Source organism: Natator depressus, chromosome 8 (genome assembly GCF_965152275.1).
Source record: "Natator depressus isolate rNatDep1 chromosome 8, rNatDep2.hap1, whole genome shotgun sequence".
Lineage (NCBI taxonomy): Eukaryota > Metazoa > Chordata > Testudines > Cheloniidae > Natator > Natator depressus.
Genome location: NC_134241.1, coordinates 20984934 through 21129112, shown reverse-complemented (window position 1 = coordinate 21129112; position 144179 = coordinate 20984934). Strand labels below are relative to the sequence as shown.

The following is a 144179-nucleotide window of genomic DNA, read 5'->3' as shown; positions in this document are numbered from 1 at the left end:
ACCAGAGGAAGCACAGTACCGCACTCAATGCTTTGAGAGACGTAATAGATACAGAAGTGGACGGGCAAATGCTGGTCTGAATCAGGACTGTTCCTAACTGGGAATTTGTTTAATATATTTAGTTATAATAATGGTTCTCAACCTTTTCCATACCCATGCCCCTATGTTATAACAGGAAAAATGTTTTGGGACCCCTCTTCCATCTAGATGTACAGAGAAGGCAGGTGTTCATGACCTCCTGAAACTTATTTGTGATTTTCCCAGGAGCTACAGCATTGTTGTGTGGATTGAGCTGCCTGAACACATGTTAGCAGTAGACAAATAGCAAATGACAAACATATACCAGACCTGGGCAAAATCTTAAAGAAGCTGCATATCATCCTCTGGTATCCATGGGCCTAAACTTTCTGCTCTGGCTCACCCATCTCTTAGAGAATAGGGTGGATTTCATGCTGTTTGTTCAAGGCAGTAAAAATTCCCCAAAGACTATTCACTGCTCTGCATTAGTGAATGTGGGGAATAAATGATGTCAAGCCACAGCTTTTGTTTTTTGCTTTTGGACGCACATGAAGGGAAGAACTATGTGACCATTTAATCTTAATAATGCAAAGCCTTCTGCACTCACATGAGAGGCCTGTTTGTTTAACCAGCAATATTGCACAAAGGTACTTGGCAGGCTATTTTAAAACTATTTCAAGAGGCCTTTTCTTAAATAAGAAAGAGCCTTTGCCACCCCTTGAAATGTTCTTCATGGGCGTGTTGTCAGGACTCACACTGCACGGGTATTCACCCTCCAGTGTGACTGAGCCAAGACCTCACGGGCCTTTTAGGGTTGTAAATGACTTAGAACAGGCCCCTGCCAGGTTTATAATTGTATTTATTTAGGTTGCATTGTGTTTGTTGTCTCCACCTTTCCCCATGTAGCTAGAAAGGCAGATGAATAAATAGACGAACATCTGCACTCCTACACTAAGAGTCTTCACAGCTCACTACTGGTTTCCTCTCCAATTAATTTGTAATAATTTTCTTTCTACTTTCTCCATCCACCCCCACACTCCCAAGCCCCATATTGACTTGTGTTGATTTATTAAAACTTCTGAAATATCCTGGGTAGATTCCTGGTCAGGAATTTGGAACGCCTTCCCCAGATAATCCATCCCAGTTTTTAAACTGAGCCCAGTGCATGCTGGGTTACGACTTTGGAAGTTTTGTCAGTGTGGTGTGAATCTTCATGCACCGGGAATAAGATCAATAACATTTATTGTTTGTGTATCACCCTATCAAACCTCCATGCCTTGACTTTAGGCCCTCCACTCACTGAGGACATATTGTGCATTTCCCAAACTTGTTTTAACAGTTTAGCAAGGCTGTGGACAGCGTTAAACTGAACTTAAACTGTTTATTAAGGGACTGAGACTAGATAGTCAACTACTAACCTACATCTGTACTGAACCTTTTCTTTAAATTTCCCTCTGTTGCACTGCTGTTGGTGCAGCGCCACTGGTGGGACACCAGCATTTTTAACCAACAAATCGTCGTCAAATCCTCCTCAGAGCAGGTCTAGGTGACAAGGTGGTAGAACCACGAGCAGCTACTGGTGCCTTGGCCATGCAAGAGCTTCCACTGCTACTACCGCAGATGGAGAATTTTAAAGAAGAGCTCAGGTTAGATAAAGCCTGTATTAAAATCATGTACATGGTTTTAATTCTACTGAAGACAGGGCCAGAGAGCTAGAGGTCTGCACCCCTAAAGACATCTAGCACTATTGAGATTACTGGGAAAAGCAATGGATAATTACTTACAACCCACTGTGCTAATAGTGCACTAAGGGCCAGCTTTTCCAAAGAGCTCCTCTCCCGCTCTGTCTGCAAAACAAGGGAAGAGGGGAAAAAAGTTTACCCAAAAGGTGTTGGGTGGAAGTTTAAATTGATTTTTCTCTTATCCAAACCTGTTTGCTCATATTATCTTGATTTGTAGTTGCATTTCAATTAGGTTTTACGTCACAATTAGTTTTGGATATAATCTGGCGCACCCTAGAGGGTGCTTAGTGAGATCTGTGTAATTGCTTAGGGGGTGGTTTTGTTACAAAGCAAAAGTTAGTCTATTGCTTTTGAGCACTTCATATAAACAAATCCAAAAGCAAAGTGGGTTTTGCTGAAGATTCAGTGATCTGTTGCCAGGTGATAAGTGCTTTTTTATAAATCTCATGAAATCCCTTTTTCTGCTGCATTGCAATATCATTTGGTTTTATATGGTACATTTCATAGTTACTAAAATAATAATTTCAACAACATAAGGTCTCGCCTGTTGGATGGCAATATAATCAAGAACTGAGCTGTTAAGAAAGCCAAGAGCATGATCTGATCTGATCTGATCTAATCTTGCCCCCATCTCATAAATACGTTCCTAGAGGGCTGAGAGCTAATTAATGAATGAATGAATGAATGAATGAATGACATAAATGAGTTGGAAGCTCCCAGTCTGGATCCTTCACTACCTGCCAGTGATAATCAGTGCTTTCATATTTGACACTGTAACAAAATGTGACAGTAAATATTGCACAATTAAATACTTAGGCCCCGATCCTGTGAATGTTTACATACAGGTATCTTTCTAGGTGTTAGTAGTACCATTGGCTTCAGTGTTGTGCATGTGTAAATTTGCAGGTTGAGACTTAAGGCAAAAATACACCCACATAAATGATCGGTCCCTCTCATAAAACATGACACAGCAAAACAGCAGACCAAGGTCTTGACCCAAAGCCTGGTGACATCGAGAGTCTTTCCATTGACTTCAGTGGCTTCGGACCAAGCCCAAATCATCAGCAAAATAGTTCTACTATCTTCAGAGTTATTCAGAGGTTTGGTTTCTTATACTTCTGGTTTCACTTTAAAAGCACTTTCAGCTCAGACTTCCAGGCTGGAGTTTAGTTCCTAGAGAGGCCCATAAACGCCTCTGCACCCTTGTCTGGGGCTTGATTGCCCTCAGAGAGCTATGTTGTGTCACCAGCCATCTGGCCAAGGAGCGTTATCCTGTACAATTTAATAGAAAATGATATTAAGCTGATAAACTTTCTAGAGATAGTTATCGAATCACCCAGTAGAACTGGGCAGAGAATTCAATCCCTGCTATAGAATTCTATAGGCTGGTTTTAAAAAAACCCACACAAGTAATTAAGGCAATAATCCTGTGCTCAATAGCATAAGTTTTTAGTGTAATTGCTATAGAACCTCTTTGGTTTAATCCCTATTAACATTGATATGGTTTCCCCACACAGGTGATGAAGTCTCCTTCACAGTCCGTCACTGATTCTCCTTGATTGGTATGGAAGGGCCACAGATGAGTAGATTGAGCAGGCCTGGACAGAGCCATTGGGTGAATGGACACTGGCCTCAGGGGCCACTCTGCTTCAGGCTGGTTGCTTGTTATGAGACCCCTCTTTCTGCCACATCTGTCATGTTCTGAAGGAATTCACGTTGATTCTGACAGTTCCTCCTCTTGCTTTTGCTGCCCGTGACTCACCAGACAGAGAACTCAGCTGACAAGACTACCTCAACTGCAGTCCCCCAGCCCCTGTCCGGGGCCTTCATTAACAGGCACAAGGAGTGGCAGGCCTGAGGGCTCTCTCTCTCCACACCATGTCAGGCTGAGCAGACCAAGGGCTGGTCCCATTTCATGACACCCAGCAGTACTGCTGCCATTTGGAAGAACGGAATCACCTGCTCCCCAATAACTCAAAGCACCAGCTTTCATTTTGTTTGTCCAGGCTGCAGACTCAGTCCTGACTCTCTGGAGCCAAGTGAATGGCGGGTGAGTGGGGGGGAGAGAAGAGATGGATTTGTGTGGGGAGGAATCAAGAGCTGAAGTCCATGTATCCTATGAAATCACACACATAACTTCATTTGATGTTTGTGTAACCCACACTCCTCCTGGATTTGGTGTTCTATCCCATCTAGTGGCACTGAGACCACTTAGAGAGAGAGATAAATGAGTCTGCTCTACAGCCTTAGCTAATAGTTAATTGGCTTTTAGCTCATGCTGTAGAGGCTCATGCATTAAGCTCGAGAAGTCCCAGGTTCGATCCTGCCCGCCGACGACTGGGATCTGTCCATGTTATATTTGCTTGCATTATTGAAGGGAACAATCATGGGGGTCTTTGCCCACAAGGCGTTCCTCTGCCCCTTCCAGGAACTAAGTATATAATACTTCAGTCCCCAGTACAAGCTCCCCTCCTCTAGGGGAGCAGCAGACCTGACTGGCAGTGACACACAGGTCTCTGGCATGGCAGGCAGGATCTCAGAAAGGGTGATGTCAGCCATGACTTTACTCCTTCTCTTACTGTGTGCACAGCATTTCTCCACTAGGGATGGGCAAACTGCCTGGGGCCTGAGGTTTGGCAACCTCTTGAGATACTATTTGGTATGTGCAGGGTTGGTGAAAGCTCATGAACTTTTTTTTCTGTAATCAAAGCTTATTTTTTTCCCAAGCTGATTCCTAAGAAAATACGTTTTGATTAGGATGTAGCTGAAGGGAGCCCTGGGGTATGTGTTAAGACTAATAGAACCATACCACCAAATCTCAGCCGGCACGGTATGTGACTTACATAGTTCATTTTCCCACAGGAGAGTGGGTGGGGGGAGGTGTTTTTTCATGCTTTGTGTGTATATAAAAAGATCTTCTACACTTTCCACAGTATGCGTCCGATGAAGTGAGCTGTAGCTCACGAAAGCTTATGCTCAAATAAATTGGTTAGTCTCTAAGGTGCCACAAGTCCTCCTTTTCTATTTGCGGATACAGATGAACACGGCTGCTACTCTGACACCTGTCTTTAGGATCCATAATTCTGAATGTGTTCAAAATGAGAGATGGTGTGGTCTAGTGGCTAGCCCACTGGGTTACAACTCAGGTGACTTGGGTTCTAGTTCTGGCTCTGCCACTGACCTTGGGAAAGTCACTTCATCTCTTTGTGCTTCTGTTTCCACTTCCACCATTTCTCTGTCTTGACTGTGAGCTCTTCAAGGCAGGGACTCTCTCCTCTCCCCATGTTTTTTTGCAGAGCCTGACACAATGGGGCCCTGATCTCAGTTAGGGCCTCTAAGCATTACTGTAATACAAATAATAAAATTAGGCCAAATGTTTCATCTGAAATATCTACAGCATACAGATAAAATGGACCAAAAGCAGCTCGGGAATAAACATGTGCACCTCTCTCTGTAATCAATGAAAGGTACATTTGCTCACACCAGGGTGGAATTATGGTCCTAGTAGTGCAGTCATTTGAGTTCCAGTCAGCTGTGTGCAATGGCTTCCATCCATCAGCCATGAATTTCAACAAGGAGCAGATTTGTTAAAAAAGAGACTTGCTTGAACCATAATATTCACGCGTGCACTAAAAAAATCATTATTTTATATCCCTCCTGTCCCCTCCTAAAATCAAAACTGCGGAAATTAGTTACCAAGATATAACTCTGCCCTCCCCCTTCTCACACACATTACTAAAGAAAAAGACAAAAGAGCGGGAATTTGACCTGAAACCAATCTGTGCTGTTTCTGTACCAGGTGAGCTAAAGAGGCAGCTCTATAGCAAAGCTGGGGGATAATCTTGCATATACTTCTGGAGTTCACCCCACACAGCCAAACACTTCTCATTTAACACAAAATGCTAATCTCAGGAAAGCTGTATTTTCAGAAGTGTGCTGCCATCTACAGACGAGAGATATTAGTCCTATAATACTCACCTGAGGAGTATGTGATTTGCCATACCTCGTCAGACTAGTGCTCTATCTAGTTCAGTAGTGTCCCTAACAGTACCAGCTGCTTCAAAGGAAGGCGCAAGAGATCTCAGAACTGTCATTTATTAAATAACCATCCCTTACTAGGTGTTTCTTCCTCGTCCTAGCGAGTTAGTTGTTGTCTTAGATCCTGAAGCATAAGGGTTTATAGCTCTTATACATTGTTGGCTTATCTAATGAAACTTTGGATGTTCCTATTATTTATATCAATATACAATCCTTTCCCTGAATACTGCCGGGCTCTTTTCTTCAGTATTATCTTGTGTCAGTGATTTCCACAGTTTAACAACACTATTTTGTACACTTGAAATTAGGTGCTTGAATGTTATTATACTGTCACCATTACTGAATTTGCTTGTTCATAGGCTCCCCGATCACATTAGAACATATCAAAGTAATGAGGTGTTTACACATGGGTGTAATCATAAACACTGGCTGCTTAGGTGGGTGATGGTATATTTCTAACTGTTCTTTGGCTTTTAATGAACACTACACTTTGATCTACGTGGTTTCCTATGTGTTATGTAGGATATTTCATATGCTGCAGGTTCTCTCTATCCAGGTTTTATACTGTACCCGTCACCTATGCCAGTGGTTCTCAATCAGGGGTGCGTGTACCCCTGGTGGTACGCAGAGGTCTTCCTAGGGGTACATCAACTCATCTAGATATTTGCCTAGTTTTACAACCAGCTATATAAAAAGCACTAGCAAAGTCAGTACAAACTAAAATTTCATACAAAATGAGAAAGTAGCCATTTTTCAGTAACAATGTGCTATGGCACTTTTGTATTTTTATGTCTGATTTTGTAACCAAGTAGTTTTTAAGTGAGGTGAAACTTGGGGTAAGCAAGACAAATCAAACTCCTGAAAGGGGGACAGTCGTCTGGAAAGGTTGAGAACCACCAACCTAGGCATGGTAACCTCTCACCCAGACCTTCCTTAGATTGTTTATGTGCTGATGGGTGGCAGGGAGCAGTCCCACTGGCACAGCTGCATGCACTCATTGCTTAGTTTTGACTGTATTTCAGCATATTAAACAAGGCTCCCAACAAGTAGCCAGCTGCTGTTTGAGTACCAGTCTCTCGCCCACCTCCAGTACATGGAGGCGCCACACAGATCGTTGACTTTGCACTAAAGTAGATCCATATCTGTATAACTCACCTGAATCTTCGCTTACTGGGAACTTTATGTAGCTGTGCCCTTGTGTACCTGTACAGGTAGCGGTGGCATAGAGAGCTGTGTTTTTGTAACAATTTGTAACAGGTGTGTAACAATGGGGCACTATTAGTAGCACCCTGGTCACTGAGGTTCCTGCAGCACTGGGAAGAGTGCAGGCTTAATTGAAGCCAATTAATCAGTATCAGTTGGGGATTACAGACACTTGGGTGTCAATTGTTTGGCTAATGAGGCAAGTGGCTCAATAACAGGGAGGATGTGAGTGAGAGGATAGGAAGCAAGGGGAAGCTCACAGGGTGATCCTGGTTTGAGGAGAGACAGTTGTGCAGAAGTCTCTTCCTGCTGTAAACCTGCAACATAGTCTATCATCCTTTGTAAGAATAAATACATGTGTGGTGACAGGGTTAGACCATGGGGGGGGGGGGGTTAGGAGATCAAGAAGCAGGCAGTGTGGCAGGCTGTGTAGCGGCAGAGGCCTCCCCATGACAAGGTGTGATGATTCTGTTTTCTGTGCATTGTGTGTTTTCTTGAATGATCATCAGGGAATGGGGAGAGTTGTGAGGCAATTAGAAATAGAGAATCTTATGGAGTGACAGATATTGTGTCTCAAAGGGGCCTCACTTCATGGGCTAGCACTCACATTAGTCCCAACTTAGCTTCTGGATAAACTTGTCAGCCCTCATTTTAATTGTTGAAAATGACTTGCAGTAGAAATACAGAATCATGGGGCTGAGCTCACAGAAACAGGTATTCATCCTAAATGGCTTTAAATTCCCTGCATGTGTCCCTCACTTGGGGTCTTTGGCTCAATTGCACCCCACGATTGGACCATGGCAGGCTAAGAGAGATGTTTACACTCTGTTCTCTCTCCCAGAGACATTTGTTATTTCCCTTGATTTCAAATGAAAAGCATCTCGGTCAGGAGGATATGATCCTCTTTGTTGATGGGAAATATAACAATAGGATTCTATTCTAAATTGTTGGGCCACTATGCAGCATAAATGGCTGCCTAGATGCTTTTTGTGGGCTGACACATGTTGGTGATGGGTTTTTTGGTTATTATTTTCTTTAAGTCATGGTCAAAACTTCAAACCAGATACTGAGCCAAATTTGTCTTTGGTGCAAGTCTGTCAAGGTCAATAGAGTTACCGGAGGGATGAATCTGGCTTGTTCTCATTAAGTAAAGTTATAAGAGGGGTCAAGTTTTTGACTTAATAAAGACAATCTGTCAGGTGCTGTCAAACCTTTTTTTCTTCCGACACAGAACTTTATTTTAGATAAAAAGAACAAAAATACTTCACCTCCGGATGTTGCATGTAATGCTAACTTCTCTGAGACAAAATATGTCACCTGGAACTAACAGTCTGTGAGTATCCTGTATAGTTTAAAAAGTGACCTTTCCCAATCTTACTGTTAGTGTCCCGCCTAACAAAACAGAGGTTGTTCCCTGTGCTCTAAAATGCATTATCCATTTACACGTTTTTGAGTTCTCTGTTAGCTGTTTGATATAGGTTTATAGACCTGCATGTTAGACACACACTTGCAGGATGGGGACTCTCTGCTATGGATATAGTGCCTCCTATGCAGACATAGGCCAGGTCTACACTACACGGTTAGATCTCCATAAGCTGCCTTGCGTCGACCTAGCTGTGGCAGTGTCTTCACTGAAATTTGGCTTGCACCGACATGCCTCTCTATGCCAGTTTAGTAACACCACATCCCCAAGTGGCATAGAGTAACAGTCGATGTAATTAAGTCAATGCAGAGTCAGTGTAGACGCTGCATTGCTTACATTGACTGTTACTGGCTTTCAGGAGCCATCCCACAATGTCCCACACTGACAATACAAGTGCTCCTGGGGAGAACACACACTGCCAACACAAGGAGCCAAGTGTGCATGCACACAAGCGATTTAATAACTGCAGTGGGTATATGCCAACGTAAGTTAGGTCAACTTAATTTTGTAGACATGGCCAGAGGCTCAACTGCTTCCAAAGCGTTTTTCCTCTGGACCACATGAAGGGTGCTCCATGTGTGCCGTCTGTACAGGAGAGGGTAGTGACTTGGCAGGCCATGGTGAGGAGTGGGATGGCCGGCAGGTGTGAACACTGTCCTCCTCCCAACCCTACCGAGCTCGGGTGCAAAGAGTAATACAGCCTAGGGTTGGGTTCTATTTCTGTCTCTATCACTCATATACAGTGTGGCCTTGAGTATGTTACTTGCCCTCTCTGTGCCCCAGTTTCCTTCTTTACAAAATAGGGATCATGCTGTACACCCTCCCTTGTAACATGTTTTGAGATTTATGGATAAGAGCTCAGCATTAGCTATGACAGACATTTTCTATTTGTACTATTCAGCCACTGCATAGTGTTAAGGAGGAAGCTAGTACTATTCAAGTGAAAGCTTCCCAGATATGACTCTGCTTCTTAATAAGCAGCCCAAGAGACTGTTTGAGACAGAGATGTTAATTTTCCAAATATTTGTGATCAATCAGTTTTGTACATCTCTTAAAGTAGCATGTTTCGAGCATGGTTGATCCCACCATATGGGGACATTAGTCTGCATCATTAATACCTGGCACTGCTTTTCTTTTATCAAAATCAGTTTGTTGGGCGATAGAATCTTTCCTCCCCGAAAGCAGTCTGACTTCCCCTTGAATGCACCCACCCTTTAGAGCTCTACAGGAGGGCTACCTCCATGCTCCCCCTACCAAACAGTTCCTTAACTTGAGTGAGTGCTTTACATTTCTCCCAAGCAAGGCTGAAGGCAAGAGCAGAGGAATTCTATCTTTCCAGAGGGTGTCTTGCTGTTCATCAGAGCTAAGTAAAAGAGGGATGGGAGAGATGGGGGATGAGGGATTTTCTACAAACACTCATTCAAATTCAAAAGCGTATTGTCTCCTCCTGACCCCTGCATGCTCTGCTCTGCCAGTTAGACCAACCATACCTACCAGTTTGTCAGCCTGTCTCTCAACCAGATCCATGCTTCCTTCCATGCTGCTCCTTATGCATAGAACACCATCTCCCTCTGTGAATTAATTGAAACAGAAGAACTGGAGGACTGGATTAGACCCAGATAGTCTCAGCCAGTAGCCAATGCCAGCTACTTTAGAGGAAGGTGAAAGAAACCCTGCAATGAGAAGATCTGGCATAGTCTTCCACCCAGGGGGATCTCTTCCTAACCCCCAAAAGTTAGAAAGATTGTCTTATGCCCCAGAAGTGTGAGGTTTCTCATTCCTTCTAAAACTTTTTTGTATTTACTATTATAACTCTGGCTATTCTTGTTATCTATATAAAAACTCATTTCCTATTTGAATTTTGCAAGTTCTTGCCTTCAGTGATTCCCTGTGGCTATAAGTTCACAGTCCAGTTACACGTTAAGTAAAACATTCCCTTTAATCAATTTTGAATTTGTCACCTTTAACTTTCATTGAATCTCCCCTTGTTCTTGCATTGTGAATCAGGGAGAACAGACTCTCTTGATCCAATTTCTCTGTCCCATTCATGATTTTACATACTTGTCTCCTCTTATTTGTCATCGTTCTAAAGTAAACAATGCCAGCCTTTTCACCCTCTCCTCATAGGAGAGATTATCCATGCCCTTAATCATTCTCATTGCTCATCTGAGTCCCCTCCTATTCTTCAACATCCCTTTTTGAGACACTGCACACAGTATTCCTAATGAGGCCATACCATTGATTTATATAGTGCATTATCCTATTTTCTGCATTGTTCTCCATCCCATTCCTTATGGCTCTGAACATCTTGTTTGCTTTTTTGACCACAGCTGATCAGTGAATAGAACTCTTCATTGAACTGTCTACAATGACATCCAGGTCCTTTTCTTTAGCTGATATTGTAAATATAGAACACAGTAAGGCATAGAAGTTCACATATTTCTTTCCAATTTGCATTACTTGGCACTTACCAGCATTGAATTTCATCTGCCATCTTGTTGGTAGATTTCATAATCTGAGATATGTAGGGCCACAATCCTCTCCTTCATTTCTGTCCTCTCTTCTCAAGACACTCAAGTGCTGTGATGCTGTGATGAAATCAGCCAGTATACAGTGGTTTGGTTGCATGTCATTCAGGGAGAGCTGATTTTGGTGCCTCTGGGAACAATCAGCTTATGCATTAGCCACATATGTAACCATGTGATCTTATTTTCATAACTCTTACCCTGATCCTAATGGAGGTCTCTAAGCACTACTGTAATACAAGTAATTGTTGAGAGGCCATTGAAATCCTTCATTACACAGTCAGTCATTCTGTGCTGGCCCTGTAGTATCCCGCAACCTGTAAATCAATTCATATTGCATCACTGTGTTTTACAAAAAGAAAACACCTTAGAGACTAACAAATTTATTTGAGCATAAGCTTTTGTGAGCTACAGCTCACTTCATCAGATGCATTCAGTGGAAAATACAGTGGGGAGATTTATATACACAGAGAACATGAAACAATGGGTGTTACCATACACACTGTAACAAGAGTGATCAGGTAAGGTGAGCTATTACAAGCAGAAGAGCGGGAGGGGGGGGGGAGAAAAACCCTTTTGTAGTGATAATCAAGGTGGGCCATTTCCAGCAGTTGACAAGAACGTCTGAGGAACAGTGTGGGGTGGGGGGGGATAAATGTGGGGAAATAGTTTTACTTTGTGTAATGACACATCCACTCCCAGTCTTTATTCAAGCCTAAGTTAATTGTATCCAGTTTGCAAATTAATTCCAATTCAGCAGTCTGTCCTTGGAGTCTGTTTTTGAAGTTTTTTTGTTGAAGAATTGCCACTTTTAGGTCTGTAATCGAGTGACCAAAGAGACTGAAGTGTTCTCCGACTGGTTTTTGAATGTTATAATTCTTGATGTCTGATTTCTGTCCATTTATTCTTTTACATAGAGACTGTCCAGTTTGGCCAGTGTACATGGCAGAGGGGCATTGCTGGCACATGATGGCATATATCACATTGGTAGATGTGCAGGTGAACGAGCCTCTGATAGTGTGGCTGATGTGATTAGGCCCTATGATGGTGTCCCCTGAATAGATATGTGGACACAGTTGGCAACGGGCTTTGTTGCAAGGATAGGTTCCTGGGTTAGTGGTTCTGTTGTGTGGTGTGTGGTTGCTGGTGAGTATTTGCTTCAGGTTGGGGGGCGGTCTGTAAGCAAGGACTGGCCTGTCTCCCAAGATCTGTGAGAGTGGTGGGTCGCCATTCAGGATAGGTTGTAGATCCTTGATGATGCGTTGGAGAGGTTTTAGTTGAGGGCTGAAGGTGACGGCTAGTGGTGTACAAAAAGAAGGATTATGGGTGGACTCCTCCTGAAGGTCGAAACAACAGACTGGACTTCTACATAGAGTGCTTCCGCCGACGTGCACAGGCTGAAATTGTGGAAAAGCAGCATTACTTGCCCCATAACCTCAGCTGTGCAGAACACAATGCCATCCACAGCCTCAGAAACAACTCTGACATCATAATAAAAAAGGCTGACAAAGGAGGTGCTGTCGTCATCATGAATAGGTTGGAATATGAACAAGAGGCTGCTAGGCAGCTCTCTAACACCACTTTCTACAAGCCATTACCCTCTGATCCCACTGAGGGTTACCAAAAGAAACTACACCATCTGCTCAAGAAACTCCCTGAAAAAGCACAAGAACAAATCCGCACAGACACACCCCTGGAACCCCGACCAGGGGTATTCTATCTGCTACCCAAGACCTCTCATTACAGTGTGTGTGGTAACACCCATTGTTTCATGTTCTCTGTGTGTATAAATCTCCCCACTGTATTTTCCACTGAATGCATCCGATGAAGTGAGCTGTAGCTCACAAAAGCTTATGCTCAAATAAATTTGTTAGTCTCTAAGGTGCCACAAGTCCTCCTTTTCTTTTTGTGGATACAGACTAACACGGCTGCTACTCTGAAACCTGTGTTTTACAAGGAGATCTCAGGGCTACTTGGTTTGTCCCAGTGCCACTAAGCCACTTCATTATTTAAAGCACTGATACATAATATCCACCCCCAAAAGGACAAGTAAATTAAAATGCAGTTGGAAGTGCAGGAAGATCTATACTCGCATATCTCTTCAGTCCATAGAGAGACAAGACTTGTATTGCTGGTTGAAATTTTGCATTGTTAAACAGTGTGGTTGAACTTTGAATGGGGGACTCGATTTCTACAGATGCAATGTTATTATATACAGTGATATTCATGTTTACCTAGTATTTTACATTTAAAAGACCACCAATGACACTATAAAAAAGATCATCAGAGTAACATTTTGTGTGTGTGTAGTTTAGACTAACATCCAATGAAGTGAGCTGTAGCTCACGAAAGCTTATGCTCAAATAAATTTGTTAGTCTCTAAGGTGCCACAAGTACTCCTTTTCTTAGTCCAGTATTTGTGAATCTTTTTCTTGTGCATTACAGCAAGCTCACCACAAGGGGGAAGCTGAGTTTCATTTCTGGCTCTTTAAGAACTGAGGCTAAATCAGAAATAGTATACTTTGGCCAATAGAAAAGCTTCCACTGTGGTGACAAAGCAGCACTCATTAAATATTTCATTCCAAGAACTGAAGGTGACAGGCACTGGAGCGATTGTGGGTTAAAAAAACCGATTTCAGAACAGCTTGCAGAAGTCAGAACTTGTTAAAAAGGAGAAGTGCTTTTAAAAGCAAAAGATGCAGCAAAGCTGTCATCTTTCGTTTTGCTTCATTATAGTCCACAATGTCAGATGCCCTACCACTTGGTCTATCACAGTGGCATCCACCAGCTGACAGCTACTGCTTTATGGTACATTCATAGCACTTCTAGAACCAAATGATCCATCAAATGAGTTTGCAAGTTCTCAACTTCCAGTGTGGACAAGAAATTGAACCAATACTGAAATTGTGTGTATGTGCATATATAAATGTTTGGCCATACTGGATGTTCAAACTGATTGCAACTCTTTGCCCACATAAAAATAAATGTTTGACGAATATGATTTTTTACAACTTTTTTTTTGGAAGAATTAACAGTGAAATATCTGCTTAAACTGTAGGCTGATGATTTCCCCTACTTTCAAACTTCAGTGTAAAAGGCAAAAGATTTTTCAGAGCCCTTGTTCAAAATAAAGGCCTTGAGACAAGCAACTAGGAAGTCCAGGTGTCTTCTGAATTAGAAAGATCTGGAGTTTCCTTATGAGATTCAAGAAGATTGTCAGCAGAGTATCTATCTACCATTGCCTCCAGTATATTGAAGACTTCTGAAAAGTGGAGATGCCTCCACAGAGGAATTTGGGGGAATTCTGTGGCATCCTGCAATAGAATCTGCCTCACAGCAGCTAGATTCCTATTGAAATGATCTATCCCAACCATTGTCATTATACATTAAACAGCTATTTTCAGCAATCTCCAGAGCAAATAAACTCTTCTCTACAGTGTTATAACAATGACACATATTGCACAGTCCCCCAGCATGAAGCTTGTAAGAGTTAGAACATAAATTTTGTTGTTATGAAGGGAGAGGAGAAAACCTGCAGATATAGCCCAGCTTTCAAACTTTACTCTTTCTCCTGGTCTCCAAATAGGGTGAGCATATTTCCCTATGCTGAATATGGGACACCTGCTAAAATTACTCGTATTCAAGCAAGTTCAATGGCAATCAATCAGAACTATGCATTACAAACATTCAAATTAATATCAAGTTGACTGAGCCCCTGTTAACAAGAAATACTGCGTAGTTGGATTCTTTTTATTTATCTTCTTATCTTTAAGGCTTTAGGGGTCAACACAGGGAGGGGTGACACACACACCCCTAGCCCCCCCCCACACAAGTGGGGAAAGGTGACACACACGCACTCCTGTACACCTCTCTCAAGGGGGGGTGACCAACCTACCTGACCCTCCCTGCCCAGCGCTATTCGCCCTCTATGCTGGGCTGGGTCCCCGGGATGGACCTGCCTCTGCTGGTACTTGGCGCTGCATCTTTCCAAGGCAACATGTGGGGGGGGCATTCAGGGTCACGTGCCTCCCTCCCCAGATTTCTGCCAGGGTTCACACCAGAATGTGGCCAGCAGCAGCCTTTCAGCACTTTGCGAGAGGGGAGAGATGGGAGCTGCTTCCAGCTGCGGAGGGCGGGATGACCTGGCCTGTGTCTTTGCAGAGATCATCTCTTTTCCTGCTGCCCACCACCCCTCCTTTGGCTGGAAGCAGCTTCTCCCTTCCTGCCAACACAGTGTCAAAAGGCAGCTAACACCTCCAAGCTGCTGCTGGCCACCAACATAACCCAGTCACCTCTGGCTACAGCACAGGCAGGAAGGGATTAAGCCCTAAGGATGCATTGTGCACCAGGGTCCAGGGAACCTGACTGCAGGGGCTTCAGTGAACCTGGCCAGAGAGGTGGCTCAGCAGGGGAGATTGCCTAGGGGACGGAGCAGCCCCACGCTCCTTTGGGGGCAGGACCCAGGACTGTGGGGGGTCAGGTGAAGAGAGTGCTAAGCCCCTGCCCTGGGGCCTGATGTGGAGCCTGCAGGTTTGGGGCCTAAACAGGCTGGAAATTGCTTTCCACCCCACTCCACAGCTTAGCTGAGGGGTGGAGAGGCTTCCCCATGCCAGCACTGCGCAGGGATTTGGCACATGCAGGGATTGGCTCCTCCTGACCAGCGCCTCAAGCGGAGGGTCTTGGGCTTTCCCAGAGCACTGGCCCAGCCAGAGGCAGTGGGGGAAGGAAGGAGCCTGCCAGCCAGGCTGTTGGTGAGCTGAGCACTCTGACCTGGGGCTGGTTCTCCATAAATGCTGAGAGTGGGATGTGTCCCGCCAGGGGGATATGGAGGAGCAGCAGGGCTGTGGGGGCAAAGAGGCAAAGCAGGGACAGGACAGCGTGGGGGGAGCACATAAAGGGCCAATAGGTGGGCAGCAGAGGTCACATGTAATTGGCCGCCCCCTGGCGCCTGCCTGCACACACCAACCACTGCAGCTTGCAGCGTGCAGCCAGTGCTGGCTGGAAGCGGGGCAGGGGGTGGGGCCCCACTGGCCAAGAGGCAGCACACAGCAGGGGCTGCACTGACGGACCAGCACAGGGAGCAGCCAGTCCTGCACACTGCATCTTTGCCCCACCACCAACCTTGCACACACACCCCCATTGTCAGCCACTGGCCCCTCCGACTCACCACTGGTGTGCGGATGGCTGGCGAGCAGAGATCCGGCCAGCAGCAGGACCAGCCAATACAGTGGTGCTGGAACATTTTTAATAGTGGGGGTGCTGAAAGCCAGCCCCCTTACCTCCTGTCCACCTCCCACCCCCCAAAGCTGAGGCCAGGACTCCAGGGGCGCGAGGCCAGCAGCTGGGGCTCCGGACACACAGGGCTGGCAGTCGGGACCTGGGGGGCTGACAGCTGGGAGTCCGGGGGTGCTGCAGCACCCCCTGCACCCTTAGTTCCCACGCCTATGCACCAGTACTGATGAGAGGGGAGATAGAAAATACAGGACAGTTTGCCTATTTTTAAGAAAAAGTCGGGACACCTTCAAGAGGGCTTAAATATGGGACTGTCCCTTTAAAAACGGGACGTCTGGTCACCCTATCTCCAAACATGTGGGGCTCTGTGAGTGGGAAGAGAGGTCATAGATAGGGGAAAGCTGCTCGTTGTGGCATTATCCTCTTCCAACTGCATAGGGATTTCCTCACATAAAACAAGTTGACCTTACCAGTATCTTATCTACCAGGGATAGGTCCTTTCTGAATGCAATAATGAGCCCACTGGAATGCATGGGGGCATGTCTACTGAGGGAGACATGTTAGGAGAAATGGGAGGACCAGGGAGTAGTATAGAGGCATTGGGTCTCTATGGGACATGTCTCAGCCAGCTGTGGAAGTCCTAACATCTGCTGGGTTTCCTCAAGTATTGTGGGGTCTCTGCAGATTGGGAGAATTATTTCCTTTGCAAGTTCCATGAGGATGGAGCAAATTCAGCCCACCCTGACACAATGATTTTGAAAACTCTGAAGTCTCCAGGCTTCGGGAGGGTTGTAACTTTAGCCTTCCTCTGGGGTTTTTCCATAGGTGATTGTGGTTAGATGTTCTGCTGCATGTGTGCTTTTTATATGTTCTTCCTGTGTGCTGCCCCAGCTCTGCACAGACAGCCGGCACAGTGGAACTGCGACAAGTATAGTTGGCCCAGAGACAGGCTAACTCTAGCAGGTAGACATTTTTTACTGGGAGCTAGAATTCTAGAACTTGCATCTAAATGGATGTTCTGTTTGTTATGTTGGATCATATTAAAGAAGTTCTGTATTAAAATCACAAATGAATTTGATTCCCCATAGTTTAAATTCCAGGTTATTACTAATAGAGAGGTCTCTTTGTTTTTGGTCTCTTGTTTTTACTGTTTCTCTCCCTCTCTGTGTGAAACTTGCAAGCTGCTAATTGTGTTAGTACATCCTAAGATAGAGTCTGTTCTCAAAGCAATACTTTGTAACAACAACTATTCACACATTGTAACAACAACTATTCACACAGAGAGAGACTCAAAGCGATACTTTGTAACAACAGAAACAGCACACAGAGACTCCCTGCCCTTTTGTTGTATTTATCTCACTTTGTTAACAATTGTGATTAAAATAGAGATAGAGGATGTATGTGGATGGATGCTTGGTGTGGATAATAAATGAATGATCAGCGAGGTGCCAGCCTAAGAATCCAGTGTCAATCAGCCGAAGAAGGCGTCAAGTGGAAACAACCAGAGGACCCCCGGAGGGCAGACTGGAATCCACCCAACAGCCTCAAGGACGGGAGAACTGAAGAACAAGATAACATCTGGCAGCATGGAGCCGTCAGGAATGTGCCATCTGCTGATTGATTCAGCAACAGCATGATGAAGCAATTCCCATAGACTGGAATAGGAATAAATTCCTATAAAAATGGACTCTAGAAACTGAGAACTTTGGGGTCTGATTCTGAAAACCAACTTTCAGGACCATCAGATGAGCATCTGACAAGGCCCTGCTCCCTCCTCGTGTCCAGGCCACCTGGCCAGGGGCTTGGCACGAGCAACTCTAAGGCTGGTAACTATTATAACAACCTTGCAGAACCTCTGTGTGTGTGTATGAATTAATGTGTGAAAAAATATGAAATTGAATGGAATGTTATAGCTATAACTAACTGCTTACTATGATTCTTTCTGTATTCACAATAAATGTGGCATTTTGCCTTATTCCCTTTAATAAGATCCTGCTGGTTTTTTATTTTATTGATATAACATGTTTATCATGCAGAAGAGGGGAACCTTCCTCATGTCCCATTTCAAAATGGGGCTACTGCCTCAGTAGGATGAGGGAAGAGAACAGTATAGAGGTAAATCTGAAAATTGTACAATATCAGATTTCCTGAAACTCTCTGGGGAGAAGGATGGTCTCATAGTTACACTGAACTGGGCTGCAGGAGATCTGGCTTCTGATCTTGGTTCTGCCACAGACTCTATGTGACCTTGGACAAATCAACTAATCACTGTCTGTTTCCCATCTATAAAAGGGGGATAATTCTCTATCTTGCGGGGGTGCTGTATGGCTCAGATACTCTGGTCGTGAGTGCCACTGAAAAGCCTCTAAACAAATATAAAAATGCTGATGCCTCAGCCAGAAGTTTGAGTACTCATGCAATTCATCAGCATCTCATACTGGTTCCCACGCAAAGATGAATCATTGGAGAACAGGGATTTAGCATGCTGTATCATCAATGTGATGGCAAAAGCACTATCATTCGCTGCAAGCAATCTGCGAGGCCCAAGGTGGACAAGCAAGAATGGCAAGTTTGTCATACAAAATATCTTAATAAAAATTTAATCCTGTAACACACAAATCTGGGCCTTCTTGGGGCTTTATGGATGCCTCTATGCTGCACAAAAGGCTACTTGGATACTGAGGCTGGACCTTAGATCCTCCTGCCACAAAAACACAGCCCCATAGCCCTTGTGCCAAAGGAAAATCGCTCTGAGCTGTTGGCATGATAGAGTTTATGACTCATAACTGAACAATTCTGATGCCAGTTCGTACCACTGTTGTGTTATACAAGTACTATTTGAAGATCAAAAGTATTTTACCACCAACATGCAGTCAGCAGTTAACAAGTAATGAAGATGAGAGTTAATCCTAATCATACCCCTGAAATGTATGTATATACATACTATCTTACCTACAGACACAGAAAAATACAGAAGTTAAGGGATTTGCCCAAGGCCTCAGAGAGAGTCTATGGCAGAGCCATGATTAGAACACAGGAATTCTTTAGTGCCCATACCAGAGCTTAGGCCATACCCTTCATAAAACGTTTCAGAACAACATATAGTGTAGCCTTCAAAATAAAAATTGCATTTAGAAACAACCATTGGTCTGTCTTCTGTGGCCTATTCCCTGAATTACAAGTATATCCAGAAATATTGGGCCAGTATGATCCTGCTGTAAATTTGACTTTGGCCCACAATGGGTAGATTTACAACATTTTGGAGCAAGTGGGAACGAGCATCCCAACCCAGGTCAACAGACTCAGACTAGCAGAGCTTGCACTGATGCTCTAAAACTAGCTGTACAGGCAGCTCTTTGAAGTTGCGACTTGGATGCTGAAGCCCATCCCCCTCTCTCACTATTTAATTAGCCTACTATTAAATGCATTAATATGTTGTGTGTTTAAACTTCATTGGATAGGCTATACCACTTCATGATCACTGAGTGGAAAGCTCTTTATGTTATGTAACCTGAATGTCTGTCTCATTTCAGTCTCATGCTCTTAGCCTGTAGAGTTAAATTTCCAAACTCTAGGGGTGGACACACAATCGATCTCAGAAATTTGTAAATTGTCATTACTTCTCTCCACAGTAGTTCTGCAATTCTGAACAAAGTAGGTTGACTCGTCTAAGCCTTTCCTGAAAAGATTTGCCCTGATTATACCTATGTTCTAGGCAAACACCAAATTAAACAGAAATTTCCAAATAAGACCTAACAAGATACCTAGACAACTGGGATCAATCAATATCTCCTTTGTTTTGTAGTTAATTCTTCTATACACCCAAGAACTTTGCCATCCCCTGTAACTAATGTGCTCTTTACTTTCATATTCAGCTAGTGTCTTCAGAGAGAGGTCTTTCCTCATGTTTACTTATCAGTCCTGAGCATCATGCTTGCTCCTGACTGAGTGAGATGCAGAGCACCTTCACCTTTCAAATCAAATGGGAGTTGAAAGTGCTCAGCATCTTGTAGCAATGGGCCCTCTGCCTATATCACACCAGTTATTTGGGATCTTAATTATTTATACATGCATTTTCTTAAAGGTTACTCAAGTTCCTTTTAAAAGTTGCAAATCCATATAAAACTAGAAAAATGAATTTGTCAATAGATTTTTGTTCCTTTGATTCTAGGGAATTGCAGTCCCATAAACAGCTATGATTTTTTTTTAATTAAGAAAAGTATCTCTGCAATGTGTTTTTAAGCAGGTAAAATAGTTTTGTTTTCTGTTGCCTTTTTTATCAGAAAAACAGCCGACTTCTTCCCTGCACAAACTTGTAGGGATCCTAATTCTCAGTCTGTTAACCAGATTTTATTTTTTTGCACTTTCTGTTTCCCCTTGAAATGTTCTGAATTACTGCTGAGTTGTTCTGAAGAGCTACAGTGCATCTGATAGCACATGTGAACCATAACTTTCAAAGCCTACTGTGATGTTGAAACTGAAATGATGCTTTTAGACATGAAACACCAAAAAAACCCCACCTTTTTTCCCACAGCTCTGAAGTCAGATATTGACTAACTGCGGTGGCGGCAGTGACTTTGAGCTTTTAATTTGAACTGATAATTTATTAACTTGGATTGAGGATTTAATAGGTAGTGGTTATTAGTGAGCAATGTCATCTTGTGTGAATCTAAGTTATTATGAAACTACCCAAAAATTAAGGAAAACAAATCATACAACAGGAAAAAGTAAAAAATCCTTCAATAAAAAAGAAAAAAAGCTCTATTAGAATCTAGTCACTCATGCTACTGTCCTGATAAGACTACTGCAAAATAGACAAATCAAAATCCACCATAAAAGTGTGGCATAATAAACAGATAATATGGGGTAGAAGACAGGCTGGTGTTCTTTTCTTGTGATCTAAATATAAACAAATATATTATTCTAATCTGGAATATTGTTCACAACTTTCTGGTTCTGCATTCTTAATATTTATTCAGGTTAAAGATATCATTACATGTTTTCTTTAAAACAGCACTTTTGTTTGTAGACTCATCTGTATTCATTCCCAATAGCAAATACAAAATATCTTAGGCCAGGCTTAGCTGGTATAAATTGGTGTAAAACCATAAAAATCTATTTTTACCAGTTGAGCATATGGCCTCCTGTCCTTATACAAAAGGGTAAAGAATTTTTTCATGAGGCACTTTAGCAAAATGAATGTATTTTATTATCTAAAACACCAAACTATATAAGGAATCAGCTGTGATTAATGGTTAGAGCAAGGCAGTCAGGAGATTCAGTTCTCCCTTTTACTGCTGGCTGTTGACAATTGGTTAATTCAGTATATACTTTAAGAGTCCTCCTGGATTCCTCACTAAGGCTAAACTCACACATTGCATTGATCCACAAGTAATGCTTTCTACCATCTCTGGTTAGCTAGGAAATTCCTTCCCATCCTGGTGGACAATGACCTGCCCCTTTGTCACCACCTGTCCACACTTCAGCAGGGCAATACACCTATGCATGAACACATCAATCCTTAGGAAGTTCCAGCTAGTACAGAATACTGCAGCGCGTATCCTCAGCAACGGGGGCACATCAAATCTGTCCTCTGTTCTCCACACTGATTTCCCATAGAGTATCAATTCAAGTTGAAGATCTTGGTCCTTTTCTTCAAGGTGCACAATGGCCTGGGCCCAGGATATCTAAAAGATCACCTAAAGTTCCGGGTTGAAGACCACAATTGACAGTTCTGCTTCTCATGCAAAGTGGAACCTTCTACCATAAGAGTAAAGCTTGGCTGTGCAGAAGATGGAGTTTTCTCAAAGTCCAGTCTGAGATTGTGGAATGAACTCCCACAGGAACTAAGGACCACCACAAACCTCACCACCTTGCAAGGTGCATTTCTTCACTCTTTCTTCTGTATTGTAAACACAGACCAGCATGTATGTAAATATATCAAAACACTACTGCATGAACAGTTTTCTCCCTGGGGAGAGGGCTGAGAGAACAAACCATGTGTGACAGATGTTAGTCACTTTGCTTAATGAACTACTGAAAGGTGGTCAGATACTACAGTAATGAGGATGGTATAAGAATCTTTTCGACTAGACCACAGACTAGAATAGACTCAGTGTGTGAGCTTCAGCAAGACATTTAATTTTTCTGGGCTTCAGTTTTTCATTGGTGAAATGGAGATTATAACACTTATGTATCTTGAAAATTATTTAATATTTGCAGGGTTTATTGAGATCATCAGTACAACACAATGAAAATATTGGGGGCAGTTTATACACTCATAAGTATTACAGATGTGTATCAGTATTTTACTAACATGCATTTAGTGCAATATTTCATTTGCTAAAATAAATTACATGAAAACCTAGATAACAGAGAGGGCCTGATTTAAAAACAAAAGTCAGGAGTACAACTGTACAATCAAAAATGTGTAACTAATTTATATGTGTCTGGCTGGCATGATCCCTGTCTGGGGAGCAATATATTTTGTGCACTCAGACACCATAGTTGTACCTGTATATTAGATATGCAATTGTACAAAGAGTTTTGCACAACTTCTTGGAAATTGGGCCCTCAATCTGAGTCATAATAATAATCCTTTGCCATCTTCTAGTGCTTCTCATCTCAAATACTTTGCAAGCTCTAACGCATCCTCACAGCTGAGACTGGGTTATGGCTACCTTCTGGTATGTTATGTCTGATTTAGAACCTAAGCTTAAACACCCTCACGCACATGAATAACTTTATTCAGGTGAGTAGTCCCCTTGAAACTAATGGGACCACTCCGATGTGTAAAAATACTCCAATCCCTGAGCATTTGCAGGATCAGGCACTTACATTCTACAGGCCTCATCATTTTCCGTCTGTCAAGGGCCGAGTCCCTTATGTACGGGATAAATAACAAATAGTCACAATGATAAAATAACAAATCAAATTCATTATGAAGAGTAAGGCCTCCGCTTTGAGCTGAGATGCGGGGGTGGGGGGAGCGCAGGTGTGTGGACTCTGCCATGAGACAAGGAGGTTACTCTGGCTGCTGCCTGCATCTCTGAGCTTTGGGGTGGCGGAAAGAAGTGAAGTGAGAGGGAGGAGGATGACCCCAGGCTGCCCTCCATCACGGAGGGGGAGTTACCTTGGACTCCCCCAGGGCTCCTGACACAGGTGCAGGCAGGGGGCTCTCCCAGGCTGTCCCCGGGTCTGTACCACGGGTAGGGATGTGTTGTAGGTACTGGGGCGCTTCTGCCCGTGGTGGAAACAGAGATGGGGTGACGATAACCCCAGGCTGCCCAGCCTGCTCCCTGCCCGGACTGGGGGACGGGGGGCTGAGGGGTGTTGCCCGCAGGTCTATGGGCCGGGCAGGCGGCCGGGGAGACCCGCCCCGAGGCGGGGTACGTGGGGAGGCGGGCCCGGCGCAGCGCCGGGGCTGGAGGAGGCGGAGGCGGGCCCAAGCGCAGCGCGGCGGGGCGGGCAGGGAGCAGGCGGCGGCGGAGGCTTCGGAGCCATCGCGCCTGCCCGGCCGGTGGCGGAGCTCGGGCGGGGAGCGGCGGGTCTCCGGGCCGGGCGGGCCCCATGGGCGGGTGTGTGGGCTCCCATCACGACTCCTCGGGCAGCCTCAACGAGAACTCGGACGGCACCGGAGGTGAGAGGGGCCGGGCGGGACTCCGCGCGGTCCCCCGTCCCCCAGCCCAGGGACCCCCTGGGCACCGCGGCACTCGGGCCTGAGGGGCTCTCCCTGGGGGGCCTCGCCATGCATCGCCGGCGCCCCTCGCCCCCTGCCCGGGCCCTCCATCCCCTCCCCCCCAGGGGTACAGTTGTTCAGGAAGGGGTGCCTGGCCCGCCCCCCCCCGGGGTACAGTCCCCCCCCCGTACACGTCCCCCGGTCTGCCCCCCCTCCCCGGGGGCATCCTCTGAGCAAGCCTCGCCCCCTCTGCCTTCACTCCAACTTCCCCGAAGTCAGCTGCCATCAGCTGCCCGGCTCCGGGCCAGTAGGGCAGGCAGGGGCGTGGGGAGAAAGCAGCCCTAGTCCCCAGCCCAGGCCGCGCACTCCCTCTGCCCAGCCGCAGGGCTCAAGCTCCCCAGGAGCCGCGGGAGCTTTTAAAAATGCCCTACGGATGCACAGTTCTGCAGGGTTCAAAAGGGCTTTGGGAGTGGTCCAGCTGGACCTAAGCCGCCCGCCCCCCCTTCCCATGCCTTGCTCAGAGGCCATCCCTGAGAAGGAAACATTTTTGTCAATGTTCAAAAAAATTCAGCTTTCGTCTCTCCTCCATACAAAGCCATAATTAGCCTAAAACCCAATACCAGGCACTAGAAACTCTTCTTGATAACGTGTCCCTTCAGTGGAGATCATGCTGCACTCAAAGCAGTGTGCTGATCAGAGTGGTGCCTTGCATTTTATTTAACTTGCATAGATTTTTATCCTATAAAGTAGTGTTTGAACTCTGTTCTCTGTCTGGGACTTACCCCCATTGTTTCAGTATATAGAAAATAATTTAGCTGGTGGGGATTATCTTCTGATTACATTGCGTTTCTCTGCTTTCCAATAACAGATGGACATTTTCCCCCTGTTTAAGTTATTGGTATTAAATAGTCACTTTAGTACAATTAAGTGCTGAAGGCAGTGTGTTTTATCTATCATGTTAGTTACATACCTGTTTAAAAGGGGAGGGTGGGCAGGGAACAGTACTGCAATGTAAATAGTCTCTGTACTTAACTAGTTTCAGAGTAGCAGCCGTGTTAGTCTGTATTCGCAAAAAGAAAAGGAGTACTTGTGGCACCTTAGAGACTAACAAATTTATTTGAGCATAGGCTTTCGTGAGCTACAGCTCACTTCATCGCTTCTCGGCCTTATGGCTAAGATCAAGCATAGTGTCTGTTCTTATCAGTTTAATATCTGATATGTCCTTTATTTAAGGACTGTATATTAAATTGATTTTTGGAACAGGGGGATGGAATAGGAGCTTGCTCTGTCCACCCCATGCATTGACCTGGTATTGCAGGGCCTCCAGGAACAGAAGGAATGCATCCAATGAAGTGAGCTGTAGCTCACAAAAGCTTATGCTCAGATAAATGTGTTAGTCTCTAAGGTGCCACAAGTACTCCTTTTCTTTTTGTACTTAACATTTATTTTTTTTAGGAAAACATAAGATAGAAATATGACCTATTGGGTCACCTAAATCATCCCCATGCCACTGCAACGTTGTTCTTGACAGTATACTATGTATTGCTTTGTTTGATCTTCTTTCAAATGACCCTAGTGATGGAGTATTTTTAGAAACACTGTTGATTTTGTGTGTATTGCCTGAAATATAAAAAGTACAGATCTTAAAAGAACTTTTTGAAGCAGCTGCCTGTTCATTTCAATGGCTCTTTGAACTATGTGTGTATCTTAAATAAACTCCTCCTGTTTTGTTTTGTTTTTTTTTAAAGCTGCGTAAGATTTAGTGTCACAATTCCCATTAAAGTACAAGGGAATTTGGTAGCTCTTTCCAAATCAACTTTTTCAGACTTTAGGAGGGAAGTGAATAGACTAACAAATTTTTCAATACCAGACTAGGTGTGACCAGTTAACAAAGAATAGTAGAGTTTTTAGGGGGGTGGGGAGAACAGGTTCATGTTGAAAGCCAAACAAGAAAATTTACAACAAAAAGTTGTCTTATAGCTTTTAATACTATTTACAGGCGGCCTGGATTTTTCAGCACATCCATGCAATGTCAGCCATTGTTTAGTAACTAAGCATTATGAAGTGAGGCAAAGTTGCAGAAACAGCCTTGACTCTGAATTTTCTCACTTTTATCTCACCTTTGATATCTAGTGGATTACATACAGTATCCACAAAATACATTACAATTCTTCAGCGGAGGGTGTAATGCCATATCATTACACTCTCAATGGTGGTGTGTGAGGTGGGCAATTTCAGTGGAATTGGTGAAGTTTAGTGTCCCAGATTTAGCTGGGAAGGACTCGCTTCTGCTTGCAGTTACACAGCATACATCACGGTGTATTTTGGGGCAAATAGCCTATTGTGCATGGGTGCGTTAGCACAGCAACTAGATTTTCCAAGCCCACAATTGCAAACCACATATTGGAGTGCAGGCTCAAACTCTAAGGATTATGCACTCCGAGTCTGTTTCATGTAAATGATCTGATATTTCAGTTGAACTATATGGGACTGAATGAAAATATATTTATAAACTACCTACTGCTGTGTGTGTATAAGTAGCCTATTTTGAAATGTTCACTTTTTTTTTTAAAAGTAGCTATAGTTAAGCTGAAAGTGCATCACAATATGTTTTTAATATACCATAATTTACCAGTCAAGTTATCAAAGACCAACTTTTCTGACTCTTGGATCTAAAACTTTATAAAATGATTGTGATAAATATAAAATCTGACTCTTGGTGTCTCGAGAACTTATGACTTGAGACATCTGACACTGAGCTAGGCAAAGCAGTAGAGCACATAATATAAGGAACAATCCTACTTTAGAGGGGGGATGGGCTAAATCATCTAGTAGGTCATTTCTGTCTCTAATTTCAGATTCTGTGATCTAGTACGGTGTTATCCACCTTTCAACCTGTTGCAAGTGACTAGGGCCATATGATAAACTCCAGGAAAATAGTTTAGAACCAAAACTTCAATGCTAAATGCTGCATTGCCAGTGTCTGAAATGATGATGTGATAATTGTTTGTTGCAAAGCTTTATACTGTCTCCTAAAGACAGTAATATTAGTTCATGAAGCAACTTTTCCTAGCGATGAGACTGGTTAACCATGCTTGATCTTGGAGGACTCTCAGAGCCAGATGTTGATCTCCGTTGCACCAGTCTGAATCTATAAAAACTCCAAGGAAGTTGATGGAATTTTGTGGGATTAAATCAGTGTAACTCAGATCAGAATCTTCTCCTATAATCTCATGAGTTCTTCAAGCAATCACTAGCACTTTATATATCCATTGCTGCTCAGTTAAGTTGCTAAAATGGCTTGATCGAATACAGTTTCGTTCTCTTCTGATTTGCTGTAGAGCAATTAGCATACTTCAGGGTCAGCAAGATATTTAAATTAGCTGGTCCTTAGGGTAAATTCATTAAGGTGTGTGGGTGTGTGTACGTGTACACAATGAGCTGGCCAGAAATATTGGCACTTCTTTTGTTTGTCATAAGTTATTCTGGAGTGCAGGCCTGAGGCCCACTCCTGCTCCCATTGACTTCAATAGGAGGAGCAGGCTCTTACTTAACAAAAATATCTGGTCATCAGCAGGCACTGCTGTGCCCATCCTGGAAGAAGAACTGTCTCCCCAGGCTAGCTCCAGCTTTTCCACTATTCGTACTTTTTTTTATAGTACTATAGTGTTATACAATACTTTATAACATAGAAAAATAAGCTAAGCATAAAACAAAATTGCTGCTCCAAAATGCTTACTGTGTAAAACCTAGCAGAGGTAAACAGAGTGATATGTGGTCATTATCATAGTTGGTCTTCGTGGAATTGGGGATTTCCAGGAGAAATGTGAAAGAAGAAAAGAAGGATGATTGATGTATACTAATCAGGTCAGTACTCTTTGTTATGCCTTTTTAAAGATCATGGTGAGCTTTTACAATCCTGGGCAATATGGGTTGGTGAGAAATTTCTCATCCCTAGCCACTCCATACTACAGGTTATTTGATCTGTTCAGGTGTGCTGTCTTCCAGTATATGGATCTGGGGTTAAATAATGGAGGGCTTCACATTTTTGTGCCTGCTTTTAGGGTTTCTAAAGATCTGCACCAAATTATGTTCAGCTTGGTTCACCATTACATAATCATTTAGAAGAATTCTTTTTGCCAGAATGCTACATCTGGGTCCCATCCCCTCATGCAAGCTATTTATTTTACCTTCTATCCTTTGAAATTCCCTTTTCATTTTCTTCTGGTAAGTCTGTTAAAATCTTTTCTGTTAGGCATTGTGCAATGTTAAGTTTGTCTTGCCTTTCTTTTGCCTGCAAAGTTCAGCAAGACAGTTATTTGTATGGAGTGAAGAGGAGGCAAGAGATCCAACTTCTTCAAGTATGGGCACCGCAAGTCATTACAGATTAAGTCTTCGGGCTGCAGCTGTCTCTCTGCTGCTGTTCTCTTTCTGACATGATGTTAGCCTGCCCATTGGAGTTCTTGTCTTCTCCATTGGTAAAAAAAGCTCCAGTAGTTGTGTTTTTACCTTTGTCTTCTCTCCTTTTGCCTCTAACTTGTGGTGACAGCAGGAACAAATAGAAGCAGGTGATTGCATACTCAACTGGCACACTGGGATAGCTGATTGATCTGAGTGCAAATTCTTACTACAGTGCTTCATATGGTGCCATTGGCTCAAAAGCACTGGAAGGCCAATTACAGCCCTTGGTCTAAACTTTGGCCAACTGTAGAAAAAACAATTTTAAAATATCTTTATTGGATGGTAGCGTAGCATTGCACTGAGCACTTCTGTTTTGAGGTGACAATAACTGCTTTCATAGTTTGTTGAAGACTGACAACGGGAGTTTGTGTATTAAGTAGTCAGAGGTTTGTCTCTCGCAGTCTGACCAATGCAGTAGCTCCAACCACGGCTAGCTTAGATTTTTTTAAAAAGGTCTAGTGACTGAAAGGTCAGTAGCTTTTTGGCACACACCTTTTGTATCAGAACCCATGCAAAGAGTCCTCCACTTCTGTATAATGTAATCTGGCTTGTTTTAGCTATTTATTTTAAGCCCTAAACTTAAAGTTTATGGAGGAGATGGTATGATGGGATAACATGATTTTGGCAATTAATTGATCTTTAAATATTCATGGTAAATAGGCCCAATGGCCTGTGATGGGATATTAGATGGGGTGGGATCTGAGTTACTACAGACAATTCTTTCCTGGGTATCTGGCTGGTGAATCTTGCCCACATGCTCAGGGTTCAGCTGATCGCCATATTTGGGGTCGGGAAGGAATTTTCCTCCAGGGCAGATTGGCAGAGGCCCTGGAGGTTTTTTGCCTTTCTCTGTAGCATGGGGCACGGGTCACTTGCTGGAGGATTCTCTGCTCCTTGAAGTCTTTAAACCACGATTAGAGGACTTCAGTAGCTCAGACATAGGTGAGAGGTTTTTCACAGGAATGGGTGGGTGAGATTCTGTGGCCTGCTTTGTGCAGGAGGTCGGACTAGAAGATCATAATGGTCCCTTCTGACCTTAATGTCTATGAGTCTAGTGTATGCCAGTACATAGAACATTTGATTTGTCTTGCTATCTAAGAAAAAAGTGCTTACTTCAGCATTCTCTACACTGTGTACCAGGTATATTTTTGTAAGAGATGGTCTTGAATTCACAGATGACGTATACTGTTGGCTTTCATCATGCTTTTTGGTGCGTCATTTTCTTTGTGAATTTTGTGAAAATGTAGTATAAAAGTTTTTACTTTTAAAAGCTACATAGTAAGAAAAGTTTAAACATGAACTGACACTTTTTATAATTTGCTCTAGATCTGTCATAAGAATGTTGTGGAAACTGTAAAACGGTCAGTATGTCAGAGATTTGTACAAAAATCAGTCAAACGTTTCTTGTTCAGGTAGCCTAGAACTCCTGATTTCCGGGAGTGCTGGGCATCCACACAACACCGGTTAAAACCAATGGCATCTGCAGTTGCTGTGCACAGCACTTCTGAAATCAAAACATTTTTCTTTTGAGGTATGTGTCATTTTAACAAACTAAAGGGCCAGCTTAGGTTTATGCAGTTGCTTCAGTATCACTTCAGTCTTGTTTCACCAAATGAAATAAGGTGTCATCTCTTCTGTCAATAGAAGCAGACTAATTAATACAACTGTTCTTTTCATTTGCTTGTTAGCATCATTCCCCTCCCCCAGCAATTGTTTGAGTTCAGTTACTGGTTGGGGTATAGAAATAAACAAATGTTTGATTACTCTATTTGATTACTACCATTTCCAATGCTGCATGCTGCAAAATCATCCACCACTGAATATTAAGTAAATATAATAAATGAAACATTAGTGGTGCTTTAAAGATTTATGACTATAGTAGATATGGAGAGAAGGTATCACAATTAGTATTCTGTTCCTGTGAATTGAATTTTCAAGAGGATTGATCCCTTTTTATTACAGCAAAGAATATAATTTTTTTTTCCTTCATAGCAATGTTGAGTAATATTTTGAGTCACAAGTTGTATTTTCCACTGAATGCATCCGATGAAGTGAGCTGTAGCTCACGAAAGCTCATGCTCAAATAAATTTGTTAGTCTCTAAGGTGCCACAAGTACTCCTTTTCAAGTTGCAACACCGTTCATGTAGTTAACGAGAACTCCACCAGTATAGTGCTCCAAACATCATAGTAAAGTGTTAATAGCTCAAGTCTTGCTCAGGTAATTTAGCTAAGAAAAATTATATGGACTTTCTGGCAAAAGGAATTCTTGTAAATATTTTTTCTTTACCTAGTAGGTACTAAGGAAGGTGAAATGATGTATGTTGGAAGTTGGTGGTTTGAGTTCTTGGGAAACATTTTACAAGAAATAAAAATCTGATTTCAATAGTAAACTGGGTCACTCCCCACAAAAATTTTGTTGCAAGTGGAAAATAGGTTCTAGATAGCTAAAGCTGATCTGGCATTGTAGTTTAAAATCAAGCTTCCAAAAATTCCTTTCATCTAATGTCCTTGTTTAAAATGAAATAAATGAAAAAAACCCCTACTCTTAAGCAGTGTTTGGTTTTTATAAGCAAAGAAAGATTGAAGTACTTGAGAGATTGTGTGTATAAAAGAATTCCCAGTCTCTCTCATGAACTCATCATACATTATGTTTAAAAAGTCAGTTAAGTTCTTAAGCAATTGTTTTTCATTTACTGTCTCTACTTCCCTAAAACTCATACTGTTTTGTTGTAACCACTTAAGTCTGTAGATTCAGACTGAGACTCACTGCCGCAGTTCTAAAACAGAGTAGACATAGCCAGTAACTTCTTGAGCATGACCTGACGCAATACCCTTTCCTCCTGCAGTGAGTTGTTGCCTGATCTGTAGGTTGCGTATTAGTTACATTGATTCTTAGTAATCCCCAATCAACACTCTGTGGTTTGGCAGGGTCTCATCAGGAGATCAGGCCTAGAGTTATTAGAATTACATTTAGTATGGGAACCCTGGTGTGCACAGGAGCAACACTCGCACTGAAGAAAAACCTTTTGAATTTGCAGTAGTTTTTATTAACTCAATTAATAAAACCACAGATGCTCCAACCCAAAGAAGTAGGTAAATGTACCACAGAATTGTCCATACATCCAGCATCAGAGCAATCATACACTCACATCATCTTTGTGGAGACTAGAATTGGTGGTCCATGAAGATCTTATCCTATATATGGCATGCCAAAAGATCCCAACTGCTTAGGCGATGGTTTACCCTGTTGTAGGGTCGGTGGCCACGGTAAATATTCATAAGGATGTCCAGCCTCTTTGGTCCATTACTAAATTTCCTCACCCTGATAATGTTGGGGTATTCTCATATTATAGGTTAATATATTAGTTACCTCAAAATTATTAGCATATAGATCAGTGGTTACTAAGGCAATCTTGCAATTCAACTTCTGCTGATGTTCCTATCCTAAAATAACCAAACTTGCATTAATTGGTATTTTGCGGTTACCTGTCAGTAGTTTAGTCATACTTATCACAGGATTCTGTCTTATGCTGTCTTGTGATTCAAAGTTGCTCCTGGTTAAACTACTTATGCAAAAGCTTTATAAGTCTTATATCCATATGCTAAGCTATTGTCTTACAGGGTCAGGTGTGCAGGCTTCATGCATTATTGCCTTATACCTATATCTTATCAAACAAATCTCTGTTATAGGCTCTAGAGGCAGCCCCCAGTACTTTTCTGTTCTTCATAGCTTTTCCAAGCATTACTCAGAGTGAAACTGGACAAAGAGGTTGGTTTCATGGCTAATATTAAGACGCTGGCAGAGGACTCCTAAAAGGGGCTGGATAAGGTGGCAGAGACTCTCCTCCAAGACTGGGAAGATCTTTCCACTTTGGTGGAGAGGGAGGAAAGTTTGTGATGGAAGGGAGCTGTCTCCCAGCAGCCAAAGGTTTTCAGGAGGGCCTTCACATTTATCAGATATATACTAGAAGGATGTGATTATTTGAGAGAACTTTCTTGGCCCACCCTCATCTGGGGGGGGGAGAGGCAACTTATGTACTAGTATCATACGATTAAATACTTTCCAGTACTGCTGAACAGCAGCTATCAAAGTTAGACATTTTAAAATCAGCAGGTCCAGGTAACTTTTATCCCAGATTTTTAAAAGAGCTGGCTGAGGAGCTCTCTGACCATTCATGCTAATCTCAATAAGTCTTAGAACGCTGGGGAAGTTCCAGAGGACTAGAAGAAAGCTACTATGCCACTATTTAAAAATGGAAAATGGGATGACCCAGGTAGCTCTAGGCCTGTCATCCTGACATCAATCCCAGGCAAAATAATGGAGCAGCTGATAACTGGTTTCCTTTATTAAAGAATTAAAGGAGAATCATATAATGCCAATCAACATGGGTTTATGCAAAATAGGTCTTGTCTAACTAACTTGATATGTTTTGATGAGAATTGATCTGCTGATAAAGGTAATAGTGTTCATGTAATATACTTATACTTCTGTAAGGCATTTGACTTGGTACCACACAACAGCTTCATTAAGAAACTAGTACAATACAAAATCAACATGGCACATAGTAAATGGATTAAAAACTGGTTAAATGATTGGTCTCAAAAATATAATTATAACCAGGGTAACATGGTCAAATAGATGCTTCAAGTGGGATCTTGCAGGGATTAGTTCTTTGCCCTATGTTGCTTGATATTTTTTATCAATGATTTTGTAGGAAAATCCCATATAATCATTACTGATAAATTTGCAGATGACTCAAATTGGGGGATTGGTAGATACAGAGTAGTCTGGATTGCTTGGTAAGCCACAAACTAACTTTGCATTTTAGTATGGCCAAATCTAAAGTTATACATCTAGGAACAAAGAATGCAGGCCATTCCTACAGGATAGGGGATTCTATTCTGGGAAGCAGTGAGTCTGAAAAAGATTATCCACCATGGTCCCCAAGTCAGTTGAATATGAGCTTCCAGTGCAATGCTGTGGCCAAAAGGGCTAATGAAATCCTTGGATGTGTAAACAAGGGAATGATTGAATAGGAGTGGGGACATTACATTACCTCTGTATTTTGATACTGGTGTGACCACTACTGGAATATTGTGTCCAGTTCTGGTGTCCACAAATCAAGGAGGTTGTTGATAAATTGGAGAGGGTTCAGACAAGAGCCCTGAGAATCATTAAAGGATTGGAATACATGCCTTCTGGTGAAAGACTTAAGGAGCTCAATCTAATTAGCTTATCAAAAAGAAAGTTATGGGGTGGCTTGATCACTATCTAAGCACCTACAAGGGGAACAGAAATTTGATAATGAGGGCTCTTCAGTCTAGCAGAGAAAGATAGAACAAGGTCAAATGGCTAGAACTTGAAGCTAGATGAATTCAGACTAGAAATAAGACACAACTTTTAAAATAACTATTGGAGTATCTTAGCAAAGGTTGCAGTGGATTCTCCATCATTGGAGATTTTAAAATCAAGATTGGATGTTTTTCTAAAATATGTTCTATCTCAAGCACAGCTATTGGACTTGAAATAGGATTTCCTTGTATTAATTCCTATGCCCCGTATTATACAGGAGGTCAGACTAGTCAATCACAATGATTTTTTTCTGGCCTTAAAAACCTATTAATCTTTCCTGTCTGCTTTGGGCTAGCAAGTGGCTAGGATGTAATTCAGGACCTGAAAGATTTATACTGTGACTTTTCTCCAATTGTAGCAATCCTATATTTCTGTTAATGGGAGCTGAATTAGTGACATTTGGAAAAGCTAAATTTCCTAAATACATGCTAATTAAAATGGTACTCCATATTGGACTTCAAACTCCCGATCCCTGCATTATAGGAATAAAGTTGCTGAGCTTGTAATACAATCTTAATTAACATCTTATTTTTTTGGACACTACAGCTATGAATTTTCACATGCCAAAAGTCTGATGACCAGAGCTACAGGTTGCTTTATGTATATATTTTGTTTTTAGAGTAGTCTTTGTTTTGTATACCAAAAATATAAGATTTTTATTTACTTACAATGATAATGATAAGCATTTGGCATTTATATTGTGACTTTGCAGACAGATCTGGCACCGCTGGTGATTCTGCTTGTCAGGAGGTAATACACAGGGACTGTTCAGTTAAATTCTCTGTGGAATTGGCTGTACCACAGCAGCAGATTTTCATAGTAGTTGGATACTGTCACATGACATCACTCGGCATAAGAGCCCAGTGAACACGGCCGTCCTCAAAATTACCCTAAATCTAAAACGAAAGGGTGTGAAATGACCCATTGCATGAGTACAAGGAAGGAAAAAACCTGGAGTCACTGACTCCAATATTTCTGCCTAGAATGGTTGTTGAATGAGACATTTAAACTGTAACTGGAGACCTGAAGGAGTGAAGAATCTGCTCTCTCTCTGTTATCTGGCTGAAACCTAAGACTAAGAGAAGGAAAGTTACTTTCTCTGCCTGGGACAGTAGACCAATAAAATGCTTTTTGTTTCTTTTCATTGTCGTTCTGTCTCAAATACAAAAACAAAAAGTGGCATCAAACCATCATTGAAGTTTCACTGTCAGTTACCAAAAATCAGCAAGTGCAACAGTTAAGGTTCCAAGAGCAGCTTTAACTCTTTCACTTTGCAAAGCCTCTATTTTATGGACTGTGCTTTACTGTGTAGTTTGATATTTGACTACCTTGAACTGTATACAATAAAATATTCAGGAGGTCTGATGTGGTCAACTTAATGTTGCAGTTGTAACATTAACTTTGCATTTCCTGTTTTTTGCTAACCATAGACCTGATTCTGCAGCCATTACTCTCTTTAGTCCTTTTCTGTTCCTGACTTTAGTGGGACTAGTACGGCTCAAGTGAGTAAGGCTAAAGGATGTGGTTGTGCAAGCTGAATGACACATTTTGCTTTTAATTTCCCAGTGTTCTTAAAACATACCTAAGGCAGCATGAACACGTACACTGCTCCAAATGTTGAAGAGACTGGAACTTTTTAAGCTACCTTACTTGTCTACGCTAAAGGGAAAAGTCGATCTGAGCTACGCCATTTGAGTTATGTGAATAGCGTAACCCAAATAGACATAGCTTAAATATACTTACCGCAGGATCCACACTATGCGACGGAAGATGCTGTCCCATCGACGCCTCTCTCTCTTCTCAATCAGGTGGAGTACTGGAGTTGACGGGAAAGCGATCAGCAGTCAATTTAGCGGGTCTTCACTAGACCCACTAAAATGACCACTGATGTACTGATCGCCGCAGCATTGATCCTCAGGTAGGTGTTGACAAGCCCTAGTGAGCTAAGTATCCTAATGCCCTGAAATCTTAGAGTAGTGTGAAATGTAGAGGCACTGTACATTCTCAATGCAAGTGCAGAAACGGCTAATTACATATGCCAACAGGGGTGCATTGGTTAATTTACTTGAGCGGTTTTAAGACCTTGTGGCCATTTAAAGCCTGTTTACAGCAGAAACTGCACACAAAGTGCAAACGCTGACTGAACAAAACTTTCTACTGCACATGTGTAGTAGCTAACTTTCAGTTCATATTTTTTTTTTCCAGAATTGAGAGTGGAATGACTGACTTCTCAATGAGAGCTTACCAGCAAAACTTCAAATTCTGGCTGTTTTGAACTTATCTATGAGAGGGCCACGGTTACCTTTTTTTTTTTTTTTTAAAGGGTTAAAGTGTAAATTTTTCCTTCTCTTCTGCAAAAGTCTAATATGACCAGGGATTTTGATGAAACTTAAAAAAAACAAAACTAAATTCCTGTTATGCTCAAGTTTCCATACTTGATAATTTGCCCCAAAAGATGATTTAAAAAAAAAGGCATAACTATACAATGAAGTTTATAATAGAAACTGTTTTTAGCCCTACAAGTTGCCTGCTATAATAAGATGACTACCAAAGAACTAAATAAGGTATTCATTCTGTAAACTTTTTTAAATTAATAGAGCCAGTAGCAGATAATTTTTGTAATGGAGCAGATATTATCATTGGAGTTAGAGCAGAGAATCCTCTACACAAAGACTGGAATTTGAAAACTTAATTTGCAAGCTTACTATGTAAAAAGGAAAGGTTTTATTAAAGGGTGGGAGCGTGGGGAAGAGAGAGAGAATGACCATGAACTGTCCTCTGGTTTCCCACAGTTTTAAGTGTGAGAGAAGGCAGGTTTTCAAATAACAATAACAAAGAGGAGAGCTTGGACTTCGCTCAATGAGCGAGTGTTCAGAAAAAAAATCTGAGGTTAAAATTTTGATAGCCTATGATATAATGTTGTATACAGTGTGGATTGATGCCATGCAATCTTAATAAACAGGAGAACGTTGAGCTATGATATATCTGTTGGAGCTACTGTTATTGACACTTAGAACTATTATTTATGGAGAAATTGACAGTTTGCCAACATATTAACAGGAAGAAATTTTTCACCTTTACACAGTAAGAAGGTGCCCATCCTCTGAGAATACTCTCAGGGCTAAATTGTGTCAGAATTAGGGTACAGCACTACAATACAGGCACCTCTTATAGAAAGTTTGTTATCTTTGTATATTTAAAATGGAACCGCAAAGCTAAATATCTGGCGCACATACTGTGAGCTGAGGGCACTCTAGGTTCTGTTTGCCAGAAGCTGGGAATGGGTGACAGGGGATAGATCACTTGATGATGACCTGTTCTGTTCATTCCCTCTGGGGCATCTGGCACTGGCCACTGTCAGAAGACAGGATACTGGGCTAGATGGACCTTTGGTCTGACCCAGTAGGGCCATTCTTATGTTCTTATGAAAGAGAATAATTTGTTTTGTCACTTTTTTTTTTTTTTTTTTTGGCTGAAGAACTACCATCCTCTGAGTTGCCTGTGTGAGTAAATATAGTTTCTTTTAAAAGAGAGTGCCTATGAAGTAGTGGAGTATACCAGCAGTGGGTGAATAACATCATACCAGCTGGTTTGGATTCATCAACATCCTAATATCCGCACAAACAAAGGAGTCCTTTGGAAGACTGGTAATTCCTGGACAATGGCCCTCTGGTGAGGAGGTAAATTATTTACAATGAAAATTGCTAATCCACACACCTTATACTTCTTTCATAAAATACTTCTTGGCAAAGGCATAAAATGTTGCATAAGTCTGGTACACCAGACTTCATAATTCTTACAAAATATTTTCAAGTGCACTTACTTATACATAATTAAGTGTAATTAAACCACAAATATCAAACTAAATGAACAAAACATTTTGATGCAGCATCCGTGATAATGGGATTCCATTGAAGTCGGTGGGACTACTAGTTCATCTTTGCAGGGTCAGTATCTTGCTCACTGTTAAAATGAGTGTTTGTAATATCAGGGTAGTAAGATTCTACTGTGAATGCAGAGTCAGGTCACTTTCAGCTAAGCTGAAAAGGGAAAATGTAAGACATGACTACTCACATATTTGAAGCCTATTTTAAGATTGCCACCATAGGTGGAGTCTCCAGTTCGAGTAATCATGGCCCCGAAGTCCCCCATACCTCTCAACATTTTAAAAATAGGCCCATATTGAGTTGTTGCTCACCCTGACCCTCCACTTTAACAAGTGACTCAGTACAAAGGTTAGTCTGACCTTTAATTTGTGTTCTTCTCCATTACGTTGTCCTCATATGCCATCCTTTTTTCCTTTAAACATTTCCTTACTGCATGTTCCCTGTCTCTCATCCTTAATTCTTTGTGCTATTGCTACCCTTTCTTGAGATCTCTTCAACTAATATGGAACCTTCTTATTCCAGCATCTGGTGCTATGTCCTATTAGGGATGTCGTCAGAACTTGCTGCTCACTGTAATAATAAAAACAAATAATTTCCTTTGTACTGTGTATGAAATTCATTAGATATTGTGTGTCCTGGACAGGTAATTGAATGATAGAGTTGCAGGTCCCAGCTGTGCTCTGGCACTTCAGAGAGAGAAAAAAAAAGCTGCTTCTTTTTTTAGTGCAAGCTGTCAAATACCTATTAAAACGATAGTTTTGTAAAGTGCTGTAGCATATTTGTGAGTGCCATCTCTAAGGTCTTTACCGTGTTTTGCTTAATAAAATACACAGAAGTATTTGGTGAAGTAAAGTTGTAGGAGGGCTTCAAAGGAATGCATATTTCTACAAATACAAAGAGTAGCATGGTAACAAATTTTCCAACTTACAGTAGGTTCTATAATGTTCTTATCACTGTCAGATTTATCAATGTTTGCCAATGCTGTGTAACAAATATTTTATTTTTGTAAATTGTCCTATTCAGTTCTTATTGTTTCAGATGTATACTTCTCCATGTTGCTGTCTAAATGCAAAACTAATTCTGTATCCAGAACAGTTCAAAGATGGCAATCCTAAAGTTGAATATGTGTTGTACATGACTACTTGATTAGCTAGGTCGGGGTGGCCAAACTGAGCCTGAGAAGGAGCCAGAATTTACTAATGTACATTGCCAAAGAGCCACAGTAATATGTCAGCAGCCCCCCATGAGCTCCCCCCTCCCTGCACCTCCTGCCCACGGCAGCCCTGCCAATCAGCGCCTCTCCCTCCCTCCCTGCATCTCCCGATCAGCTGTTTCATGGCATGCAGGAGGCTCTGGGGAGGGGCGGGAGGAGGAGCAAGGGCATGGTAGGCTCAGAGGAGGGGGTGGGAAGGGCTGGAGTGGGGGCAGGGTCTGTGGCAGAGCCAGGGATTGAGAAGTGAGAACCCCCCGGCACATTGGAAAGTTAGCGCCTATAACTCCAGCCCCGGAGTCTGTGCCTATACAAGGAGCCACATATTAACTTCTGAAGAGCTGCATGTGGCTCCGAAGCGACAGGTTGTCCACCCTAAGCTAAGTCCACATGATTTAAACTGGTCACATATTGTATACACTCGTGCTGATAGTACGTAAGTAGCATTCCGTAGGTCTCCTAGTCCAACTGAAACAGACAGATACTTTCATTGTACCTGTCCAAAATGCTTTGAGTGCTACGTTGTAGTCAAAACTTAAGCATGGTCTTTAGAAATAACTCAAGCTCACTCTTTGGTTTTGAATGAAATGCCTTCAGGTTAGACAGGGAGGGAAGGCAAATTGCAATCTTACAGCTGTTCTGGCAATAGAATAACTTTGGCATTTGTAGAAACAGGGAATGGATATTAAAATGTGATAATACATGGAAATACTAAGAAATTAATGCACTTTAGATCCAAATAAGCCTCTAGTTTTTATAAATGCTCTCTGTACATTAGACACTTCAGAAGATGACTTTTTTCTTAAGTGCTGCATGATTCATAAAATACACAGAAGGATTATTTTTCTATTGAAGCCAAATGAATTGTATTTCCCATTTGGGGAGTTAACGCCCTTATCTAAATGAAGCGGTTCCTTGCAAAACCTCTTTTCTGCTTTCTTAAAAACAAACTTAGACAGTGCTGTTGCCCAGATCTCTCTTTCAGAAGAGAGGGCGTGATATGAATAATTCTTGCATCCGTCAGCATCCAAGTCCAGTATTTTAATATCTCTTCATTGCTCTTTCTTATAGAAGGAACAATTGCTTAAACGTACTTTTCAGAGCTGGCTTGTGTAAGGAGAGGGGGCTCAGCATTTTGAAAGGCCTTTTTTCTTCCTGTGGGGTTATCATATTGTGGTTACTTTGAAGATGCTATCGTCTTGATCTTACTCAGAATTATGTCTTTTGTGAAATGCGCTTTCCATGTTTTCCTCAGTGAAGGTTGTAAATATATCACAGGATCAGGTTTTTTTCCATAGAATCAAAGTTTGGAAGGCATGCATATGAGTATCCCACTGAATGTGTTTGTTTTCATGTAACTGCAAGTGTTGAATGCATTCTGAAGGTTGGTAGTCATGTCCTGCATGTGTCACCTGGAGCTTCTGGATCTAGCAAGTCAACTATACTGGCTATACCAGACTTAGGCCAGTTTTGTCACTCATGCTGAGCTCTTTTATTTTTATGATTAAAAGATACATGTTTGACACCGGTGACAATTTAGAACAAAGTGCATCACAAGTTGAGAAATGTTGTTGAGGTTAGCTGTTTTAACTGGCACTCAGTGGGTAGATGAAAGCTGCTTGGGCTCTCTGATCTCCTCCCTCCCCGTATTATGGTGATGGGGCCAAGTAGCTCTAACCTGAGGAGAAATTTGACTCCTGATGTTTGAGCACCTTCCTGTTGCTCTTATAAGTAATCCTAAATGGGCAAGATGATAGTAAACTTTGGAGCAGCTTATATTGTCTTTGGAGCAGGAAAGTGCCTCATTCCCATGTCAGTTCTCGCTGGAGACTATCAGCTTCATAGTCTGGTAGCTTGATATTGTAACTGCTCACAAGAACCCCCATAGCTAATTATATTCTTAAAAATAAAAAACTAGACTTGTTCATGTTCTGTCTCACTGAAAACTGAATAATAATGGTCAGGTATATGGACAGTGTTTTAGTATGTCTAGGGGAAAGAAGAGCAGCAATTGGATCTAGGTAAAAGATCATATCTTCTGATTAAATGATCATAGTAGGTTTTTTTTTGGGGGGGGGGGGGGTAGCTGTAGATGCAAAATAGAACTTTATTTGGGATGGGGTCGATATCCAGAAGAGGGAAGAGTATCACAAACTGGCTTCAAATATGAGGAATTTAAAAAAAAAAAAAAACACTAAAATGTGCTGGGTTTCAGTAAAAGGGAAATGATACATTCTTAAAGACTGCTGTCATCTGCAATTGCTTTAGTTTCATTAGCAGAGAATTCCAAATACTGTGTGTGTTCAATAAGGACTTTCTCCAAACCTAGTAACAGAGAGGGGGAATGTTGCATTTGTGAATGGACCCAAAATGGAATGTCAACCTTCTGCCGAGCAGTAGCAGGTGTTGGGACCTTGCTGGTTGGGTTCCTGTTAGAAGAGGGATTCCCAGTGATGGCAGTCTGGAATATATTCATAGTTAACTCATTTTATTTGCAGACTTACACCTGTTGTGGAACAGAGGCGCTCACAAACGGCAGGCCCGCAATCCCCTCTTTCAGAGCTCTCAGCTCAATCAGGGATGATTGGTTCTGCTTCAGGAATGGATTAGGAGATTAAGAAAAAGTATACTCTCCCTTACTGTTTGCCACGGCTCTCTCAAAGCAATGCATCGGAAAACCAATGGAAGCACTTCTCCAAAGATTGAACAATGCTCAATGCTAAGAACAGCTCTTAAAATAATATGTAACAGACTCCTGAGCAAAGGGCTATCTTAAAAATCCTTAAAATTTATTGACCGTACATTTCTTTTGGTATGGTCTTCTGAGATGGCTCAATGAGCAGAATCCAATTGCATACTCCATGGAACATGTCTCTGAATATACCTTAGGAATTTGAGTGTGCACCACTTTTTTTGTACGCCAGTAGCTACTTTTCTCTACTGATTGTATCTGGGGAAAATAGCGCATTTCAAATGGTACAAATGAAAGTGACCAACCTTAATATTTATTATCAACCTACATTTTTTACACACAGATGCAGTGGGAAACTCCTGTTAGGAGTTAATGCCTTGCATTTGTACCCTACCCTGTATGTAAGAGTGAGGTGGGACAAGATTCCAGTTCCCCTGAGGAAGAAAAATATAATTAAAGCCCTGTTTATTTCCTTGCTTGCTGGGACTATTTCCATCGTTTGCAAACTGATGTGAGGAGAGTCTTGTTCTGACTTAACATTTTTAAGTAGTCACCATTTCATAGCTGAGAACTACCATTATCAGGCTTGTGTGAGGCCTTCAAGTTTGAAACAGTGTTGCAAAGAATCAAATACAGTAACTCCTCACTTAAAGTCGTCCAGGTTAACGTTGTTTCGTTGCTGATCAATTAGGGAACATGCTCATTTAAAGTTGTGCAGTGCTCCCTTATAACGTTGTTTGGCAGCCGCCTGCTTTGTCCATTGCTTGCAGGAAGAGCAGCCCGTTGGAGCGAGCTGGTGGGGGCTTGGAACCAGGTTGGACCGGCAGCCCCCCATTAGCTCCCCGCTCCCCTAAGTTTCCTGTGCAGCAGCCACCCAGCAGGCTATCAATTGCCGGCAGTTCAGCCGTCCCTCCCCCCACTGCCATGTGCTGCTCCTGCCCTCTGCCTTGGAGCTTCTCTCCAGAGCCTCCTGCTTGCTGGGGGCGGGGGGGAAGAGAGGGGAGTTAATGTCAGGGTGTCCCCCTCCCCCGTGCTCCTGCCATTAGCCCGCTTACCCTATCTCTATAGAGCAGGGGGGACTCACGACAGGACTCAGGACCTGGCAGCAGCTGCTGCGGTCTCAGCTTGCTGATTAACTTAACAAGGTAGTGTACTTAAGTGTGGTGTCAGCGTACTTAAGGAAAAATGCGCATCTCTGCCTCTCACACACACAAGGTGTGTCTCTGTCTGCCATGCTGTCTCCCCTCCCTCCATTCCTGCTGCCTTGTAGAGTGTGAGGCTCCATTAACAACAATGAATTAACCCTTGAGGGCTCAGACAATTGCTACTTCATCATTTAGCAGTAAGGCATCCCCTGGGAAATATCCCATCCTCTGACTCCACCACCTCAACCACGCTTCACAATCATCATCACTGTGTACAGTATTAAATTGTTTGTTTAGAGAGTGTGTGTGTGTGTGTGTGTATAAATTTCCCTGGAACCTAACCCTCCCCCATTTACATTGATTCTTATGGGGAAATTGGATTCGCTTAACATCTTTTTGCTTAGTTGCATTTTTCAGGAACATAACTACAATGTTAAGTGAGGAGTTACTGTATTTTCCACTGAATGCATCCGATGAAGTGAGCTGTAATAAATAAATAAATTTGTTAGTCTCTAAGGTGCCACAAGTACTCCTTTTCTTTTTGCGAATACAGACTAACACGGCTGCTACTCTGAAACCTGTTATAGCATTGAAAGGGGAACCTTCTGTGTTATCTAGTTCAACAGCTTCCATCAAGCAGAGAAGACTCCATATTAGAAATTCCACCAACTGATCTGATCTTGCCTTCACTCTTGAGTTTGTCTAATCAGTTAAACGGTCACTATCTTATTGTTCTTCCTGCAGGAAACTTCTTCCAAATTTCCTTGTTGAATTAGTCTTTCATTAACATAGTCTGCTGCTGTCCTCCAGCATTTACATTTCTTACCCTTTAAGAATTTATGTAATTATCATTTCCTTAATAAACTCATTTCTTTACCATGAAAGGTATGGTCTCAAGTCCCCGTGCTATTTTACTTGCTCATATTTTATACCTTTCTGTTGTATCTTCTCTTATTTGTTTGACATTGGCAAAGGAGGAACACAATTTAGAGCCATTTGGAAACATTTTCAAATATTTTTTAAATAAACAAGATGTTTACATATAGATGTTTATGCAAGGGATAGGGTGGAATTTCACAGACCCTTCCCAAACAAGGATGCCTCTGATCAATGTGTCTGGAACACTACTTGACTAAAGTCTCCAATTCAACAAGAAGATTGATTCAGGTCACAGGCTAATAAAAAAATTAACAAAATTCCTGTCTTGTTCATGAGCCAAAAATCCACAACTTCCATGCTGCGTGAAAAGGGAGAAACAGTTAAAAAAAAAATAGTAGTTCCCAACTTGTCTCTCTTAATTTTTAATATGGCATCTATTGCTATGATACTCAAGCACTATCCTGATGTAATTCTGGGGACTAAGGACCCAATTTTGCAATGGGATCTGCTCAGGCAGAGACCCATGAAAATCAATGGGGAGGTCTGGCAACTTGGATCTCGCTGTGGGACTGGGGCCTAATGTTTAATTTATTATGGGCACATCTGCACAGCAAAATTTTACTTTGGGACAAAGTATTATATAGCTTTGTTTCTCTTTAGCATTTTTAAGGTGCCAATCACAGTTATATTTAAAAGCAACATAGTGTCTTGACTGTGTTACATAGCTTGTCTTCTGTTGTTCTGGACTGTTACAGCCCTGCAGCTCTACAGAAATTAAATTAAAAGACTCAAGTCCTTAATAGCAGGTACTGTACCATGTGTGCTCACTTTACCAATCAGGCTTTAATTTTATATATTGGTAAAACTAGCTCTTCCAAACACATTGTCTGTGGTCTCACTATGCGTTCAGTTGCTTTCTTGGAGCGGTAACTTGGATTAGAAGCTTGGGCTGTTTGGATCAACTCCTGCCATTCCAGATGTGGGTGTCTTAAATGCCAGGAATTTTTTCCATTTGGCAGTTTTCCTTTTTTATTTTTTTTCTGAACAGTTGTTTAGCAACCATAAGGACTGATCCTAATCCAAAAATATTATCAAAGGTAAAATGTTTATAGTTTAAAACTGCCAAGTTAAAAAATAAAAGTTAAGAAAAGTAATGGTAGTGGAAGGTTTTGTTTTTTTCTATACCAGAGGTCTCAATTTCAACAACTGAAATTTTGTAAAATTTAGCTTTCATCAAACTTTTATTTTGCCCATGTTCCAGCCAGCTCTACTCTAGATAGAACTCTGAAACGTAACCAAAATGTGAATGTTTGCATGAGAGTTAACAATCACAGGATTGGTAGCAAATATCAGCATATTTAATTGCAACCAAATCAACTTCATTTTATATTTCTACTGTTTTATTCTTGATAAACTTGGACTGGTTCTAATTTCTGCAAGCAGCTCCACAGCCAGAACAAAAAGTTGAGGGGGAGCAGTTTTGTCTAGTTCTACTTGCATAAAGAACGCTTCACAAGATGAAATTCCCCTTGGATTCAGATCCAATAACCATTAATTTTATAGTGGGAGATGAATTTACTAGCTTTACCTATTTTTGAAAAAATTTAGCTCCAGTACATTTTTTTTTCCCCCCGGGGTGCACTAATAGAAAAGTTCCATGTAACTTGTCAAAAGCTTTTCAACCTAAAATGATGTACAGCAGTTACAAATTCTTTTGACTGAATAGTGTGTTTGATGATATATATATAGACTACTAAATATCAACAGAAATCAGTCTTGAGGCCTGTTAATCATCACTGATAGATGCTTCTCTAATCTTTCGGAGACAATCTTAAAATAATTTGTATTGCCATTAAGAAGCATTAGAGGCCTTAAAGGTCACCCCACTAAAAGTGAAATTAATTTTAATTTACCATTCTGAATTATGAGAATTTTAAAAACCTGCATATTAAACTCAAATATTTGCTAAAGAAGTTAGGTTTTTTGGTGTTTGCCTCATCTTGAAATTATTTCTTACATAAGAACTGCCAAAGTAGAAAAGACCAATATTCTAGCTAGTCTGAAATTCTGTTTGAAGGGCCTATACTGCATAAATCAGAAGAAGATGCTTACCTTCATGTGAAGCGCACAGCCAGTTGTGCAGTACTATGCCCTGGGGTGGGGAGGGAATGTAAATTCTAAATTCAAGCATGAAAACAGCAGCACTCAAAGTCAAGGAGAACATAAACATTGACATAGTTGGAATAGTTAAGAGGATTAATCTCTATATTTCATTCTAGGCTTCTACCCCACTTGTAAGGAGTTTGCATCCTTTCTAGTTAGTTATGTATACATCAGTGAAACATTTCTTTCTGCTGTGGGGAGAGCAGATACATGTAATACCCGATCCTACCTGGTTACCTTCTCCTTGTTACTCTTCAGACTGGCCTCTGTTCTTCTGGGTCCCACCTCCAGCCACATCTGTGTGTTTTCTTTGTATTTTTCTGATACACAGTTATTTGGCAGTGCCTCCACCTGGCACACTCCTTCCTGGCAAAAGTATCTGAGGGGCTGCTTTGAAGGAAAAAAATCTAGCTACCATTTAACTCTGATTTAGCCACCTGATGTATGGAGACTTCCATGGAGTGTAACAGAGACATACAGTATATCAAACCAGGTTAAACAAATATTCATAGGGTCACCTGTGCCCAACCCTGTAACTTACACCAGAGGGGAATAAGACTTTAATGTCCTGTTGGTATGCATACTATGTTGAGGCCCTGGCTGGCTGGTGAGGGGGATGCATTGAATAGTAGCAGATAGAAAGTTATCCCATCACTGTAGGACATAGTCATTGGATAGATATCTTCCAGACAGTGGGCCTGACTACCTAAGTAATGGTTGATGCACTCTCAAACTCCATGACATGGAGGCTCCTCAGTTTCAGATCCTGGTCCAGTTCCCTCACCAGCTGTAGGAGGCGTCTGACTGTCCATGCTATGCTAGTCATGTAGAACTTTTCACTACTAAAATTGTACTGCTTCTGCCTCTGAGGTACCTCTTCCCATAGAGGGACTCAGGGAACAGTGCAGACTATACAAAAAAATTGTGTAAACCCTAAATCCTCATTTCTTATTCGAAAAAACCCAACTGTAGGTTGAAACAGGCAGGGACTCTTGATCTAGCAACAAGTATTTCTTGCCTTATGGTAACTGTTTTAGCTAAGGGACTAATCGAGTCCTAAGCTAATTGGGAGCTTTCCCAGCTGAAACCTATGAACTGAGAGAGACCATGAACAGGGTCTGGAACAAACTGAGGGATATTGCTGCCAAATAGCCAGAGGCCAGTTTTCACGGTGCAACCCTGCATGCAGGCATGTGACTCCCAAGCTCACCAAAAAGCATATCCTTCCTTCAGTGGCTGGCTCCTCTCTCTCCACTTGCTACCCCGGTGCAGTCTATCCTGAGAACCTTCTTCTTTGGTTAGGCTAGCTTCATGTTCCTGGTCTTAACCTGTCAATCATCCTCACTTTAATCTGCTTGCTCCTTTGAGCAGGCATGCTGGTGGCCATCCAGGCATGTGCAGCAATAACTCCCCTGAGCTGGCAGAGTCCTCTGCCACTCAAGCTAGTGTCTCTCCTCTCTCCCTCTTGGTTGTTGGGCAACTGAGATTTTGAGCCTGCCCTTGGGCTTGCGACATTCTGGAAGCAGCATTCCTCTCCCTGGGGTTTCCTCGGCAACCCACAGTGCTCCACACCTGAGCTACTGGCACCAACATTGCAGAAGCCAAAGTAAACTCTCTGGAGGTTACACTAGGTTGATGCGAGAGGCCTTCAAGTGATTAAAATATTAATAAAGCTGTTAACAATATTGAGCTATATCCTAATGATGTGTCTAAACATCTTTATAGTAGTGAGGATCCTGAGAACCAAATTCTATAGTTGCTTTGAGCAAGGGTTCAAGAAATACTCCAAAGCATAGACACTAGAACAAAACAAATCATAATGAAGTGAATCTTTGATGAAAGTTACATGGGCTGTGGGTGGATTTTGATGAGCGAAACTAGATCCTTAGGCACTCAAGCTCCAACCATAGACATTAGTGTTATAGTTATCACACAGGTTCACGCAAACCAGGAAGTTTGAAGACTATATAGTGTTTACACTAGACGTTATCATGGGAGCAGAATGGGCTTCTTCTCATTAATTATATTCTAGTAGTATTCAAAGTCCCAGTCAGGATTGGTGTCCCACTGTGCTAAGCCATATATAAACACACAGACATGATCCCTGCCCTGAAGATTTGTAATCTGAGTCTACAGATGGAAGTATTTGGTATATATAGTTACCAGATTAGTATTCTACTGGCAGTTATGCAATACTAGAAAAAGACTTTGCCACGTAATCACTTTTAATTATTTTTATTCTAAATATTACAATATACATAATGCATACTTTTTGTGTTCAATAATATGTCTATCTAAGCAAAAGTGGTAGTATACCTATAAAATAGCAAATATATTCAAAACCACAAGGTAAGAATAAATCCATAGTACTTATTTATTTTGAAATAATTGCGGTTTGGGATATTTGTACTTGATAAATCTTGTGGCAGTTGTGCCTAAGCATATCTTGTGCTAATGCTTCTTAACTCATTGGCTACCCTCTATGTACCAACAAAGTCCATGTCCTTAAATTATTTAATTTTCAGAAAAAAATTAATTTCACTTAAAAAAAAAAAAAGAAGAAGAAAAAGAAAAAAGGATCTGGAAAGTAAACTCAGAGCCAAGAAAGACACATCTTGCTAAAATCTAATTTTTCCTATTCTGTTAATTTGAATGCACTTTTTAAAAGGATACATGTATTTAGTCTGATTTTAAAACATTCATGTCATTTTAATGATACAGGGAAAGAGAAGTGGAGACACTTGGCCCAATAACTCACATTCCTAATTTTAGAGTGGAGTGTTACAATGGGAAATAAGAGGTATTTTGTGCCCCTTCTTGGTGGGTTTTTTAAATCCTATAGTGCCTTTCAAAAAGAGTAAACTCATGTCCTGACAGATACGATGTTCAAACCTGTATTTGAGCTCTTGCTGAGTACATAATGGCTTATCCCTCTGCCTACACAATCGCTGCATTTCCAGTATTTATTTCTCTGTGCACAGCTCTCTGCTTTCTTGAGTATAAAGGTGCTTTATTAAACCAAATTATATTTTGTAACCGTACTTTCCTTTTAAAAGGAAGGAAAATTGATTTGGTGTGACATGAATGAATGACATGTGACCTTGTGTATTATAAAGCATATCATAGCCCATATAATACACAAAAAATACTCCTATCCCATCAGTTTTAAATCCAACTTATTTTAGCATTAACTCTTCATAAATAAGTCTGATTCCTAGACTATAATTTGCCAACATCTATTTGTGCAATAATTGAAACTGGTGGCACTAACTGTATGCAGTGTGCAACACAAGGCTATCCTTTGCAACTGTGAAGGTAGGAAAATCTGTTTAATAATAGTGGTTTCTAATCCACCATGCAAGGTATGAAGAACTTCTCATACTGTTGCTCGTCTCTAACTCCAAAATAAATGTAGGCTACCCTCCCCTCAACCCCCCCCCCCCCAAAAAAAACACACCTGTGCATGAAACAGGAATTCTTTACACTGGAAATTTGACTTGACTTAGTCTTCTTATGGAATCAATTGTGCATATTGGTAAATAATGCATAATTCCTGAGTAGCATGGAATCTCTGCCTATTTATAGTTAATATTGCCATACATAAATTATTTTTGTTCCTGTATGTATATCTAACAAAACAGTATTCCTTCTTTGTATAAGAGTTACGGGTTATTTTTCTTGAGGTAACAAAAATTCAGAAGAAATGTCTCTGCGGAAGTATTCTGTGAGTCTATCAAAACAAACAAATTCTTTGGTGTCTTGTCCAAGTGAATCCAAACTACAAGTCCTTTCTGAGAAGGAAAATGCTTTCTCATAGAGTGACTCAGAATGCAGCTGAATGTTTTGTACTCTTTTGGCAGCAGAGGCATACTAAACTAGCCCAGATTAATGAAGACAGCAGGTAATCTAGTGGAAACGGAGATAAGCAGAGAAAGCTGCTCTGGCTTTAAGAACATTTATGTGAATTTTCTTGTTCTGTACACTTTATGGATACAGTACATTTATATTTTGTGGCTAATCTATGGATTTCTTGTGTCTCAAGTTAATACCTAGCTCTGATTGTGGATTGTATCGTTCTTATGGTCAAATAATGTCTTTTTGTTCTGTGAAGCATCATTTATCTAAATAATACAAACAGTAGTAATTACATGCCATGTAAATCTCATAAAGATGTAAAAAGAAAAGGAGTACTTGTGGCAACTTAGAGACTAACAAATTTATTTGAGCATAAGCTTTCGTGAGCTACAGCTCACTTCATCGGATGCATCCGATGAAGTGAGCTGTAGCTCACGAAAGCTTATGCTCAAATAAATTTGTTAGTCTGTAAGTTGCCACAAGTACTCCTTTTCTTTTTGCGGATACAGACTAACACAGCTGCTACTCTGAAACCTATAAAGATGGAAAGCTCATACGTGTAACTGTCTTGAAATGAATCACTTTGAATTAAGAATGTTTGAAACCTCATTTAGGGAATGTTATGTTTTGAGAGGATTTTTGACAACCACCCAGCCCTGCAAATTACTTCAGTCCTGACCCTGCAAATTACTTCAGTCCTGACCAAGAGACTACTGAGAAGTAATTAAGCCTGTAGAATGTGCCCAACTAGTCCCCTGCCAAAAAAGGTAATCCTGAGTTCATGTTCTCGTTCCCTTCATGTGCTAGCAGTTCTTGTCATCTCACATTATACACTGCTAATGCACAAATGTTGTGAAATTTTCACAGCTTTTCAATATGAGGAGGATTAATCAAAGATAATGCTAGTAATTGATGATTACATTATCATTTAAATCCTACTAAACTCAGTGGCAAACACTTTTAGGAAAGTGAGAAAGGAAAAGCAAGTCGTATGTGCTGATTGCAAAAGCATAGTTACCTGAAATAATTTCTTCTCAGGTGCATACAGTTTGTTGCCCTCTGTCATCTGTAAATACCTGTCTATCTGGTGAATCCTCTGGCTATATAACATGATGCTTATTCTGTGCCTAAAAGTCTTCATTGTCATTTCAAGTTGCAAATATGAGATGCTATTTCAAAGTAAATTTTAACTGTGAAAACTGAACTCTGGCGCATTTTGCTGCTGTTCCAAGATCTGCATATTCCATGATCCAAGGAAATTAGATGATAGACAAATTAGTGATTGTCAGCCTGGCAGCGCAGAATATAGTCCGAAGAGGACATATTGGATATCAAAGTAGCATACCTCATAGGTCCGTCTGGCCTTCTCTGGTATATAGTCCCCCATAACACATTGTAGAATAAATTTTAAATTATCCATCCTTAGCACTTTACTTTTATTGTAGCAGGGTATAATCTCTGTCCTGTCACCCTGCTGTCAGAAACCCCTAACATTATGATAATTCTCAATTTGAACACATTCTTCCCAGTCAGTTTGATTTCTCAGTGTTTCATAGTCCCCAACATTCTCAGTTAGAATAGTTTTTCTGTTGATCAATTTGTATTTGACTCTTGAAATCTGCTTTCAAGTTTACTACCCATTGCAATTATTGTAACCCTGGTCATCTCCAATCAGGTTCTAGTATCTGTGGTTTTCACTGGCTAGCACCAACATCATTTTGATAATCAAAGCTTGCATGCTACAGATGGGTCAGAAACTGAAAATAGACAGGCTTGTCTTGCAACTCATGGAAGCTTTGGAGTTCTACCACAACTTAAACAAAAAGAAAAGGAGGCCATGTGATATATGCCATCATGTGCCAGCAATGCCCCTCTGCCATGTACATTGGTCAAACTGGACAATCTCTACGTAAAAGAATAAATGGACACAAATCAGACGTCAAGAATTATAACGTTGGAGAACACTTCAGTCTCTTTGGTCACTTGATTACAGACCTAAAAGTTGCAATTCTTCAACAAAAAAACTTCAGAAACAGACTCCAAGGAGAGACTGCTGAATTGGAATTAATTTGCAAACTGGATACAATTAACTTAGGCTTGAATAGAGACTGGGAGTGGATGGGTCATTACACAAAGTAAAACTATTTCCCCTTGTTTATCCCCCCACCCTCCCACTGTTCCTCAGACGTTCTTGTCAACTGCTGGAAATGGCCCACCTTGATTATCACTACAAAAGGTTTTTTTCTCCCCGCTCTCCTGCTTGTAATAGCTCACCTTACCTGATCACCCTCGTTACAGTGTGTATGGTAACTCCCATTGTTTCATGTTCTCTATGTATATAAATCTCCCCACTGTATTTTCCACTGAATGCATCTGATGAAGTGAGCTGTAGCTCATGAAAGCTTATGCTCAAATAAATTTGTTAGTCTCTAAGGTGCCACAAGTACTCCTTTTCTTTTTGCGAATACAGACTAACACGGCTGCTACTCTGGAACAACTTAAACAGACCTTCCTAAATTTATTTTCAAGTATCCTCTATCATCCTATGCATTAATAGCAAAACAAACCAGGAGTAGAAGTTATCTGACATTTGATACCAAGTACACTGCTGATGGTTCCATACCACTCTGAGCTGAGATGATTGAGAGCATTGGCAGCTGACCTCTTTATTCCTCTTTACCCTTTCACCCACAGCTGGAACACTTCAATTACTGAGGTTACTCTGCTGTTAGATGTCTGATTTTATTGTAGAGTAACAGGCCAGTATAGCAGGTGGGAGTTCATTTTTATGAAAAAAAAAATTAGTTTGCTATTTTCTAATTTTTCTCTCAGTGGATGTGATTGTTAGAGGATGGTGTTGGTCAACTTGATATTTACTTGGAGTTAGCTCAGGGCAAACACATGCATACCCAAGTATAAAGTTTCAGGCTTATTAGTTGAATATCTAGTCCAGAAATGTTTGACAAGGAGAATAAAGCAAACTGCTGACCTGTCTCTCCCCTCCTTTCCTGTATCATTATCTTTGATTTAAGTCACCATTTTATGATGGAGATCAGCCTGGTAGTAGTTTCATTTGTGAGCACTCCAATTTGTGAATGTTAAAATAAAATCATAAATGTTCTTTTTGTATCTTGCTATCTGAACTACTTGGAGACGCAATAGCAAAGCTAATGAACTTCTATATTTACACTCGTTAGTGTCAACTATAACTTGTTTTTTAAAGTGACTTTTTCCCTATATAGTAATTTTAAAAGAAGAAGAAATTTAAGTTCTTGAGTTTAAATTCCACCTTCCTCAGGAAAGGAGTCAAAAAGGTGGTGGTCAATATTGTAGGGAAGAAAAGTACTCCTACAGGACAGGCTTCATGACGATAGACATTTAGGTTCCCAATCCTGAGTGGAGCTTTGAGTGATATTGCAGTGCCAAAATCTGTTAGCATTTCGCATCTTAAACTGATAATACTCAAAGTCGGTGCTAGAGTTCGCTTTCTGTCCCTAATTCACTGTTGTGCCAAGGTTCTATATTACAGGGCCTTTGTTGATAGGTAAAATTGGAGAGACTTTATTGCCCACCGTTGGGAGATGGGTGATGGATTATTTCACAGAAAGAAATCTGACATTTGAGGAGTCTAGGGAATACATTTTCCTGTCACTATACATTCTATATGCAGTCTTTTTTGTAACCACAGTGATCAGCATAGTTGCATGCACACACAGCTGCTGTGTTTGATCTCACAGGGACAGAAAAGTTTTTCAGAAATTACCGGGGTATAGTGTTAAGAAAAATGAGAGGAGTAGGTTTGAGCAAGACACTGGTGTAAAAATGTCGATGAAATAAGCCAGGAGTGAGTACAAATTATTTCTATTAGTCATTTAACTGAGCATAAAACAGTAATTAAATCATAAAATACTGGCTTGCAAAACGAGGAGAGAACTCTGTTAATGCCTAGAAACATAGAATTTCAGTCAGATGTCTGTCTCAAGGAACAAGAGAAGAGATAAATAAGCACACTTACTTTCAACTGAGCAATTGTTTTTCAGTTTCCTGTAAGGCATGAGTGGATCTCCATTTCCAGCTATAAAACTAAGGGCTTGGCTACACTTGCGAGTTACAGCGCACTAAAGGAGCTCTGGGTGCACTAGCTCACTACCCATCCACACTGGCAAGGCATGTAGAGCGCACTGACTCAGCGGCTGGTGCGCTCCTGGTACTCCACCTCGGTGAGTGGAATAACGTTTTGTGCGCCCCCGCTGGAGCACTGTGGCGCTAGTGTGTACGCCCTGGTCTGTTAGTGCGCTCTGATCAGCCTCCAGAAGTGTCCCACAATGCCTGTTCTAGCCACTCTGGTCATCACTTTGAACTCTACTGCCTTGCCCTCAGGTGACCAACCATCAGACCCGCCCTTTAAATCCCCTGGGAATTTTGAAAATCCCCTTGTTGTTTGCTCAGCCAGGCGTGGAGTGCTCTCAGCGAATCTTTCCAGGTGACCATGCCTCCACGTGCCAGGCGATCCCCAGTATGGAGCAATGGTGAGGTGCTGGACCTCATCAGTGATTGGGGGGAGAAAGCTGTCTGGTCCCAGCTGTGCTCCAGCTGTAGGAATTACAATACCTTCACGCAGATATCAAGGGACCTGATAGAAAGGGGCCATGACAGGGGTGCACTGCAGTGCGGGATTAAAGTGAAGGAGCTGCAGAATGCTTACCGCAAAGTCCGCGAGGCAAGCAGCCACTCCAGTGCTGCCCCTGCCACCTGCCATTTCTACAAAGAGCTGGACGCGATAGTTGGGGCCGACTCCACCTCTACTCTGAGGACCACCATGGACGCTTCAAAGCCCAGTTCATCAAGGGAGGAGGAGGAGCAGCAAAGCGGGAGCGAGGGTGATGAGGCAGAGGAAGACACCCCGGAATCCCTAGATGAATGCAGCCAGGAGCTGCTCTCAAACCAGGAGGAAGGTAGCCAGTTGCGGCGGCCGGTGCTTGGGGAAGGACAGACACCAGAGGAGGTTCCCAGTAAGCGGCTTTTATTTTGGGAAGGAAGTCATTCGGTGCGGGCCCTTGGGGTGTAGAGGTTTAGGGCTGCATGCATGCCTAGATGCAGAATAGGGTGTTTGATGTGCTCTCTCACATCGTGGTAATCGGCCTCAGTGATCTCTTCAAAGTCTAATCCAGAACTTGGGCAATGCACTTGTGCAGGTTTCTTGGGAGAGCCACTGTGTTCCTTGTCCCAGTAAGGCTAACTTGTCCGCGCCACGGTGCCGTGAGGGGCAGGGGGACCATTGCTGTACACAGGCAAGCTGCATATGGGCCAGGGCGAAATCCGCATTACAGTAGAATACCCTCCCTTACTTCCCAGTTCACCCTCAGCAGCGAGATATCTTCCAGGACGAACTCCTGTGGAAGATATGGGGACAGTGTTCAGGATAGGGGCCCCCTGCCACTGTTGATTCTCCCCAAGGCACAGAAACCCAGAGGACAGTACAGCCATGAAACAAGCAGTCACGCTTGACCCTGTGCTTGCTCACCATTTTGGGGCCCCTGTGGATTATGTGCGCTCGCTTTGGGATGGGCAAATTATGCTGTTGTGTAGATTGCTTGCCCTTAAGTATGGGAGAATCATTGCTCTGTCTGGTGTGAACAATGTAACCTCTGTTAAGTGTTGCATTTTGCCTTTACAGATACAACCTTGGGATCTCAGCCATCTGTGTTATCACCGGCCGAAAGACTCCAAAGAATCAGAAAGAGGCCAGGTAGAAGCAAGGAAGACATGTTGCATGAAGTAATGTAGCATTCAAGTAATGAAAATCAAAAAGTGCAGGAGTGGCGGGACAGTGAAAGGAGGATCCACCAGCAGAATGAGGGGCGCCGGCACAAAAGTGCGGTGCTCCGGCAGCAAAGCACGGATCGGCTGATAAGCATAATGGAGCACCAAGCGGACTCGATCCAGGTGCTCGTAGCCATGCAGGCGGAGCACTACTGTGCCCAACCCCCCCCCCCCCCCCCCCCGCCCAAAACTCTTTCCCTTGTGCCCCCATTTCACCTCCAACCCACTTTCCCCAACATCTGGGTTCTTACCGCCACCAGCTGCCTCCAACCCCCGAAGCTTCACCACCCAGCCCTGAAAACTACCACCCTTACCCTCTGCACTCAACCCCCATCACCATGCAGTGTAGCCATCCTGAAGTGCAGCACTCATTGCACAGCACTCCAGACAGGAAGGCTGAGTATGATAACAGGACATACGCAAATCTGTGATTGTGCCATTCCCCTCCCCACCCCACCCCCTTGCCCTTTCTGTTTCCCAAGCAGTTGTGTTTCTTTTCAATAAATGAATTTTCTTTTCAATAAATGGACTTTTGGCTTTGAAAACATTCTTTATTATTGCATAAAGTAAAAGATACCTTAGCCCAGGAAAGAAACAGGCACTGCAAGTCAGTGTAGCAAACACAGATTCCTACTAACATTGGAACCACTGCGCTTCACTCCCTTGCAGGGCACCAGACATTCCTGGTGGCTTTCAGCCTCAAATTGCTCCCTCAAGGCATCCGTAGTCCTTGCAGCCCCATACTGGGCCCCTCTAATAGCCCTGCCCTCTGGCTGTTCAAATTCAGCCTCTACGTGTTGAACTGCCAAGTTCCATGCCTGAGTGAATTGTTCACCCTTCCCTCACAAATGTTATGGAGGGTACAGCACACAGATATAACCGTTGGATGCTGTCATCGGCCAGGTCCAGTTTCCCATACAGAGAGCACCAGCGGCCCTTTAAACGGCCAAAAGCACGCTCCACAGTCATTCTGCACCAGCTCAGCCTGTTGTTGAACCGTTCCTTGCTGCTGTCAAGGCTCCCTGTGTAGAGTTTCATGAGCCACGGCATTAATGGGTAATCAGGGTCTCCAAGGATCACAATGGGCATTTCTACTTCCCCTATGGTGGTGATCTGGTCTGGGAAAAAAGTCCCGGCTTGCAGTTTCCTGAACAGGCCAGTGTTCTGAAAGATGCGTGCGTCATGCACCTTTTCGGGCCAGCCTGCGTTAATGTCAGTGAAACCCCCACGGTGATCCACAAGCGCCTGGAGAACCATAGAGAAATACCCCCTTCCGATTAACGTACTCGGAGGCTAGGTGGGCTGGTGCCAGAATTGGAATATGTGTGCCATCTGTCGCCCCTCCGCTGTTAGGGAAACCCATTTGTGCAAAGCCATCCACAATGTCATGCACGTTACCCAGAGTCATGGTTCTTCTGAGCAGGATGCGATTAATGGCCCTGCAAACTTGCATCAACATGATTCCAACGGTCGACTTTCCCACTCCAAACTGGTTAGCGACCGATCAGTAGCTGTCTGGAGTTGCCAACTTCCAGATTGCAATAACCACCCGCTTCTCCGCCATCAGGGCAGCTCTCCGTGTTATGTCCTTGCGCCACAGGGCGGGGACAAGCTCCTCACAGTCCTATGAAAGTGGCTTTTCTCATCCGAAAGTTCTGCAGCCATTGCTCGTCATCCTAGACTTGCATGACGATGTGATCCCACTGCTCAGTGCTTGTTTCCCGACCCCAAAAGTGGCGTTCCACGGTGGTGAGCATGTCCGTGAATGCCACAAGCAAACTTGTGTCGTATGCGTTACTCGAGTCGATATCGTCGGAGCCCTCACTGTCACTTTGGATCATAAGGAATAACTCGACTGCCAAACGTGACGTGCTGGCGAGACTCATCAGCATACTCCTCAGCCGTTCGGGCTCCATTCCCACAGACTGAAAGGGAAGACAGCACGTGCAGTACAAAAAACGTGGAAAGATGGCGCCAAATGTGGACGGAAACACAGGGATTGCTGGGATGCGAACCGATGCATCACAGGGCGTTGGGACAGGACCCAGAATGCCCTGCACCCCCGCCCCTTCCCACAAGCCACAGTGGCAGAATGGGAAGAGGTGCTCTGTGGGATAGCTGCCCATAATGCACCGCTCCCGGTGCCGCTGCAAGTGTCGCAAATGTGGCCATGCCAGTGCGGTTGTTCCTGTCAGGGTGGACAGACTGCAGCGCTTTCCCTGCTGCGCTCTCCGAAGGCGGGTTTAACTCAAAGCGCTCCACATCTGGAAGTGTAGCCATGCTCTTAATCATTAAAGATACTGCATAGTGAATTTGTCAGGTAAAAACCCTAGTTCAAGCTTTTTCCAATCTTTTAATTAACTGAGGAGCTTAAGTAGCTGAAGCAGGTTATTAACTGCATTTGGTTAATTGGCTGATGTGAGACTTGATCCCTGCTAATAACTATGCCTGTAGGATAAACTCAAGGTGTGGCATTAGCTGAAGTTACCCAGCTTCATCATTTCCCATCGTAAAACAATTGTTAGCTATGAGGTTTGCAAGTTTATTTTTGTACATTTCTTTATGGAACTCATGCCCCTCTCATGCTAAAAATGTTAGTGGCTTCGCAATGAATACTTGAGCTAGAACATCACATTCTTTAGATGCAGTAAATAGTGACCTTGGTCTTGTGATTCATATCCTATCACTGTATGTTTGTCCAGTGTAAATGTCATACTTCTATGAAAAGTTACCACCATTACCATAATGTGCTCTGCATGGTGCTACATATTGAGATCAGTACGAAACTGAAGCTAGTGCAGAATCAACAGCTTTTATTAAGCAATTTCACATTAGGAGCACATTATGTTAGTACTGTTGGAGCTGTGCTTGCTGAAAAGAGCTTTCCAGCTAGAATTCAAGACCTCAGCATTGACCTATAAAACCCTAAATTGTTTGGGAGCTGGTTAGCTAAGAGTCTCTGCTATCCTGCCATGGTTTAGATCAGCAGAGGCACTCAAGCTGGAATCCCTTCAGTATGAGAAATGGATCTGCCAGCAGGATGTTCTCTGTGAATGGGTCGCTTGACTCCCCACCTTGCCTTTTAACCTTCTCTCCCTTCTCTTCTGTGTTCCCCCCATTCCCCCGATTTTCATGGAAAAGAAAGCTGAAGATTATAAAGGTTTGGGTTTATTTTGTTGGTTTTGGTCTAAGGAGTCATCTTCATGAAACTTTGTAGTCTTCAGTCTTTAAAAGTTGTCTCATATCTCCATTATATGTATTGTATTGGTGTCCTTATTTGTGTACTGGCTTCAGGCATGAGTTCTTGAATTACATGGGAAAGTCAGTGGCAGTTCTTTAAAAGAAAAAATATTTCGCTAAATGCACTCTTCTATTTATAACAGTATATTGCTTTCATTTTTAAAATGGAAAAGGTGTCTGCACAGTGTGCTGGATATTATAACTACTCAATTTGTGGCAAAATATAGACCTGATGTACACCAGATGTCCCTGCCTATCAGTTCACTGAATTCCTGTTGACCTTCTGCGGTGTGTTTGAGAATCTGAGAGAGCTGGTTGCTCAACTATTATGCTGCCATTATAAGTTTCGGTCAACATAAAAGCAAAGCTTTCTTTATAAGACTTCCAGCTTAGTTTAATCTTATTTTGATCTTGCTGCAAGCACACAAATTGGTGGTGGTTAGCATTTCCATGCAGGGGAAACACTTTGAACATCTTGAATTGTAAGTTATTTTTAACGAGATATATGTTTTATTTCAGCTTCCAGTAAATGTCAATTATTTTTTCTTTAAATCCTTTCCCTTGTACCTCATAAAAATGATTGTTGTGCTACAATTAAAATCCTGGGCCAGCACGGCATTCATTTGCAGCAGGAAGCGGATGGTCTGATTCATGACTTCAAAACTACACTATCTGAACTAGCAGACGAAGACCAGTTTATGCTGTTGGCTTTGAATGGCAAGCAGGTAGTAGCATAATTGTCAGCATAAGATTTACTAATCAGTGGAACTGTGTACTCTGCAACTCCATCTGATACATCTAACGCTTCTCTATTAACTGAATCCATGAGAAGATATAAAAGGCATTTAATGCTGTTTTTAAAAAAAAATGTTTTCTTGATGAAACTGCTGAATTACATTCTTGGCGAGGGACTCAAAGCAATACACAGTTTTTAAGTAATCTCCATGCAAGCTTTCTCTTGCATTCCTGAAGAGGTTACTAATTATACTGAATGAATTGTCCTAGGTACTGTGTGGTGTTTTCCCCCTTGAAAGAACCTGCATTGATGCCAGCATATTCATTTTCAGCTGTGATCCTAAATTTAAAACCATCCCTCCAGAAGTAAAAATGTGCATTTTGCTGTCAAGCTCAAACAGTGCTGTCAAGCTCAAACATTCAATAGGAGCATGTGATTGCTATTGACCTCAAAAGAAGACTTCCACTTCAGGATTTTAAGTGGTTCAAGTAAAGGTTTTGAGGCTTCAGCTACATGTCTTTATGTCTGTCCTAGCATTCCTCGAAGGCCTTGTCTGCTGTAGCATTTTCCCAGTGTCAGTCTAGCATGTGCACAGATCTACCAGTGGTAGCAACTTTATAAGCTCTAGTATAGGTGGCATTAAATGACACAGCTGAAAATGCCTACACCAAATCTGTCATGGCGCTTACACCATATCACTGGTGCAGCTGCACTAATGGTTGAAGAAATGCTGAAAATAGTGTGTCCATACAGGCTAGTGTTGCTACACAGACAATATAGCTGGGAAGGCAAGGGTTTCTTACAAGTTTAATATGGTTCCTACACTGCTGATGAGAGGATGCTGGAGTAGGATACATATAATTCTCTTCCCCATCAGGGCTGAGAACATGCCTGCTAAGTTGGCAGCAGTGTGTCAGACTAAGGAGCAGAGAAGTTGGCTGTCAACCCTGAACTTGATGTAGTGAGTCTGCAAGATGTCCCGCTCCCTTAAGAGTCGCAATCTTTCAGAAGAAAGGAATTGAACTTCGTATTGCGAGTTCTGTTAAGAAGATTAGAGATGTCTTGTTCATTGTGCTGCCATTAGACAGGCAGCCAAGCAGGCAGGCCTAGAAAAAAACCCTAATACTTAAGTTTACAAATTAATAATAAGTAGACTCACCCCCTGGAAAACATGGTATTGGTATTTCCTGATACTAATTCAACAGTTTCTATCCGAGCCACTTGGCTTTTGAGCTCCTCCCTTGATTTGACCCAGAGAACGGAGAATTGTGCCCTTTGATATTTTTTTTATTGGCCTGTTGTAATAAATTGATTCAGGGCATTTTTAAAGTTCACGTTATTTGTCTTTAACTACTGAGTACTTACTTTTGTGATGTCTTGGAACCACAAACGTTACTGTTGTCATAAAAATCTGGATGGGTAGATCATACTGACCTTTGCCATTTTTATGGATAGCTGTCTTGCTTCCTCTTGAGAGGTGGGCTTTTGTTTTATAAAATTGATATTGCTTCCAAATGTGAGTCCAATATTACAAGCACCTTTCATGCTCTATACCCCTCACTTGCTGCCTTATTTCTTTGGCAGATCATCACAAGGAGACTATAGTGGTGGTGAAGGATGAAGAATAAAATGTAATTACCGGTAACTCTTGAGTCAGTTTCCTCTCTTTGCCACCACACTTTTATGCACCCTCCTCTTCCCTTGTGCTTTATTTCTCATGCTGTGAAGGAAACCTTCAAACCGATTATGCAGTGATTTAGGGCCTTGTGTGTGGAAAGGAGGAATGGACAGGAAGACAGTGGTGCATGCTTATTTGACTTTTAATTGTCTCCAGCAGCTAAGAATTACCAATATAATTTACTTTTTTATTCACCAACTAGCAACAACTGTTGCAGTACATTGCAGTACATTGCAGTCAATGTACCTTTAAGGGGGAAAAGTCCAGATAAACACTGAGAGTCCTTATCCTTCCCTCCTACTTCCATAGTGATGCTTGCCTGGCTTTGTGCCCTAGTTCTGAGAACAGGTGAGCACTGTCTTTCTGATTGCACAGTGCCATTTGCCACGCCGGCTGACAGCATAAGGATGCCACAGATGGTTGATTTCCCTTTTCTGTGGAGACTACGCACATCATTTAACACTGGTACATGCAGTGTTTGGCAATCTAATCTTGTGGGGAGTGCAAGCCTTGATTCAAGTGCATAGTCCATTGTCTTCCACTGTGTCTATCTCATTGACCCGCTTTTAAAAAAAAATTTAAAAAAATCATTTCTGGTACTTGCTGAGCTTGTTGTGTGTGGTTCCCCTTTTTGAGGTTTATTACTCTGAAACATTTCTCCCTGTGATTTCATTTCCTGGAGTACTCACTTTTACAACTCATCCCATCCTGTCATTTGTCTTTATACTGTGTGCCTTACATTTTATTGCAAATTAATTTGAATGGATCACTCAAGATGCCATCAGAGAATGCTATCTTGCTTACCTTCTTTGTTCCCTTGCCCCCGAGCCAGCAGCCACACACACAGACCTATACTTAGCTTCTAAATTCATATACTGGTTAGTCCATGAGTCGATATAACATCTGAAACATAGTGACCTCAGTAGAAAGTCTCTTGGTATGTGCATATATTTTCTCCTCCCAGGGAGCCTGTGGGAAGAGAACACCTCATTGAGTCTCATAGGGTATGTCTATACTGCAATTAAAAACCTGCGGCTGGCTCGTGCCAGCTGACTCAGGCTCGCGGGGCTTGGGCTAAGGGACTATTTAATTGTGGTGTAGACATTCAGGCCCAGGATCTAAGACCCTGCGAGGTGGGAGGGTCCCAGAGCTCAGACTGCATCCTGAGCCCGAATGTCTACACCACAATAAACAGTCCCTTTGCCCGAGCCCTGCGAACTCAAGTCAACTGGCAGCTGTGATTTTTTCAGTGTAGATCTATCCATAGGCTATCTACTGTTGATCTTACATAGTAACTCTTGGCCCTCGGTAAAAACAAAAATTCATTAGAACAGTTAAGATTGAGAGTGTTTCAGTGGTATCCAGTTTACGTCTTCCACTCTAAACACTGTAGTTGTTTACAACAATTCAGTCCTTTAAAAAAAAAAAAAGCAAAAAAAGGCAACTAATGTTGGAATAAACGAACAGCTGAGGTTTTCAGCCAGTTCTCCACATCTGTGAGATCTTTCTCTGTATACTATCCCCTCAAGTAGTAAAGCTGTTGACCTAATGTAGTAGGGTTGCCAATTTTCTACTCACACACAACCAAACACCCTTGCCCCGCCCCTCTGAGGCCCTGCCCCTGCTCACTCTATTCCCCACTCCCTCTGTCACTTGCTCTCCCCACCCTCACTCACTTGCTCATTTTCACCAGGCTGGCTCAGGGGGCTGGCGTGCAGGAGGATGTGAGGGTTCCGGCAGGAGGTGCGGACCCTGGGGTGGGGCCAGAAATGAGGAGTTCAGAGTGGGGGAGGGGGCTCTGGGCTGAGGCAGTGGTTTAGGATTGAAGAGGGGGTAAGGGCTCTGGCTGGGGGTGTGGCTCTGGGGTTGGACCAGGGCTGAGGGGTTTGGGGTGCAGGAGACTGGGACTGAGGGTGGGAGGGGGATCAGGGCTGGGGCAGGGGGTTGGGGCATGGGGGTGGGAGTGAGGACTCTGGCTGGGGGTGCAGGTTCTGGGGGGGGGGGACCTTTTTTCTGTTACGGGCCATAGACCCACAGAGAGAAAATCAATCGTGGGCCACTCACCCGCCCGGGGGATGCGTGGAGGCTTGGGGCTCCCCTTCACAGTGGGGCGAGCAAGTGGTCGCAGCTCCAGCCCGACGGGGGGGATGGAGGCTTCGGGCTCCCCACCACAAGGAGTGAGCAGGCTCCCTCCCCCGCAAAGGGGCAAGCAGGCGCTTGCGGCTCCAGCCCCATGGAGGGGGCGGGGCGCAGAGGCTCAGGGCTTCCCCCTGCAACAGGGCAAGCAGGCGCTCAAAGCTCCAGCACCGTGGGGAGGGGGGGGCACAGAGGCTCAGGGCTCTGCCTCCCCCTTCCTTGCAATGGGGCAAGCTAGCGCTTGTGGCTCGAGCCCTGCCAGGGGGTGCCGCAGGCTGGATGAAATTAACCACAGATCTGGGCCATAGGTTCCCCACTCCTGCCTTAGCTGTAGGAGCTGAGGGGGGACCTGCCAGTGGCTTCCCCGGAGCCGTGTGGTGCGGAGGTTAGCAGGGAGCCTACCATCCCCGCTGCACAGCGCCACCAACTGGACAATCAGCAGCCCGGTCAGTGGTGCTGACCAGAGCTGCCAGGATCTCTTTTTGACCGGGTGTTCCGGTCGAAAACTGGACACCTGGTCACCTCATAATGTAGGGAAAAAAATTTTTTACATTTCTCAATGATTTTGTTCTTGTGAACCAAATTTCTGTAGTGAGTCTTGGTGGTTGGTTTTTCAACCATAGTGGTGTAATTCATTTATTAGTAGTGTTGAAACTGAGGATGATATGAGAAAGTGGGCAGAATTAGTAGTAGCCCAGATGATATATCAAATCTTACAAAATATGTAAGGGAAATAAGGGGCACAAATACTTTCTAAAATAAGTCTGTCTTTATTCCAACTCTATTCAGTGGCAAAGAAAAAATTTCTTTGAGATTATTTCTTGTTGAAATTTGGGAATAATAAATTCAGTTTTCTAAAAGGGCTTTGAGTTGGTAATTGCTCCTCAATTTAACAGGAAGAGAATTTTGTATTCAAATAACATTCTTGATCATTATTTATATTCATAATTGTTTCAAATTTGTATTTAATGCAAAGTTAGCCTGTTCTGACCTATCTCCCTTCTTGAAGCTAATATTTTTTTCTGTCTTTCAACCTACTTATCCCCAGAGAGGATGCAGTGATTATTTCACCAATTATACTTGGGTGTGTACAGTTTAAGCAACTGAACTTAGTTTTCTCTGCCAAACCCTCCCCACTAGCTCCATTTTCCATTGCTATCAAGTTCAGTAGGGTTCCCTGCCATGAAATCCTGCTTTACAAATGTATTCCACTCTCTTCTATACAGCCAGGCAGTCATTGGATCTTGTCCCTTCCTCCTTTAGAACACTGATTAAAATCTGTTCCCCTCCTTCCCATTTCAGTTGCTTATAACCTTGTGTTTCTTGGTCATCTTCTGTCTTAACAACTGTAATATTCTTCTGTTGGGGTCTCCCTCCATCTCCCCACCAGTCCATCCAAAATGCTGCTTCAAAACCCTGCCCTCTCCCAACAGTTGTAACTGTTTGTTTGTCCCTGTGTCACTCTTTCTCCCCGCCCACCGACCACCTTTTCATACATATGCTACCTTAATATACTGCTTCTGTGAAGCCTCCTTTGACGTTCTTTGAAGTATGTATATTGCACCCAGGAGAAAAAAAAATAAAATAATTTTGACTTTGTGAAGTCAAGCACTCAAGTTACAAAATGCCAGGATTTTTATTTAATTCAGTGCTTAGGATGCATGGTACTCAGGGAGTGAATAGCATTGGGTATTGAATGAATCTGTTTGTATGACCCCTGCCTAAATTGTTCTGGAAGTTGGAAGGGGTGTGTGAAGTGAATGAGGCAGGGGACTGCAGGAAGAAGACGGATGGTCTCATAGGTAAGGCAGTTGAATGCCACCCTGGGAATTGATTCTATCCCTGCCTCTGTCTCAGAGTTTTTATATGGTTCTGGGCAAGTCACCTAAATCAAAAAATTCATTCATGTTCCTCATTGTCTGGGTACCCAGCTCAAGACCCCTGCAGTCTGATTTGTAGAATTGCTGAGTGCTCTCAACTACAAGTGAGGTCAGTGGGAGATTTGCTTTGAACATGTAATGTGCAATAAAATGCCAAGTACTGTGAGAAAAATTAGGTCATGCGCTTCTCAGATTGGGCATCCAAAATGTTTGACACTTGTCAATTTTGGCATTAATCTCTGTGCCTCTATTCCCCAGGTATAAAATAGGGATAGTACAGCCTCACCTCATGGAGGTGGTGTGAAGATAAATTCATTAATATTTGTAAAGAACTAAGATACTACTATCTGAGCATCACAGAAAAACCCAGGATAAAAATTATCAACTCTTATTCAGTGTAGGGTCTGATGATGTGAAGTAAATAAGGCAGCCACATAGTGTTGAGGATAAAAAGATATATTGAATAGCTATCCATTCAGTGGGGATTGTCCAATCAGTGCACGGGACAAAGGGAAGGGTCTTGTCGAAAAAAATTATGTCATCAAATAATTAGAGGCTATCCTAATTCGTGCGCACCAGGGCCCCAGACTATCGTCAACCTTACTTCTGGCATTTCCTAATTGTTAAGTGTTTAACTTTGAAACCTTAATGCTCTTTTCATGTAGGTTTTGTTTGTAATTTTATAGGTTTTTAAAAAAGCAACATGAAAAACAGGTGTGTTTTTTCAGGAGAACAGCAAAAGGCATGTGACACCAGGGCAGCCATTCCCCCCTTACCAAATTTCACGTTCCTGTTGCAAAGAAAGGAGTCACTAGACTAGAGCTTCTCAGTGGACAGTTTTAAGAATATTTTAATGTGGGCAAAAAATATTTTTCCCTAACCTCATTATAATAAATGACCAAACTGTTTCTGCTGAAATGTTCTGGAAAAAATCAGCCTGAGGCAGACACTGAGCATGGTTAAAATAACCCAGCTGGTTAAAATTTGGCAAAATTATAAGGAATTGAAGATGGGGTGGTGGTATGGAATGTGTTGTGCAGCCCTTAACTAAGGGTTTGCAACTTGTGCTGCTTCTAATGATGAAAATCAATATATTTTGCACATATCTTAAGACACTCCCTCCACTGAAAAATTGCTCCTCTTTTTCTTCAATAGTCTGTTTTCATTATTTGATTGGACATTAAGTTCTTGGGGCAGACACATTATCTTATTTGATTGTAAGGTGTCTCACAACTCTGGTACTCTACAAGTAAAGTTGGCAGTTGGAGTTGAATTTCTGTCATTGATAATGGGATAACAGTATTCAAAATAATGAGACTTTTTTTTTTTTTTGGTCAAGATTAATCAGTTGCTTCCCCTTATCTGGTCTCACAGGAGGAGAATTACTAGATCACATTGAAATTGACTTAGCAAGCATGATCCTAATGGAATGAAACAACTTTACTCATATAATTTGTGAAATTCACTTAAGAAACCGAGGTGACCATTTTGGGCTTTAGTCTGGATGGATTTATTCAAAAGTCCATAGTCAATAGTGCAGACGGCTACACTGAATAAATCAAATTGATGACAGTGAGGAAAAAAACTTCATGATAGTCTGCAGAGGGTTGGAAACATGTTGTCCACCTGAAAAATAAGGTTCCATAACTTGCCCAAAGCAAAGATTTAGTGAAGCAGTTGCAGTCTTCTGAAGGATCCGCCACTGTACAAAATGTAAAGCAAACTAGGTAGACCACATTTGTTCTGTGGTGGTTAATCCTACTTATGGGACTGTTTGTCTGATGCATACGCTTTCAGTGTGTTCATGTTGGAGATCATTTTCTTTGAGTCCAATGGATTAATATTTATACTTGAAAAACATTTTTTTGTTGAGAAGGGTTCACATTTTTGGTTTTATGTGTGTGCATGCGCATGCAGATGTGGAAGAGAATATTATAGTAGTTGTATGACTTTTTAGCCAGAAGACTTGGAGGAAGAGATTAACATTTCACATCTGCAATTATCAGATATACCTACTATAAATCTTTACTTACATCCCCCACTAGTCAGCATTCTAGAGTCACCAACATCTGTCTTGCTGTTTTTCACCTCATGCTGTTTTCTGAACCTGGGAAATTCACAGCAGTCCTGGTAATTAGCTAGAAAAGACAATAAGTTTTGATGGATTTTCTATTAGGAAAATATCCTAAATGAGACTTTAGTGGCTTTAATATTGTGTGTGTGGAATGTGAGAGAGTGGTGGGGGGTGGTTCTCAGGGGCCCTGTGATTCATGCTCTAATTGCAACATAAAACCTGGGTTTGATTCTTGTGGGAGAGGTGCATCTTGAAATGGAACTACTAAAGAGAGAATAGGCTAATCCCCGGAGGGTAAGGAACACTTTTCATGTGTTTGCAGTGACTCCTCACACTGTTCTAGGAACAGCATTGACAAGGTTGAAGGGGAGTCCCATCTGGTCGGCCTCCACTGAAAGAAGGCTTCTGTGACAAGGGGTCTCTGGGGGAGAGGGAGAGGTATCCGCTAGCCATGAGGAAGAAGATCTTTCATCCTTGAAACTGCAGTGCTATACAAATAATATATTGACTTTATAAATGTCTTTGCACAGCAGCCTGTATCTTGACCAATACTTGTAAATTTGACATTGACCTCTTCACCCTGAACTTATATTAAAGCTGGACAAACTTTTTAAAGTAAGATGCAGAAATAGACAATCTGTTCGATATATTGAAACCCAGTCACTTCTACTGCTAGACTTCAGCCTCCCTGTTTGACACCTTTAACCAGACCTAACTTCAACATAAAAGTGAAATAAACCATGAAATTAATAATCACTGGCTAGATCATGTTGTTTATTGTGTTGTGGTAGCTGTATTGGTCCTAGGATATGAGAGACAAAGTGGGTGAGATAATCTTTTATTAGACCAACTTCTGTTGATGGAAGAGACAGAGACAAGTGAGCTCTGTGTTGCTCAAAAGCTTGTCTTCGTCTCTTCTGCCAACAAAAGTTGGTCTAATAAAATATCTTTACCACTCTGTCTCTAGCTATATCATGACTGTTCTGCCCACGTAGGAAGGACTGGGCTATCTTGCCAGGATGGAATTGTTCTAGAATGGCAGAAATTACAGATCTTCCGTGCTATCCTCCTCATGTAGAGCAGACCAGTTTTGGGGCCAAGGAAAGTGGGGGAGGACTGATGTGAGCATAGGACAGGGGAAGAGATTGCCTATTCCAGTGCTGTAATACACTGTTGGATTGTTTGCAGAAAAGACTCAGTATTTGTAGAAAAAGCACTGTTAAAGAGTTGCAGGAAGTGCCTCTAACCCGCTTTCATAATTAATGTTTGGGGGAGGAGGGAGAAGATCCTGTGGGATGAATTAGCATTTCTTGGGTTTATATGCAAACAAAGATTAGGCTAGCTAATGTTAAAGCAAATATCCACTGACCCAAACTGCCTTTTCCTTGCCAGAGGTAAGATTCCATTTAGAATCTGGTGCTCTGGCCATTTGTTTAAAAATGACACGTTTCATTGGTCTTTTAAGTTTATGTGGTGAGAGACATTTTCATACGTTGTCTGCAAACCACTTTTCAGGAAACAATTTAAGTTTTAACAAGCTTGTTTTTAATATTTCAGAATCTGCTGCCTAACTAACACACACATCTGTTTGGTCTGAACTGCATGTGTCACCATTGTTCCAGATTTCAGAGTAGCAGCCGTGTTAGTCTGTATTTGCAAGTACTCCTTTTCATTGTTCCAGACTGAGCCACTGTTAGTTTTTAGCTGCATATGCTCAACAAAGAGTTGGAACATTAATATCTTGGCTTTGCCAGCAAACTCAATGTCTGTTTTGTAAACAGTTACGTTTGCTGTTCTAAAATCTGGTAGATAGCACTTTTAAAGCAAATGGCACTAGTCCCATGTTAACTAAAAGCAATAAATGTATATGGTCAATTAAACTTCTGAAAGAATATCAGTTTTGCAATGACAACAGAGCCTGTGTGCTGAGCTACTTTGGCTTTCTGGTGGTTTCATTCTTGTCGTTCTTTAGTTTGTCGTTATCTGACTTAGTCACAACTCAAACATTTCCCTTGTTTTTTTTTTTAATCTGAAGAACGTTTGCTGTACCTACATATAATATGAAAAGTCACCTTGCTGTCTGAAATTCTTGTAAATGTTTCATTTTAATGAATTAACATTCCCAGATCCTAAAACATGAATGCCACTTTGAATTCATGTTTAAAAGAGGTGGTATATTGGCTGTGTAAAGTCAAACTGTATAACTCTGCTACCAATAACCTTGGGTGTATTTCTTCATTCTTTAAAGAATGTGTGTGGATATAGAATTCTTTCTGCAGTGCCAGTACAGACAATGAGTAAATTAGGCTTCTTAAATACATCCTATTTGATCTTCTAAAGCCATTTAAACACTCCTTTTTTTATAAAGGAAGATAATTCATGTATATGCCACCGCATTCCACCAGCAATGGAAGGCGCATTCCATTTTCATGTGTTTTTTGGTTTTAAAGTAGCATCTAGCTTTCACTGGTCAAGAGTGAGAGAGAAATATCTGTGGTCAGGGCCATCCTTACCCATATGCAAACTATGCAGCTGCATAGGGCACCAGGAAATTTGGGGCACCAAATTGCCCCAAATTTCCTGGTGCCCTGTGCAGCTGCGTGTTGCTCCAGCGGCCAGCCTGATTCCCCCAGCCAGCTGAGCGGACCAGGAAAGCTGCCCCTGCTCCCACCCCACATCCACTCCACTCCTTCCCCATAGTCTCCACCCCCGCCCCACCTCTTTCCACACCCATCTCTGCCCCCACTCCACTCCTTCCCCTGAGCTACGTCCCGGGGGACTGCAGCAGGGATCGGGTGTAGCCTGCACTCACCGGGTGGCGGGAAGTGTAGAGACCTGGCCCCAACCTGTTCCGTGCCTCCGGTGAGTGCTGGGGGGCGGTTCCCCCCTGCCCCCAAGTCCCAAGGCTGGGAGCCAGGGGAGGAGAGCGGAGCGGGCTGAGGCTGGGTCACTCCACTTCCTGCCGCCCCGTGAGTGCGGAGTCCTGCAATCACCAGACGTGAGGAAGTGGAGTGACCCGGCCCCAACCTGCTCCGCTCCTCCGGCTCATGCTGGGGGGCGGCTTGCTCCTGCCCCCCACAGACCTTGGGCGCAGCCCCCTTCTCCTCCCCATTCCCTGCGGAGGCCTGGGGACATGCCCCTGCCCCCGCGGGGGTGCTGCATAGGGCACCACAATGTCTAGGGACAGTCCTGTCTGTGGTGAAGGGAATTAAGGAAGGAAGGGACATGCCTGGAATAAAATAGCCACTCTTTGAAAATATAACTGATAACAGAAACTAAGATTTTCAATTTGTTTGAAGCTTTAGTGAAAGTTGTGATTTCATGCCATTGGGAGTCAGATTATTTCATGTTTTCCTAATCTTTCATAATCTGGTAAATTGTTCCTATTCTTTGCAGTACAGTAGAACCTTAGTGGGTCCCCTGTTAAAAATGTCTTCATTGTAGCTAATTGTAGCTGTGTGTGTGAAGGGGAGGGGTTATGGAGAATATTCTGATTTAAATTGCTGATCTAAAATGTGTGGAATAAAGTTGAGAGGGACATGGGTTTTGTTTTGCTTGTGCCATCATCTTTGCCAAAATGAGCAGAGTATGGGAAGAAGGGAATGTCACTCACCCCTTGTAAATGTAGATTTGTAGAGCGTTAAATATAAACATTTCTCCTGTTCCATCAGTGCTTTGAGATTTTTAAGGACTAATAATTAGCAGCTCTATTAAACAGAAACTGTATTCCCTGGACCTCAGTGGCACAGCAGCTGCAGTCTTATTTTGATCAGAAACAATTTGTCTTCTGTAATGCAGAGGTGGGGTGACGGATTAGGTCTTTTACTGCCTCCCTAACCAGACAGTGATGTTTGTGATTCTTCCACAGTACTGGAAAAGTAAAGGCTCCTTCACTAAGAACATGTCAAGGGACTCTTCCCACCATATGATATGCTGGTCTCCTAGACTGATTGACAGACTAGGGTTGAGGTGCGGGGCTGAGGCCGGGAATGAGAGGTTCAGGGTGTCACAAACATCCCTACGTTTGGCTGAAGGACATTTGGTTCCCCTGTAAACACTGAACTACATACTCAGTCTTGTGATATTTGACCAGGGTAGACGTTCTCGTTGTTTTTCATTGCTTTCCCATGCTGCTGTCAGGGGAAATGACCCATTTTGACAAGGCTGCTACTGCCAGTGATGGATTCAAATACCACTGTTTGTATTAAACTTTTACTGATAGGGGCTTTCCCCCCTCTCATGAGATAGTTTCCATCATGCCCCTGCCCTCTCTACAGTTCAGAAGATGTTTTACCAAAAAAAAAAAAAAAATGAAAAAAATCCAAGATCAGTACAAGGTTTCACAGTTGTGCAGTTTGTACACAAGGCAAAAGTTCCAAAACAACTTCTGGGCTGTCCCAAAATTTTATTATATTATGAAATATTTAGAAAAAACCCAGTTAGTCCTGAGGATTTGTATGGTCCCAATCAAATACTCAAGGAGCTGACTGAGGAGATAGCTGAGCCATTAGAGATTATCTTGAAAAGTCATGGAAGATGGGAGAGATTCCAGAATACTGGAAAAGGGCAAGTATAGTGCCCATCTATAAAAAGGGAAATAAGGACAACCCGGGGAATTACAGACCAATCAGCTTAACTTCTGTACCCGGAAAGATAATGGAGCAAATAATCAATCAATTTGCAAACACCTAGAAGATAGTAAGGTGATAAGTAAAAGTCGGCATGGATTTGTCGAGAACAAATCATGTCAAACCAACCTGATAGCTTTCTTTGACATGGTAACAAGCCTTGTGGATAGGGGGGAAGTGGTAGATGTGGTATATCTTGACTTCAGTAAACCTCTTGATACTGTCTCAGTATGACCTCATAAACAAACTAAGGAAATGCAACCTAGATGGAACTACTATAAGGGGGCTGTATAACTGGTTGGAAAACATTTCCCAGAGAGTAGTTTTCAGTGGTTCACAGTCATGCTGGAAGGGCATAATGAGTGGGGTCTCACAGGGTCCAGTTCTGTTCAATATCTTCATCAGTGATTTAGATAAAGGCAAGAGAGTACACTTAAAAAGTTTGCAGATGATACCAAGCTGGGAGGGGTTGCAAATGCTTTGGAGGATAGGATTATAATTCAAAATTATCTGGACAAACTAGAGAAATGGTCTGAAGTAAATAGGATGAAATTCAATAAAGTCAAATGCAAAGTACTCCACTTTTGAAGGAACAATCAGTTGCACACATACAAAATGGGGAATGACTGCTTAGGAAGGAGTTCTGTGGAAAGGGATCTGGGGGTCATAGTGGATCACAAGCTAAATATGAGTCAACAGTGTAACGCTGTTGCAAAAAAAGCAAACATCATTCTGGGATGCATTAGCAGGAGAGTTGTAAGAAAGACACGAGGAGTAATTCTTCCGCTCTACTCTGCGCTGATTAGGCCTCAACTGGACTATTGTATCCAATTCTGGGCGCCACATTTCAGGAAAGATGTGTACAAATTGGAGAAAGTCCAGAGAAGAGCAACAAAAATGATTAAAGGTCTAGAAAACATGATTTGTGAGGGAAGATTGAAAAAATTAGGTTAGTTTAGTCTGGAGAAGAGAAGACTGAGAGGGGACATAAGTTTTCAAGTACATAAAAGGTTGTTACAAGGAGGAGGGAGAGAAATTGTTGTTCTTCAACTCTGAGCATAGGACAAGAAGCAATGGGCTTAAATTGCAGCAAAGGAGGTTTAGGTTGGACATTAGGAAAAAACTTTCTAACTGTCAGAGTGGTTGAGCACTGGAATAAATTGCCTAGGGAGGTTGTGGAATCTCCATCATTGGAGATTTTTAAGAGCAGGTTAGACAAACACCTGTCAGGGATGGGCTAGTTCAGTGGTTTTCAAACTGCAGGTCGCGACCCAGTACTGAGTCACGGAATGTAAGGCATTGGGTCACTGTGTCTCTGGTCAGCGCCGCCAACCAGGCCATTAAAAGTCCCGTCGGCAGTGCTGCCTGGTTAAGGCAGGCTAGTCCCTACCTGTTCTGATACCACGCTGCACCACAGAAGTGACCAGCAGCAGGTCCGGCTCCTAGGCAGGGGGGCCACTGGGCTCCGCATGCTGCCCCCATCCAGAGCACTGGCTCTGCGCTCCCATTGGCCGGGAACCAGTCAATCGGAGCAGGGGGGTGCAGTGCCTGCGGGAGAGAGCTGCGCGGAGCCGCTTGTGCACCTCTGCTTAGGAGCCGGACCTGCTGCTGACCACTTCCGGGGCATGGTGCCAGGACAAGCAGGAAGCCTGCCTTAGCACTGCCGCTGACTGGGAGCTGCCTGAGGTAAGCCCGTGCCCCAATCCCTTGCCCCAGCCCTGAGCCCCCCCCCCCAAACCTGGAGCCCCTCCTGTACCCCAAACCCCTTATCCCTGACCCCACCCCAGAGCCTGCACCCACAGCCCTGATCCCCTCCTGCACCCCAGCCCAGAGCCCCCTCCCGCACCCTGAACCCCTCATTCCCGGCCTCACCCCCTCACCTCAACCCTGTGCCCCAGCCCTGAGCCCCTCCCAAACCCCTCAGCCCCAACTCTTTTGGGTCGCGGGCATCAAAAGTTTTCTTCAACTGGGTCACCAGAAAAAAGTTTGAAAACCACTGGTCTAGATAATAGTTAGTCCTGCCATGAGTTCAGGGGACTGGACTAGATGACCTCTTGAGGTCCCTTCCAGTCCTGTGATTCTATGAATCATTGTAGTATCTGAGTGCCTAGGAAGATGGGGAAACTTTTAGGCTTCCAAAATAAACAGGGTTCTTTAATGTTATCTTAAGGATGATTCTGCTGGGCCAATTGCTAACAAACCCAAAGTGATAGTTTCTTTGATCACCAGCGCATGCTTACATAATGGGTGGTTCTTCATAATGCTTAAAAACTGAACAAGTAGGCCTAATAGTATGGCAAGAAACCTTTATAGTTCCTTTTTAGCAGTCTCTGTGTTAAATGAATATTGCTATAATTAAAGTGACGCAAATCCTCAAATATTTCATGTAAATGAAGTATCCACTATGGGAAACCTTGTAAAGTTACAATATGTTCTTTAGAGATTTCTGTGTCTGCACTAAGATTTTAGCTTTGAAGTCATAAATACTTAAAAAGCTGAATAAATGCAAAAAGGGAAATAAGATGTACAAAGAGGACAATAAAAATACTTTGTTTTATAAAACTCTTATATTTAGTAGTGGAGCATAACCTGTGCAGAACTCATTGCTGGCAGAATAGAAAAGAAAGATCCTGATGCAGTATTGCCTCTGTGACAGTGGGATGCTACTAGTTGATTTGCTTCTCTCACTGTATAGCTGCTGTAGCATGCTGAAAGATTTTATTGTTTTATGAATAAGTCATGCATGCTGAAGCAGATGGCATAAGGAGTGAAGAGACAGTTACCAGGGGAGCTTGGAGAGAAGTTCAAGGGCACTCAGGGAATCTTTAGACATTTAGAGAGGCAGGTATAATTGAAGAGTGGAAGGGAAACCCCTGAAAGAATTGAACAGTGAAACCTGAGGGGGGGGGGGGGGGCTTTTTGAAATGACCAGAGAGCCTTGAAAAAGGAATTAGAGCAGCGTAGGGAGCATGTGCAGGATTGGAGAGCTTATAGTGGACCGGAATTTCCAGAAAGAAAACTGAAGCTGCTCACAACTAAAATATAACCACATTGACTTTAGTAATGTGTGTTTATGTCTTTTTCTACAGTTGCTTTAGGTCGTAATCAACCCCTGAAAAAAGAGAAACCAAAATGGAAAAGTGATTACCCAATGACAGATGGACAGCTGCGCAGTAAAAGAGATGAGTTTTGGGACACAGCACCAGCTTTTGAAGGCCGCAAGGAGATTTGGGATGCCCTCAAGGCTGCTGCACATGCGTTTGAGAGCAATGATCATGAACTGGCACAAGCAATCATTGATGGTGCAAACATAACGCTACCACATGGTAGGTTTGTCTGAGATGGACAGAACCTGAGCAAGAATAGTAACAGGGTAAATGGGAATGGAAGGCTTGTGAGTATAGTTTACCATCTGGGAATAAATTTATGGGACACACAATATCCTAGAAGTCCTTGTTTGTTGATATGACTGTCATTATCGAGTGACCTTTTACTCTGTTTACCATACCAATGTTGAAAGAAACCAGAATTGTGCTGGGATTCAAAAGGGAACTGACAACATACAATCTTTCTAGTTAGCTAAGTCTCAGATGTATGCTGTTTAAAATGTGTATTAACACCTGCACTAAGGACATGACATACAAAGGTATGCTCTGTTTCAAGAGGTTACTTCAAAATACCCACATGTGATTTCCAGTACAGCTTTATTGTACCGTTTAAAAACCACCTCTTCTGGGCAGTCATGTTTGTCTATAGGATAACTGGTCTATAGGATAACTGTATATGGCAGATTTCATGGTGTTTTAATTGATTCTTCACGGGGGAAGATCATCATCTAAAACACCTAGTAGAGTTTGCAAATGCTTTGAGATCTCAGATGTCCCTATTTCATGTGTTTTCACTTCTACTGAATCTGTAGTTTGACTTTTGATCTCCTTCTTGTGAAGTTCTCTTCTTTCCTTACATATAGCGGTCAGTGTAAGAAATAAACTGCTTCTCATGTTCATTGTTTTTAATTTTAGCAGGATTTTGTTCCGTTCTAGTTTTTCTAAGGATTGTTGGTAGTAGAGGTAGAGATTTGAATACCCACTTTCAGGGGAAATCAGAGCTGTAGTTTATTTTAAGTATTTGATGATTGAGGATTCAGGAAATATGGGGAATAGGACCGAAGTGGAGCACAGGCTTCAAAGCTTGCATGCTCTGGTTAGGCTGTACTTTTAGTCTCCCATGCCTGAAGTGGAATCATGAAGTTCTGATAGGCAGTGTACACATTCTGACCTTGTTTTGCCTGAAGTGTTAATTCACAGTACAGCCCAAGGGGACAGACGTGAAAAATGGCTATCTGGGAGCTTCAGTTAACCTGGGATATTGTATATGATCCTTTTGGGAGTGATCATGTCCAGACTTGGGAATACAACAATGCACTGGTTTTCACTTCGTTTCCATTTTGAAGGTTTTTCTTTGTAACCAAAAGGATCAGTAGGTTTACTGGTATGTAATTTATTTAATTTTATAATAAAATTGTCACATAGATTGCTTCTCACCACATGTTCTTATCATTTTAACCTCTGTTCCCTATTACCTTCATTCTCCTTCCCTTGCATCTATGACACTCACTTGTTAAGTCTTTTCTGTTGTATTGGATTTTAGGCTCTGTAGGATAGGGACTCTCTCTTAGGCTATGTCTACACTGGCAATTGGATGACAAAACTTTTGTCTTTCAGAGATGTTAAACCACCCCATCCCTCCCTCGAAAGACACAAGTTTTGCCGCAGCAAGCACCAGTGTGAACAGCGCATTCCTGCTGACAACACAAACACCACTCTGTGGGGGTGGAAGTTTTGGATCGGCAGGAGAGCCAACAAACAGCAGCTACACTGCACGACTTTTAGCAGCACGGCTGTAGCCACACAGCCATGTCGCTAAAAGCTGTGTAGTGTAGACATAGCCTAAATGTATGTGTGGAGCCCAACACAATGTGGCTCTGATCCTGATTGAAGTTTCTGAGTGCTACCATAATACAAATGATTAATCAAACCATAATTGTTTTAGAAAATGAAAGCTTGAATCCTGGAGCACATTTCTGCAGTGAGAGGTGGATTCTGTGTCAAATTCAATGACTGGATTATACAGGACACTGATTATGAGATATTTTGACAGCATTAGATCATGCATTCAGTTTAAATTTTGCACAAGGGTACAAATGAATTGTCATTTTCAGATGAAATGTGAAACTTGTGACAGCAAGCCATGCAAAGAGACTGTCTGACTTGTTAGATCTTTGCCATCCTAAAGATAGAATGGAAGATCAGTAAGTGTAGGAAAGGGTTCTGTAGGGATGGGATGGTTTAGCACAGCCATTTACAAGCTTTTTTTGTGGGGACCCATTTGAAGAAAATTGTTGATGCCAATGGAGCTGGGGATGAAGGGTTTGGGGTGTGGGAGGGGCTCAGGGCTGGGGCAGAGGGTTGGGGTGTAGGAGCCAGACCTGCTGCTGGCTGCTTCTGGGGCGCAGCGCGGTGTTGGAACAGGGAGGCACTAGCCTGCCTTAGCTGGGCAGTGCCGCTGACGGGACTTTTAACATCCTGGTCAGTGGCACTGACCAGAGCGACCCAGTGACCCAAACTTTGAGAAACGCTGGTTTAGCAGGTTGCTGGGAGGGGTAGGGCTGTGCGTGGATATCCAGATGTGTACGTGCTTGTTTGTATATGTACATGTGTCTGCACACATTCTTTACGGAAACCCACGTGTTCAATGTGCAGTTCTGACTTGTTGATCAAATGGAAAAGAAATAATTTTCTTTTCAAATTCTCTTGCAAAGCATCTGTACCTATGTCATTGAGGGCATTCAGAGTTTGACGTTTTAAATCCCAACTGTTTAACTGAGTGCCAAAAAAGATGAAAAATCTGAAAATCTTCGGGTAATTAAGAAGGCACTACTTTGAACATTTTTAGGAATTTAGGAGGAATATTATAAACCATAGAAAATTCTCCCTTCAGTGTTACCTATAGCTGCCTCTAGTGCCTTGCCCACAGATGGTTGGGGGGTGTACACATATTTATATATACACAGACATATAGTTTAATGCTGGTATTCAGCGGGTAGTACCTTTGGGGTACTGCCTGCTGTAGGGAGACTGAAGCCTGTTTTCTGAGGCCCATACTGGAAGTTTTGTACACAGAACATTTCTGAAATGTAGGAATTAAAATTGCATCACGTGCCCACTGTTGCCCAAAATAGTGCCTAATTTTCATGCTAACTTTCAGTTACAGGTAGCCTGTAGTTATAGAATGTTTAGAATCCTTGTCAGGTTTTCCAAGTGAGAAGTTTTTGATCTTTGTACAGAGAGAATAGTCAATATTAGCCAGTCAAGTAAGCTGGGTTTTTTTCGCCCCTGTTGTCTTCTGGTATGCCAAGTGTCTTCCCGGGTGGTGTTTCATTCTGTGCCGTGAACAGCTGGGAGGCTTGCTAGATTGAATGACCTTTACATTGCAAAGCAAGATACTTACTTTAGAAATTAATATCTCTGCCAATTGCCAAAGAACCTGGGTGTCTTACATCGATAAATTATTAAAAGAAAGGCTTTCTGTTTATAGGCTCACTGTAACCTAACTGTTGTTCGCAAACTTAGCTGGACTTCGGGGGGGGGAATCACATTTTAATCTTACCCTGTTCCAAATAACACTAAAAAAGAGTGCATTACTTACAAGAAATCAACTACAAAACCTCCAAAATTAGTCTGTAAATGTGCAGTTAAGGAATTCAGCCACTCCACTTCTGCCATATAATCTGTCATCACTCTTGCCTGATATGATTTACACCACGCAGCCATCTTTAACTTTGCCTTCTTGGTTTGTTCTTTAAATGGATCCCCTGCCTCCATATCTTTTTTTGCCCTCTGGTTCCATTCAGTGCTTGGCCAGTCTGCTACCTTGCACCCCGATTCTGAGACCAGGCAGCATAGCTCCTTGCCCCTCTCTTGGTTCCTCCAACACTACGCCTCCTTTATGTTTTAGACAATGGTCTGTGTACAGTTAAAGAATTCTGTATCTTGGTAATTTCCCCCCCACACACCTTGCCCCAAAGAACAAAACACTAAAAGATACTGCTTAGGAATGCCAACATGACAAAATGGAGTTTAGTCTATACCATTTTGGATTTATAATTCAGAAAAATAGAATAACATTAGCATTTTCTAATGCTTTAAAGCAGTATGGCTTTAATATTATATTAACATGGATATTTGAATTTAATGAACAGCACTTTTTACATACATCTTAGCAATCAAAAAGAAAATGCAAAAAGTATATAATAATTAAGGTTGTGGTAAATCTATGTTTATTAAAATGTTGCAATGTTACTTTAACTTTTCAGCACACATTGTGTGTGTGTGTGTGTGTGTGTGTGTGTGTGTATATATATATATATATATATAATAATTAAAATTTAATTGAAATCTGACTCCCTTAACTAGACGACTTAAACTTTGTGGCTTGGTGTTTTCTGTCATGTGGGAAGTTTCTGGTATACTGCACATGATATTTTTATCTTTCATCAAACAGCCCTGAAAGGGCTTCATTGCCAAGTCCAACAGCTTTCTGTTCAGGAACAGTCAACTACAATGTGTCTTAAGACTGTGGGTTCTCCTCCAGGGGTATGCAGAAGTTTTCCCACGGGGTACATCAACTTATCTAGATATTTGCCTAGTTTTACAACAGGCTATGTAAAAAGCACTAGCGAAGTAAGTACAATATGACTAAAAGTTCATACAGACAATGACTTTCTTATATTGCTCTATAGACTATACACTGAAATGTTAGTACCATATTTATATTCCAATTGATTTATTTTATAATTATATGGTAAAAATGAGAAAGTCAGCAATTTTTCAGTAATAGTGTGCTGTGACGCTTTTTTGTATTTTTATGTCTGATTTTGTAGGCATGTAGTTTTCAAGTGAGGTGACGCTTGGGGTACTGAAGACAAATCAGACTCCTGAAAGGGGTTCAGTAGTCTGGAAAGGTAGAGAGCCACTACTGTCAACTAGCTAGGGACATGATTTTTCAATAAGCAGTCTTGCAATATTTCTTTGTACGTAAGCATAACTGTCACATGTACTGTAGGCAACAGTTGTGTTCACTAAAAGTGGGGATGGTAATGCTAAATATATTGCTGGACCTTAGAAAGATCTAGTTAAGCAAACCAGCTAAATCTAGTAGACCTTTGTAAAGGATTTTCCTTCCCTTCATGAGAAAACATGCCACAGATAATATAGGTAAACATAAACTATATAAACAGAAAAGTGAAATACAAAATCAGATGCTTGAAAGAAATGAAACTTTGTCTATGCACGTTTAGAAAAAATTCTAAACAGAACTAAGGAGCCTGCTTTTGATTCAGGCATAATTCCCACTCTTTAGGGATCAGACTGTAGTTATGTAATGTTTTCTGCCTTTGGGTCTGGTTCACTATAGTAAAGAGTAGCTTTTCATGTTGATGCCTAAGTGCTGTGTCCCTCTACTGATTTTTCCTTTATACGTTTTGCTTTAGCCAATGTGATTCTCTTTGAAAAAGGCATTTTAGAACCTTATATAACTTGAAGATGTTTACATGCTTTTTCAGTATTATATTGCTTCTCAACCTAATAGTTCTATTACAGACTTACTGAAGTCCAGTAATACTGAGACCATCGACTCATATGTTTCATATAGATGCAGATTGACCGTTTTTAGAGTACTTGAAACTTGAAAAGTGGTACCTAAGTGCTTGTTAATGTATATTGGATACTTCACAAGCAATGTTGCAGTCTACCTTATTGACCACTCCACTGTGATGGAGTGGCTAAATGGCAACGAATACAGTTCTTTGACTTTGAACAGCACAGTGCAAATGGAAAAGATACTTATATAATAAGGGAAAGAATGACAAGTAAAATAGAACAGCTGACCAAACAGTATGCTTCTATGTAGATGAAAAGACAACCCTTAAGATATGTCTATACTACAATCAAAACCCCCTAGCTGACCAGGGCTCAGGTTAAGGGGCTGTTGAATTGTATAGATGTTCAGGCTCAGGTTGGAGCCCTGCCTCTAGGACTCTGCAAGGTGGTATGGTCCCAGAGCTTGGACTGCAGCCTGAGCCTCATCTACACCGCAATCAACTAGACCATTAGCCTGAGTCAGCTGTCCCGGGCCAGCAAGGGCTGAGTAATTGCAGTGTAGGCATACCCTTAAAGAGTGCACGTTCAGTGGTATTTGAGTGTTGATTTTAATGGAAAGTAAAATGAGATGCTCAACTGTTTTTCTCATTGGGAATTATGATGGACCTCCTGCCAGAGCTGTTCTGTCTGATACTAGTTTGTTATCAGTTAATGAGAAAAAGAGTAGTTCATAGTTCAAATCCCTGTTGTAGCTCTCTTACTTATGACTGCTTCACGTTCTGCAGTTGGATCTAGAGTAGATCACAGGGAGAGTAAATGGAGCTTTCTCCACACCAGTCAAGATTTTATAGACCTCTATCATATCCTCCCTTAGTTGTCTCTTTTCCAAGCTGGAAAATCCCAGTCTTTTTAATCTTTTCTCATACAGAAGCTGTTCCATACTCCTAATCATTTTAGTTGCCCTTCTTGCTACCTTTTCTAATTCCTGTACCTCTTTTTTTGAGATGGGGCAACCAGATCTGCACGCAGTATCATGATGTTGGCATATTATGGATTTATATAGAGGCAATATGATATATTCTGTCTTGTTCTCTATCCCTTTCCTAATGGTTCCTAACATTCTGTTAGCTATTTTGATTGCCGATGCACACTGAGCAAATGTTTTCAGAGAACTATCCACAATGACTTCAAGATCTTTCTTGAGTGGTAACAGCGAATCTAGACCCCATTATTTTGTATGCACAGTTGGGATTATGTTTTCTAACGTTAATTACTTCGCATTTATCAACATTGAATTTCATCTGCCATTTTTGTGGCCCAGTCACCCAGTTTTGTGAGATCCCTTTGTAACTCTTCGCAGTCTGCTTTGGACTTAACTATCTTGAGTAATTTTGTATAATCTGCAAATTTTGCCACCTCACTGTTTACCCCTTTTTCTAGATAATTTATGAATAGGACTGGTCCCAGTACGCACTCCTGGGGGATACCACTATTTACCTTTCTCCTTTCTGAAAACTGACTGTTTATTCCTACCCTTGGTTTCTTGTCTTTTAACGAGTTACTGATTCATGAGAGGACTTTCCCTCTTATCCCATGACTGCTTATTATACTTAAAGTAAAATGCAAAACAAGATTAAAATCTGATTTAAATCAAGCTTTTGTGTTTGCTGATTTAAATCATGATTAAAATCAATGTTTTAAATAGTGATGTAAAATATTAAACAGTTAATCGGTTAACCAGTAAGCATTAGTCTTACCGATTAACCCCCAGCCCCAGACCAGTGGTAGCAACCCCGCTGGTCCACCCCAGACCCGCCAGACAGCCCCAACCCCTCTCCCTTTGATTGGTTAACCAATTAAACAATGTCATCTTAATTGTTTAAACGGTTAACTTTTTAAACAATATTTACATTCCTAGTTTTAAATCAATCCACTCTAAGAAACCCAAGATGATATTGTCTTAAAGGAACACTATCAACTGAAAAATTACTTTTGGAGAAAAGTTTCGCTATTATTGTTATAAGTAATACCCAAGCAGAGTAGAACTGAGAATAAAGGAAAATGTTTTTTTCTATTTCAGCTTGTTTACTGTGTGCGTTTAACACACTTTGTATGTACCTTTTCTATATGCCATGCATAGTAAATTCCCCCTTTCCCTGTTTTTTGTGCGTCTTTCACACAGCAACAGTGGAATGAAGGATGCTTGGATTAGGACAGAAATGAAATTACTCCAGGGCAAATGTGATACCTAAAACTGCTTTAACTCCTTTTTTTTTTAAATGGACTAAGATTCAAGATGGCAGTGTCCTTCTGAGGTACTACATATAAATTGGAACCAAACACATGCAAGTATCTGTGAAAGACAAACCTGTTAGTGAACATCAGACTAACCGGGAGTACCTGAAGCACTCTGCATGAATGTCCTTGAATCAGTGATTCTCAAGCTTTTGTACTGGTGACCTCTTTCACACAGCAAGCCTCTGAGTGCGACCCCCTTATAAATAAACACTTTTTTATATATTTAACACCATTATAAATGCTAGAGGCAAAGCGGGGTTTGGAGTGGAGGCTGACAGCTCACGACCCCCCACATCATAACCTCACAACCCCCTGAGTGGTCTTGACCCCCAGTTTGAGAACCCCTGCCTTAAATTATTTCAGGATTCTGAATTTTTAGATTCAGGTTTGTAGGTTTCTTGTTTTCCCATTATGAAATAGCTCAACTCCATAGAATACATGACATTTAATGTCTAGTTCATCTAGTTTATTTGATAGCCAACTTTTTTAAATTTTGCTATTGGTTCTGGTGCTTTAAACACTCCACCTTTTGTTAGCATTTACTGCAACACTCGAACATACTAAGGCAAAAAAGATCATTTCTCTGATCCTCAAACAGCCAAGGAACAGAGCAGTGTTGGACAGACTAAACAGTATGTCCTTTCATCAATATAGCTGTTGGTGTTCCCATGCAGCCTTGACCTAGTTGACAGAAAATAGTGTGGGAAGAGCCCTCCCCTGCAATATAAAACTTCCAGAAGCCACATGTGACTTTCTTTAAGTGGATTACAAAGTTTGTTTTTGTAGAAACCAGTGATTAAACTAACATTCATAGCTTTTATTGATCCAGGACCAGACAGCTTTCTAGGCTGGACATATAAAGTTAGCTACAAAGTGCCACCAGCCCTTTTAAGGTTGTACCAGCGCCACATGACAGTGCCATTTGTATATAGTAATTACTTTTATTATCCCATCACAGACGTGTAGAGTAGTTAATTTTAAATCTCTACTGAGATTATAAATAGACTGGCCTCTTTTTGTCAAGGCATCCGAGAATGAAATCAGCTTTTTTTTTAATGATGGAATGAAGCATGGTCTAGTGGCTAAAGCACAAGACAGGGAATTAGCAGACCTGAGTTCTATTACTGGCTGTGCCACAGTCTTCTTACATCACCTTGGGAAAGTCCTTAACCCTGTACACCTTGGTTTCTCCATCTGTAAAATGGGGATACTTGCACAACTCACATTGTCTCTTAGTAGGAGCCTTAAGACTCCTCCTGATGGCAATAGAGTTTAGGCGCACTACAAAGCTGCAATGTTTAAGTGCTAGTATTTGGATGCTGCTCTAAATAAGCACTGTATAAGGGCCCATATGCAGCCATCATTATTTCCCTTTGGCTAGTCAGATACTACCTGACTTCCAAAACATTAATCCCTAAAAAACCCACCCAGTAGACATATACACTAGAAGAAAAGAGGCGGAGAAGAGTGTCTTGAGGCTGGTCTTTGAATCGGGCAATAACCTGTATTTGTTAGTATGGAAGTACCCACAGCAAAATGGAGACTTTTAATAATGAACAGTTAACACAAGTTTCTATAAAGCAATAAATAACTTCAAAAACAGAACACTGATTTTGAGAAGTGTCATTGCTATTTCTGGCTGTTCAGCCAGTGGTTTGATGGATTTGAGGCCGTGGAATGAGTTGGTGCTTTAAATTCTTCCAGGGCACATTACCTTTTTAAAATTTGCTTTACTTTTGTAAATTTCTGATCATAAAGCAATAGGGAGACAAGGTGGGTGAGGTAATATCTTTTACTGGACCAACTTCTGTTGGCAAAAGAGACCACTTTTGAGCTTACATAGAGCTCTTCTTCAGGTCTGTGAAAGATACTCAGTGTCGCAGCTAAATACAAGGTATGTTTATTTGTATTTAGTTACGATACGGAGTGTGTCTCAGACCTGAAGAAGAGCTCTGTGTAAGCTCAAAACTTGTCTCTTTCGCCATAAAATATACTATCTCACACACCTTGTGTCTCTAATATCCTGGGAACAACACTACAAACATAAAGCAATAGGGTTACTTTTTCAAAGATATATGCATCACTTGGTCTGTGATGCTGTTGGACTAAGGATGTAGGGAGTTGCTTTCCTTACTAGTTCAATGAGAGAGCTTCCATTACAACTGACACACAAGCTTTTTAAATCCCAGGTTAATAGTCATCAGCAAAATCAGCCTTTCTATGATGTATTATGTGGTCTCTGCCCTAAAACACAAAACTGCATTTGAAAAGTATCTTCAGTGGGCCCTTGACCATCAGTCATGGTTTCTAAGGTGTTTCGCTTCAAAATGCTATTGAATGATTTTACGGTGACTGCAGATCTGTCTGTGCTTAATTTGAGACTTCAGCAGCGTTCTGAAAGCTCTTGGGAACTCTGGGTATTAAGTCATCTCTGTCAATGTCATTATCAAAAATAGCCTTGTGGTGGGCCTGTGGACTATAAGGAAAAGATTGTGGAATCTCTATCCATTGTAAGGGATGTGACATCAAAACACAGTCATCACTTACCTAGATTTGTAGCAAATTAGCTTCCTATTTATTATTAAACATCTAAAAAGCAAAACTGTACTAGATTGTTGCTTTAGAGCCATCGTGCCTGGTAAAAGTAACAAAGGCAGGGATAGGGGAACAATACAGTTGGCACTGTTTGAAGTTCATGGTGATGTACTAATCTTATAATTCAAGATTACTGCCAAAGGTCTCAGAAGAAATAAGATTAGCCACAATGAGCATGGTGATCCAAAGAGAATGCTTTAGGAAATTCTGCAGATGTGAAGGATTGATGTAGCCTAAACTTTTTTCCGTTGCTGAAACTTGTGTAGTATTGTACAGTAGCAGGTCATTGACATGTAACATTTTTCAAAATTGACATTACAGTTTAGAAAAGTTCCTTGACGTATCAAGTTGCTTCATTAGGTTCCTTGTTCAGCAACCATGTTCAGCAAGTAAATTAAAAGCCCTATTAATATTAACGTAATACATTTTGAATCTTTTTCCCACCTTCATTTATAACTGCTAGCTCTCCTTTTACAGCATTCGGTACCTGGACTTCTTAACTAAAATGACAGCTGTATAGATTACAGTTCTGCTGCTGTCTTTTTAAACTTTGGTTGCTTTGATATTATGCTTTTGCTACATTCATTTTATTTACATATCAAGCACTATCTCAATGCTTGACAATACTATATTTTTCTCAGTCTCTTTTATTTTTTTAATCATTTCACTTTCTATTTTCCTTTCAGCCAAAAGGGCACATTTAGGGCTTGTCCACACTGGCAATTTACAGCACTGTTGTTTTCTCGCCACGGCAGCGCTTTAGCATTGCCAATGTAGACTGGCCCTTAATTCTTCTTCGAGGGCTTGTTCACATCCATTCCACATTAGGTGTGCGCGCGCTGCGTGCACAAGCGTCAGAAACTTTTTCCCTTAGCGGCTCCCGTCGGGCAGGCAGGGCCCCCCAAGTGGTGCCACTGCGCCGTGCATATATACCCCTGCCGGCCCGACCCCCTCCAGTTCCTCTTACCATCCGTGGCAGGGTTGGAACAACCTCTCTCTCTCTCTCTCTCTCTCCTCTAGAAGAGCAGTCCCTTAGCCTTTAGAGTAGCTGTTATCAGTTCGTTAACATACATATTGTGGACACATAAGTGATTAGGTGCTTGGAGGCCTCCAGCACCCGCCCCGGCCCGTGAGGCAGGCCCACGGCTTCAAGGCTTGCGCCACATGCCGCAAACCTATGCCAGTTAGTGACCCCCACGACTCATGTCTACGTTGCCTGGGGGACAGATATCAAATTGAATGGTGTAGGATTTGCAAGGCGTTTAAGCCAAGGACAAGGTAAGAAAGAGACTTTGGTCTAAAGCAGCTGTTGATGGAGGCTGCATTGCAGCTGCCGGGCTCGGAGCACCCAACGCTGGCTCAGGCTTCCTCAGTGCATAGTGCCCCAGAGCCGTCAAGAGACCCGGCACCAGCTAAGCACCATAAACTGTTGGCCCCAAAGCGCCAGGGTAGGCCCCAGCACCACTAGTCCTCCCCGGTGCGGCCCCCAGCACAGCCGAAAGGAAGGCGCGGTCGTTCCACGCACAGGAGGCTGGCGCCTCCCAAGCGCCGATAAGAGCGGGAAGGCCGCGGTACCAGCACTGACACCGGTGGTCCCGGCAGCACAAGTCCTACCGAGCCCAGACCTAAGTGAGCTCCTTGCGGACGATGGGCTCGAGGGCATAACAGATCAGCCCGCTACACCTGGCACCTTTGAGGCTGCAAAGGACTTCATCAAGCTGTCGGCGGTGAGCCCCCTCCCGTATGGGGAGAACCCTCCGGCACCCATGCCTCGGGTGCCGTCGAGGGGTAAGCTGGCAGTGGTGTGCCGCTCGAGGACACCGTCCTGGCACCGCTCCCGGAGTTGGTCCCGGTCGAGCTCCGACTCCGCGGACTCACACTTGCCTGCGGCCCAGAAGGAGGTTGCGGCACCAGCAGCGGGTCGGCACGAAGAAGCACTGGAAAGGGCACGCCGCTCTCCGGCACCGCCCAGAGACTGGCACTGGGAGGAGTTGAGACAGCCCTCACCAGAGGACTCCCGCAGACTGGGGGCAGCCAGGCCATTGGCCCTTCTGGATCCCCAGGAGAGCCAAGGGGCCCCGTCCAGGGCAAGTTACTCGGTGCAGCGGCCCGGTCCCCACACTGACGCCAGACAGTGCCAGAGGCTACAGTATCCAGGCCTCCAGCATCCCCACAGCATAAACCGGAGAGACCGGCACCGAGCCTGGTGCCGTTCCATGGACTCCTGTCCCGGCCTGAGCCGGAGGCCCCTCCCACGGAAGAAGGGGATCAGGAGAACCAACCAGAGGGGGTCGAGCAGCAGCCAACCTCCTCGTCTTCCCCCAGTGAGGCGGTGGCGGGTACAGAGGTGTCCGGCCCTCTGCCGATAGACCATAGAGCTCACCAGGAATTGCTGCGCAGGGTCGTCCAAAACTTGGGGTTGCAGGCTGAGGAGACAGTTGAGCAGGAGGACCCCATGGTGGACATTTTGAGCCCCGAATGTCCATCCAGAATAGTGCTCCCGCTCATTAAGACCGTTCAGTCCAACTATAAGACTATATGGCATACCCCAGCTTCCAGCGCTCCAACGGCCAAAGGAGTGGAGCATAAATACTTTGCCCCATCTAAGGGTTATGAGTTCCTGTTCTGCCACCCGAGTCCATGCTCCCTAATGGTCTCAGTGGTAAACGAAAGGGAGCGCCATGGACAGCAGGCCCTGGCCCCTAAGGCCAAGGAGGCTAAATGCCTGGACCTTTTTGGCAGAAAGGTGTACTCATCTGGGGGCCTTCAGTTGGGGATTGCGAACCAGCAGGCCATCCTCAACAGGCACAATTTCAACTCCTGGCCCGCGGTGGGGAGTTTTAAGGACAACATCCCGCAAGGTTCCCAACCGGAGTTCACGGCCCTGGTGGATGAGGGCAAGGCTGTAGCCAAGACCTCTCTCCAGGCCTCCCTGGATTCGGCAGACACGGTGGCTAGAACAATCACATCAGGGGTGGTCATGAGGCGCTCAGCGTGGCTCCAGGAGTCAAGACCTGCCGCCCAAGGTCCAGAATACACTCCAGGACCTCCCCTTCGAAGGGTCCAGGCTCTTCTCGGACCAGACAGACACGAGGCTGCACAGCCTCAAGGACTCGTGAGTTACGCTTAAGTCGCACACCCCGGCGACCCAGAGGAAGCCCTTTAAGCCTCAGCCTCCCCCTCAATGCCAGTACCAGCCTGGCCATAGGCATGAGCCTTACCGTAGGCGAGGCAGGGATAACCACCGGCAGCGCAACAACAATAGTAACAATAATGCGCCGGACCAGATCCAAGCCGGCACAAACCCCAGCCGGGCACTAAGCCAGGCTTTGGAAGGTGCATCCGAGGACAGCGTACCAGACCAGTCACCGGATCCGTCCTTGTTTCCTGAACCGCCTTTCCCGTTTCTTCCGTGCGTGGTCCACCATTACGTCAGACCGTTGGGTCTTACGCACGGTGCGGAACGGGTACTCGCTGCAGTTCGCCTCCCTCCCCCGCTCCCACCCCCTTTCCCCGTCCCTCTTCAGGGACCCCTCTCACAAGCATCTCCTAGAGAAGGAAGTCCGCTCGCTGCTAGAGGCGGGGGTGGTAGAGGTGGTGCCGCACAGCCTATGGGGGAAGGGGTTCTACTCCCGGTACGTCCTCATCCCCAAGGCCAAAGGGGCCTTCGCCCCATCCTAGACCTGCGCAGGCTCAACAAGTTCCTGGTCAAGGCCGGGTTCCGCATGGTCTCTCTGGGCACTATCATCCCTTCCCTGGATCCGGAGGACTGGTACGCTGCCCTCGACGTGAAGGATGCGTACTTTCATATCGCCATCCACCCAGCACATCGGCAGTTCCTACGCTTCACCGTGAGCCAAGAACATTACCAGTTTGCGGTTCTTCCATTCAGCCTAGCCACGGCCCCAAGGGTGTTCACGAAGTGCATAGCGGTGGTGGCGGCCTTCTTACGGAGGCAGAGAATCCGGGTGTACCCTTACCTCAATGACTGGCTCCTGGCGGGCCAATCCAAGGCAGAAGTGCAGGGCCATGTGGAGGTGGCCCTGAGATTGTTCCGCGAGCTGGGGCTCCTGGTCAACGTCCCCAAGTCCACACTCGTACCAACGCAGAGAGTGGAATTCATAGGGGCAGTCCTGGACACGGTGCAGGCCAGGGCAAGCCTTCCGGTATCCCAATTCCAGGCTATCCAGCAAGCGGTGGCCTCCCTGCGCCAGTTACCACCAACAACGGCCAGGTGCTGCCTGCGGCTGCTGGGCCACATGGCAGCATGCACGCATGTGGTGAGGCATGCCAGACTGAGACTCAGGACTCTGCAGGTGTGGCTCGCTCGGTTGTACCGCCCCGGCAGGGACCCCCCCTGGACTTGGTAGTGAGAGCCCCTAGGGACGTGCTGAACTCCCTGCTGTGGTGGCAATCCCAGCCTCTGGTTTGTGAAGGCATCCCCTTTGCCGCCCCACAGCTGGACCTGACGCTGGTGATGGACGCGTCAGACCACAGATGGGTGGCTCACCTGGGGGACCTCATGATGCAGGGGTTGTGGTCCGGAGCACAGCGGTCACTCCATATCAATGTGAAGGAGCTCAGAGTGCTTCGTCTCGCCTGCCAGACCTTTGACGCCACTCTGAGTGTTCACAGCATAACAGTTCTGACAGACAACCCTACTGCCATGCTTTATATAAACAAACAGGGTGGGGCTTGTTCCTCGCCACTCTGTCGTGAGGCTCTCCTCCTCTGGGACCATTGCACAGCCCATGCAATTCACCTCAAGGCATCCTATCTCCCGGGGGTACGAAAGAAGCTGACGGACTCCCTTAGCAGGTCGTACTGTATGCACCAGTGGACGCTCAGGGTGGACGTCGTGCTTTTGCTCTTCCGCAGGTGGGGGTTTCCCCCGGGTAGACCTGTTTGCCACCAGGGCCAACGCCCAGTGTCCACAGTTCTGCTCTTTCCCGGGCCACAGCACAGGCTCTCTTGTGGACGCATTTGCGATCCTGTGGAGTGGGGGCTTGATGTATGCCTTCCCCCCGCTCCCCTTGGTGCACAAGGTCCTACTCAAGGTGCGCAGGGACAGGGCAGCGGTGATCCTCATTGCCCCAGCCTGGGCCCGCCAGCACTGGTACACATAGCTTCTAGAGCTGTCAGTGGAGGCCCCAGTAGTCCTGCCCCTATGCTGGGACCTCATTACATAGGACAGCAGGCAGCTTCTCCACCCCGACCTGCTGTCACTGCACCTGACGGCGTGGAGGCTCTGTGGCTAAACGCCCTGGAGAGCCAGTGCTCCCTTCCAGTGCAGCAGATTCTGCTTGGCAGTAGAAAGCCCTCTACCAGGGAGGCCTACGTGGCCAAGTGGAAAAGGTTCTCGTGTTGGTGTGAACCCCGACAGGTGTGGCCATGCCAGGCCCCGGTGCAGGCCATCCTGGAGTACCTCCTGCACCTCAAGCAGCAAGGGCTAACCTCGTCCTCACTCAGCGTGCACCTGGCGGCCATCTCCGCCTTCCATCCGGTGTTCTCGGGGGGCTCGGTGTTTTCCCACCCAATGGTGGGACGGTTCCTTAAAGGGTTGGAGAAGGTGTTCCCGTACTCCCACCCACCAGTCCCTCCGTGGAACCTTAACCTGGTCCTCTCTAAACTCATGGGACCCCCTTTCAAGCCCCTCGCTTCCTGTTCCCTCCTCCACCTTTCCTGGAAGGTGGCATTTCTGGTTGCCATTACTTCGGCCAGAAGGGTGTCCGAACTGAGGGCCCTCACCTCTGAGCCACCGTATACAGTATTTCACAAGGACAAGGCACAGCTCCAGCCACACCCCTAGTTCCTCCCTAAGGTGGTCTCCCAATTCCATTTGGGCCAGGACATTTGTCTGCCAGTGTTCTTTCCAAAGCCCCATACGGACCCGAGTCACCGCAGCTTGCACACCCTGGATGTGCGTCAAGCGCTGGCGTTCTATTTGGAGCGCACCAACCCCTTTCGCAAATCCGTGCAGCTGTTTGTGGCTGTAGCCGAGAAGATGAAAGGCCTCCCAGTGTCGGTGCAACGGATTTCATCTTGGATTGCAAGCTGCATCCGGGCGTGCTCTGAGCTCGCAGGTGGTCCGGCCCCGGCGGTCACGGCCCACTCGACAAGGGCGCAAGCGACTTCCACGGCATTCCTGGCACAGGTCCTGATCCAGGAGATCTGCAGAGCAGCCACCTGGTAATCGGTGCACACCTTCACAACCCACTACGCAGTGAACCAGCAGGCCAGAGAGGACGCAGCAGTTGGCAGAGCGGTCCTCCGAGCAGTTGTTCCGTGACTCCTACCCTCCTGCAGAGGTAAGCTTGTGATTCACCTAATGTGGAATGGATGTGTACAAGCACTCGAAGAAGAAAAAATGGTTACTTACTTTCTCGTAACTGTTGTTCTTCAAGATGTGATGTTCACGTCCATTCCACCACCCACCCTCCTACGCCTTTGTCGGAGTCGCCGGCAAGAAGGAACGGGAGGGGGTCGGGCCGGCGGGGGTATATATGCACAGCTCAGTGTCGCTACTCGGGGGCCCCCACCGGCCCGACGGGAGCTGCTAAGGAGAAAAGTTTCCGACGCGTGTGCACGCGGCGCGCGCACACCTAATGTGGAATGGACGTGAACAACACATCTCGAAGAACAACAGTTACGAGAAAGGAAGTAACCGTTTGGTTTTTTTTTATCTAGAGTAAATAAATTCTGGGTGAGAGGAGCTTTTCTGGTCTCTCCGATCTGCTTCAGAAAACTGCTGTCTTCCAGAAACAACCTGTGTTGAGCAATGTGTGAAATGTTTGGGCTGTGTTGGTTCTGGTCAGGTGCAGTAATTGTCATTCCTTTGGGAGATTTCACCAAAATTAACATTCTCATAGGATTTCTGTGTGTTACACACAATTTATTTTATTACTGGTGAATAGAGCTTTTCTAGTCTTTAGAACTAAGAGCAAAAATGACCCCCTTACTCCCTAGACTGCAGACAGCTGAGGGCGGGCAGGGTACTTTGAAATGTCTGTGGCAAACTCTTCTTTCTTTTAACAGTAAGGGGATATCTCTCTTAATTTGCAGTGGGGTTTTTTTTTTTTTTTGGCTGTGGATTAATGTAAAATGTAATAATAACCTCTTAAATTATCACACTTTAGTCCTTCTGTGGAAAGGCTAGTATCGGCACAGTGTATAGAGTACTGTAAAAGGTTAAGTGATTTCTAAAATCTCATTTCTTGTTTTGAATTTTTTTAACTATTTCATTTTTCTGTTATATTTAAAAGCATTGTCAAGTTCATAAAGCCTCAGCACACAGGATTTACTGCTTTCTCTCTGCTTGTCCTCTTGCTCGAACTGTAGGGTGGTGGCATTCAGTATTTAAATGTGAAGGAGAAAATAGTTCTTCATAGCTGAAAGTACGTCATGTTATAATATGTCAGTTCCTGGAAGCTCCCTTTACTTGAGCAATAAATTTCCTCAGCTTTCCACTAAAGGCAGGTTTACAGCATTAGCTTATAGAAAAGCAGTGTGGAAGCATCCCTTGCTTCTGATTAAACAAAGAGTTAATCAGTGGAAGTTGAGTACTTTCTAGTAGCCTTCAGTTTTTGTTTTAATTTTCAGTTGGAATTTTGAATTTCTTTGAATTTTTGCTAAATATTTTTCTCATGTCCCTTTTTAAAAGGGACACTGTTAACTTACTCTGCTCAGTTTTAAAAGATTTTTAAAGCATTTTGAGATCCAACACTTGCCCTGGAGTCCCAATGTCAATTGCTGTGATTTTATAATCCCATTTTTCTTTCTTTTTAAATGGTTTTTCCCTTCCCTGTTGCTCTGAAAGACCTGAACAAACCAGGGAAAATGCCTATACAGGGCAAACAGTGAAATAGACTACAGCGTACAAAGGAAACTGGAAAAAAAAAAGTCTGCTCATTTTACAGTTAAATTAATTTTAGGTGTTGTAATAATAGTAAACAAAGATGCAGTTAAGCTGTGCTTCCCTTTAAATAATAAAGATACTTCTTATAGTTGGCTCCTTCCCTTCATGCAATATGCAGTCCTGGTTGAACGGTCCGCCGCTGTTTGGTGTACCGTTGATGGTACCAATGCCGATGTCCACACTGAAGGAGCCTTCTCCAAGGCAGAGTCTCTGTCTCTCTCTTGCCCCGTTGGTACCGATGTTTCCTTGCCTGGGCCTATTAGGTCCTTAGGCGGCCCATGTTCTGTTGGGACAGTACCGTGTGAGCTCTGGGTACTGGGTTTAGACATTTTTAGACATAGCTCTAAAGGCACAGCGATTTCAGCTCAGAGACTTTCTAAATGGGTCTAAAACTGCATCAAGCTCTGTTTATCATATTCGCAGTTTAGCACCTTCATCTACAATCCACACGCTGTACAAGATCGATTTCCTCATCGGTCGCCTTCTACAGGTCATCCCCATACCAGAAATCTGAAGAGTAGCTTCTTGGGCATCTTTATTTACCTTTTCAGAACACTATGCAATTATGCGGGACTCTGCTGCAGATACTAGATTCTCCTCTGCAGTATTATCATCCATAACAGACTCGACTCCGAAGCCCCAGTTTCCCATTGGGGATACTGCTTCGGAGTCATCTACAGTCGAGCACCCATAGGGATTCTACTCGAAGAAGACGACAAAGTTACCTTGTGCAGTAACAATGGTTCTTTGAGAAGTGTGTCCTTATGGGTGCCCCATGACCCACTCTCCTCCCCTCTACTTCGGAGTTCTCATCTTAGAATCTGTGGTAGAGAAGAAACTGGGGCGGGTTTGCCTGTGCAAAGCTGGTTAGCCTAGTGGCAGAGCACAAGTGGGGGGACAGCGCATGTGCAGGCCAAATGGACACTGGTATAAAAATTCTTTGATCAGCAGCACAGGGACACAAGTGCACCTACAGGGGAGCACACATAGGGACATGCATCTCGAAGAACCAGCATTACTGCATAAGGTGAGTAACTTCATCTTTTGTCTTTCACCCCTAAACATTTTAAGGCTGGTGGTTTGGGGTTGAAAAACAGGGCAGTTGACTACAGTATACCATGGTCAAGAGTTTAGTTTTTTACAGGTCTGAAATAATTTCATAGTCCAGTTTTACTGCCAAAATACTTACTTGAAGAAATGCAAACTAGTGCTGTTATAACATGCTGTGCATTGCTTAGCAATTCTGGAATACTGTGTGGCAAAGTGATCCTTAACAGCACAATTAAATGGGTTGCTCATTTTCCTTCTTCACTGCTTCCGCTGTAGAAGTGTAGACTGGATTTAATTCCCCAGCTCTTGAGTAGCTCCAGCTTTTAGCTTGCATACTCTGAAAGAACTATCTTCAAATAACTGAATCTACTGATGGCGGTTGAGGGGTGGAGAAGCAGATGCTTCTCAGCTGCCATCAAAGCACCTGACTGGTATCTTATTAGGTTTGTGCTGTGCATAGTGTGACCAAATTAAAGCCCCATATTTGTATGCTGCTTTTCATCAAATGGAAGCTTGTTTAAAAATGAAGAATTCCAGAGATCTCATGACTGAAATTAGAGAGAAACAAGTAAATTGGTTTATATTTAGTGATCACCATTTAAGAAGTCAGCATTTTACAGTGGTTACTGTTCAGTACTCTCCAAGATAACAGGTTTTCCTCTATGCTTAGACTAAGAAATAATTCTGTGGTACATTGTTTAATGAATGCAGTTTTTCCTACTTTGCAACTTCAGTGTATTATGTGAGTAGTAATGCTGAGTAGTTACATGATTGTGGATAGTTAATATACAGTGTGTGTCGGGGGGATAATGTCTAATTAGTGGTGCAGTTAAGGATAATTTTTTTAAAAAATGAGCTTAACAAGGCATAGGCCTATCACCATCCTAACTGCTGTGGTCATAATACTGTATCCCTTTCCCTCACTTCCTTTATTTGTTTTTTGTCCTTTTTAAATCGTGAGCTTACAGCTACAGCGCTCTCTCTTTGCCTAGTGCCGCATACTTTGTGCAGTTCTGTAATATAAGCTAATAATGACTGTATGTAAACACCATGTACACTGTGCACACACAAAGTTATTATGAATGGGGATTAGTGCCATGGACTACTTTGACATTTAAAGCCCTTCAGACCACTGCTTCCATATATCTTTGGGAACTTGTTCATGTCTTCATTCCTTTCATCCTCTCTTTCTTTTTTTCATCTTAATTTATTCCCATGGATTATTCATTACTGTGGTCTTCTTCTCTGGGAACTCCCTTCTTTATCCAATGTCTTAAGTCTAAAATGAACCAAGTTTATTTGTTAGCCTTATGTGGTGTTAGGTTTGCTTCTTGTTCAGCATATTGATATCAATGAAAGGGAGCTTTATGGTGTGTTATGCAGGAGATCAGACTAGATTTTATAATGATCCCGTTGGGCCTTGAAATCTATGAAAACTGCCTATCTCAGAGGACATGCAGAATTCATTCAGGTGGCTATGATCATGCTGTTTTGTTAACTTTGCCTGTAATTGACTTGTGTTTATTAAAATATGTCAGACACATGACTTCCTTCTAGTTGAACATTAAATCACTATAATGTACTTCTTCAAATGGAGAGGTTAAAGAAAAATCATAATGTTCTTAAGAGGCAGGAGGTCAATTGGAATTTTTAGATATTGTCAAAAAAAATCAGCTTTTCCGATAAATACCCTCTAACAAGGATGTTCTGAACTATTTTTAAACTCCTATAACATTTTTCTTAAGTTTCTGTTCCCTTGATGATGCTGGCGGTCTTTTGGGCCAGCCCACAAACACCACCACCAAACATGCTTGGACCTTCCCTTCCTTAGCATATGCCTTCCTATTGCCTCTTTGGTTTGTGCTTTTGTCCTGGGTAAGATTGTGCACAAGAGCTGTTTTCAAATAGCACAAGTGATATCATGCTAGTACAAGAGATGGGAAATGCAGCTAATTATCAACAAAACTGTGAAACCAGCTATACACAGTGTACTGTTAAATGCATCAAGTAAAAACTGAAAAAATGCAGAGGGAAACTTCCCTCAACTTCCAGTTAGTCATCTTACAGGTCACTTATAACAATAGATACAAAACTTTCTGATGGAAATGTTTTTATTTCTCACATTGACAGTGACTCTTTGGCTAAAGCATAGGTTGGTCCGAGAGTGACCCTTAGTTAGACATTAAATGAATTAATTCAATGCTGAGTATTTCTAATATTTTTTTATTTTTTCAAAGAAGGTGAAAAAACCTTTCATGTCTGGAGATATTGCAATCAACTTAAAGTAAACCTTAAATATTTCCATTTCCAGTTTGTTTTCTGATAGGTATATATCATTTCTGTCACAGATGGGAGGCATTTTTAAGGTGTAGGGGAAATGGTGTAAGGAGCCACATAAAGTGGAAGATACTTGCTAATAGTGAACCTGTTTGTTTCCATCAAAACCCCAATCAGGAGTATTTTTGTTTTGTGAGCCATTCACAAATCTGTCTTTCTATCTCAAGAGTATTGTTAAAAGTCTATTCCTACATTCAAAAATGTGCTGCCTTCATAGCAATGAAGTATTAAAATAATTCTAAGACTTCAGGTGCAATTATGTATTCTACTCTTAAATATCCTGTGACCGGGGTCCTAGTGAGGAGCCAGCTGTGGTCACTCAATTAGGGTGAACTGCAAAGAATGTGGCAGACAATCCCTGTGAAGCTAGTTGATATTCCAATACTTAGATTCACCAGGCCAGCATAAAACAGCTTCTTTATTACCATACTGGTTATTCAGAATCCAAACAACACAGTTCCGTTAAAGTGATCCAGCCTCAGACCTCCTTCCAGGTACCCACGTCAAATCTGATGAAAATTTCTGCAAATCTTATTTCATCATATAAAAGAAAAGGTACTACCAATTCCAATGAATCGGACACATCATCTCCCCAGTTAATGAATGTTTCAGATCTTACCCAAATACGCACTACAACCAATTCTTATTAACTAAACTAAAATTTATTAAAAAACAAAAGAGAGAGAGAATGGTTAAAAGATCAGTATACATACAGACATGAGTTCAATCCATTGAGGTTCAGATTCATAGCAGAGATGATGAGCTTTGTAGTTGCAAAGAGTTCATAGGTCATAGTCCAATGTCAAAATATCATATTCAGGGCGTACCAGCATAACTGGGACCTCAGTCTTGCAACTCAGCTTCCCCGATGAAGCTTAAGCAGATCTGAGATGACAGAATCAGGACCCAAGGATCTTTTATACAATTTCATGTCCTCTTTGACAAGTTGGGATTTCCTCGGGGAACAAACGGTAATTAGGATGACTTTGAAGGAGGTCCATCACTAGTACTTGGCCTTATGTTAATTCATATAGTTATTTGCTTTTTCCTCCACCATTCACAATACATTTCAAAGAGAGATGAATACTGAGATATCCCGTGTTTACAATTCATTTAAATTATATCAGAATACAGCGTAGACAGGGACTGTTGATTACATTGTCGACCCTACTCATACATATGTAAATACACAAAAACACAAACATTATCTCCGTACATGTCTTTTGAGGGTTATTTATTTTGCAGGATGTTTAACCCTTTCTAGCCATGCGTCACATATCCCAAAGATTATTGGAATATTTGTAGCATGCAGTTAATCAATAGATTTATTTTGAATGGATTTTCCCACTGTAGCTTGTTTATAAAATGTATTGATTCCACGGTAACATCAGTTATAACTACAACCATCACTACAACTCTAAAATGGTGGCTCTGCAAGTGACTGTCCATATGGATTCCACTCTCTTGGTGCACACGCTCACAGGATCAGATTCTTTTGGCCATCAATGTCCATGCTCCTCACCCAAGAGCATAAAAGGCAGAGCCAGCACAGCTGGCTCTCAGTTTCTTCTGACTTCCATGACTCCAAAACTGGCATTTTGGGCACCAGCAATTCCTGTCTTTGTGACTCCCTATAGCAAATCCAGTCAAGCTGGGCTCCCACAGGAGACTTTTTCTGTCCTTGTTCTGAGCTTCCATTAAGTATTCGCAGTGACACCCTTTCCAAAACAAGGTAACAATGTATTAGTCACCTGGCATAAAGAATCTGAAAGTCCATAGATTAGCATAAAGAAGCAAAAGGTAAACAGAGTTCAGAAGGGTCAACACCAGAGCATCACCCAGCTGAGCTGCTGTAGAATCCATCTTTTTGCGCTCTTTCCCCCACCCCACCTTTTTTTTTATCCCAGGTTGGGGCCCTGTGTCTCCAAGAGCTCAGCTCTTAAGACAGCCATGTGTCACCTTTTCCCTTTGTTTTCCAGCTCAGGGCCTTTTTGCTGCTTCCCTCCACAGAGGTGGAGGAAATCTTTCCTCTTGGCTATTGGTCGCTAGATGTGAATGTCCTAGCCATTAGGTTTTCTGTTGTCTCTTCTGGATCCTCCATTCACATGTTTAGGCTTTATTCAGTTTGTTGATGGCTGTGATCTCCAACCAGGCTGCTATGTGAGTCAAATATCTGCATCCCTTCTCTTTACACTCTGTGCATAACAATGCAAAGCCCAGAGGGAAATTTGAAGCATGCATAGGAATAACATTAAAATTCCCATATTCATCACACGGGCATTCAGAACTCCCTAACAGATCACAATAGCTGACCGTTCTCAGATAACCACAAGTTGTGATTTGGAGACTCTGTTAAAACACTTTCACGAGTGAAGATACCCATCAACCAGAACAAGAAATGCAAGATGTTTTGCTCCAGAGGAAATTCCAGTCCAGACTCCCTGTTGGATGCCTTTCTCATCCTGGGCCCTGGGATTAGGCTTTGTCTGCACTGGCAAGTGAAAGACACAACTTTTGTTGTTCAGAGGTGTTAAAAAAACATGCGCGCGCGCCCCCCTGAAAGACAAAAGTTCTGCCAATGACAAGCGCTGGTGTGAACAGTGCTTTGTCAGCAGGAGCACTGTCCTGCCAACAATGCTAACGCCACTCACTGGGGATGGAAGTTTTTTTTTCAACAGGAGAGCTCTCTCCTGCTGACAAACTGCGGTTACACTGTGCGCCTTTTAGTGGCACCGCTGTAGCGGCATAGCCATGTCGCTAAAAGGTGCGTAGTGTAGGCCTAGCCTTAGATATGCTTTCCCCCAACCCTCAGATTCCCATGACACCGAGTGTCCTGAGAGAACTGAGACGAGAGGCATGATTGATTATCATGATACCCTTGGCTTAGCCCAGACAATTCTGGGATTAAGAACTGAACTTCTCAATGCAACAGCCAGTCACCTTGCTTGTCCTGCCTGACATAGTCTGATAGAACAGCGGGCAGCCTACATCTGGACCCAGCTTTATTACATCTGACAGCCTGAATGCTGGCTAGATGACGTCCCCTGAAAAAAACCATTAAGCTGAAGTTCAGAACATTCTGCTCCAAAGCAGGAAAGCTTTTATAAATAAGTGCAGTTGAGGTTTTCTATTTGGACATCTCAGCCCGAGAGATCTCCCTTGATAACACCCATTTCAGCAATATGGGATTACTTGCTAGCCCTGAAACAATCTGGACTTTCTGTCAGCTCCATAAGAGTCGCTCTAGCAGCAGTATCTGCCCATCACCCTTCACTATTCAAGGCTACATTTTTTTCTCACCTTGCAGTGGTTAGATTCCTTAAGGGCCTTATCCACATTTTCTCCCGGTTCAAGAGCTGCCTCCCTGTTCAGACCTTAATATTATATCAATAGGGTTGATGGGTCCCCCCTTAAAGCAGTGTTTCTCAACCAGGGGTCCGGGGCCCCCTGGGAGGGGCCACAAGCAGGTTTCAGGGGGTCCACCAAGTAGGGCCAGCATTAGACTTTCTGGGGCCCGGGATAGAAAGCCAAAGCCCCACCTCATGGAGCTGACGCCTGAGGCCCGCCACCCGGGGCCAAAGCCTGAGCAACTTAGCTTCATGGGATCCCCTGTGACACGGGGCTTCAGGCAATTGCCCTGCTTTCCTCCCCCTAACGAGGGCCCTGGCTTTTATATGCAGAAAAACAGCTGTTGTGGCACAGGTCAGCCCTGGAGTTTTTATAGCATGTTGTGGGAAGGGGGGGTTTCAGAAAGAAAAAGGTTGCTTCTTCGAGAGATGTCCTTGTGGGTGCTCCGTTCCAGGTGTTGTTGCATCCCTGCGCCTTGGCTCAGAGAATTTTGTAGCAGTGCCCATATGGATTGCAAACGTGTGGTGCCTGCCTCGCGTGCCGTTGGCTGTTGAAGCATCATGTGCGCGACTCTGACTCCTCAGTTCCTTCTCAACTGTCCCCAGCCTGAGACGGAGCTCTGCAGTCCCATTCAAACCTGCAGTTTTATTCAGTCAAGTTACATAGTTAGTTTTAGTAGTCTTTCTAGTAGTTAGGTTTCATTTATTAGCTTAGTTCCTATTTTAAAAAAAAATTCTTATTTACTTTGTAGTTTAGTTCAGTGATAATGCCGGGTTCACCAAGCTTTAAGCAGTGCACTACATGCAGAGAGGCAATGGTGGTATCTGACCAACACACTCAATCTGTCTGCTGTCTGGGTGAATCCCATGTTCCCCAGAAATGTGCCCGTTGCAGCAGATTAAAAACTAGGGCACGAAAGGACAGAGACCTGAGGCTTAAGCTCATTTTAATGGAGAAGTCCTTGAGACCAGCTTCTGATCCAGTACAAGAACCTCCTTCCCGGTACGGGTCACCAGTCCCCTCACCACGACGTCCCCAAAATCCAAAGGACCAGCAAAGAAACGGTCATCCTCCACATCCCAAAGAGAGCAGAGAAGCAAAAAATGGTTGCCAATGACATTGCACTCATCTCTGCCGACGGCACTGAGACTCACACCTGTGATACTCCGGGCACCTCCAGCACCATCCTCAAGGTGGCCACTGCCAGCACTCATCACTCCGGTGCCAAGGCTAATGGCTCTAAGTTGGCTGCCTCCACTATGGCACCGTCGTCACCTTCTAAGGAGATGGCACCGACAACCGCTCCTGCCCCGGCGCTGCAGTCTAATGCTGCCAACTCCACAGTGCTGATGCTAGTGACACCAGCACCTACAAAGCTCACCACACTGCCGGCGCAATCGCCACCGCGTCCTGCGGCACCGACACTATCAGGACCATGCTACTTCCTACACCATAGGAATTTATTAGTCTCCTCAACTTCGTAGTCTCCTCTCTTCAGCACTGATGTATCACCGAGGCCATCAGTACCATGCTAACATCTGTTACTCATTCCATCACAGCTCTGCAGTGATGAAGAGGACGAGGTGGAAGGACAATTCTCCCCGCATCACTCTTCCTCGTTCAGGACACCGATTGCTACTGCACCATCGAGATCATGGTCCTCTTACTGGCACAACATGCCTCCTTGGTATGGCCACCCCTGGATGGGGCCGCCGATGCCTTACTTGGGTCAATGGCCATATTGGAGTCCATGGGAGTCATATAGATGACACCATAGCAGACGTCCTAGCCCACGCTGGGAAGTAGCCAGATCTCCGCCCCCAGATCTCGGAGACAGTAGCAGGAGACACATGGGAGGAACCAATAGCAGAGCAGGAGGAGGACGGTGCTCCTGACACCTCACCACCCAATAATAACTCTTCCTCCTCGCTGGACAAGGCAATCATGCCCCCACCACCAATCACGGTGGACAACTTTTCTCAATTTCAAGATCTGTTCAAAAGAGTGGCTAATGAGCTTAAAATTGCCCTCAAGGTAGTGTCAGAAACTCATCATGAGTTGACGACAAACATTTTACAACTTTCTTCCTCTTCTAAGATAGCACTACCAATCAATGTGGCTATCATGGAACCCACGAAAACAATGTGGCAAACTCCGGCCACAATTCCGCCAACTTGTATAAAGGTGGACCGCAAATACTACGTCCCCTCCAAGGGATCTGAATTCCTGTTCACACACCCAGCTCCCAACTCGCTGGTAGTGGAAGCGGCCAATCAAAAGGGCAAAGAGCAGCATTTTCGCTCCACCCCCTCTGATAAGGAAAGCAAAGAGGCTAGACCTCTTTGGCTGCAAAGTGTATGCATCTTGCACACTTCAATTCCGGGTCAAATTATACGGCATTATTAGCCACATATGACCACAAGAATTACGGGAAATTTATGGACATTATTAATGACATTCCTGAAGACAAGAGACAACAATTTAAATCCCTGGTCTCCGAAGGACAAAACATTGCACGTATGGCTCTACAGGTCTCTTTGGATATGACTGACGCTGCAGACAGATCCACTGCCATGGCTGTGGTCATGCGACGGGCCTCGTGGTTCAATTAATCAGCATTTCCATGGGAGATCCAGAACACAGTTGAGGACCTCCCTTTCGATGGATAGAAATTGTTTGCAGCCAAAACCAACGACATACTGCACACAATAAAGGATTCCCAAGCCACACTTTTGTCCCTCGGCATCCATACCCCTGCCACGAGAAGGAGACAGTACAGGTATCAACCTTATCAATGCCCTAGATATCCTGCATATACACAGCAACAACAGAGACCTTATGATCAACAACAGCATGAATGACAGACAAAGACCACAATGGTGACTCCCTCCACCACCAGCAGTATTCCCACCTCCTCCCTCAAAAAAGCAAATTTGAAGTCTTAGTCGAGGGTCTGGAAGACCTCTCACCCATTCCAGCACATACACTAACCATTCAACTCTTTGGAGACTGCTTGCTCCCTTTCTACGTCAGTTGGGCAGCTATTACCACAGATAGATGGGCCCTAGAAGTCATCAGCTCGGGCTATACCATCCTTTTCATGTCTATACCCCCCACCCATCACCCTTCCCTGTCCCTCTTCAGGGACCCCTCTCACAAACACTTGTTACGCCAAGAGGTAGATCATCTCCTCCAATTAGGGGAAGTGGAGCCTGTCCTGGCACAACACAGAGGGAAGGGGTTTCATTCCCACTATTTTTTTTTTTAACACAAAAGAAAAGTAGAGGGTGGCAACCCATCCTCGACATCAGGTAACTGAATAAGTTCGTGAGGAAGCAAAGATTCAGGATGGTCACTTTGACAATGATAATACTGGCGCTGGAGCAGGGAGACTGGTTTTCAGCCATCGACCTGCAAGATGCTTATTTTCATGTTACAATACATCCCTCTCACAGGCAGTTTCTGAGATTTACTGTAGGCACAGACCACTATCAGTACTACAGCTTATCAACAGCACTCCGTGTGTTCTCCAAGATCCTCGCCATTGTAACGGAGCACCTCAGAAAGCCAGGCATAATACTTTTTTCTTACCTGGATGATGATCTCCTGAAGCTGCACACCCAGTCAGAAGCCATGTGCTCCACACAAACGGCGATCCACTGTTTTGAAAGCCTCAGCCTACAAATAAATCTGAATAAATCAGTAATACAGCCAACTCAACTATTCGAGTTTATCAGTGCATACCTTGACTCCCAGACGGTGAGGGTGTCACTCCCACTGGACAGATTCAACACAATACAGACAATAATATCCACAGTGCGACACAGTCCACAAATCATGGTCCACGAATGTCTTCAATTCTTGACTATAAATGTGCATGCTGCCATTTGGCCCAAGTATGCATGCCTGCATGTGCGCTGCCTCCAAGGATAGTTTGTGACTGTATACAGACCAAACAAACACACAATGAGCATACAATTAACAATGCCCCACAAAGTCAGGGACTCATTAGATTGGTGGACTCACCCATGCAACCTGTGCTCAGGGATCCCGTTCACACAAGACCCTCTGTCACAGATGATCACGACGAATGCCTCCCTTATCAGGTGGGAAGCACAAATGCAACGTCAAACAGCTCAGGGACTATGGTCCACAACCAAGACAAAGCCTACATATAAACCTTCTAGAACGCCGTGCCATCCGCAATGCCTGCCTCCACTTCCTGCTTTTCATAAAGAATCAACACATAAGGGTCATGACCAACAACATAGCCTACATGTTCTATATAAACAGGCAAGGGAGGGAGTCAGATCACATTCGCTTTGCACCTAGGCAATCAAACTTTGGAATCTCTGTATTCAATACAACATCCATATCTCAGCTTCATACCTACCTGGATGTCGGAACATGATGATAGATGAACTCAGCAGACGATTTCCCCATGACCATGAATGGAAATTAAGCAATCCAGTACTGCAACACGTATTCCAACAGTGGGGTCACCCACGCATCAACCTATTTGCCCGCAACACAAAGTGTTAAAAATTTCACTCCAGGGCAGGTCTGGGGAAGCAATCCTAATCCGCTGGAACACAGACCTACTATATGCGTTTCCACCGAAACCATTGCAACCCAGGGTAATACAGAAAATAAGGACTGACAAAGTCAGAGTCATCCTAATAGCCCCCACATGGCCAAAACAACTGTGGTATCCCTACATGACATGCATATCAGCACGTCCCCCAATCATTCTCCCTCTCCACTCAAATCTACTGACACAATGGGAGGGACAGTTACAGCACACCAACTTGCAGATGCTACATCTCAAGTCATGGCTTCTCTATGGCTCTCTCATGATGAACTAAACTGTTCAGACCTGGTCCAAAGGTGTTACTCCGTAGCTGGAAGCACTCTACTCGTAGCACCTGTCTATATAAGTGGAGGACATTTAAAACATGGTGCACCGCCAAACAAATTGATGCAACATCTGCACCACTCCCACTGATCCTACATTACCTCTTAGAACTAAAACAATCGGGCCTTTCCATCAGCTCACTGAAAGTATACCTGGTGGCCATCACCACTTTTCACCAGAAGATTGATGACACTACAGTCTTTGCCCACCCAATCACCAAACGATTCCTCAAGGGCATACAAACTCTCTACCCTGACGTCAGATCACCTTCTGTACCTTGGGACTTGAATCTGGTGCTAACGACCCTTACTCGGAAACCTTTTGAACCTCTAGCAACCTGCTCCTTATTGCACCTGCCCATGAAGGTGTCATTTCTAGTAGCTATCACGTCAACCAGACGTGGAAGTTATAGGGGCGCTTATGGCAGACCCAGCATATATGATCTTTTTTAAGAATAAAATTATGCTTTCCCATCCCAAATTTCTACCCAAGGTACATTCATCATTTCACATTAACGAACGATATAGCTTCCAACTTTCTTCCCTAAACCACATGCGAACTTGTTGGAAACTATGATGCGCACCCTGGATGTTAGAAGACCACTGGCTTTTTACCTGGACAGAACCAAGCCATTTCGGGCTTCTTCAAATCTTTGTATCCATAGCAGAACGATCCAGGGATACATCCATATCCAAGCAGAGACTCTCTAAGTGGATATCTGGATGAATTTGCCTATGCTACCAATTAAAAGGCACCCAGCCCCCATCAACAATCGGGGCACACTCAACCAGATCTATATCAACGTCCACAGTGTTCATAAACAAGTTTCCCTTGATAGACATATTCAAGACCACCACCTGGCCTCCGAACACAGCTTTGCCAGACATTATGCTATCACACAAGGCCCTAAAGCGGACACCCAGCTTGGCTGAGCGGTACTATCCAAGTTATCTTACCAACTTCGAAGCCCCTACCGTCCTAAGAAGGCACTACTTTACGATCACTTGGAGTGGAGCATCCACAGGGACATATCTCTTGAAGAGAAGGTTACTCACCTTGTGTAGTAACTGAGGTTCTCCAAGATGAGTGTCTCTGTGGGTGCTCCACTACCCACCCACCCTCCTCTCTACTTCGGAGCTTGGTTCAGGCTCTGCAGTAGAGAAGGAATCGAGGAGTCTGAGTCACACACAGGATCCGCCAATGGCATCCAGTCCGTAGGGGCACTGCTGTAAAATTCTCCTAGCGAAGGCGCAGGGATGCACCAGCACCTGGAGTGGTGCACCCACAGAGACACTCATCTCAAAGAACCTCAGTTACTGCACAAGGTGTGTAACCTTCTCCTTAGAAACAACAAGGAGTCTGGTGGCACCTTAAAGACTAACAGATTTATTTGGGCATAAGCTTTCGTGGGTAAAAAACCACTTCTTCAGATGCATGGAGTGAAATGACAGATGCAGGCATTATACACTGACACCTGTGTAGTCTTTAATCTGTTAGTCTTTAAGGTGCCACCGGACTCCTTGTTGTTTTTGTGGAAACAGACTAACACGGCTACCCCCTGATACTCTCTTCTCCTTAGAGGCGTAGGGGTATATATGTCTATACTGCAGTTAGACACCCACAGCTGGCCTGTGCCAGCTGACTCAGGATCGCGGGGCTTGGGCTAGGGGCTGTTTAATTGCAGTGTAGAAGTCCAGGCTTGGGCTGGAGCCCAGGCTCTAAGACCCTGTGAAGTGGGAGGGTCCAGCTGCAGCCTGAGCCCGAACATCTACACTGCAGTTAAACAGCCCTGCAGCACAAGCCCCATGAGCCTGAGGCAGCTGGCACAGCCCAGCCCCAGCTGTCTAACTGTAGCGTAGACATTTTGGTTTTTTGTTTTTTGTTTTATAACAAAATACAGCAACTATAATACCGGCCAGTATTACACATTTATAAATACAATACAAAAACTATAATGCTGGCCAGTATTAGCCATTATCCTACTGCTCAGATGCTGTAAGTGCGAGAAGGATCAGGCCCTGTAAAGTAGGCTGGGTTGATTTTTTTATGACTCAAAGTGTTTTTATTACACATCAGGACATCTAGTCGTTCTGATGGACATGCAGCCTCTGGACAAGCTCAGTGATAAGCATGTACATTATACTGCTTGCTCAGGGGTCATTACTATAGAAACAGCCAAGTACTGGCCCAGATCCTCAAATACACCTGAGTTTTAGACTCTAGGTTGTTCTAAATTATGCTGTCTTGTAACAGCCATTGCTGTACGGGAGATTGCTGTAGCACAGGGGTTGGCAACGTCTGGCATGCAGCCCCCCAGGGCAAGCTGTGTGCAGGCCCCAAAAGCGTCTCCTGGCCAAAAGAATCTGATCTCACATGAGGCACATGTGCCCCAAGAGTGGAATCCACGTCGACAGCACAGCTGAAAGAATCACAGTTAGTATAAGTAAACTGCTTTTTCCCCCCAGAAAACTTCTAGAACAAGTTCATAAACTGGTACGAGAGTGATATTTTAAGTACAGCTTCCGCTAGCCAGTTACCTGCCTCCTCCCTAATTCTCTCTGCTGTTTCTAGTAAAAGTGCTCTACTTTCATGACATCATGCGTTTATGGGCAGAACAGAGATTTTAAAGCACACAATAAACCTGAGGTGTTTCATGGTACACCATTGCAAAGAAAATGTGTAACAATAAAAAAAATACTTTGTTGTCACACTAAATTTACTTCACAGCATATGTTATTATGCAGAGATAAAGAATAGCCTGCTGAGACTTCAGAGTTTGTCCTATAGCAGGGGCGGGCAAACTTTTTGGCCTGAGGGCCACATCGGGTTTCCGAAATTGTATGGAGAGCCAGTTAGGGGAGGCTGTGCCTCCCCAAACAGCCAGGCGTGGCCCAGCATCCGACCCCTCGCCCCCTGACAGCCCCCCCCCGGGACTCCTGCCCCATCCAACCCGCCCTGTCCCCTGGCGACCCCCCTGGGACCCCTGCCCCATCCACCCCTTACTGCTCCTGGACTCCCTGCCCCTGACTGCCCCCCGCCGCCCCATCCAACCCCTCCTCTCATTCCTGACTCCCCCCCCCCCCCCGGGACTCCTGCCCCATCCAACCCCCCCGTCCCCTGGCGACCCCCCTGGGACCCCTGCCCCATCCACCCCTTACTGCCCCTGGACTCCCTGCCCCTGACTGCCCCCCGCCGCCCCATCCAACCCCTCCTCTCATTCCTGACTGCCCCCCCCCCCGGGACTCCTGCCCCATCCAACCCCCCCGTCCCCTGACGACCCCCCTGGGACTCCTGCCCCATCTACCCCTTACTGCCCCTGGACTCCCTGCCCCTGACTGCCCCCTGCCGCCCCATCCAACCCCTCCTCTCATTCCTGACTGCCCCACCCCCCCACCCCAGGACTCCTGCCCCATCCAACCACCCCTTCTCCCTGTCCCCTGACCGCCACTGGAAACCTGCCCCTGACTGCCCCCCACTGCCCCATCCAACTCCCCCCTCTCCTTCCTGACTGGCCCCCCAGGACCCCTGCCCTCTGACTGCCCCAACCCCTATCCACACCCCCGCCCCCTGACCACCACCCCAAACTCCCCTGCCCTCTATCCAACCCCCCCTGCCCTCTTACCGCGCTGCCTGGAGCACCGGTGGCTGCCGGCGCTACAGCCACACCACCCGGCTGGAGCAAGCCACGCCACCACACAGCACAGAGCACCGGGTCAGGCCACCGCTCTGCAGCTGTGCTGCCTGGCAAGAGCTTGCAGTTCGACTGCCCAGAGTATTGCTCCGGCGGTGCAATGAGCTGAGGCTGTGGGGGAGAGGCAGGAGGGTCCCGCGGGCCGGATGTGGCCCATGGGCCGTAGTTTTCCCACCTCTGTCCTGTAGCAAACCAGAGTCTTATGAAGGTGCTACAGCTGTATTACGACCTTGAGTAATTAACCTGACTGAGGCTTAATGAGCAGAATACAGATCCCTAAAAGTGTTCTTGCTAGATGTTTTCTGCAGAAGAGGCAGAAATGACTTTGATCAAGACAAGAATGTTTCACATCAAAAATTAAGAAATATACTTTGTTTAATAAAATACAGAGAAGGTGAAAGGTATAAATAAAACTGATATTTTATAGCTAAATTAATTGTAACGTGCAGTCCACCTCTCAGATGCGTTCACAAGATAACAATGCTTGTGCTTTTTGTCATACAGTGAATCACCCAGTTTTTTTTTTTTTTAAACAAATGTATATTGTAGATTTCTTTATCTTTGTATCTAGGTGAAGTGTGGGATTGTGATAGTTTGTTTGGCTTTCCTGGAGTCTTGTTGATTAATTTTCCTTGGGTACTGTGCACACACGTGCATTCTCCTCTCCCAGAGATGTTGCATAAATTGGTGCCATGCTGCTAGGAAAGATCACAGAAAGCTCATTTTGATAGAGTTCTAATGTGTAAAGTAGAACAGGTAGCCTGGGTGTGTGCTGGCTCCAGATTAGTTCTAAAAGGTAATCTCATTCACTATATTAATAGGTTTATGCTCTCTAAACAGCATTTTGCAAGCAGGCAAGTGTGCTTGGCACAGCTGTGCCAAGCAGACTAGACACACAGCTAGCTAATTTGAGCTGTTTAGCCTAAATAATGCAGGTATTCTTAATTTTGCAACTTTAAAAAAGCCCGTCAGTGAGGGCTAGATTGCGATACCTTCACTCACTTTGAGTAGCACTTTACTCCCTTGTAGTTTCCCTGGCCTCAATGGGACTGTGTGTAAAGTACTACTTGGAGCAGGCTTATCAGAATCTGGTCTTGAATGTCTACATGGTCATGTGGGCAAATCCAGGGCTAGCAGGAGAAAAATGGCACACTGTGGAAACACAGGCACCTCTATATTGCCATGTTCTCCATTCTGTGTGTGCCTTTCTGCTCCATTGTGTTCAGGCGGGCAGTGTGCAGACAGTTTTTAATATACATATATCTTATTCTGCTAATCTTTTTCATACAGTGCCTGTTTAAAACTGAGTTGGGACTTCTCCCACCCACACAGAATTCTCACTTGATCACATGTGCAGTCCAAGGCTTGTCTTCACTTTATTGTTAATGTGTGCTGTAATGCGAGTTTTGCCCCTAATCCAACTCCCATCCACCTCACTCACACACACACACTAGCTCAAATAAAGTGGTGCTTTAATCTCAAGCTAGCTGGCCCAAGGGGAATGGGAGGATTTGAAGATCAAGTTTGTTCACTCAAGCTAGTAATGCAATGGGGATGCAGCAACTGGAGTTACAACTCATCAACTGCTAATCCAGTCACTCTGTGTGCAAGAGTGTTTTGAAGTGTTGATACACTGACTCTGTTCACTGTTAAAAAGCTTTGTTTTTTTTTACCTCCAGGTAGCTATGGGCTTTGAGATATCTCCTTTGTATCTACTGGGGCACAACCAAGGTAAACTATGGGCTTGCCTACCCAGTGGGGTAATGTGCGCTATGGGGACATGATGTCTAAAGCACACTAATGTATTGTGCATTAATTGGTCTGTGTAGACCCCGCTGGTGCACTTTAAGTGCTAGGAAACCTTCAGTGTGCATCCGGAGGGTCTACACAGACCAATTAGCGTGCTTTAAAAATCACACCCCCATAGGCACGTTACCCCACTGTATAGGCAAGCTCAAGCTTTATGTGAGGTCAGCCTAAGGTAGATGTAGTGCTGACCTTACCAAGTTTACCTCACGGTAAAACAAGTGCCTGTTTTTACCTCAGGGTAGCTTATATGTGTGTGTTTAACGCGAGGTAAAAAATAATGCCTTTTTTAGCAGTGAATACAAGTTAGGCTATCTTGAGTGGAGTAACTTGAGCTAACTGTTGTAGTGAAGGCAAGCCCCGGGTGAAACTTGATTGCATTCATATGTATATAATTAATCAACCCGTTCATACAATACTGCAATAGACTCTTGTGTTACTATTAATCAGGTCAGGAAGTAGCTTGTTTGTAGTCTTGCTGAGTAGTGCGCTGCTGTTCAGACTTAAAGTAAAATCCTCTTACGAGTAAGAAAATACAAGCAGCAGATCTAATATGTTATCTTAAATACCAGCAGTAACTAAAAACCAAAGTCACTAGAATTCTGTTTAAGCCCCTTAAATTGAGAGTGTCTCTTACATTATTTTGGTTTTAGTCAGCACATAAAAATGTTACTGTCTCTGTATTAACCTCTTGGGTCCTGTCATGATGGGCAAAAAGAGGGTGTGGTTTTGATCATATTAAATTAACGTACTTGAATTAAAACAATTGAAAAATACCTCTTTTGCCCATAAAGACATTGCTATGTTCGGGAAACTGAAAATGTTTTTGCTACTAAGGTCAGGGAGTGCTCTTACCAATGTATTGGAGGACTCTGGCTCAGGTCTACTGCAGCTTCTCCCATCTCTCTGCAACTTCTAGAAGTGTATAGGTTTTATGTCATAAACTTCCGGCATTGGGGAGGAAGTGGGGTGTGTGTGCGCGTTTTTCCCAGTCTAATCCTAATGGCCATTTTATAACATCATTACAACCTCACAGATAGAGAATGCAGTTGGATGCTGCCACCCAACTGCTCTGTCCTCTGCATTCAGAAGGAGGAATTGAAGGAGGCTTTACAAATCTGGTTTAGGAGGGTAGAGGGAAAAGCTTCTGCACAAGAAGAGCCTCCAGCAGAACCAAGATAGAGAAGACTGCTCATGCCCACTTTATTAACAACAAGGAGAAGCAAATCTGTGTCTGTTGCATAAAACACTGTTTGGTTTTTATGGTTAATTCTCCATACTGAGAGCTGTTCACTGGGTTTTTGTGTATATGAGTGTCTGACTGCTAGGGCTCTCCTTTGGGGCACAACTCCAAGATTATTAAAAATAAAAACCTAGTGATATTAAAGGCTGTGACAATTTCTGTAATTCTGTAAATTCAGCTCTACAGACAGCCTCAAATTCACCAAATGCCTGGTCACTTAAAATGCTGGTAAATTAATTCTCCATGGGGTATGCAGTATAGGTACAGTAGATCCTGATCACCAGTGAATCCTTTTTTTAAAAAAGGAGATGAAGAGTGCAGAACAGTAAATGTATTTGAAGGGAGTGGGAGAGAAGAACCTCTAACAAAGATAACTGGAGTATTTTTAAGAAGACTGTCTAGGCATGGAATCTATTTTAATGAAATGCAAAGCAGAATGGCACATGAATACTTTATTATTAGCAAACAGGACTTGTCATCTTTGAGCCCTGCTGTAATGTTTTTTGAATGTGGAAGCTATGATCCTGCTGCCATATTAGATCTATGTTCTACAGAGTGTTAGAGAAAAGTGGCAGTATGTATGGTGATGTTGACACCAAGATCACAGAATATTAACACACAAGTGACTTCCTTTGGCAAATCTGATTTCTGGATAAAGCAACGTTGACTGACACATCTATTCTCCTTGTGGAGTTTCTCATGTAGCAAAAGTCTAATGTGCTAAAAATTTGTGGTGCGCATGAGGAGGAAGAGAAATCAACTTCAGAAAATTGTCAGTGGAAAATTCAGTCTTGCTCCTTTAGGTTACTAGTTAGACTCTGGTTCAGGCTGGTAATGATTGAAAGCCATTGCCTTCTGACACTGTTCATTAGTCCAAAGTAAATTGTTGGTAGTCTCAGTCTGGTGAGAAGACATTTATCCACATCGCAAACCACTACTACATGCTGAGCTGATTTGCACAGTTGTTGAGACTCCCAACGAGGGAGCTAAAGCTTGAGTGGGCTGTGGAGTCTGAACTATCCTTTCTCCTCCTCCTCTTCCCCCACGCCCCCCGAGGTTTGTTCCTCCAGGAAGTCTTTGAGGCATGTTGTTGGGAAACAGGCACTCTACGTGTGCTTTGAGTGCTCGGTGGATAGAGGACTTCCATCTTCAATGCCTTCAGCTCATTATCTTTAACCAGCACTACATTTTGTGGATGGACAATTTCCGAATAACTGTAGTGGGAGGTTTCAGGCTACTGTAGAGTTTTATGTGCATACTGGAGATGTAGGTCCTTTTCTGTACTTCTCCTCTTTAACTTTAGACAAACAACCTAAAACTTTCCTGGATACCCAACCCTTTGGCAGTCTCAGAATTATTCCTAGCAAATGTTTTCTACTGAACATGCCTGGAGCTATGGTCCCCTGCAAATTGTTTCCTACTTCATGCTTCAAACCCAAATTTGTTCCCTCAACCAGGAACACAGTAAAGGGAAAAACAGCTCATACCATGCAGTGCTGGAGCATGCATTCAATCTTGATGTTCTAGAACAGTAGTTTTCAACTGTGGGGCACGACCCAGTACTGGGTCACGGAATGTAAGGCACTGGGTCGCAGCGGCTCTTGTCAGCACCGCCCACCGGGTCGTTAAAAGTCCCGTCGGCGGTGCTGCCCGGCTAAGGCTGGCTAGTTCCTACCTGTTCTGACACCGCGCTGCACCCCAGAAGGGGCCAGCAGCAGGTCCAGCTCCTACGCGGGGAGGCCACGGGGCTCCACACACTGCTCCCCATCCTGAGCATTGGCTCCGCGTTCCCATTGCCCAGTTTCAGGGGTTTGGGGTTTTTTTGAGACATGTTTTTTGGCAGGAGTTAGTGTTCATTTTGACAGATGTAGTAGGTTTGTACTTAAGGTGCTACCGTGGCTAGCCAAAGGATGCTATGCAATTAGTGATGATAATCATGCTCCGTGTTCCCTCTAATTTTTTACATCCATGTGCAGAAAGAATTTTGTTATGTGCACCAATATGGAGGTGATGTGTGATACATTCATGTGGTGGGGGTGGGGCCAAGGGGTTCAGAGTGTGGGACGGGGCTCAGGCCTCGGGCAGAGGGTTGGGGTGTGGGGAGATGCGGGTTCCGGGGTGGGGCTGGGGATGAGGGGTTCGGGGTGCAGGAGGTGGCTCAGGGCTGGGGCAGAGGGTTGGGGTATGGGGGGTAGGCTCTGGGGTGAGGCTGGGGATGAGGGGTTTGGGGTGCAGGCTGCCCTGGGGCTGCACTGGGGAGAGAGGACTCCCCCCAGCCCTCTCTTACCGCAGTAGTTCGCGGCCGGGGAAGAGGCACCTCTCCCCGGCTGCGGCAACTCCGGCGGGCCTGGGCCACACCGAGGGAGGGTCTCTTCTCCCCGACCGCAGCAAGTCCAGGGCAGGTCCAGGGGTGCCTCTCCCCACTGCAGCCCTGAGCCCCTGCACAGGGCTTAATAGGCAGCTATGCAGCCACGCAGCTTAGAGGGCATTTAGATCATGCTTTGCAGTTTTGGGATGGTAGAGTTGCTGACAGGGCAGGGAGAGAACTCACCAACATGGTCTGTGTCCCAAAATCTTTTACAGTTTTATTTGTGTTGATTACACTAATTTTAAGCACGTGAGTAGGGCCCTACCAAATCCACAGCCCATTCTGGTCAATTTCACGGCCAGAGGGTTTTTACATTGGTCAATTCAAGGATTTCAGATGTTTAGGTCTGAAATTTCACAGTGTCGTAACTGTGAGGGTCCCAACCCAAAATGGGATCATGGAGGGGGGGTTGCAAAGTTGTTGTAGAGGGGGTCCCAAGATTGCCACCCTCGCTGTCTGGGCTCTGAAGGCAGCACCCTCCCAGCTTCCTGCAGTTAGAGGTTCCCGGAGGTGGGTAGGATCTCCCCTGTGCTGCTGGGAGCACCCTGGACAGAGACTCCTAGCTGCTAGTCCATGTCAGGGACAGATTAAGGCAGGGGCCCCCAGCCAATTTGGGGGCCCCCCTAAGAAATATGAGTTCCAGCCCCAGAAGAAGCCTGGTTTTCAGGGGGTTAAGTTTAGCCACTTGCCACATTCTGAAAGGCCACTAGGCACCATTGGACAACTTTAACTCTGTGTTAGTGAAGTGCTTTAGCACTTAATTTCCTTGATTATTTTTTTGTTTTTAAATAGGGTCTCTGCAACCCAACTTACCACAGCCCAGCTCTCCCTATCCTCTGCCTCTGGTTCCTTGGCAATGATTACCTGGTCACAGAATGCATGGGCTGCATGTTAGTCCCTTCGCTGCCTCTGCTTAGCGTCCCATCTCTCTGCCTGTCCAGCAGCCTGGTTCTCCCTCCTCAACCGTCCTTGCTGTGGAGAGGCAGGCATCAGCATGGGACCTGCAGGTTGAGGTGCGAGAGAGAGGATGCAGAATCCGTGCAGGGACCAGCATGCAGCTAGTAGGAATATTTTGAAGGGTGGGACAGACATTGGAGAGGCATAAGAAGAAGGATGGACCTGTAGTAAGAACCTGGGACTTGAGAGAGCTGGCTTCAATTCCCTGCTCCTCAACAGCCTTCCTGTGTGACCTGGGGCAAGTCACTTTGGGCATGTCTACACTACAAAATTAGGTTGACCTTCGTTACATTGATGTACAACCACTACAGTAGTTGAATCAGTTTTACATGTCCACACTATGCTCCTTGTGTCGGCAGTGCACATCCTCACCAGGAGCACTTGCACTGATTTAACTGCCAGTGTGGGGTATTGTGGGATGGTTTCTGAAAGGCAGCAACAGTCTACGTAAACAATGCAGTGTCTACACTGACGCCGCGTCAACCTAACTACATCGACCTAAGCGCTGCGCCTCTCACAGAGGTGGAGTTAAATCAGGGCAGTGGGTGACTCGCATCGATGGGAGCTGCATTTCAGTGTAGATGCTTACAGCATTAGGTTGACATAAACTCTGTAGTCTCTGTCTCAGTTTCTCATCTGTAAAAAGAAACTGCCCTGAGCCTCTCCCATACACACATGCCCACTGCTTTGAGCTTCCCCTCCCATGCACACACCACACATCTCCTTGCCTCTCCATGGCGCTGATAAGTGTGGGAGAGCCATGTAGGGAGGTGGGAAGGTGGTAGGGCTGGGAGGAGTACATGGTATCACCTGGAGGCAGGAACAGGCCGGCTAGTGGAGATGCAGAGTCCCTGCCCCAAGACTAGGCCTAGGTCAGGGCTTCTCAAACTGTGGGTCGGGACCCCTCAGGGGTTCGTGCGGTTATTACATGGGGGGTCGTGAGCTGTCAGCCTCCATCCCAAACGCTGCTTTGCCTCCTGCATTTATAATGGTGTTAAATATATTAAAAAGTGTTTTTAACGTAAAGGGGGGGGGGGTCGCACTCAGAGGTTTGGTATGTGAAAGGGGTCACCAGTACAAAAGTCTGAAAACCCCTGGCCTAGGCCCTAAGGTATGGGGAAAGGTGAGCTACGCATCGCCCTGCAACATAGGAGCCACAGAGGGGTGTGATGTAGCCCATTCATCTCAATAATCCATTCTCAGCTGAATGGCAACACTCCATAGAGCTGAATATAGCTTAAAACAATAGCTTTGAGAGGTGTGAACTGCTCTGTTGAATTCAGCCTGTACTCTCCTCTCCCACCCCATGTCAGTGCTTGGGAGCCTGTCATACACCAAGCATACCTTTTCAGCCCCCCCACCCAAAGGGACAACAGGGCCCAGACCCTGACTCACCCACAGGGAAAGGGGGGCAGAAAGGAAAAGGGTCAAATTCTCCCCCCCCCCACCCCCAGGGGCAGGGATCCCCAGACACCAGCTTCCTCACTGAGGACAGGGAGAAGGGCTCAGACTCCCCAGATTCCAGCGCATGTAGCAGGGGAGAATATGGGGCTGACCGTTCCACTGGCCTGAGCCCTCAACCCATGTCCCCTTCTTGTACTCTCCCAATCCCCACAGCCCCAGCACCCCCTCCACATGCTTTCTCAACTGCCCCAACCTGCCCATATTCCCTAGCTTTGCACCCAAAAAGTTATTAGAATCTAAAAGTGTTGTGAGCATCTCATGTTCAGAGTTCCATTGTTCAGAAGCATTATCCTGTCTTTCATCTTCCCTCTAGTTAATCAATGCTAATGGATTAATGCTTGCGCTCTGGTATAATAAACCTCCAAGTGGAAAAGTAACAACATGTCCAGCAGTCATTCTCTCATATCTGTGTGGAGCATGGGTAATTTATTATCTTTCAGAAAATAGCTAGAGCCCCTTCTAAATTAGCTGTAAAATGAGCAGGGCAGACTCCACAAAAGTAAGTAAACAAAACAAAACACTTGATAGAGGCAGATAATAGCTACATGATAACAGATAGCCGTTGCTAGACCTATCCTCTCTTAATTTATCTAGTTCTTTTTTGAACCCTGTTATAGTCTTGGCCTTCACAACATCCTCTGGCAAAGAGCTCCACAGATTGACTGTGAATTGTGTGAAGAAATACTTACTTTTGTTTGTTTTAAGCCTGATGCTTATTAATTTCATTTGATGACCCCTAGTCCTTGTGTTAGCAGGAGGAGTAAATACTACTTCCTTGTTTACTTTCTTCACGCCAGTCATGATTTTATAGACCTTTATCATATCCCCCCTTAGTTGTCTCTTTTCCAAACTGAAAAGTCCCAGTCTGATTAATCTCTCCTCATATGGAAGCTATTCCATATCTGTCTATATTTTCTTGCCCTTTTCTGTACATTTTCCAACTTCCAATATATCTTTTTTGAGATGGAGCAACCAGATCTGCACGCAGTATTCAAGATGTGGGCATACCATTGATTTATATAGAGGCAATATGATATTTTCTGTCCTATTATCTATCCCTTTCCTAATGATTCCCAACATTTGTGTTAGCTTTTTTGACTGCTGCTGTATATTGATTGGATGTTTTCAGAGAACTATCCACAATGACTCCAAGATCTCTTTCCTGAGTGGTAACAGCTAATTTAGATCCCTTCATTTTATATTGCTTCCCTAAAGGAGCTGTGGGTGACATGCACTAGCTGAGATAAATGTCAAGTGACTGGAATCAATTGTGGGTGCTCAGAGCCATAGTTTGAGTCCCCAGTGAGTGCAAAAATTAGTTACAAGACTGGAATTTGTTTTTTAAAAGGTGTTTTTTTTTCAGGGAGCAGTATCTCAAGAACGCTTTGCTCAAATGACCTCAGATTTGGACCTTTAACACTGCCCAGTGCCTCCATGAGGCACATCAAATATCAAGACAATCCTAGTAACCATGAAGATTTTAGAGCACTTAGAAAGATCATCCTTTAAATAGAAAGGACTTATTATCCTTAACTATAGCAGAGCAGCCGCTCCACTATAACATAATTTAGTATATTGTATTTTACCCAGCTGAGCATCTTTAGGCTGAATAGTGTTCTTTCATTCTTCAGTGCTGAAGAAATGGGGTTGTAATGACCTCAACACCTTAATGTGCAGTGCACACGGTGTGGGTGCAGATGGAACTTGCACTTTCATAAAACGTTTAATTTCTCCTCTTTTTGTAACACCTACCTCTGCTACCTGTACATCCTCAGGTCCCCATGCTGATTTTATTTTTTTTAGGCAGTAAGCTATCTATCTTCAAACTGGTTAAAGCCACTCTGAACTGTCCAGCAATTTTTCTCCGTGGGTGCTCCAGCCCCGGAGCACCCACAGAGTCAGCGCCTATGCTCAGAACTCCTGCTGGCTCAGAAAGTAGTTTCCTTTTGTGGACTTGAGCCAGACCTGTAATGTTCTTTTAATGGTAGAGTTCTTTTCCATTGAATTTGGAATGAGAATTATTAAATGCTTAACACTTACTGTCTACAAGCCCTTGCTTCAAAGTGCTTGAGTAAGTGTTTTATGCTAAAAAGAGGATAAAGATAGAAGCTCAGTTGGAACCCTTTGGTTATTTAAGCAGTTGTGAGACTGTTGGATTCTGGGAAAAGCACTTACACTTCATGAGGAGTTGATGAGGCAATGTAATGTACAGTAGCTTTACAGATGTTAAAATTTGTGTCGCAGGTGTAGGCTTAGTGTGGCTGGCAATTGAACATGAAAAGAGCATGGGGAATTCACACTTGTTTACTTTAAAGTACTTCACCCACACCATTGATATTCATAGTTAGTTTATTGTTTTAGTGCTTAGTGTGGCACATAGGCTTCTGCAAATATTATTATGCCCCACCTTCCAGAAAACTCAAGAACTACAGTTGTTTAACTTTTTAATACTGCTCCAATCACTAAGTTATATGGGTTTGACTGCAAAGTAGCACGTTTTTGGTTTTTTTTTACTCTCCCAGTTTGTATTAATGGTAGGTTGCATAAACACAAAATATCACAGAAGATGGTTCAGTGTTCATGTTAATAGTTATTGCCGTCTAGGAATCCCTAACCACTATGAACTAGAATAAGATAGGTTTCAGAATAACAGTCGTGTTAGTCTGTATTCGCAAAAAGAAAAGGAGTACTTGTGGCACCTTAGAGACTAACCAATTTATTTGAGCATGAGCTTTCGTGAGCTACAGCTCACTTCATCGGATGCATAGATTCACTTCATATAGGCCCTCAAACCACCATCGGACGGCAATGTCTTTCAGGAATTAAGAAAAGGAGTACTTGTGGCACCTCAGAGACTAACAAATTTATTTGAGCATAAGCTTTTGCTCAAATAAATTTATTAGTCTCCAAGGTGCCACAAGTACTCCTTTTCTTTTTGCGGATACAGACTAACACAGCTGCTACTCTGAAACCTTTCAGGAATTAGTGACCCAGGCTAGATTCAGAGCAGCAATCTATAGATGAAAGTCTTGCAATTGCCAGTGTTTTGAGCAATCCAAGCATCCTTGAGTTGAATAATATACATGCTTTTGGAATGGAGATTTTTTTCAGTAATAAGAACAAATGAACCAGCTGTTTCTAGGATGATTGAAATGTTATAAATACACAGACATTTAAACTCTTTAGATGAACTACTTGTCCTTCGCATGCTAGGAAAAAAATTCTCCTTAGACAGCAAATCTGTTGTTGTATTTTGGGGGGGGGGTTAAGTCTGGTCAGTTTTAAATTTTGGGTTCTTAATGGGTTTATCTTGAAACTGCTGAGGATCTGTGTAAAAGTGAAGCACCATTGAGAACAGCAAATAAGATTTTGCTGCATCTTCCTGAAGTTAGAGTGTTATGTAGCTTGAAAAAAGGACTGTTGGAATGCATTAAAGATTCTTTTATAGCTTTGAATAAGTGTGGGCATACAAACTTGATCTTGATTTCATCAAACTATTCCAGAAATTTTACATTAGTAGAGTTTGGATCTATTAAATTAATAATGTTTAACATGCAGGACAGATGCATCCAAATTCTGATAGCATCATACCTGTTCAAGCACAGAAACCAGTCCTTTTTTCCACTAGGGTTTTCAGTTACTAGTCTAGGAGAAAGTTCTTCACACTGATAACTAGTTAGGGTGACCAGATGTCCCGATTTTATAGGGACAGTCCCGATTTTTGGGTCTTTTTCTTATATAGGCTCCTATTACACTCCACCCCCGTCCTGATTTTTGACACTCCACCCTATAACGAGTTAAGACGCAGTTTTATAGTCTATATAGTACTTCATCTTTAAAAAAATTTCTAATCCAGTGTGCTTGATATTAACTTTTTTTTTATCAGTTTTGATTGTTTTTCTGTTTAAAACCCTAAAACTGTTGCAAGTCTGTGTAACAAGTATTAAGAAGCTTTCTGTGCTGCCTTCTGACTTATGCCAAAATGTCCCTGTTCTCCAAGAATATATTACTTCCTTTAAGTTAGCAGGACATTCCCCCCACCCTTACTCTGTTTGTAAGCCTGTGTTGCATATTTATTACTATAAGAGACTCAACTTTGTTCTCTGGCGTCAGTCAACTGACGTGAGTCAGCGGTTTCGAAGGTTAATACCTGATACTGCCACATGGGAAGGTCAGTATCAGATTACTCAAGTAATTATTATTACAGTGGGTTCTCTGTTATTGAGAGGTTCTCAGTCTTTGGTTCATGGAATGTTTGTGGCCCACATAGCACTACTTGGTGCTCCACAAAGTTCTGTAATCTCTCACGTAGTGCCATCTCCCCTTGTATCCACCTACTCACTTGCATTAGAAGATAAAATACACAGCTTTCCTAATACTGTTCCTTGAAAGCAGTTGCTGTAGTTGCCACAATGTTATGTGCCAGTGGCATAGAAGGGATGTGATTTGCACTTCAAAAACATTTTAAAACTGCTGCTTAAAATAAACATGCTGCCAAAGGAAGTAAACTATTGGTCTCTACTTCCTTGAGACAGACACAAAATTATAGTAGGCCATCTTACACATTACTTTCTCTAATGAAGCTTCATCCACCCCTTTCTTCGCGTTGGTGCCATATCCTTCTGTATTCCCAGCCTCTTACATATAGTTATGTACATGCTCAGGCTATGTCTACACTACAGCCTGTGTCAGCATAACTTATGTCACTCGGGGATGCGAATAAACCCCTAAGCGACATGAGTTACATTGATTTAAGCGTTCGTGTGCACAGCGCTGTGTCGGCAGGAGAGCTTCTCCCACCAACATGGCTTCTGCCATTCGCTGAGGTAGTGTTTTTATTCCAACAGGAGAGCTCTCTCCAGTCGGCATAGAGCATCTTCACCAGATGCGCTGCAGGGGCGCAGCTACATTGGCACATTTAAGATTTCCAAGAATCTTAAAAATATTTCACAGTGGTGGAGAAAGATTGAAAGTTTTGAAGACGGGGTTCCAAATACATTTTTTTGTATTTACGGTTTATCTTAAACCTTTCCTAGTCCTATCATTAGACCTGTGCATTTTTCAATGGCAAGACGGCAACTTTAGTTTTCCCCTTTCAGAGTCCTCAAAGAATTGTGTGCATGTTCCAAGAAAACTGCTCCGACTTAGCTGTAGTTGGTTTTTAATATTGCTTACCTGATTATGATTAAGCAACCTGCTGTTTATAGCATATACTTTGGCATTGGTGTTGGTTCAAATGGACTAGGAATATGGGTCATGAAGAAATCCCTTGGCAAGCCTATCCTAATGGTACGTTACCATTGTATTTCATATTAACCCCTCGATGGCCCTGCCCTGCCACAGCAAATACGTTTTTTTTAAAAATGGATAGTGGTATATAGTTTCGCTTCCTTGGGACTATAAAAATGCTAGACCTATTTGGTTGCATGTAGCAAAGCACTCAAAAATATAAAATTACTGTTCACAGGAAAAATTAATCTTGCTGTGTTGGATATTTGCTATAGTGATTAGGTACTCAAAATAAAAATGTGTACTGTTTAAAAAAGGGGGGAGGGGAAATCTTTGGGCTGTGAGAACTGAAGGACTTAGTTATTTCTCCTGTCATACTTTATATAAAATACCGGGTGAGCTACAGATTAAGTGTTAATTAATCCTACTTGGTTTACTGTGGGATCCACAAGACAGCACAAGATTGAAATGGGTGGTACAGACCGTTATCTTCTTTCATGTAGTAGAGCTGCCCTTTTGACCATTTTAAGGGAAAAAAGGACCTTCTACTAGAAGTGAGCAGGCAGTTTGGGGACACAACTATCACTGGATAATATTTGAGTTCAGTACAACTTCACTTGACCAATACTAGAGTGCTCCATTTTTCAGAGAAGTTTGTCTACTCCAGACATCATTCTTTCACGTTTTGTTCACTTCTTCAAAACTTGCTCTGCTGCAGGAAAACCTTATTCCTCTAGATTTGTTATGAAACCCACTGTATCATGGTTGTTGCTGGTCACACAAATAGAGATGGAAGTCCTGACGTGTGACAGCTTTTGGGACATTTATATTTTAATTCATCAATGCTCATTGTATGTTTAATTTATGTTGGTGAAGAATGAGGTAAAAGTATCTCTTTTTAAAAAACAGAATATTTAAAAAGAATATGTAGGTTTCTGTTTCAAATAAAGTAGTTCTCAGCATCAGATGCTACTGTTAGAATGAAATGAAAGAGCTATGCAGTATGTCCCCAAGTTATAATTTCATGTTGCAGTAATTTTTGCTGATCAACCAAACAGCAAGGTTTAAGGCAACTCATTGTCAGCATGAAAAAAGCCTCCAACTAGAAGAGGCCTTAATTTCTAATGGGGAACAGTTGGGATGGTGTGTGCAGAACTGCAGAGTCAAAGAGTTTTTAAAATATTCTGTAGCTCAGGGAATTGGCTCATCTTCAAACATTTGTAACTACAAAAAGATGGATAATCTTGCAAGTGTATGTGCCCCATCTAGGGGCAAGAATGAGAAAATTCATTACAAGCAGGTAAATGCAAGACAATGTCACAGCATTTCCTTGGTATGCAAATGTATGCTTTTTAACTCCACTGAGAGGGTATTTCTGCTCTGATTTAGGAAAGCAAAGGCTGGTTTGCACTGCATCTCATTTTCCTGACAAGCTGCATGACTGTGATATGTGACACAGGTAGTCAGGCTTCAATTCTTGCTTGACCTTACTTTAACTGAAAACTTCATTGCTAAAAATGAGTGCTCTGCCACATTTTTCTAGTGTAATTCTTGAAAGTCTCATGGTGAGAAGTGTGCCTTTACAGTGCACACACTGTGATTCTTATTAATAGCTTTGTAAACGTAAGTTGTAATTCCTGAGTTGTCTGTTGAACCTCCCTTACAACATCAGTAGTGAGAGAACTCCATATCCAAGAATGCAAATCAGTTTCCTTTTTGCTTTAACGCTGAATGCTGAATGGTATTTTTGTTCTTCTTGATGGTGCCCACCCACAATGAGCTTGGGAGAAAAAGGGATTCTAATTTGTGAAATTTCAGGCATATAATAGTGTAATATCTGTCCAAAACTTTCTGTAATTTTAATCACATGCATATAATGCAATCTTCCATTTTTCTAATAACAAGAACAAATGTTTTAGTGGTTACCACTAGTTTGATTTACATGTAAAATGCATTTATTTATACTGTTTTTTCCTCTGTTTCCCAAAGGTGCTCTTACAGAGTGCTATGATGAACTGGGCAACAGATACCAGCTTCCAGTCTACTGCCTGGCCCCGCCTGTCAATATGATAGAGGAGAAGGGAGACCTGGAGACTCTAGATATTCCCGATCCACCACCCAATTCTGGGCATGAATGCCAGCTTCGCTTGCGCCTCTCAACAGGCAAAGACCTCAAACTTATGGTCCGCAGTATGGACACAGTATATCACATGAAGAGGCGACTGCATACGGTGGAAGGAGTGGAGCCCAGCAGCCAGCGCTGGTTCTTCTCAGGCAGGCCGCTCGCAGACAAAATGAAACTGGAGGAGCTGAAAATCCCGAAGGATTATGTGGTGCAAGTCATTGTGAGCCAGCCCTTAACAAATCCAACCCCAGTGGAAAACTGATTCTGTTTGTTTTTTGATTCTCCATTCCTCCTCCTCTATCATATGGGATTTATTTTCTCTGCTCTTATTTTTCCTGCTAATGGATTGGTTCCAAGAAATGACTAGCAAAAATTCCATCTGTGATGGAGATCTGCAGAAACAAAACACAAATGTAAACTGTCCCTTGGGATTTGCCTGATCTGATATTTTTTAACACCACAGAAAGAAAAACATGGCAAATGCAATGAAGGGTTTGTGTAAGGGGGAAGTCTGTCATTTAAACAATAAAAACCTGTAATAATGCTTGGAACTGTAGGTGGAGCATTGATCCATGGAGAAAGCACTTCTTTTAAAAAAGAGAAAAAAATAAACCAAATTGTAGTACTTCATGAAATCGGCACCACTTACAGTTCATCCCAGAAGTGTAGCTTCTCTGGTAGGTCCACTTTGCTCGGTATTTATGATGATTGTTTCTGTTTTGGTTTAACTCATGTGCTGTGTCAGATTACTCCTCTGGCGTAGTGAATCTCATCCAGAGAGAGGTGGACTGAAGAACGGATTTTTGTGTTGCGTTCTATCAATGCTGTGTTCCACCCCAAATGTGGCTCTTCTTCATGTTCAAACGAACCGGTTTTAGCACATTCCAGGATGGTGATAAATGGGCTTGTGCCGTTTTGAGGCTTCAGTGTTTGGTAAATACTGCATTCTGGAGTATTAGGCAATAATTTAGGAAGTGTATACACATTTTAATAAATCCTTCATGTACTGTACTGTAAAGTTACTTGCTACAATGTTGACTTTTGCTGAAGTTTTCTGGCTCATTGGCACCTGAATAATGTGCCTACTAAATTACTGTACCCTTCTCCATCCTGTAAAACAGACAATTAACAAAAGGCTAGCTGATTACAAGAGGGACACTGATATGGGATTAAAAAAAAACGCACGACCTTTATCAGCTGACATTGGTATCCTAGCCTAGAATGTTTCCAGATAAAATCAGAAAGTTACACCCAAATATGATTGAATGCAATTTTCCCCTTTCTGAATTCTCAGAGGACACACTCTGTGGAAAATCATAGAAAGGAGACTATAAAGCACACTACATTCAGTTGTTCATGTCACTACCAGTAGAAACAGAGGCCATTCCCTAAGTCTCAATGTTGGAGGACATGGTCACTTTCTAGTCCGTAGTTGTGGAAATATGTTCACTGTAATGCATCAGGAGCTTAGAATGTGATCACTCAGTTTAATATCTGGCACTTTCCCTTTAGAATGTAAAAGGAGCCTTTTTTTCTGGGAACAGACACCTATGTTGCAGTGTGCTTTGGACAACATTTATGATAGTTTTTCACCTAACAAAATAAATTAATAGGATGAATATAATGTTGAAAAAAATAATGTAATTATTGAGTAGTTGTTACCACCTTAAAAGAAACTGATCTAGTTCCTTTGTTTGGCTGCTCTGCATCTCTCAGAGTTTGGGATATAGGGTATATCCTTCTCTGAAACTATGTCCCGCACTCCTTTTATAAACACAATTATTTTTAGTTTTTCAATCCTCGTGCACTCAAATTACTTAATTCCTACCAAACCTCTATTCTGCCTATTCAGACATGGTTCACTATATTGCTCTTTCTGTCTTCCATACCTAAATCTAAAATTGCCTAGAATGGCTTTTATTCCACTGATAGTGGAGTCACTATTTTAGGATTGACACTTTTAGATTTGAAGTGAAGAGAGCTTCTTTAATTCTGTACAGTTTAATGGGCGGTGGTTTACTTGGCAAATAGTGTAAAATTGGAACTAGCAGAGTTCAGCTGAAATTGCCAGCTCCTGAGGCTTTCCATTGCTCTAACCTTTTTATCTGTTCACTGGCTAGGTGGCACTTTGGATTTAGTACACTAGTCTTTCTCTTTTAGAAACTGAAGTTCATATTTGATACCACATCACACATGAGCATGAGCTTTGCTTTTATCATAGTTCCCATGTTGTATGTCACAAAACCAAAATGCTCCTTGGCACAATTCACTGTCAGATCTACTCAAGGTAGGTGGAAGCCTGGCAACACAGAAGTGCAATGACAGGGTTGTATGGAGGAAGCCATGTCATTTAGTCCCTCATTTTTGCGAGCACCAAATTGACTTCCACATTTTTTTTTTGTAAAAAAGGCAAAAATTAGACTTAAGCCCTGACTTGCACCAAAGCCTTTGGATTTTTTCACAAAGGGTGTAATATTCACAAAAATCAGAATTTTTAAGACAAAATTCAGCTAATATGTAGTGATTCTTTCACCACATCTTTTGCATCTTGAAGGGGGAAATAATACTGGATTTCTGCACAACCACCTTAAAAATCTCATGGATTTTTCGCTGTTCAAATGTGCCTGGTAAAACTAGATTGTTTGTTTTATAAAATAAATGTTATATTTTATCTAAGCAACAGATAGTCATTTCATATCTGGAGCAGCATGTCTTGTGAAACATAGTACAAATTTTTGTTTTAATCTGTTTTTGTGATGGAGTTTCCCTAGAATCAATTCTGGAAGGGGGGGGGGGGAAGTTACAGCTGTAAAGTAACAAAGCTGTAACTAGGATAATGATGATTTTGTAACTTCCAACATCCTTTTGTAGAATGCATTTTCAGAGATAGTTTGAGGTGATTTACTGAATATAATTTTCAATATTACAGGTTTCTGACAAACAATTTAAATGCATTTTCACACTTCCTTTGAAAAAGCATCAACTGTAGTATGTTGTGCTGTAACATGCAACAATTTTTTACATTAAGTATTTTGATAGCAGAGAGTGAGGAGAAGGATGTCTAAGCAATTTTGAATTGGTTTTCATGCATGTAGGGGGGTGAGCATTGCTGGATTTGATCACCCATGGGGCCGTTGCATAGAAAACATACTCTCCTTCCCGTCTCCCTAAGCACATAAGCACAAATCTCAAAACCAAGCAGTCTGATTGCAAACCCCTTTTTTTAAAAAGGTGAAAATGAATACTGGTCTCTTATCCCCGTCTTGATAAGCTGACAAATCTAACCACACAACTTTATTTTTGAATATAGAAGATATAACTGGAAACAAAGAAATTTCATAAGATCCATATTAAGGAAAAGAGTAATGCTTCTAACAAGGAGATCATTTCTGAAAATGTGCGTATATGTGTGTTCATGCTGATGAACATATTGTATGTGGCTATATACATTCAGTGAATACTATACTTCCTTTTATCTGTAAGATGACCAGGTTTGGTATTCCTACTAGACCCCTGGCTATAAAAACAGAAATGAACAGGACAAGAGTTTGCCCCCACACAAATTTATGCAATTTCCACTGGACTCAGTGGGAACTGTGCACTTGCATCCCAGAGCAGAATTGGGGCCCATGTGTAGCATTAGGAAATAGATAGGCATGGGACACCATTCTGGGGCAAGGAGGAGGAAAAGCAGAACTTTGTGGGTAGATTTTGGATCCCCAAAGTGTGACTAGTGAAGTTTTAAAATGCAGCTTCTGGCCATGCTGTCCTCACCTTGCAGTCATAATAAGAAAATCCCAGCCAGCTGCAGGGCTGAATTACTCCAAGCAATTTCTATCCATCATTCAAGAAAGGCAAGTATGAGCACATGTTGTTGTATGCATTTTTATTTGAATATGTGTACTCAGATTCAGTATGGCATTTGTGCTCCTGACAAGTTTCCTATGTGACCTTTATTTGTTGTATTATAGATTTGTATTATAGGATACACTAATTGGGAGATTTTTATAATGTGTACCCAAGAGTTGACATAATCAAGTGAGGAGTAATAGGAGTAAAAGTTTTCATTAGATTCATAGGCCTTTTATGTGTCACTCCTGATTAACTTTGGCCAGGAAGTGATTCCAGGAAATTACATTTTTACATTCTTATGTCAGTGACAGGTCTGTTTAACACAGAGCTTAGACTTTTGTGCTTGTTATTGCAAAGGTGTCACTTGTATCTGACCCAGAAGTAATGGACAGGCTAAACTCTACACTCTCAGAATAGCTTTAAAGGCAGAGGATCAACAACACTACATATAGTCTAATGTAAAAATTTATCAGAAATGGGACATATTGGATATGTATTGCTAACATTGTTACAAAGTGTTTAGTTTTACAAAAAGAACAAGTGATCACACTTTTCCATAGTATGTAACTTTTAAATTATGTTTCCACTATGTTGGCCCTTTGTGCATTACATTTTGTGAATATCGTCTACAGAATACTCTATTTGAGACAGTAATATTAAGAAAACTTTCGACTTCCTTCTTAAAACCTGCAATCTCTACTTGTCTGTATCTGGGAAATATTTGGAAAACTAAGTGATGTGAAAGTGCAGTGTAAATAGGGGATTTTTTTATAGCGATTGGGTGGCTAAGGGCACCATGTAAAAATAAAACCACCTCCCTTTGCCTTTCTCAAAAAGCTGAATCAGTTGATTTAGTAGGAGAGAAAAAGCAATCAGGATTAATATTTATGTGACAAAGCGACACATTCAGTTTACATCATGACATTCAATAAAGCAAATGGCCTATTGATAAAATATCGCTATAATATCAGGCATGCTTCTGCATACATATGCATTGTTAGTAAATATATTTTTGTTAGTTTGATGCAATGGTTGGGCTGCTTTTTAACCCATGGAATTTTGAAAGCATTTCAGCTGCATAAATGTTGACAAATTAAATGAGTGCTATAAATTTGTCCATCACTATTCTATTCATAAACGCAAATGCTAAAGTTACATTTCTGATTCTTGATTTATATTTTGCAGAATCTTTCATACATCATTGTAAATACGTTGTTAAAGACCCTGCATCTTATGAAAAGAGCTGATGTGTTCTTTATAAAAGATTTAAGAAAACCAATCAGCTCTTTTCATAATCTGTCCACTTCACTTTATAGATGCGTGTCAAGTGTTTGAAATGAAAATAATTTCCATTAATGAAAAAAGTTTCCTTTGTTTTCCACCTGTCACTGAGTGTAGGCTTGCTCATGAATGTTGAACATAAGACATTCTTTTGGAATAGATTGTGTGTTTAAAAAGAGAGGTCTAAAGAACTTGCTTTCGGAAACTGGGTGAATTCCATGCACATGGCAAACTTTTTTTTAAAAAAGGAAGAAATGCATTTTGAGCCAAATCAGCGCCCCTTAAAATTTATTTAATATCCCAGCTTGTCCAATGAGTTAAAACAACCGTGCTTCTCTCTTGTACCAAAGTAAATAATATCATACTGTTGCATTTGCAACTACAAAATTGTCAGACGATACAAATCTGCCTGTTTAAAACTGCTTCATTTTCATAAAGCATTTTTAATTGCTTCATTCTGCAGATGGCTCTTCTCCTTTCACATTTCATCAGTTTCAACAAATGCTCCCTAGTGGTGTGGATGCCACTTCCTATTCATAGGACATGGTGGACCATCCATGATAAATCTAGGGCTATAGTTCTCCTTCCAAGGGAGAAACATAATAGTGCATATGCCACTGAGCCTACAAAAGTCAAATAGTTTGAAGACGTGGGTTTTTTTAATCAGCTGAGCTTCTTACTATGGACTTTGAAACTCTTATTAAATATAGCCACTGGACTATCCATGAAGAAGTGTGTTCCTATCCTTTTGAGCAGGGCCATTTGTTGGGTATCTATCCAATGGAATGCTGTATTTGTACATTTAAATATGAAGACCAATGAATCAGAACCATGTGGCAAATTGAGAACTTAAAATCCTGACTCTTGCTTTATATTTTGTTCACCTGGAACTCCAAAAAATCCAGTTTTATTACTTTTAATCCTGTTGTGTTTTTTTTTTCTGGCAATTTGAATCTAGCCAAAGACTGGAGACAGTTTAAGGAAAATTGAAGCAAATAAAATATGTTGATGTGGCTTTATTAAAGTAATCAAATGGTCTTATATCAAGGACCCTATTTGTGCCTCTCTTCTCCAAGTCCAGGGAATGTCTAGAAACTGGAGATATCTTTGAGCAATGAGTGCAATATTGTGCACTAGTCAGTTGGAGATGTGTAAGACACTTCATTTTCACTTATGTGCAAGGGACTTAGGTTTATATCCTCTTTGCCTCATGGTAGTGACTTCCAAAGATGGCTGGTACCATCAAATTTGTACTTCTTGAAATATCTTCTCTTTTATGGTAAATCTCTTTTGTACGCAGTTTGTGTGCCATGTATCAAAGAAATAGTCATATTACATAGGATAAGGTGCTAGATAATTTGGTACTGATGCAGATAAATATTATTCCAACAGCTATTGAGAGAAGGATGAGGGGATTACAATGATGTGACTCTTCCCCCCCCACCCCTCGCCCTGTAACTTTTATAAAATTAAATCTTTTAGCACTGAACACACCGGTTGTGTGAAACATGCTTTTTCCCCCCTGGCTAGTTCAGTCCAATGATTAATTCTTAGCCTATCTGGAGATGCTGTGAACATTGAGTTACATTAAGATTCATTGTATATTTTTATGTTGTACCTCTGTTATTTGGTTGACATATCACAGTAGTGTGCGCACATATTTTTTAATCAATTGCAAAGCACAAGTAGGTTGTCTTTAAACTTAAATTATGTGAATTTTTTTACATAGCTAGACGTCTGTAACATTGAGAGCAAAACATGAATTTCTATGAGTCAGAAACTCTGTACAAAACTTCTTGTATTAAAAAAAGCAAAGAAGAAAACATTTTTTTTTCTGGATTTAAAAATAAAATTAATACTGGAAACACCATGCCTTAAGAAACAAACTGAGTGTCATTTTTCTCTTTTTAAGTTATTGGAATGTGATTTAACTCCCAGTTGTATTTCTGCAATCTTTTTATTATACTTTTGGCCATGGAAGGTTAAGATGCTGAGGTCATAAAAACAAACGTATCATTCAGCAGTATCTCACACAATTTGTCTGTTAGGAATAGTGTAAAATAGGGTATGCAATCAGTGGAAGAATCCAGGTCCCTGGGGAGTGGGGTAGGGAACCAAAGGTCAAGTTTCTCCAATACCTTCAAAGTGTAGTGTGTGTGATATTACACACGGTCTGGTATGGTGGGTTTTATGGATGGAGGGAAATATTAAGTAATTTATCTGTGAAGTTGCCCTTTAATATTAAGTGAAATGTTAGATGGATCTCTTAGGGCATGTCTACATGGTGCCTTAGTCCACACCAGAAGGGAGTACATTTGAATACTCAACAGCATGTCATGCACTAACTGGCCAGGATGGACCCACTGGCATTCACTAATGCATATTAATGTAGTCCCATTTCAAACAGTACTACACAGTGTTCATAAGCAGGGTCCACACAAGCCAGTTAGTGCATGACACAGTAGTGCACACTAGAATTTGTACCCCTCTAGGATTAATGCACCATGTAGACAAACCATTAGTTTGGCCCATTTTTATAGTCTTAACTGCCTATCATGTCAAAAGAGCTTGAATGATCCTGGCTAAGTTGCTTTGCTCCCTTTATCATCCTTACAGTTAGTGTCACCTGTTTAACTTCTTTTTGGAGAGAGTGTTTTCGTAACAGCATATAGAAAAAATAATGTAAGAACTAAATATAAAGAAATGAATGTGAGGATTTTTCTGTGTGTCCTTCCTGACTCTCTCCTTTTTTGATGGGGGAAGAACAGGAGCATGGTCTACTGCTACCCATCCTCAAGAGTTGTCACAGCTGCTATCCCTCCTCTTCTACAATGGGCAGATGTTCCTTTGGAGCCCAGTAATTGCAGCCACTTTACATTTTGAAAGTTTGGCGTGTCAAGATGTTGAGACAACACAATCTCCCCTTTTGACAGTGCCCTTCATTCAAGTGACATATGGTCACATGTAAAGTGGCAATAAAGACACACACAACTTGTTGCTAGTGTCCAGAAGCCCAATGCAGGAAATGGGCTTTAGGTCTATATTTACAATAACTGATGTACCACCTAACAGGAAAGTGAATTCCAAGTCAAACGTTAACCAATTAAAGGGAGAGGAGCTTGGGTTGCTTAGGCCAGTGCTGGGGCTGAGGTTGGCTGGCCGGCTGGGGTGGGGCAGCTGGGGCTGGGGTCCCTCTGGCTGGCGCTGGGAGGCCAGGGCTGGGGCCACTCCGGATGGCGTGCAGGGGGTTAATGGTTAAGGTCAGTTAACAGTAAGCCTAATGCTTACCAGTTAACTGTTTAACATTTTATATCCCTAATAAAAGACTATGCAAACCACTGTCCAGTTGCAGCAGCTCTGATTGTATGGTTATGGCTGCTGCGTGTGTCCAATATACTCTGTCCTCACTCCTGAGTATGGAATAAATGTACTATTTGTACTTGTGAATGTATTTTCTTTTTTATTTAACTATTCAGCTCTATCTCACTCTACCACGTTACATAATATCCTATAAATGGCACAGCATTGCTTAACTGAAGTAGGTGTTAACCCTGCTGAGCTGGTCAAATTCCAACAGGGTAATTACATTCTGCCCACCAGCACTCCAACTGAGGTTTGGATATTGCATTCTTCCCTTCTGCTCCTAAGCTCTTGTGAAATGGTACTGTGCATTGTATCAAAGGCTGACAGAGTTTGCTCCAAATGGGTCACATTATAGTGGTAGGTGAAATGATTCCTAAGTTGAGGGCCTAATTCTGTTCCTCGCATCGATACAGCTGGTTACGAAATTTTTGACTAAATGTTTTTATTGGAAAATGCCACTACTGTTTCTGCTCAAAGTTTTAGTTTCAATGAATCTATTCAGATGAAACATCCATCAGAAGATTTGGCAGGCCTGGGGTAGAATTTCTGGTCAGAGAGGCACTCATCCCAGAATCACCAATCGCTTGATGATTAAGGCACTCACTGGAATGTGGGAGACCCAAGTTCAAGTCCCAGCTGTGAATCAGGCAAACCAGTGTTGAAACCTCCATTTTTTCCTGCAAGGTGGAATTCTTGTTTTCTGGTCAGCCCTAGTTGTTACATCTGGAGGAAGTCTACTGCAGCCCATGCAGTGTGACTCCAGTTTAAACCAGTGTATACAAGAGGGGAATCTGGCTGAAAGTTTACTTTTTGAAAGTTCTTCAGAATCTTTGGGTAAAAAGTGATAAACACAAAGGTCACTTACTAAAAAGGGCCAGCGTCACAACAGCCATTCCACCTTTGTCAGATTAGAAAACATGAACGGTTTTCTCTGAATAACCTCAAAACTGGGGCTTCAACAGCTTCATTGTCTTGATTCCTGGGAATAAAGCCTTGGGAGTGGGGAAATAAAGGGATGGGGTCCTATTTCCTGTTATGAATTCCTATGCCACCGTTAAAGTAACAACATTGGTCCATGGTGGCAATTCCTCCATTCAGAAGCTGGGCCTTCATATGTGATTCGGCTGCCTTGTTATAGAATTACAGCTTGGAAAGTTCAATGCGCAGAGGCTTAAGGCAAAAGTGGTGAGAAGGGGAACTGGGTTTAGAAAACTGCTCCATTTACGGTTTAAATGGTCAATACTTAACAAGAGAAACTGCCCATCCCTTCTCTTCTCTCCACAGATGGATTTAATTTGATGATTTATTTTAACAAAGAAAAGAGCATTGCCTTTGGCTGGCTCCATTCCCCACAACAACAGTAATGGGTGCAGGGGGATGAGACAAATCTAATTTCCCCCACGCTTATTTTTAATGGAGACATTTTAATATGGACAGAAAACAGCATAGGGGGGAAAAGCTGACAAACATGAATGAATCCAGTATCAGAGGGGATGAGCCAGCTGGGTTTTATGCTAAACTTTATTTCATCTGTCTCTTCAAAGGTGATAAAATGGTTGTATGGGGAGGACTGCTCTGTCTCAAGCAAGATGTAATGTAGATGGAGGGTGGGGCAGGTTTGCTATCCTAAAATACTTGAGCAATGCGGTATGGCAGGGAGGGTTGACATGAATATCAGCAACTGGCTTGGGATGAAATATGAGGAATGCGCCCGAAGTACAAGCTGCATCAGCTATTCCACATGGGACGACATCAGACCTGATTATGCACTTGCATGCGGTATCTGAGATGGGATCTGGGGACAAAATTATACAGCTATAATTATTTGGACCATTATTTGAGTTATAGGTTTCTTAAAAGTTGGTGTTTTAAGCTAACCCCAACCCCCTGCGCCTGGGGCCTGGGAAAGAGATGGTTGAATCAAATAGGGTGGTTTTACTAGTGTAGTTGTTGCATGCTGATCTTGGTGAGGTCTGGCCCAGATGATTCTGGAATCGCTTCATTCCACCTCTTCTTCTTTTTCTCCCTCTTTTTCTGTTGTCTATCAATGCAGAAGATTGTAAACATTTTGAACTCCTTGTAGTTCAGTTGCTAGTGGTGGGGAAAAAATATGAAGTAGCATCTTAACAAGACAGTGATGGTTGATACCACTTTAATGTCAGAGAGAAGCCTGACCCAAGATTTGGGATCTCAGAGAGACATACATACAATGGTCCTTCCAATCAAACTTTGGAGAAGTTTGGATCTGAACTTCATGGGCTGGGCCCATCTCAAAGGACCACACTGTAGCTGTGAGGGCATCTCCCCTACATGTGAATATCGCCATTCACCATTCCGCAATGGTTGCAGCTGTCATGATGCTTCTGGGTGGAAATCTCTGTGTTTTTTAGAATTATATCCAGCACAACCACAAAAGCAAGCTCTTACAAAATGCTCTTTAACCAAGCAGCCCATTTGCAAAGCGGAAATAACTGGGTTCAGGTCTATTATTTACATTAGTGTTGTGTCTGGATGCCCCAAGCACTAGAGTCCTTAGATCAAGGCACTGTACAAACTCATATTAGGAGGTTGTAAATCCTACAGGATAGGGAATATCTAAGTTAAAATGCAACAAGTGGCTGTTAAATAATTGGAGGGCAGGGGAGAGGGAAGATAACAGTGGGGAAAACAAAACCACCAATTAGAGCAGTCCATTGCACACACAGCACTCACCTGTGGAGAGAAGGAATGAACTCCCTGTGACAGACATTAGTCTGTCATTTAATATACTGCTGGAAGGTGCTGGGATACTACGGGGATGAGGCTGCTATACAAACCCCCACAGAACAGTGATATGAAACATGTGATTAAATAAACCTTTTAATATATCAGCAATCCCTACCTATCTAGTCATTATGGGCTCGCAATTTATCAGACTTCACCTTGGTCATGGGTCTTGTGGAGGGATTTGAAAGAGGACAGGCTGATGGGCAGGGGAGAAAGCATGGAGGTGCTTATAGGAGGAGACAAACAGGCTATGGAGGCTTGCATTGTTAGCAAGAGTGGTGTAATCAGTAGAAAAGTAGGTAGGGAGGGGTAAAGTTACGAGCCTTGAAGGTGAGGTCACGAATCCTATATTCAATACGGTGAAGAAGGGGGAGTTGGCGGAGATCATAGAGGTCAGGCTTACGTATGTTCACTGACTGACAGTCCTCTATATTCCAAGGTGAAAGTGAATCACCCAGTAAGAAGGGCACCATAATCAAACCCTCAGTCTTCAGATGACACCTCAGCTGATTTAAAGCCCAGCATAGCCTGGGACCTCAGTATAAAGAATGGAATAAACCAGTGTGGGGGAAAAAGAACATGGCCCCGCAGTTGTCTTAATGGCAGGCTCTGCATAACCACTTTTGCTGCTCTAGCACAAGGTAACAGAGCAACATAAAGCTTCTCTGAATGGAGCTGGAGCCAAGAGCAGTGTTCAAGAGAGGTACTCTACTGAGCTACATGGCCAGTCAGCAGGACTCATTAGACCTGAGCTCAACTACTGCCCTCTCTGTGACACTGGACAGTCAATCTTGCAGCCTGTTTTCCCTCCCACACTTTGTCCTATCTATTTTAATTGTGTGCTCCTGATAGGGACTGTCCTTGGGCAGATACAATGGGGCTCTGATTTCAGTTGGAGCCTCTGTGTTAATAAATAAAATGCGGCATTATTAAGGGCTTGTTATTCCTCTAATCTTACCTCATCTCCAGAGACATCAAAGTCCTTGAATATCTTCTCAAGCTCTTGCTTCTTGATGTTAAAGAGGAACCTAGTGGCTTGGAACTCCCTAGGGCCAACTGTGTGTCTTCCATCCATATCCAGCAGCTCAAATACAGGCCCAGAGTGTTGATAAATGAACTGCTTTTCCAGGTGGTTCTGTTTCAGGACAGAAATGTTTAAGAACAAATAATGAGCAGAGATATCCTGTTTTAGAAAATACATATAATACCAAACACAGTTAAAGTCTAGATGGTAAAAGCTGGTAACCTTCCTAATTCCAGCTTGCAATGCAAAGAGAAAAGAACTCAGTGCTTCCTTGCACACACGCATGCCTAGCCCTATGCATCCAGATTTGTTTGCCCCAGGGCTTCAGACCCTACTAGTGCTGCAAAATAATTCTGAGCTGGATGGCCATGGAAATGAACTGAGCACACTGAGTCTCCCGCTTTCCTTCATGCAGCCAGCAAAGCCACAAGTTGCTCTTGAAATGACTAAGTACTCAGGCCTGCTGTACATCCATGGATGGTCTTTGCCCTCTTGGCAGTGCTTAATGTGTGCCAGGGCTGAGCCCTGGCACCTCTAGACTTGGCAGTTCATAGCCCTGGCACCTCTGGGCTTGCCGCATCAGTTATTCAAGTAAAAAAAAAAATTCTTTGAGTCCCGGCACCTAATTGCTTGAGCCCTGGCACCTCTTTCGTTACAAATTAAGCACTGCCTCTTAGGACTCCCCAGGATGACACTGCTAGCAGCCTGCCCCCAAAAAGGAGAAGCTTGGGCTACAGTGTGACCCCCAAAAAGTGGGGAGCTGTGTATAACTCTGGCTTGTGTGAACATTCATTCCCCCACACACACCCTTTAATTCTCACACCAGGCTACTGTTTTCTTTCGGAACAGGTCTGACCTCTAATAACGATCAATAAGAGAAAGAGTCGTAGTACGAAGATTGAAGAAGAATCGTGTGCTCTACTGCGCAACAGGGAGAGGGAGGAAAATGCTGACCTGTGAAAATGGGATCCTGTTCTAGTCTTGCTATTTTGCAGAAAGCAGCAGGCGCCTGCAGCTCATTTTGTGAGCTGAGTTTTTGTTTATTTTCAGTGAGCTGCCTCAGAACATAAGAGCATTTAGACAGTTTCTAGCTTGTGGAAAGTTCCTCTACCTTCTACTTATCACATTATAAGTGAAGATTAGACTCCCAGCTGGCTGATTCAATTTATGAAGGCATTGAATAACATCAGCTTCTCTGAAGCCTCTGGCTGACACACCAACAGGGACCCCAGGCTACCTGCCTCATGAGATATTAGGATGCACACCAGCATGTAGAACTCATCAAAGCCAATCTCCCCTGTGGCATTCCAGTCTAGCAAGTCAAACACCAGCATGATCTGCTTCTTCGTCAGGTCAGTCACATAATGGAGAAAGTGATAAAGCTGCAGGTCTGGAAAACAGTGGGTTGTTAGGCCTAACCTGCGCAAAGCTGTTAGTAATAATTAATAGGATTTATAATGCACACACTGCTCCAAGGTGCTCAGGTTACTGCACAGACAATTAAAATACAGTTACACGCTCCGAGAAATGTTCAGTAATAATAATGCGCACATGGTGACATCTGTCAAGAGAGAGGTAGTGTGTGTGTGCATGCATGCATGCGTGATTTTTTAAAATTTTTTGTTTGTTTCTGCTTGTTATTCAGCGGCCCAAAAGTGACATTTTTCATTTTTAGGTGTTTGAACAAAACGCCCGAGAAATTAGCTTAAAAGTTGTAATTTTTCACTTGTAAAAAATGTATTTCACATGCGCTAAAAGAAAGATCTTTTCAGATGATTTTTCTTTACAGAATGGGCCAGGAAATGCCACACCTTCGAGGCAACTGCCGCAAACATACAGTCACATGCTCCCCTGAAATGTGATGATGGAGCCCCTGCAAAGGAACCTCATCTACCCATAGGAGGTACGAGGCCATGGCTGTGTGGTCTTCAGGGTTTTATTGAAAAGATCCAGCCACCTATTTTGTTTAGATTTATACTTTCCATTGTTTTTAATTATAGTCTTGGAAACTGTGAGCTGGTGAGTGCCCTCAGCTGCCATTGACATCAGCCATATTTGAGGGCACTCAGCACCTCCCTGGATTGGCTCCAGCATGTCTTTCCCTGCTGATTTTAGGCCAGAGGGAGTTGCATGTGCATATTATGAGGCCAGAATTCAGCCCTTTATATAGCAACCAACCCCACCGATCCTTTGACTCTTTTCTGGTTTTTTTCCTTGTACTTTGTCACTAGCGTGGGGTGATGGTTCCAGCACAGTGCTGGGAAATGAGGCTCAACACCACAATCAGGTTAGATCACTACCATGGCACGGACAGCGGGGGGAACTCACACCACTCGTTTCTTTGGTGAGTTCTGATCATTTTGGTCTCTTTTAAAAGATGTTTAGACTCCATGTGATATTCTTCATCAGATTTAAATAAGACCTGAGCCCAAGGCATGAGACCTACATCCAAACATTTGCCTTATTAAGGGATAAAAGGATTCAGTAGTCTGATTTATGTCCTTTAAACACACAGGCTCATTATGTTTGGATATGAATCTGGATCAAAATGTCCACAGAGTTTTTGGGGGTCCCATTGCTCATTATAACAGTCTTCAGGCAGGTCAAAAACTGGGCTTAAACTCCCCGCAGATACTGCTTATTTTTTTTAACTATTGAATAATTGTTTTAAACAATATTTAGCTTGACAGTGATGTTGTACAAGTGTAAGGTGCACCTAGGGGGCAGGGAAAAAAACAACTTTTGCAGTCCACTTCAGTGCTCTGAATGGATTTGGCCCAAAGTGTTTCAGAACGAATATGACTTTGCCACCCATCAGCCCCATCACCCTGTGTGTATGATCCCTCCTTTCGCCTGAGCCTTCATCTGTGGTATTTATTTAGATCAGTGATACTCAGACTGAGGCTCTGGAGCTGCAAGTGACTCTAATTTGTCTCCAGCTCTTGGCAGGACATGATTTTCAAACACTCTGTGATTTAACTATTAACCAATTAGGCTGCTTTTACTATGTTATTAACCAATAACAGTTAAAAAAATAGTTGAAAAATAGTTTGTAGTTGAAAAAATAATAATACTTGGTCAGAATAACGAAGAAATATTTATATATATATATATATAGAGAGAGAGAGAGAGAGCAAATAAAACAATTCACACTCCTGTGGCTCTTTTGGGTTATGCTGATCGCTAATTTGGCTCCTGAACCACTGAGGTCTGAGTATCACTGATTTATACTGTAAGCTCTTTGGTGCAGAGACTATCTTTTATTGAGTATTTGTACAGTGTCTAGCACACTGGTGCCTTAGTCCTGATCAGGGCTTTTCAGTGCTACCAGAGTGCTAATGATAAATAATAATGATGGTGATGATGCCACACAAGTTAATTTGAATTGCAGGACTGTCAGCTTTAAGAGGAACCAGGTAGAGAGAGAACAAAAAAGTTTACGTCTTAGGCAAGAGCTGAACACATTTCAGTTATTGTAATCATGCTAGTAGGCTGGGTATGAGGGCTGGGTATCATTTCATCATTTGATGTGTTACTAGTCAGGCCATGTAACCTTTTAGAATGGATGGAAAGTGCTATATCAGTCGAGACACAGTGGTATATGCTACAACTGAAAGCCATCTATCTGGGGCAATTCCAAAACTTTGCATTAACCAAGCCAGCAAGTCAGTTAGCATTACAGAGTGCAGTATTTGTTGTAATAGCTGAGACACGGTATTTATAGTGTCTCTGGAAATTATTTTGAACCCTAAAGAATTTTTAAACAAATCCAAAAGAGTTTTTAAATGCTAAACTTGATAGCATCATATAATTCTTTTATATATAGATAGATATAAACATTAATCTTAGTGATAGCAAATTCTAGGGCCTGTGGAAAGTACTTACTATTCAAAGTATTCTTATTATGAACATCTAGGAGTTGGAAATATTCTGCAAGTGCTCTAGCATTTCTCACTGATAATAAACAGTATATTTTATCTAAATACAGAAACTGCAGAAAACATCCAGGTTTCAGCCTCATCCTGGCAGTGACTAATTCTGTTTACCTATGAACATTCACAGTAGCTGAGGTGATGCCCACATCACAGCAAGAGAATTCCATCTCGGAACCAGAACACAATCATGTATCCTCCTGATTGAAATGTTTGGGTTTTTTTTTTTTGGTTTTGTTTATTTTTGTTTGGGTTTTTTTGCCAAGCATCATCAGACTGTGCCTCTAAGGGCTGAATTCCCCAGGCAGACAGGCTGGGTGGGTCGCTGTGAAGGTCTTGTTGCTATGCACAATCAGCCAGTTGGAACAGGACACTGAACAGAGCAGAGCTCTTGCAAGCACCTTAGGCATTGAGTGATCCACTGAACATTGTGGAGCAAATGGCTCTCTGCCACTGAGGAGTCAGGGTACACATCCAAAATGAGCATGAAGAATTATTCTTTTATCACATATTTTTAAAAAATGCAATTCTAGAACATTAGAATCAGACTGAACCTCACATTTGCAAGGAAACGTAGATTTAAGGTCCCAATTCAGCAAGATATGTGTGAGTTCACTGAGTCTATTGTGATGTCAGTGGGAATACTCACATGCTAAAATTAGACATGTGCTTAAGCACCTTGCTGAATCAGGGCCCTAAAGCCTTGTCTACACTAGAAAGTTGTATCACTAAAACTAGGCTGGTGTAGTTAAAGGCAGACACCGCCCCAGGGCACACCCAGTTATATCAGTATACCGGTGCTTTATACCTGTACAGCTATGCCTGTACGGGAAAGGGGATGGCTATACTACAGTAAGGTATCATTATACCAGTATAACTGCGTCTATGCAAAGGGTTGTACTGGTATAACTCTATCAGTAAATAATCACACCCCTCATCCCGATCCTGTTTAAGAGCTTGATTCCTGAACACACTTACTGCTGAGTGAAGTGCTTACTACTGTGAGTAGTTCCACTGAAATAAATAGAACTACTCATGATAGTAAGACCCCTGACTATAGGATCAGGCCCACTCTCATGAATCAAAGGCAGATTTCCAATGCTCTTTGAATATTTTTGCAGCCTACTTCTTATATTTATGTTAGTGTTTTAAAAAGACAATAAGAAAACAATTCCTGGATTGGTGACAGCAGATTTGCCAACATGGATTGAGGTTTGTGGGCTTCAGGAAAGAAGTGAATTTCGGGATGTGAATATGTCTGTATCTATCTTGTTTTATATTTAGATTGTAAAGTCTTTGGAGTACTATTTGTTCTATGTTTGTACGCAGGGGTCCTGGTCGAGGGCTGAGGCTCTCGGTTACTACCGTAATATGAATAATAATTAATAGGTAGGTACATGGCATATTGGGAAGAAATGCAGATTAACTGATCTATAACTCTGAAAACAATTGGCCTAATTCTCTTCTCACTCCAGTATTGCCAAACTCAAACATTGTATCAGCCCTCCAAAATCATGAGAATAGCTGAAAAATAATGAGCTGTTAAAACCAAATCAATGTTGGGTTATTTTCATTTGCCTTCTTCTTTCACAGGTATACTTCAGTCACATTTGCAAGCTTTCCTCCACAACCCCAAGGGCTAGAAACTTATTTTTTCTTAAATGAAACTGAAATCCTCACATGAGCACTTATTTCCAGCAGCTGGATCTTATATCAAGCACCAAACATCATGAGGTTCAAGATAAAATCACAACAGTTGGCTACTCAGTGTAAATCCAGAATCACAGCAATGAACTCAGTGTGAGAGGAGACTCAGACTCAATAGTCTAGGAGGGAACCATTTCAACGAACAAGTAAAAAACAGAGAGTCAAGGTGGGTGAGGTAATATCTTTTATTGGACCAGTTTCTTTTGGTGAGAGAGACAAGCTTCCGACCTTCTCTCTCACCAACAGAAGTTGGGTCAATAAAAGATATGACCTCACCCACCTTGTCCCTCTAATATCCTGGGACCGACATGGCTACAACACCACCTCATAAAGTAAAAAGCTGATCAGTCAAGCAAGACTAGTTGGTCTCAGACCTAGACATAAGGCTGCAATATCAAATAATTCCTCTAGATGTCCCCATTTTATTCCAATTTTAAATGTGCTGTAGTTAATTTAAAGTATGTGAAGGACTATCATGACTTTAAACAATTTGGGTCCTACCCTGTCTATCCATATTTACATATGCTTATATCTTTAAAAAAAACAAACAAACACCCAGAAGTTAAATATTTAGTGGCTATATTTAAGAGCTGAACCTGGGGAAGGAGAAGTGATTTTCTTCTGTTAAGATAGTTTTAGACACATTTTTTACACTCAGATGATTCAAAAACATCTTTATTTTACAATTTCCATCCTGTCCTTTGATCCTATATAAGCACTTATGCAAATGAGTAACCCCATTGTGTTCAGTTGGTCTGGTAACCTATGTAAAGTTACTCACCCGCATAAGTGCTGGCAGAATTGAACCCTTGCTAGGTAGCCATGAATTAGGATAGGAAGCTGTGACTTGTTTGAAATCTTTTTTTTAAACTACATTTTATTTTATTTTTACGTAGTATGAAGCACAGGTGATCATGGTTTTCCTCCACACTCTCTCTTCAAAAGTTTATGTTTTAGATATACATTTCTTCTCATCCCAAGACATCTTTACAGACACAGGGAGCAGTACAGTGTCACCATTCATTCCTGTCCACGGCTTGGTCCTCCTTTAAGCCCAGCCTGGTCATATCCCTGTGCACAAAGTCCTCACATCTAGTTGGGGGTTGGCCTCTTGGCCTGACTGACCTTGGATGAATTTGCATTATTTTCTTGGGCATCCTATCATCTGGTTGTTTTCTACAATGTCACCACCACTGTAATCTTTTTGATTGCAGCCAATCCTGTATACTCATTTCACTTCCTACTCTTCTAATTTTATTTGTCTTAAAATCATTTCACTTTACTGTTGCCATCTTCCAAAGAACTCTCTACTACCTCCAGCCTTCTGATGGCTGCTTAATTTCATGCAACTCTGACCAGTCTGTAGAGTTATACTGTTAGGACACTGGTTTAATCAGTTTTCACTTTGGTAGCAAACAATGTTTTTGTGAGTCCATAATTTCATCAGTTTTCTGCAGCACTTGTTGCTAAGGCACACCTCCTTTTAACCATTGGTACGGTTCAAGCTTCCTAGGTACATATAAAATTTTACTTTTTCTATGTCAACACTACATCTATTGTCCCTTTTCCAAGATGCAACCACTTTGTCTTCCTGGCATTTATTATAAGTCCAAATCAACTGCACCAATTTTCCAAGGCAGTATCATCCGTCCACACTGAATCAAATGCCTTTGTGAAGTCAATGAAAACGGTAAACATCTTTAATCCCCATTCTCATTTTTTCCCCCCATCAACTATCGGAGCATGAATATCTGATCAAAGCAACTTGAGCCTGGTGTGAAGCCACACCGTTCCTCACCTACTATTTCCTCTAAAACTGGTCTTAATCTGTTGACAATTACTTTCATCATGACAGGTTTCAGAGTAACAGCCGTGTTAGTCTGTATTCGCAAAAAGAAAAGGAGTACTTGTGGCACCTTAGAGACTAACCAATTTATTTGAGCATGAGCTTTCGTGAGCTACAGCTCACTTCATCGGATGCATACTGTGGAAACTGCAGAAGACATTATATACACAGAGACCATGAAACATGGTATTGTTCATGGTCTCTGTGCATATAATGTCTTCTGCAGTTTCCACAGTATGCATCCGATGAAGTGAGCTGTAGCTCACGAAAGCTCATGCTCAGATAAATTGGTTAGTCTCTAAGGTGCCACAAGTACTCCTTTTCTACTTTCATCATGATTTCCCAGTACTGATAATAAGCATATACCGCTATAATTATTCAGATCGGTAGGATACCCTTTCTTCGGGATTAGTACATCTATTCCTTTTAGTCAGTCATACAGTACCTCCTCTTGCTCCCATATCTTCTTATATATTTTTCATAATGATTTGATAGCGTTTCTCCTGCTGGCTTGCAGCAGCTCAGCTCTTATATTGTCTGTTTCTGTAGCTTTCCCATTTCTTAATTGCTTCACTGCTCTTTCTACTTTTTCTTCTGATGGAGGTTCAGTGCTGATATCCATTCTGTCTTGCAATCTGCACTGTTCGTCTAGCATGTCGAGAATGCTTGCATCTCGAACTACAGCAGGGGTTCTCAAACTGGGGGTC

The 144179-nt window shown here is 42.9% G+C and overlaps 2 protein-coding genes, 1 long non-coding RNA gene and 1 other non-coding gene across 4 annotated transcripts; 3 read left to right on the top strand and 1 right to left on the bottom strand.

The window, feature by feature from the left end:
• Window positions 1-23670: 23670 nt before the first annotated feature.
• On the top strand, window positions 23671-130698 carry UBTD2 (ubiquitin domain containing 2). Its single transcript, XM_074960577.1, has 3 exons — window positions 23671-23820; window positions 74790-75026; window positions 123566-130698. Exons 1-3 carry the CDS (start codon window positions 23751-23753, stop codon window positions 123961-123963), a joined length of 705 nt encoding a protein of 234 aa, XP_074816678.1. The 5' UTR covers window positions 23671-23750; the 3' UTR covers window positions 123964-130698.
• LOC141993049 (U2 spliceosomal RNA) lies at window positions 25012-25208 on the top strand. The gene has a single exon (XR_012640744.1). It is a non-coding gene; the product is annotated as a U2 spliceosomal RNA (small nuclear RNA).
• Window positions 130699-134135: 3437 nt separating the features above from the next.
• EFCAB9 (EF-hand calcium binding domain 9) lies at window positions 134136-140626 on the bottom strand. Its single transcript, XM_074960579.1, has 4 exons — window positions 139873-140626; window positions 137229-137377; window positions 135922-136098; window positions 134136-134288 (listed from the first exon to the last, which is right to left on the bottom strand). Exons 1-4 carry the CDS (start codon window positions 140006-140008, stop codon window positions 134136-134138), a joined length of 615 nt encoding a protein of 204 aa, XP_074816680.1. The 5' UTR covers window positions 140009-140626.
• Window positions 137853-140219, top strand: LOC141992033 (uncharacterized). The gene is made up of 3 exons (XR_012640517.1): window positions 137853-137890; window positions 138219-138331; window positions 139976-140219. It is a non-coding gene; the product is annotated as an uncharacterized LOC141992033 (long non-coding RNA).
• Window positions 140627-144179: the final 3553 nt, after the last annotated feature.

What these genes read in the sequence shown, in the direction of transcription:
- UBTD2 (XM_074960577.1), top strand. Translation starts at nt 23,751, where the DNA reads ATGGGCGGGTGTGTGGGCTCCCATCACGACTCCTCGGGCAGCCTCAAC. An exon ending in GAACTCGGACGGCACCGGAG is followed by an intron (nt 23,821 to 74,789) that starts GTGAGAGGGGCC and finishes CTTTTTCTACAG; the next exon opens with TTGCTTTAGGTCGTAATCAA. An exon ending in AAACATAACGCTACCACATG is followed by an intron (nt 75,027 to 123,565) that starts GTAGGTTTGTCT and finishes TGTTTCCCAAAG; the next exon opens with GTGCTCTTACAGAGTGCTAT.
- EFCAB9 (XM_074960579.1), bottom strand. Translation starts at nt 140,008, where the DNA reads ATGAGGCTGAAACCTGGATGTTTTCTGCAGTTTCTGTATTTAGATAAA. An exon ending in GCATCCTAATATCTCATGAG is followed by an intron (nt 136,099 to 137,228) that starts GCAGGTAGCCTG and finishes GTCCTGAAACAG; the next exon opens with AACCACCTGGAAAAGCAGTT. An exon ending in TTGATGTCTCTGGAGATGAG is followed by an intron (nt 134,289 to 135,921) that starts GTAAGATTAGAG and finishes CCCCACCACTAG; the next exon opens with CAACTGAACTACAAGGAGTT.